The sequence below is a fragment of the Rhinolophus sinicus genome, chromosome 4 (genome assembly GCF_057876585.1).
Source record: "Rhinolophus sinicus isolate RSI-liver-muscle chromosome 4, RSI-T2T, whole genome shotgun sequence".
Taxonomy (NCBI): Eukaryota; Metazoa; Chordata; class Mammalia; order Chiroptera; family Rhinolophidae; genus Rhinolophus; species Rhinolophus sinicus.
Genome location: NC_142504.1, coordinates 61,963,366 through 62,105,741, shown reverse-complemented (window position 1 = coordinate 62,105,741; position 142,376 = coordinate 61,963,366). Strand labels below are relative to the sequence as shown.

The 142,376-nt window shown below is 44.6% G+C and overlaps 2 protein-coding genes across 15 annotated transcripts; one reads left to right on the top strand and one right to left on the bottom strand.

Annotated features, from left to right (window-relative positions):
- Window positions 1-22,601: 22,601 nt before the first annotated feature.
- On the top strand, window positions 22,602-85,565 carry CFAP100 (cilia and flagella associated protein 100). 10 transcript variants are annotated; one of them, XM_088797879.1, is made up of 17 exons: window positions 22,628-23,348; window positions 24,348-24,451; window positions 53,696-53,796; window positions 56,188-56,380; window positions 57,994-58,061; window positions 58,142-58,305; window positions 58,523-58,603; window positions 59,073-59,254; window positions 59,588-59,620; window positions 59,697-59,823; window positions 65,128-65,176; window positions 65,320-65,471; window positions 81,564-81,699; window positions 82,855-83,060; window positions 83,664-83,703; window positions 84,154-84,247; window positions 85,184-85,565. In XM_088797879.1, the coding sequence occupies exons 2-17, from the start codon at window positions 24,418-24,420 to the stop codon at window positions 85,243-85,245; spliced, it is 1,722 nt and encodes a 573-aa protein (XP_088654005.1). In that variant the 5' UTR covers window positions 22,628-23,348; window positions 24,348-24,417; the 3' UTR covers window positions 85,246-85,565. The 10 variants fall into 10 exon arrangements, 9 of the variants coding, with proteins under 9 accessions (XP_088654006.1, XP_088654003.1, XP_088654007.1 ...); XM_019719405.3 differs by lacking the exon at window positions 83,664-83,703 and adding an exon at window positions 47,253-47,327 and having other exon boundaries at window positions 22,630-23,348; XM_088797877.1 differs by lacking the exons at window positions 83,664-83,703; window positions 85,184-85,565 and adding an exon at window positions 34,822-34,959 and having other exon boundaries at window positions 22,605-23,348; window positions 84,154-84,527.
- Window positions 85,566-85,740: 175 nt separating this feature from the next.
- On the bottom strand, window positions 85,741-134,868 carry ZXDC (ZXD family zinc finger C). Of its 5 annotated transcripts, none has more exons than XM_074340454.2 (10): window positions 133,790-134,868; window positions 131,215-131,367; window positions 131,041-131,119; window positions 130,004-130,134; window positions 125,221-125,391; window positions 120,756-121,456; window positions 118,796-118,880; window positions 98,724-98,890; window positions 96,307-96,408; window positions 85,741-87,354 (listed from the first exon to the last, which is right to left on the bottom strand). In XM_074340454.2, exons 1-10 carry the CDS (start codon window positions 134,739-134,741, stop codon window positions 87,268-87,270), a joined length of 2,628 nt encoding a protein of 875 aa, XP_074196555.2. In that variant the 5' UTR covers window positions 134,742-134,868; the 3' UTR covers window positions 85,741-87,267. The 5 variants fall into 5 exon arrangements, 4 of the variants coding, with proteins under 4 accessions (XP_074196555.2, XP_074196557.2, XP_074196558.2 ...); XM_074340455.2 differs by lacking the exon at window positions 85,741-87,354 and adding an exon at window positions 95,716-95,851 and having other exon boundaries at window positions 133,790-134,867; XR_012498825.2 differs by lacking the exon at window positions 98,724-98,890 and having other exon boundaries at window positions 133,790-134,861.
- Between the last annotated feature and the right edge of the window lie 7,508 nt (window positions 134,869-142,376).

Here is a 142,376-nt window from a genome sequence, read left to right as displayed (position 1 = left end):
CTCCTAGCCTCTTTGCCCCCCAGTGCTGGACACACACCCACAGCCCTGCCCCATCACCGCCCTCCCCCACTTTCTTCTTGCAGAGGGTGGGGAGGGGGTTACTGTTTTACCCCTGCAGGCCCCCCTCTCTGCTTGGGGTAACTGGCGGCCTCCCCAGGGGCCAGACTCCCCCCATCCATTCTGTGGGACTGCTCAATTCTGTGAATCTTCCTGCATCTTCTTCTCCAGGTTTCCCCCACTCAGCCTCAGGCCATCCTCCTTCCTCAAGGCCAAGACCTCTTCAATGGCCTGGAAATGTGCCTTTATCTGGTCGGGTCTTAGCTGGGAATTTTTTCCATGCCTCTGGCCACTTCTTGCAAAAGCAAATGTTTCTCATATAGCATTGGGCCTGTTGCCACTTCTGAGAGGTCAGGACAATTCAGGGGCTTAAGCTGCTAGGGCCCCAGGAGTGAGATGCGGTCTGTAGTCTGAGCACTGGGGCATGTAGCAGTCAGCCAGCACAGGGTCTGGGGTGCAGGCCCCCCACTTCCATGCAGTGACTCTCCAATATGTGCCTACATCAGATCCAACCTGGGGGGCAGGGGAGGTGACCAGCACAGTCTAGAACCCCACCTCCAGAGAGGCTGATTTGGAGGCCCAGGAATCTGCATTTTCAGGACGCACCTAGCTGATTATGAAGTCCACAGTCAGTCAACATTATTCAGAGTCACTGCTACATGTTAGATAGCATTTAGGCATGTGGGTCCCCACAGAGAATATACAGGCAAAGATATATGCCCTCAAGGGCTTGTATTCTATCAAGGGAAGATGGAAAACATCAGACAGTAAATGATAGGGAAGGTCAGAAGGGATGTACGCTGTGGAGAAATAGGAAATGGAGCAAGGTGATGGTGCTCAGGAGTGCCAGGCTAGAGACATGGCGCAGGCCTCATCAAGAAGGTGACAGCCTTTCGAAGGTGAAGGGAAGAGGAAAAGGGCAATGCAAGGGTCCTGAGGCAGCTAGCCTGGTGGATTTGAGAAATCAAGGAGGCCAGGGTGGCTGCAGCTGCATAGGGAGAGTCTAAGGACAGGGTTAGGGATGGCTAAGGTAGAAGCCAGGAGACCAGTTGAAAACTGAGAGTAATCTGGGTGAGGGTGGCTGAGGAAGAATAGCAGCTGCCAGGTGAATGCTTCACAGGATCCACAGCACGACCAAGAGCTTATCCCAGGCCAGGCTCTTTTCCAAGTACTTAGCCAGTATTAACTCACTTAATGCTCACTCAGCCCTATAAAGCAGGTACTCTATGGTTCTGTTTTCTAGAGAAGGGTACTGAGGCACAGAGAGGTGAAGGAACTCACTCCAGGCCACACAACTCAAAGGTGACAGAGACCAGATTTGAACCCTGGTCATCTGAAGCCAGAGCCCAAGCTTTTTAAGAGCACACTTTTAGACAGAATAGTCACAACCCCCACCCTGAGGTAAGATGTTTGTAAAGAAAATAGAGTGGTGGGCCAGCAGAGGGGCAAAAGGTCAGGCTCGGGTTTGACCACCAGTCAGTCCCGTCTGCACCTCGTCTGGAGGTAGGAGCTCAGGCAAGCCCCTCAAGCTCCCCAAATCTCCATTTCATGTTGTGGGAAATGGAGGCCGGACAGTAGTTACCCGCCAGGGTGCTACAGGGGTTCAAGCCCTCTAGGCATTAAGAGGCGTTGCACTGACATCCAGAGATGGCAAAGGTTGCCAACCCGAGCAGACAGGTGGGGCTGGAGATGCAACTACACACAAAGGTAGCTTGGGCCACAGGGCCTGAGAGCAGCCTTTGGCAGGCAGGAGCCCAGAGTACTGGTCATGAGGAGGATGCTTGATGAAGGAAGTGGGCCTGCTTTAAGGGTCTCTAAGGGGTATTGACTTTTGGGATGTCAGAGAGATGCAGGGGATAATGCCTAAGACACACAGACCTGGCTCAGAGGCTCACCAGCAGTGTGACCTTGGTATGTTTGACCCCTCTGGGCCTCAGTTTCCTCATCTGAAAAACAGAAGAAAAATGCCAGCTCCACTAGAAACCCTCTTGGCTGGCATGCAGCCAACAGTTACAAATCTGAGCAGTTTGTTCAGCTGGTTGTGAAATCCTTTTGTCTTATTTTTTCCCGACCCCCAAGAGTTTCTGTCACTCTGAGGATATTTATTGAGGATAAATCTGAAGCTCGAGTCTTTGAAAGTAATTTCTGTTTCTGCCAGGAAGCTTTTGGGGGTCGGTGACTTATTTTGAAGTATAGAAAAATGCCCCGGCCGTACATCTGGAGTGTTTCCATGTTCATTGTACTTAAGTCATTGGCGGGTGTATTCTAATCCATGCCAGCTTTTTGGTTCCTAATTTCTTTTCTCCTCTCTGGGACCTTGGCTTGTAAATTGCAACCATTTGTTTTGCCCTGAAGAGGAATCTATGTTAGACATGACTGGATCACCCAGCTTTCACTCTGTGGTCCATTCTCTCCTGTGTTCTGAATGCTTGTCAAGTTCCAATTTCCCACTTTCACAGGTCCCATTATTCTAATATTATGGCTCACCTTTGATCTTCCCTGCCTATGTATAATGGATTTGAGGCCTTCTTTTATCTCATTAGGTAATGAAATCACCCATTTTCAGATATTTACTTCTGTTTCAAGTAGCATATATATTCTGAGGGGAGAATTTATTTTCCTTGCTGCCACTGAATCATTTATTCAGCAAACATTTGTGTTCTGGCACTATGTTATGTCCGGGGACAGGCCTTTTCCAAGTGACTTCATCACTGTTTGTGGCTTTTATTTCATTGTTTTGCCACTGACTTCCAAATTTCTATCTCCTACTGGGACCTGGCCCTGAATCTCAATCTTTTGCATTCAGCCACCTGTCTGCTGTCTCCACATGAGTGCCTCTCAGTCCTCAATTATTGGTCCCCCCCACCCCAGCAGGCTCACCCCTAATACCGTGGAAGCCAGGGTATGTCCTCTCTTCCCACCCTGGCTCCATCTGGAGCTTCAGGACATAGTTCACGAGTGCATGACACCCAGGGCTGGACTGAAACCCAGCTCTGTCCACACCCACACCTGCCCCTGCAAACAGCACTCTTCTTCTCCATGCCTAAGAGGATGCATACCACTGGCACAGGCCCCCTGGACGTGTCAGGCCTGTGGGCAGGCTCCAAGTTGTCTGGGCAGGGAACTCTGAGGTCCAGAAACTTGAGAAGTCACCCCTAATACTCGTTCTTCTTGGCTCTGATGGTGGCATAGCAGCTTGTCACCTAGTCCTGCATACTCTGCCTCTGCCCTTCCCAGTCTCTGGGGCTTGGTCCAAGTCACTGCCCTCTTACCCTAGGACAGAGCAGCTGCTACTCCTACACCAACTACTGTCCGCTGTAGTCAATCCCGGTTTTTGGAAGTTTTTAATTAGATTATATCTTTCCAACTAAGCACTCTTTCCATTGCGCTTGGAACCACATGAAGAGTCCAACCCCTGCGGCCACACCACACCCCTCCTAGCTCTCAGCTCCAGCCCACTGGCCACAGTGGGTGCAGCACATCCATCATCCTCGCAGCTCTTTCTTTCCAGATCTGGAAGTTGGTCCTTCCTCTCTTGAGTCTGGGTCGACCCGTGACTCAACTCGGTCCACAGAAAGTGACAGCAGTGACATTGTGCTGCTGTGAGCTTGGGCTTCACCAGGCCTTGCAGCTTCCTCTCACACCCCTGCTCAGCTACCATGGGACAGGCCTAGGCTAGTCCTGAGGTAGCAGAGACAAGTCCTCTCACCCAAGGCCCCTGGGACCCCCTGGCTCCAGCCCACCTGTCAGTTGACTTCAGACACATGAGTGCACCTGAGACAGCATAGGGACTTGGGCCTCTAGCTGAAGGAATGCCGGATGGCCAGGAGGAACACTGGATAAGCTGACCACAAGAATGCCACCACCCCATCACTCCCTACACAAAAATGCAAAAGCAGCTGATTATTATCTCCCTCCTAATCACTTCCGTACAGATGTGGAAACCACTGTTCTGCATGCGCAAGTGATCAAGGTTTGATGGCTATACAACCTTTCTGGGATGGCGATGAGCAGTCCGCCATCTTGCCCCACACTGCAGGTGGGAACATGGTTACCAGGTGACGTAGCCAGTAAAGGAAGCGCATCTTTTTCAAAAAGCCTGCCTTTTCACACAAGTCTGTTTTGTTCCCAACTTATAAATGCATCCAGACAGAGCCATCCCCCAAGCCAGTTCAGAGGACCTTCCTTTCCTCTGTCCTGTCTCCTTTGTGCTTGAGCATAAGCTTAATAAAATTTGTCTGGAAACTTTTCTGGGATTTCCTCTGAACTTCTATCTTAGGGAACCCAAGAACCCTAACACCAATAACACACCCAGCCAGGCCCAGCCAGAGAACTACTTGGCAGAGCAAAGCCCAAATTGCTGATCCAAAGAATTGGAGCAAAACCAGTGGTCATTGTCTTAAGCATTCTATTTTGGGGTGGTCTACTACAGAGCAAAAGCTGGCTGATACCTTGGTGTAGTTCCTCAAACTAGCTAAGACCTTCCCAATTTCTGAGCTTTCATACAGGCTCTGTTTCACCCTGGTCATGCCAGCCCAGCTCTGTCTGAGCATTTACACTTCCCTTTAAACAACTGTGTAAAAATGCCTCTCTGATCACCCTCTGTGTAAGCTCTCTGTTGTCCCTCTCCTTACCCCTTCAGTTTCTTTGTAGCCCCATCTTCCCTGCCACTGCACACACCTCTACCTTCCTCTTCTCATCCTTGCCCATTTCAGGCCCACACTAGACTTCAGGTAGAGGGACTTCCCACTGGTGTCTTCCATTTCCTCCACAGTCAGGGCAAGGGCAACAGCCCAGGAAGGGCCTCCTGTCCTGTCCTTTTTCACTCACTGTGTCGGATTAACCTCTCTTACCCGTCAGGCTGTAGCTCCATGGGGACAGAGACAATCTCACCCCCAGATTCTACCACATGCTTGGCACATAGTAGGAGTGAAAAAAACACTTGCTGAGTGAATAAATGACTGAACAAATGATCTAAATCTGAGTCCTCAGTGTAGGAATGCATGGACGAGCTGGAGTGCTGCTGAATGGCAAGCAGGACCTGGTGGCCTGGAAACGAGAGTTCTCTCACCATGTGATCTGGTCCATTCTAGGTGCACAGGCCAAAATCATCTCCAAGGCCCTCATTGGCTCCTCTGCCTCATGATCTGCACCAAGCCAAGTCACTCACAATATACGAATATATAAGCCTCGACCACTTTTCACCGTGTAGACTGCTATCTCCCTGCTTCACCATCAGAGTCCTCTTTCTCTTGAACCATTGCTATAGCATCCCGACTGGGTTCCCTCTTCTGTCTTGCCCCTCTGACTCTTCCCAATAGGGCAGCCAACTTTTCATCACCTCAACATCACTGGCCAAACACTCCAAGAGAAGCAAACCTATCACTGTGTTCTCCACCCTTTGGGAGGGCAGTGCACTGCCAAGTCCAAGTGTACTGGTATAACAAGAACAAACGTCAGCGTACTGGAGAACAAACGCACTCTCTTTCTTGTTATTTTTAAATTTATTTAAATTGGATTGAATAGATTATGAACTCCTTAAGTATAGGAAATGGCCTGCTCACTATCATATCCTCAGGGTTCTACTGAGTCAGTAGCTGGCATGAAGAGTGATTCCATGTGCACTGGCTACATATGCCTCCACAACTTAGTGGCTTAAAACAATGATAACCTTTATTTTGCTCATAGATCTTTAATCTGAGTGGAGCTCAAGGATAGTACACTTCTGCTCCACTTGGCATTAGCTGGAGTGATTCTAAGTCTGGGACTTGAAATGACCTGAAAAATTGCTCACATGTCTGGGAATTGATGCTAATTCTCAGCTGCAGCCTTAGCTGATGTTGCCAGCCAGGATACCCCCACATGGCCTCTCCATGTGGCTAAGGCTTCCATGCATTTATGGAGATTGGTTACTAAGACTGAGAGTTCCAACAGTCAGGAAGAAGCCCTGTCATCCTTTATGACCTAGCTTAGAAAATCATGCAACCGCCTTGCTGCCACATTCTGTTCGTCAAAACAGTCACAAAGAGCCGCTGAGGTTCAAGAGGATGAGAAATAGTCTGTGTCCAGATAGAGAAGTTCTGGTAGAGCATGTGGGACTGGACGTATTGCTCTGGTTAGTTTTGGAAAATATTATCTGTCACAAGAGGCTAAAAAGTGCCCTCAACATCCCAGGAAAAAAATCATTCCTACCTAGAATTCTGTATCCAGCCAAACTATCAGCAGTTAGTTGACCATCTTGAAATACAAGTTCTCAAAAGTTTACATCCTGTGACTCTATCTCAGAAAGTCAGTAGAAGAATACTCCACCAAAAGAAGAAAGTGGATCCAGGAAGCAGAAGACAGTTTCTTAGGTGGAAGAAGGAAGGGCAGGGAAGTCCTAACATGACACCAGTACAGGAGCCCAAGAAATCAGTCTCTCAAGATAAGAGCAAAAGAGTGGGCAGTTCTAGGAAGGACAACTGGAAGAACAAATACATTTCCATGGCACTCATGGACTATCCTGTGCCTTTGTCCATTAGGAAATGATATTGAGTGTTTGTAAGAACTAGTGATCATGACATGTGGAATGAAACAGATAAGAGATCAATTGAATAAAATAGGGCCTGGACACAGGCTTATGTAAAGATAGATACTTAATATATGGCTGCAATAGCAGTGTAGATCAGAGGGGCAAGCATAGACTTTTTAATACCATATATGGTACTGTGGCAACTGGTTAGCCAAATGAGGAAAAAGTGAAATTGAACCTCTACCTCACATACTCATATATACCTGACAAAGGATGATTGTTCACAGTACATAACGAACTCCTGCAAATTAATAGGCAAAAGACTCACAACTCCATAGGGAAATGAGCAAAACACTTCAAGATATGCTTCACTCATCCTACAAGGACACGTAAACTAAAACCACAATGAGCTAGGACTCTCCCATCAAACTATCAAAAATTAAAAAGCTTCACAGACATTACCTGGAGTAAGATTTTTACTGATATATCCCCTGGCGCAAGGGAAGTAAGAGAAAAAATAAATATGTGGGATTACATCAAACTAAGAATTTTTTTCACAGCAAAGGAAACCATCAATAAAACAAAAAGGGATCCTACTGAATGGGAAAAGATATTTGCCAATGATATATCGGATAAGGGGTTAATATCACAAAATTATAAAAAACTCACTCAACTCAACTCCAAAAAAAAAACAAAAAAAACAACAACCCAATTAAAAAATGGGCAGAGGACATGAAGAGACATTTTTCTAAAAAGGACATACAGATGGCAAACAGACATATGAAGAAATGCTCAACCTCACTAACCATCAGAGAAATGCAAATAAAAACCACAATGAGATACCACCTCACCCCAGTCAAAATGGCTATCATCAATAAATCAACAAACAACAAGTGCTGGCGCGGATGTAGAGAAAAGGGAACCCTTGGGCACTGTTGGTAGGAATGCAGATTGGTGCAGCCACTATGGAAAACAGTATGGAGGTATCTCAAAAATCTGAAATTGGAACTACCTTATAATCCAGCAATTCCACTCCTAGGTATCTATCCGGAGAAATCCAAAACTCCAATTCAAAAAACTTTATGCACTCCTATGTTTATTGCAGCACAATAGCCAAGACATGGAAACAACCAAAATGCCCATCGGTAGATGACTGGATTAAGAAACTGTGGTACATTTATACAATGGAGTATTATGCAGCCATAAAGAAGAAAGAAATCTTACCATTTGCAACAACATGGATGGACCTAGAGAACATTATGTTAAGTGAAATAAGTCAGACAGAGAAAGACAAATACCATATGATCTCACTTATATGCGGAATCTAAAGAAAAGAGTAAGTGAATGAAACTAATCAGAAACAGTTTTGGAGACATAGAGGAAAAACTGAGGGTTGTTAGATGGGAAGGGGGGTGGGGATAAGGGGGAAGGTGAGGGGTTTAGAAAATAGTCGTAACCACAAGATGGCCACAGGGTTTTGAAAATGAATTCGGGGAACGTAATCAATAACGTAAAGATTTTGTAGGGTATCCGATGGACACGTGTCCCATTTGGGAGACCACCTCAGGGGTGATGTAGATGCCTGATCTCTGCACTGTACACCTGAAGCTGAACAATAATGAATGCCAACTATAATTTTATATATATATGTATGTATATATATATATGTATGTATATGGTTACAGGAAGCGGAGTACAGCATTAGGAATAGAGACAGTGGAAATGTAATGGCTCTGTGCGATGTCAGAGGGATAGTGGATGGGGGGAGGGGGGATCACACAGTGTGCTGAATATAAATGATAAACGTCTAAGTATTGCTTTGTCTTGTGCACCTGAAACTAATAAAATAAAATAAAATAATTAAAAAGCCTGATATACAGAGTGTTGACAAGGCAACTTAGAATCCCTGCTAGGGGAGTGGAAATTTGTACAACCACTTTGAAAAATGGTTTGGTATTACCCAGTAAAACAGCAAATGCATGTCTTCTGACTGAGCAATTCCACTTGCCAATGTGCACCCAAGATAAACTCTCGTGCCTGTGCATCAAGAAACACATACAAAATTGGTTTTAGAAGGATTGTTTGTAAAAGAGGAAAACTGGACACAACCCAAATGTCATCAGCAGTGAAACTGATTAATCAATTTCATGGTATTCATACGATGAAATGGAGCGATGAAAATGTCACAAGCACTTGCACTGATGGGGATGAATCTTCCCAATGCTGAGCAAAATAGCAAGTCCCCAAAGAACGAAAGCAAATGCTTCCATTTGCTTGAAGGTCACCCACTATGTACCAAGCAAGATTATACAAGTTGCTGTCTAAAAATGCATATGTGGTGACAAAACTAAAAAAGCTAATGTGGGTGTGGACAGAGCTTGGACACAGTACAGCCCTGGGTGTCATTCATGTATGAACGACATCCTGAAGCTCTAGATAGAGCCAGGGTGGGGAGAGAGGAGGTACCCTGGCTTCCACAGCATTAGGGGTGAGCCTGCTGGGGGGGGGGGGGCAATAATTGAGGTCTGAGAGGCACTCACAGGCTGGGGTGGTGTTGGGGTTTGAGACAGGATGTATGTATATTCCCCAATTAAGTTTGAAATCAGTCACGTTAGAATGTGACGGTGTTCGCCTTTGGGCAAAGGGACTGCATAGGCTTTGAGACAGCACCATGACCCTCCCCTGCCCCCACCATCTCCCTGCGGCTTTCTGCTGCAATCCAAGGCAGGGGCCTTTGGAGTCGTCCCCAAGGAAGGCGCCTTCGGAGTCCTCAGCCAGGACGCTGTAGACGGGGAAGGGTGGCTGCGTTCCTATCTGTAGCCCTACAAGAGCAGTGAGTCGGACTCCTGAGCCCGCGCTCAGCGCGTCCAACCCCGGACCGGTGAGCTGGGAACAGCTGGACACCCGCTCCAGGTGAATAGGAGCCAAGGTCGTGGCGACGCCTTTTGTGTGGTCTCACTTTGACGTGGGCTCGCTGCGCAGCGTCTTTTCAGCTTGTTTACAAGCCTTCGTCACCGGGGAACCTTTCACCTCTGCCTGGGACAAAAGGTTCCTCTTTTGTAAGTCCCCTTTGGGCAAAAAGGGCATTCAGTGAGGACCAGTACTCAAACTGGTACAGGGCGACATCCTGTGGTGGATTCAGACAGCGCTCACCCACCCATTCATCCATCTATACTCTACCCACACCTACAATCTACCCACCACACATTCATCATCTTTTCATAATATCTGTCCACCCACCATTACACGCCCACACATCCATCCACCACATATAATTCAGCCATACATACAGGCTGTGATAAAAAAATACGGTGAATGTTTAAATTTTTAAAAATTATTACAATAAAAGACACATTGCCATTAATCCCCCTCAAAATACTCCCCTTGGCTTCAAACACACTTATCATATCATTCTTGCCACTTTCTGAAGCAGTCCTGGAAATCCTCTTTCCTGAGTGTCTTTAGTTGCGCTGTCGTGGCTGCTTTGATTCAAAAACGTTTATCTTTCATGGTCATTTTGACTTTGGGAAAAAGCCAGAAGTCCCATGGTGCCAGATCCAGTGAATAAGGAGGACACACCATAATGTTTTTATTTGACAGAAATTGCCATACCAGAAGTGATGTGTGACATGGAGCGTTGTCACCATGGAGGATGAAACCGTTTGCCCATTCCATGTTAATGTGCTGTTCATGATCCATGATTTACAGCACACTTTAAAACACACCTTCTCGCAGCTGTAGCTCACATCTGACTGCACCAAACAAGTTGAAACTTGTCACTCACTGTTACTAAGTTTCGATGTGCTGCTTCCTGTATTGAAGATCCCTGACTTTCCAGTTGCATGGCACTTGGCAGCAATATTTGCTGTATTTTTTTATCACACCCCGTACACTTTCTCTCCACCCACCCACTCATCCCTTCACCGGGATTTTCATCCTTTCATGTGAATATTTATCTTTCCATTCAGTATCCATTCACCATCCACTATCCATTTACCCATTTGACAAAATATCTATGGAACACCTTCTACCGTATTTCCCTAAAAAATAAGACCTAACTGGAAAATAATCCCTAGCATGATTTTTCAGGATGCTCGTAATATAAGCCCTACCCCAAAAATAAGCCCCAGTTAAGATCATCAGCCAGATGGACGCATTTAGTACATCCGTTGTAACACACGACGGATGTATTGAATTATAAAATAATAATATTAATATATAATTAAAATAAGTAAATAATATTATTGACATTAATACTTTAAATGATATTATAAATTATAATTAAGTATTTGTAAATACTCACGCGGGCACCTTCGGACAAGAGATAAACGCCTATGTAAACAGATAAACTCAAGACTTATTGCCAAATGACCAATCAGAGTACAGACACAAGGCACAAATAACGTGAGCACCTGATAACAAACGGACGGGGTTGTGTCTAATATGAATCTTCAAAATTCAATACATCGTGTGTTGTAACGGACGTACTTAATGCATTCGTGTGAAATAAAGAAACGTTTTCTGAATTTTGGTGCCTGCAATTTTTCGTCACTTTTGTGTGGACCATCATTCTTAACTGTCATCATTTTGTTGCCACTCCTGTCTCATAAGTCTTCAATTAACACTTGATTTAATGGTAGACTTAAAGGGAATAATATTTTGACCTCCAGACAAGATGAGTGCAAAAAGGAAGAGCTGTTCCATCGAGCACAAGAAAGGAATCGTGGAGGACTCCCGGGGCAAGAATCTTACGATTTTCTGCAAAGAGAAGAAGCTGGATCTCCAAATGGTCTGAAAATAGCAAGCAGAGTATGATAACCTCAGTCAACAGGTGGACGAGGGAAATGCCCAGAAGCACAAGTGTGGATCAGGTCGGCAACCCTTATTTCCTGAGCTGGAAGAAATCATGGTGAATGGATTGCTGACAGGAGAGCAAAGACTTTGGCTGTGCACAGGGCCGATATCCAAGCATTTGCCCTCGCAATGGCACCACCATTAGAAATATCCCCAGAAAAATTCAAAGCATCACAACACGGGCTGGATGGCTTCCTTCAGCGATATGAACCGTCTCTAAGATCAACAACACTGTTCAAGCTGGAAGATACTGAAGTTATTAAACGTGCACTTGCATTCAAGTCCTTTGTTTATGGCATTGACTTTTCTAAACACCAACTCTCCAACATGATTGCTGTGGCTGAAACTGCAGTGTTTATGAGCCAAGGATCTCAAACAACAGTTGATCAGAGGGGTGCCTTGTCAATCTACATTCCCTCCACTGGTTGCAAAAGTGCACGTGTTACCTGTATTTTGGCAATTCGTCTGGGTGGAAAGAACGCCCCATCTCTAATCATCACTAAGGGCAAGAAAGATAAGGTTGAATGTGTTTCAGGCATTTATGTTCTTGAAACCGAAAAAGCCTGGTGCACATAAGCAGTTATAAGGAAGTGGATCGATTTAATGCTGCCACTTGTTCTGCAAGGTGGCCAAAGAGGTCTGCTAGTCTGAGATTCAGACAGCACTCACCACGCTAAAGACATGAAGAACTTCCTTTCACAGAGAAGAATAGATCAAATAATGATTCCCGCAGGAATGACTGTCTATCTCCAGACTTTTGATATTGCAATAAACAAGCCATTCAAGGACCATTTGCACATGGAAATCAATGACTACATTGAAAATAGAATAGAGAGAAATAAGCGTGGAAATTTTGTGAAGCCCAGCCTGCAAGAGGTTGTGACTTGGGTGAAGAATTCATGGGATAAAATCACTGACATCTGTGTTGCAAATGCACTAGAGCAATTGAGGAACCTCCACACTGCCTTCCATAATGCCTGCACCAGTCTGCATTCCCACCAACAGTGTATGAGGGTTCCTTTTTCTCCACAGCCTCTCCAACACTTGTTACTATTTGTCTTGTTGATGATAGCCATTCTGACTGGGGTGAGGTGACATCTCATTGTGGTTTTTATTTGCATTTCTCTGATGATTAGTGATGTTGAGCATTTTTTCATATGTCCATTGGTCATTTGTATGTCTTCTTTGGAGAAATGTCTCTTCAGGTCCTCTGCCCATTTTTTAATTGGACTGATTTTTTTTGTTGTTGTTGAGTTATATGAGTTCCTTATATATTTTGGACATTAGCCGTTGTTTTCAAAAATCTTCTCCCATTCGGTTAATTGCCTCCTTATTTTGTTCAATGGTTTCTTTTGCTGGGCAGAAGCTTTTTAATTTGATATAGTCCCATTCCTTTATTTTACCTTTTCCTTCCCTTGCCTTTGGGGTCAAATTCATAAAATCCTCTTGAACCCAAGGTCCATAAGTTTAGTACCTATCTTTTCATCTATGCAGTTTATTGTTTCAGGTCTTATGTTTAGGTCTTTGATCCATTCTGAGTTAATTTTGGGACATGGTGACAGATAGCAGTCCAGTTTCATTCTTTTGCACGTGGCTTAGCAATTCTCCCAGCACCATTTATTGAAGAGGCTGTCTTTTCTCCATTGTATGTTTTTTGCTTCTTTGTCAAATATTATCTGTCAATATTTATGTGGGTTTATTTCTGGGTTCTCAATTCTATTCCATTGGTCTGTGTGTCTGTTTTTCTGCCAATACCACGCTGTTTTGATTATTGTAGCCCTGTAGTACAAGCTAAAGTCAGGGAGTGTGATACTTCCAACATTGTTCCTTTTTCTTAGGATTACTTTGGCTATTCGGGGTCTTTTTTGGTTCCAAACAAATCTGATGATTTTTTGTTCTAGTTCTTTAAAAAATGCCATTGGGATTTTGGTGGACACTGCATTAAATCTATATATTGCTTTGGGTAATACAGCCATTTTAATTATGTTGATTCCTTCAATCCATGAGCACGGAATGTCTTTCCATTTCTTTGTGTCTTCTTCAATTTCTTTCAAAAATGTCTTATAGTTTTCAGCATGTAGGTCTTTCACATCCTTGGTTAAGTTTATTCCTAGGTATTTTATTCTTTTGCTGCAATATCAAAAGGAATTATTGGGGGTTATTAAATTTCTTTTTCTGAGATTTCATTGTTAGTATATAGGAATGCAATGGACTTTTGTACGTTGATTTTGTAGCCGGCAACTTTACTGTATTCGTTGATTGTTTCTAATAGCTTTTAGGTGGAGTCTTTAGTGTTTTTTATGTATAGCATCATGTCATCTGCAAAAAGTGACAATTTAACTTCTTCATTCCCAATTTGGAAGGCTTTTATTTCTTTCTCTTGCCTGATTGCTCTGGCAAGGTCTTCCAATACTATGTTGAAAAGCAGAAGTGACAGGGGACAACCCTGTCGTGTTCCTGAACATAGAGCAAAGGGCTCCAGTTTTTCATCATTAATTATGATATTAGCTGAGGGTTTGTCATATATCACCTTTATTATGTCAAGGTACTTTCCTTTTATACCTATTTTATTAAGTGTTTTCATCATAAATGGATGCTGTATCTTGTCAAATGCTTTTTCTGTGTCTATTGATATAATCATAAAATTTTTGTCCTTTATTTTGTTTATGTGCTGTATCACAATGATCGAATTACATATGTTGAACCATCCTTGTGCCCCTGGGATAAACCCCACTAGGTCATGATTAATAATCTTTTCAATGCATTGTTGCATTTGATTTGCTAGAATTTTGTTTAGGATTTTTGCATCTGTATTCATCAGAGATGTAGGTCTGTAGTTTTCTTTTTTTCTGTGTTATCCTTACCAGGTTTTGGTATCAGTGTAATGTTAGCCTCATAAAATGAGTTAGTGACTATTGTCTCTTTTTCAATTTTTTGAAAGAGTTTGAGTAGGACAGGTATTAGATCCTCTTTGAATGTTTGGTAGAATTCACAGGTGAAGCCATCTGGTCCTGGACTTTTGCTTTGGGGAAGGTTTCAGATGGCTGATTCAATTTCTTACTGGTGATCAGTCTACTAAATTTCCAATTCTTCGTGATTCAGTCTAGGAAGTCCATTTGTTTCTAAGAACTTGTCCATTTCTTCTAGGTTATTGAATTTGGTGACATATAGTCCTTCATAGTATTCTTGGATGATCCTTTGTATTTCTGTGGCTTCCGTGATAACTTGCCCTCTTTCATTTCTGATATTGTTTGCTTGTATCTTCTCTCTTTTTATCTTAGTGAGTCTAGCCAAGGGTTTGCCAATTTTATTAATCTTTTCAAAGAACCAGCTCTTTGTTGCATTACTTTTTTCTATTGTCTTTTTGTTCTCTGTTTCATTTAGTTCTGCTTTGATTTTTATTATTTCCTTCCTTCTGCTGACTTTGGGTTTCATTTTTTCTTCTTTTTCTCGTTCTTTAAGGTGTAATGTGATGTTGTTTATCTGGTAACTTTCTTCTTTCTTGAGATAGGCATGTAAAGATACACATTTCCCAATTAAAACTGATTTTGCTGCCTCCCAAAAATTTTGGTAGGATGTATTTTCATTCTCATGTGTTTCTATGTATCTTTTGATCTCTCCTCTTATTTATTCTTTGATCCAGTCATTCTTTAAAAGTATATTGTTTAATCTCCACATATTTATGGTTTTCCTGATTTCTTTTTGCAGTTGATATCCAATTTCAAAGCCTTGTGAATAGATAATATGCTTGGTATGATTTCAATCTTCTTAAATTTGCTAAGGGTAGTTTTATGTCCCAATACATGGTCTATACTTGAGAATGTTCCATGTACACTAGAAAAAAATGTATAGTCTGATGTTCTAGTATGAAGTGCTCTATAAATGTCAATTATGTCCATTTCAGCCCTAACGTGTCATTTAGGGCTGCTATTTCTTTCTTTATTTTCTGTTTGGATGATCTGTCCATAGCTGTCAATGATGTATTTAGGTCCCCTACTGTAATTGTTTTTTGGTCAATTTCTCACTTTCGTTCTGTAGTAGTTACATGGTATATTTTGGTGCTCCCTGATTGCGGGCATAAATATTCATGACTTCTGTGTCTTCTTGTTGTATTGTCCCCTTTATCATTACAAAATGTCCATCTTTGTCTCTTGTTACCTTTTTTTATCCTGAAATCTGTTTCATCTGATATCAGTATGGCTACACCTGATTTTCTCTGGATACCATTTGCTTGGAGCATCAATTTCCACCCTTTCACTTTGAGTCTATATTTGTCCTTATAGCTGAGAAGAGTCTCTTGGAGGCAGCCATGGTTGGGTTTCGTTTTTTGATCCAATCTTCTACTCTGTGCTTTTTTATTGGTGAGTTCAGTCCATCTATATTTAGGGTGACTATTGATATATGAGGATGTCTTATTCTATCTTTGGTTTTCTGGTAGGGTTGTGTCTCCATTGTTTCTTTGCCTTTTTGTTGTTATCTATTATTTCAGTGTGGTGGTATTCTATGAATTTTTCCTCTGTTTCGTCGTTTATTATGTTATATATTTCAGTTCTGGGTGTTGTTTTTTTTTGAGTGATTACCATTAAGTTTATTTAAAGAAAGTTTCATATTTAGAGTACTCCATTTTCTTCAGCATGTTTACTTTCTCCATTCCCATATGCCAGATCAGACTTTACTCTCCCCCCTTTTATGTTTTTGTTGTCACAAACTGTCCCTATTTATGCCAGTTGAATAGCCTCCTTCACTGTTTCTTGTAGTGCAGGTCATGTGTTAGAAAATTCCCTCAGCTTCTGTATGTCTGAAAAGGTCTTTATTCCTCCTTCATATCTGAAGGATGTCTTTACTGGATATATTATTCTTGGCTCATAATTTCTCTCTTTCAATAGTTTGAATATGGCTTATAGAGTTTCTGCTGAAAAATTTGATGATAACTTAATGAGCTTTCCTTTGTAGGTTACCATCTTCTTTTCCCTGGCTGCCTTGAGGATTCTATCTTTATCATTAATTTTTGACAGCTTCAATACAATGTGCCTTGGAGAAGGCCCGTTGGGGTTGAGGTAATTAGGTGTTCTATTTGCTTCTTGGATTCGAGGATCCAGTTCTTTCCACAAGTTTGGGAAGTTTTCATCGACTACTAATAAGAATATACTCTCTGCTCTCTTCTCCCTTTCTTCTCCTTCTGTATGCCCATTATTCCTATATTGCTCTTTCTGATGGAGTCAGAAAGTTCTTGTAGAGTTCTTTCATTTCTTTTAAGTCTCAAGTCTCTTTCTTCTTCCATCTGTGTCATTTCCAGTTTTCTATCTTTGATGTCACTGATATTTTCCTCCATCTGGTCAACTCTACTACCTAGCTGGCTATTTCATTCTTCATTTCTTTTATTGAGTTCTTAATCTCCAGACATTCTATTTGGTTCTTTTTCAAAATTTCAGTCTCTTTGGTAAAACATTCATTTTGTTCTTTGACTGTGTTTCTGAGTTCATTAAACTGCCTTTCTGTGTTTTCTTGCATCTCATAGAGTTTTTTTCAGAACTGCAATCTTGAATTCTCTGTCATTTAAGTCACATATTTCCGGGTCTTTAAGTGCATTTTTGGAGACTTTTCATTTTCTCTCTGAGCTGCCTTGTTACCTTGGTTTTGCATGGCAAATAGTGAATTATTATTTCTCTTCCTAGGCATCCACAGGAGTGGGTTCTGCAACAGGTTGGTAGGAAAATATCTTTCTTTTGCTTTCCAGTAGGTGTTGGTATTATTTTCTCTCCAACTGCAGCCTTTAATTCTCTCGCATGCTGTAGTGTTATAGTTTCTCTGCACTGTTCCAGCATCTCACACAATAGGGGGGATTCCCTGGAAGGTGGGCTTCTCTTCTGTTAGCAGGTTACCTGAGTCTCAGGGCACTGCCTCTGAAGTTCTTCCCACACCAGACTCAGTGCCTGTGTGTTTCAGCAGCTCTGTTTACCCCTGCAGGGATCCACCCCCCTGGGGGGGTGGGGGTGGGAGGGGCTGTGAGAGGTAACTGTGAGCAATGGTGGTGACCGCCAGCACAGCCCATCGTGAACCCAGGGCTCCCTGCCCTTGGACAGAACTAGTTGGGCTGTGAGTCGTGGCTGCTGCAGCAGTCCTCAGAACTGCAAATATTCTGTTCTTTTGATTTGACACTGCTACTGTTCTGCTTCTAGCTCTAGGAGGGTCAGGGTGGGGCAAGCTCCGGCAGGGTGAGGAGGGGGAAGGGTAGGCTCAGTGCCTAAGCCTTACATTCTCTGCTTGGTAGTGAGGCTTAAACTGTCCTTTTCACCGTTCTTCTCTCAGTCTTTGACTGAGATCTCTGCCTTGAGCGTTGGGTTTAGCTGTATTATATACTGATCCCTCAGGCGGAACTGTGGGCCATAAGGGGAGCACTAGCAGTCTGAGTTCTTCCCTTTCCCGCGGCTGTGATAGCTCTGGAATGCAGGGAGCTCGAAACTCTGAGCTCCGGTCTGCATCCTGTGCTGGCAGTGCCCACGTCCCTGCACTTCCCTCTTCCCTCCTCTTCCGCTCGCCCTATTTGCCCACCTTTAGATGATTTCAGTTGCATGTCTCTTAGTCTTGCCTGCCTGCTGCTCAGGGAGTCCTTTGTGGAATTATAGTTGTTCAATCTGTTGCAAATTCCAGGGGAGATTTTAAGAGACTCACCTCACGTGGCCATTTCTATGACATCATCTCCCACCACTGCTTTTGTCACTACACACCCTATGCCCCAACCTCGAGGGTTACTCTCACTTCCTGGACTCAGGTTCACAGTCTTCTGTGCTCCTCCAATTCCCTTACCCATGGTCCTATCTGCCTATTTAAATCCTATGTAGCCATTAACCCAGACAATGCCTCCCCAGCATATCTTCCCTGATGATTCAAGCCAACTGAATCTTACTCTGGGCTCCAAGATCACAACTGGGAGAGAGCTTCTAAAGTAAGCTTGAGTTATGTGGGTCCAGATGTCAGACCACCCAAGACCAAAAGGCACAGATGAGTTTGGGAGGGACACTACCTGCCTGAACAATCGACAGAGTCCATCTCCAGTCCCAGACTTCACAGACCAATAGAGCACTGTCTTTTCCCAGGCTAGTGGGATGGGCAGAGAGTACGTGGGGGAGCAGGAGGGGGTATGGGGTGGTTAACAGTCTGGGCTGGTTAACAGTCTGGGCTGTTGAGTCAGACTGTGTGGATTTGAATCCCAGTTCTGCAGTTTATGGGCTAAGTGGCCTTGGGCAAACGGCTTAAGGTGTCTGACCATCAGCTTCCTCACAGAGATCACTGCAGCTAGTCCAGATGCCCTGTGGGTAGGTCTGCACGACACCAGTCCTGCAGATGGACCTCCTCAGTCAGACACACTCCTCAGACCATAATACAATATTAGCAGACAAGCATTGAAGCCTAACTAGGTGCCAGGCTCTGTGTTAAACACACAACATTCCTCCCAGGTCATTATTAGTATTCCCACTTTATAAATGAGGAAACTGAGACCCAGAGCACTTAAGTAACTTACTCAGAGTCACATAGCCAGTGAGGGACAGAGCCAGGATTTGGACCCAGCCTGGACTAATACCACCACTCGTCCTCTTGGCCACCATCTCTCCTGCTTTTCATATGGGTATCAGTCAGTCTTCAGTTTGAAAAACAGAAGCCCTGGAGGATTTTCAAAGAGACGGAATTTAATACAGAGAATTGGTTACACACTTGATAAAAGTAACTAAATGCTGAAATGAGAATGGTGAGGCCATCAGAAATTAGCATGAGGGCTGCAGGCTGAGGGAGGAGGTGGTGTTTCGGAGCCCAGAAGCCAGGGCTTCTGACTGGGGCTAGAACCACGACAGGCCTACCCATTGCAGCCACAGCCGGAGGAGCCATAGCCAGGGAAGCAGAGGGAGGGCACAGATGCCCTGGCTTGCAGATCTCTCCCACCCTCTAATCTTCCACCCTCTGCACCTGCCCAGGCACCAGAGATAGGGGGCCTGGGAGATTTGGGTGACAGACCTGGAGGAGGTAGGCTGTGACTGCATGGGTGTGTTCCAGGATGCTTCCCAGGGAGGTGACCTTGAACTGAATTTTGAGAAAAAAATTGCTTCAGAATAAAGGACATTTCAAAAATAGATGGGGAGTAAAAACAAAGGCATAGAGTCAGTGCTGCAGGAGCGACCTGACACCTGGTGCCAGTGCCTTGGAGGACAGACACAAGCTGCTTGTCCTGCTGGGTGACCACCTATACCTCTGAACACCTTTCTTGGGTTTAGAGGACTCCTCACCGCCACAGCAGTAGCTCTGTTTCCCACCTCCCTTGCAGCCAGGGTGGAGGCAGGGACTGGTAGACTCCTGCCCAAGACATAAGGTGCAGGGAGGTGACCCAGGTTCTACCAATCAGAATCACACAGCCAGACCTGGAATCACAGCCTCAGTGTCACCACCAGGACCCACGTGCAGCTGACTTTGGGCTCCACTCCTGGCCACACCATCCCCCAGCCTGGCTTCTCATCCCCCTGCAGATTCCAGAAGCCCCCATATCCATTTCTCCTTTACCTGGCTGTAGCTGGTTTTTGTTATCTGTTCCCAGGAACCCTGACTGATGCACTTTCTTCAAAGAGGAAAATACGAAATCATAAATATAAATTTCCTCTTTAAGAAGATCCTAAGCTTTTCCCCAAAACATTTTATTATGAAAATCTTCAAACTTTAAACATACAGAAAGAATTTTTGTACTGAAATATTGAAAGAATTTTGTACTCGTACATCCTCACCACCTGGATTCCACAATTAGCACATCACAAAGCTACTCATCTATCCATGCCTCCATCAAGCCATCTTGTGTTTAAAAGTGAGCTTTTTAATGTGGAAATTGTATTGCTAGTTAGCGTTGTTAGGCTAAGAGATTAAAAGTTCCAAAGCAGGCCACATTTTCTAGATGGTTTTCTTGGTAACTTTCTAAATAACTGAGAGCCAAAACAAAGACATACAATGACCAGAGAACTTGTCTTATTATGAAGTATGCCTTTGGACTTCTTGGGCTTTTTTCAAAGTATATGCATAATTATTCTGGATAATTGCATAAAACTATAGAACAATTCCTATAGTTGTGTCTGGTTAAGAGCAAAGACAAATTCCCTTGCCTGTGAATCCTGTCTCTGGCACCACTGGCTCTGCTGTGCATATTTCTTAACTTCACGGTGACTTCCTCATGCGGTATCTGGCATGTAGAAACACTCTGTATAGGTTCATGGAAAATTCACAATGGTCCATAAACTTCCTGTTGATAACAATGAATTGGAAATACGCTCACGAGTTTTTCTCTCTTTGGGTCACCTCTTTTCTAGATTCCTAAAAGTCTCATTAGAACTCCTGGTGCTTGAGATGAGCCATTTAAAAATTGTTTGTTTTCCTATCTCAGTCACTAGTTAACAGTGTTTGCTGAAACATAACTCCAGTGCACAGCTTTCTGTTTTTCTAGTCTGTGACAGTTAGTAGGGAAGCAAGGCTGAGACAGGCAGGGGCTAAATCACTTAAGACTTTGAATGACAATATAAGGAGCCTCTACCCTGGGGGGTTAGAGGAGCCACTTGTCTGTTCAGGGCATTTAATGCTGGATGACTCCCACACACACGTGCTCACACGCATACAAATCACGTATATGGCTTAATACAATAAAACTTCCTTCCTCCCTGTACAAAGCCTTCTGTGCATATTGCTGGTGGGACTCTGGCCTCCAGTGGTGACTCAGGCTTCCCTGCTCCTTCCACCTTCAGGAGCCTCTCCACACTCCCAACCCTGGCTCTACCAGAGTTCCTGCCTTGGGACTGGTTACCCCACTCATTATACCTGCCTTGGGCATGTCAACGAAAAAACATCCAGCCTAAGAGAAAGCTTATAAGAGTTTATTTGAGCCAAACTAACGACAATTGCCAGGAAGCAAAGTCTCAACGGATTGAGAAAATGGTCCTTTTGCAACTTATTTTATACATTAGAATCAAAGGAGGAAGGTTACATGAAATCCATTGGTTGTAGATTAAGGGGGTGGGAGAAAGCAAAGCAGGGAAATCTCCGGGATTGGATAAAAACCAAACTGGAGAGACACACACTTCTTTTACGTTGGTGGGTACAGGACAGTTCATAGCATTTTACAGCACGTAGTGATGGTATTTGGGGAACAAGATAACAATGAGGGATTTTGTGGTTTCCTGTTCTGGTATAGTAGGTTGTGCCCCCTAGCAGGGGTCCGGAAAAAGGGATTACTCTGACATTCCAAGGGTATGTTATCTTAGATGCAAAGAGACAACAGAGAGGCTCACTTAAGGTAAAGATTGACCTTGATCAAGGGAGCTACAGGCCAAAGATGTGACTTCCCGCCATGGCTCACCTTAGTTAGGAATTTTTATGTATGTGGTTATTTTCAGTCTCCTGAGCTTGTCAGGTTTAACATGTGGCCCCTTTTCTGTCCACAGGCAGAGCTAGGAGTTGCTGGCATTCTCACTGGCACATTATTGGACCGCAGACTGCTCCAGAGACTCCTAAATGTCCTTGAAAAGACAGAGCCCTGACTGTGTCCCCAGCTCCAAACAGCCTTTGTCAGTCTATAGATCTTCTAGATGCATGGGTGTCATGCAGGATCTCTGATCCTGCTCCCACTCTCGGCGGGTGGACACAGAGTATGGTGAGGCCAAAAAGGAACACCAACGGAGCCATGGATAGGGGATTCATACCACTATATTCTCACCTGGAGGTTGGGTTGGAGACACAGGAAGCAGGATTCACATGATCTGCAACCCACCGTCCGCTTCTCTGCCAACCAACCAACTTGCCAATGTAGCCATGGCAATTATATTAGTGGCTAATGGCTAACCGGTTACAGCTGATGGCCATCTAATAACTGAGCTGGCACCTTTCCACCTGAGGCCGAGAGCCTGGAAACTGCTCTCTGGACTCCGCAATGGGAAAATCTGGTGACTATGGTCCCAACTCAGAGAGGTCTCCTGCAGCTTTGTGGGAACATGGACCCTGAGTTTTGAGGAAGAGGGCAGACCGTCGTCCTGTAGCCACAACATCTGGGGAATCCAGGCAATCTAAACTGGAGCCCAACTCTTCAGCCCCCTACCCTCTGTTTATTGATAGAACTTGTCACTGTGTCTTGATTCTTTGTCTCTTGCACACTCTGGAGCAGTGGTTGTCCAAACTTAGCCACCTTGGGAATCACGAAGAGGGCTTGCTTCAAGGCGGATTGCATGCTGGCACCCCCCAGAACTCAGCGGCAGCTCAGCTAAAGGTGCTGTGTTCAATCTTAGTTGCAGGGGGTGATGCCCACCATCCCTTGCGGGAGTCGAGGAGGAGTTGAACCAGCAACCTTGTGGTTGAGAGCCCACTGCCCCATGTGGGAATCGAACCTTCAGCCTTCAGAGTTAGGAGCACGGAGCTCCAACCACCTGAGCCACCGGGCCGACCGAACACTGGTTTTTCTAACGAGTTCCCAGCATTTCTGAAGCTGCAGGTCCCGGGAGTGCACTTTAAGAACCTCCCCTAGAAAAAGTGAAGTCCACTCCTTAGAAAAAAATCACATGCATCTGGAGGAGCACGTTAAATCAGTGAATCAGGGAATGAAAGAAAAAGAGCAGGAGAGCGGAATAATGAAATACTGAGGAAACTCCTGCTCACCAGAGCCCATCCTGGGGCAGGCGCTGTCCTGGCGGCGCCCAGGGAGCTGAAGCAGCTGGAATCTGGGGCTCCCCTCTATCCACCCTGCCGTCTACAGGCCCCACCCCCACGCGGCCCGGCCTCCGCGGCCTTTGTGACGTCAGGGCCCCAGCCTTCAGGAGAATAGTTGCCATGGTGACATAAACGAAGGCCCTAGAGCGTTGAGCCGGGAACCGCCACCCCGAAGCTTCCGAGCGAGCCCGGGAGTGCCCGGCAGGTGGGTGCGCGCGGTGCCCTGGTCTGGGGTACGCGGGGTCGGAATGAGCGCAGGACCAGAAGTAGGCCCCTTGCAAAGCTCCCCGCCCTTCCTTCCTGTCCCTATACTTGCTTTATCACCCACCTAGCCATCCCTCTGTCCCTCCATGCCTTGTGCACCCTTGCTTTATGGCCCGACCACGCATCCCCGCTGGGCTGGGGGTGAGGAGGCCGGTACCTGCTAACCCGTGCCTCCGTGATACTCAGATTCCTGTCCATGCAGAGTGCAGCAAGAATGTGGCTGGAAGAGCTCAAGCTTTGGAGTCAAGGAATCTTAGGCTGAAATCCCAGTTACGGCCCTTCCTGGCTATCTGACTTTGGACACCTCGCTGAATCTACTTTGCTTCCTCTTCTGCAAAATTAAAAATCATTCAATGTTAAGGACTTCTAGGCGCTTTGATGAGTGCATGTTCTGCATATTAGATAAGACCCCTCCCTGTAAGCTCTTAAGGAGCTTACATTCTAAGGGGAAATAGGCCATAAATTCGGTTTTTAAAGCGATAAATCAGATAGTGGGTAATTGCAGAGAAGAAAACAAAGTGAGGTCCTATGGGGTAGGAGGAAAGAACCCCTTGAAATGGGGTGGTGAGGGAAGGCGTCTCTGAAGGGATGTCCTTTGAACTCAGATCTGAAGGGAGAGAACCCTCCCACCCACAGCTGGGTATGGGAGAACTGGTTTTGGCCCAGGAGGCAGCAAATGCAAAGGCCCTGAGGCAGAACATGGCCCTGAGGCCAGTTCTCTCTGTTCAGAACATGGTTGGTGTGTTCTAGCAACTGAAAGATTAGGCAGGGCAGCTAGTACTGTGTCAGGGGGCATGAGAGGATGGGAGGAGGGTGGAGGTGTTACAAGTGTTGGCCACTTGGTGAGCCCTCAGTAAATGCCAGCTATTCTCAGTCACCCAGGTACCTGGGGGCTGTGGGTCTGGAGACCATCTGGCTCAAACACTGTGTCACTCCCCAGGTTGGAACCTCCTTTAGCCGAGGTCAAGTTTTGCAACAAGCCCTTCCTTGTTCTTTGTTCCTCTGCTGGGATGCCTACTGTCTCCAAGGACATGACTTACAACAGTAAGTACCAGGTTGGTGTGGGCTCTCTCAGAGGTTAAAGACAGCCTTGGACGCCTGGGACAGAGATCTAGACTTACTCGAAGGTTCAGGTGATTCTAAATCAGGCAGTGAGGCAGAAATCACAGTTTGCCGTGTTCCCCAGAAACCCAATGTATTTGTGTCCTAGGGCTGCTAGAACAAAGTGCCACCACAGACTGGAGGCTTAAACAATAAAGATTTATTGTCTCACAGTTTGGGGGCTGGAAGTCCAAGGTCAAGGTATTGGGTTCAAGATCAAGGGTTGGTTCCTTCTGAGGGCCGGAAAACAGAATCTGTTCCATGCTTCTCTCCTAGCTTCTGGTGGTTTGTTGGCAATCTTTGGTGTTCCTTGGCTTATAGACTTACCAACTTAGTCTCTGCCTTCATCTTCATATGGTGTTCTGCCTGCATGTGTGTGTGTTCCAAATTTCCCCTTTTTATTACAGACAGGAGTCATGTTGAATTAGGCACCCACACTACTCCAGCATCACTTTATCTTAGTTACAGCTACAATGACCCTATTTCCAAAAAAGGTCACATTCTGAGGTGCTAGGGGTTAAGATTTCAAATATTCAAAAACGTTGATTTTCAGGGACACTATTCACCCTATAACAGGCCTTGAAAAAGGTGCCATAGTGGAGGTGGGCTTCTCTCAGCTTTCCTATAGCCATGGCTACCTGACTGAGACCAGAGGAGGTGCCAGCTGGCCCCAGGCTCTTTTGTGGAACATCCACGTCCCTGCCTCCCCAGAGTCACACACAGACTTCCAGGTACAGACAGGGCAAACAGACCCCAGCCCCAGCCAGAGAGCTGAGGACAGAGGGGTGGATCTGGGCAAAGATTTAGCTGAAATTTGACTCAGAGAAGTAAGCTCTGGGTTTATTCTTTATTCACAAACACTTATTAAGTACCAGGCATATGCGAGCATGCATTCTAGGCACTGGGGATTCAGAGGTGAGTAAAACTGATGGAGTCCCCCCTCATGTGACTTGGATTGCAGTGAGGGAGGCAGGCATTGGAAAACAACCAGTTTATATTTACAACAGCCAAGAAGTGGTAGAAAGTAAAACAACTGGAAGGTTTGAGCAAGTAGCAGAGGAGTAATTTAAATGGGAGAGGTAGTCAGGGAAGGCCTCTTGACGGAAATGACATTTGATATCTGTCACTAATAATCCTAAAGGATGAAAGAGGGAGAAAAGCATCTCTGTTGAGATGATTGGAAGGGTTTGAGCAGGGAGAATGTGCAATTTCTGGTTTTTATGACTTTTATGACTAGGGGTGCTGTTCCCTATGACATGGGCAGAGGGGCTGGTTTGTCTACAGCCCTCAAGGCACCTGGGTAAATCTTGCTCCTGATACAGAGGACAGAGGACACTTGATAGAGACCTTGGCCGGGCAGAAGAGCCAGAGAAAGCCCAGAGTACACCCCAGGCTTCCCAGTCAGGATTGGTGGGGGTGGGGGCTGCAGGACCTCCCCAACTCTGGTGCCCATACTCTCTGCACCCCACACCAATTCAGAGCCAGTTCAGGGATACCTGGCCTAAAGCTGGTCCCTCCATCTCTGGGGCTCCTAACGTCCAGGCCTGAACCCAGCCTGAGCCTCATGGGGGTGGGGTATGTTCAATGAGTGGCTGAATATATTTCCCACAAGGCCAGACTATGGGTACAGGGCTGGGGTTGGGAGGAGTCTGTTCTGTGCTGAAAAACTTCACTCACCAGGTGCAAATAAATGCCGAGCAAGCATGTGTGCTTAAAAAAAGGGTACGGGATCCTGAGAGACTTCTTAGCCATACAGATGGCCAGACCTTTACTCTGTGTGACTCTGGGGATGAAGGAGGGCTGGATGAAGTTGAATTTGGTGACTTTAAGAATTATGGTTTTAGGTGACCCAAACTTCATCTGGGGAGCTGCAAAATTGGGCCATCCAAAGCCCACCCTGCTGACCACATGGACTACGTGTCAGGCACTGTGCTGTCATTGTTACTCAGTCATTTGATTGATGTTTATTGAGTGCCTACTATGTGTCAGGCACTCTTACACTGGGCATGCAGAGGTCAATCAGACAGAGGCAGTGCCTGCTCTCACAGAGTCTGCAGAGATGAGGAATAAACAGCTCTCCCATCTGTGCTTGCTCCGCCTCTGCCAGTCTGGCTACTTGTGTTCCTTGGACAGGCCAAGCACATTCCCCTTGGCATCTTGGCACTGCTGTCCCCTCTGCCAGGAATGCTCTCCCCTTAGATTTCCCTGTGGTTGCCTCCCTCCTTCACTTCCTTCAGTTTATTCAAACGTCACCTTCTCAGCGAGGTCTCCCCTGAACATCCAATTTAAAATCTGGAGTACCCCCCACCCTTTCTGTACTTCCCTCATTGCTCTCCCTGCTTTATTTTTCTGGTTAGCACTTTCCACTGTCCACCTACCTCACCTTTCCTTACTTATCTTGTTTCTCTCTCAACCTGGTAGAATGTAAGCTCCCTGTGGCAGGGGTATTTGTCTGTCTTATGTGCAGCTGTCTCCCCAGAGTTTGGCACATAATGAGCCTTAATAGAATTCTGTTTGCCTGAAAGCCTTCCTCCAAGATCAGGAATAAGAGACAGATGTCTGCTTTTGCCATTGCTATTCAACACTGTGTTAGGAGTTGTAGCCAGAGAATTTAGATGAGGAAAAGAAATAAAAGGTATCCAAATTGAAACTGAAGAAGTGAAACTATCTCTATTCACAGATGACATGATCCTATATATAGATAATCCCAAAGAATCCACAAGAAAGCTACTAGTGCTAATAAATGAATTCAGCAAAATTGCAAAGTACAAGATCAACACACAAAGATTAGTTGTCTTTGTGTACGCCAGCAATGAACAGTCCAAAATGGAAATTAACAAAGCAATTCCATTTACAATGGCATCTAAAAGAATACAATATGGAGGACTGGGGTGACATCATGGGAGATGGCGAAGTAGGAAGATTCAGGACTCAGTCTTTCTACCAAAACAACTATTGAGCTGACAGGAACTGTCAGAATCCAAAATAGGAACTCTGGAGTCTAATTGAACATGCAGTTTTCAGAGAAGAACTGATGGAGAGACTGGGAAATTTTGATATTTTGTGAGAGGCTACCAGCCTCCATCCAGTCTGGCCAGTAGGGAGAGCAGCCATGTTCCTGGCATGGCTTACTGGTGCCAGGATGGACAATAAGGACCGTGTTCTCCCCAAATTGGGTCTGTGTGTTTTGATTGCTGAGGGACTGCACCAAGGCTCGTCATTATTTCAACTCCCACAAGCTGGAGTGACTTCCAGCCTGTCTGTCAACGGGGATTTAAAGAGATAGGACCTTCCCTTCCTGCCCTTTTGGGAGCCAGACATTTAAGGACATCTTTGACAAGACACTAATATCCAGAATATATAGAGAACTCCTAAAACTCAACAACAACAACCAAAATCAAACAACTCAATTCAAAAATGACCAAAGGATTTAAATAGACATTTTTTCCAAAAACAAGATATACAAACAGCCAATAAGAACAAATCATTACAGATATGTAAATCAAAACCATAATGAAATATCACTTCATACCTACTAGAGTGGCTATAATAAAAAAGAAAAAAGAGAGAAACAAGTATTAGTGAGGATGTAGAGAAATTGGAACTCTGCTGTTTTGCTGGTGAGATTTAAATCGGTACAGCTGCTATGGAAAACCAGTATGGCAGTTTTTCAAAAATTATACATAGACTTACCATCTGATCCAGCAATTCCACCTCTGTACTAAAAGCAGAAACTCAAACAGATATTTGCACATCCATGCTTACAATAGCATTATATCACAATGGACGAAAGGTGGAAACAACTTAGATGTCCATTGACAGATGAACAGATAGACAAATGTGGCATATACATACAATGGAATATTATTCAGCCTTTAAAATAGAAGGAAATTCTGACACATGCTACAACATGGATGGACCTTAAGGACATGAAGAGTGAAATGAGCTAGTCACAAAAGGACAAATACTGTATGGTTCCACTTCTATGAGATACCTAAGGTAGTCAGATTCATAGACAGAAAGTAGAGACCTAGGGCTAGGATGAGGGGAATGGGAGTTAGTGTTTAATGGGCACAGAGTTCAGTTAGGGAAGATGTAAAATTTTAGAAATAGATATTGATGTTGGTTACGCAGCATTGTGAATGTAATTAATGCCACTGAGTTATACACGTAAAAAATGGTTAAAGCAGCAAATTTTATGCTATATACATATATATTACCACAATATGTATATTTTACCACAATAAAAAATTTTAAGTTAAAATGGCCAATTTCATGTTACACATGTTACCACAATCAAAAAATGTTTTAACAATGTATTGAATAGTGAAGTAAACACCTAAATAGACAGGATGGTGTTCAGTAATGCTGAGGACACATAGAAAATGAAGTAGAAAGCCGACACAAATTTTGGGGGATTGGAGCACATTTAAAAAGGGGCATAGCCAGGAAGCTTTCCTGGAGGAGGGGAAATTTGAGCCGAGATGAAGGAATGATGGGGATGAGGCTATCTGAAGACAGCATATCCCAGGGAGAGAGAGTAACAAGGAGCTGCTTGGCAAGATTGAAGAGTGGAAAGGGGGTAGTGAGGGGAGAAGAAGGGAGGTATAGGTAGAGCAAATCTGCAGTGAAGGCCATTGGCATGTGAGTGGGGACATACTGTGTTTCCCCGAAAATAAAACATAGCCAGACCATCAGCTCTAATGCGTCTTTTGGAGCAAAAATTAGTATAAGACCCGGTCTTATTTTACTATAAGACCGGGTCTTGGATGAGATGAGATGAGATGAGATGAGATGAGATGAGATATATAATAATACCAGGTCTTATATTAATTTTTGCCCCAAACGATGCATTAGAATTGATGGTCCAGCTAGGTCTTATTTTTGGGGAAACACGGTAACATAACAGATTTCATTCAGAATGTTCTAGATGATGGGAGGAGAGTAGCCTGCAGTGACAGGACAGCCTATATGTATCCAGAGGAGCAAATGGAATGGGGGAGGTGGGCCCTGATTTCAGTCTGCAGCTCTCAGCAGGACTGTCCAGGAGAGGGCCAGGTGAGTCTTGCATATAGATGAGACAGAGCTGTCCATGGGGCAGTGGGCCACCAAAAAAGCTGAAGGGAGTGGGCAGCAGGGGCCACCAAGGACATATAGATGCTGGTACAAGGTAGGGATAGGCACCCGCTGAGCTCCAGGTCCTGCTGCTTTACAAAGCAGTTTGTTGATTTTATCCACATATATATAAGATGTGCCCTTAGTTTTATTTTTTTATTTAGAAGAGTTAAAAACTGAAAAATGCAAGGACTTCCCCATTTCCTTCAGGCCCCACTCCCACCTCTAGCCCTATTAGGACGCCCCTCCTCAGTTCGCACCCATGTTTATGCAGGGTCGGTACAAACATCGCTGCACAGACCTGGATTGGAAGCCAGGCTCTGTGGGCCGTCCCCCTGCACAGGGCTCTGAGAGGTGTGGGGTGGGTGCCCTCGTCCATCACAAGCTACAGAGTATCTGGCAGGCAGGTAAGCTTATGTAACCAGCGGTGTTTAGCTGAGGTCACACAAACACAAGAAGGTGTGGGTGGGGTGGGTGGGGGAACCCATGTGTTTATACAAAGGTCTGACAATTAAGTTTGTGAACTTGTTGCAACAATGTTGCTAACCTTCTTTTTTTATATCAGAGGGATTATTCATTATGAATTTGTACCAACTGGACAAACAGTTAACCAAGTTTACTACTTGGAAGTGCTGAAAATGGCTGCGTGAAAAAGTTAGATGACCTGAACTTTTCGCTAACGATTCATGGCTCTTGCATCACGACAATGCACCAGCTCACACAGCACTGTCTGTGAGGGAGTTTTTAGCCAGTAAACAAATAACTGTATTGGAACACCCTCTCTACTCACTTGATTTGGCCCCCAATGACTTCTTTATTTACTGAAGATAAAGGAAATATTGAAAGAAAGACATTTGGATGACATTCAGGACATCAAGGTAATACGACGACAGTTCTGATGGCCATTCCAGAAAAAGAGTTCCAAAATTGCTTTGAAGGGTGGACTAGGCTCTGACGTTGGTGCATAGCTTCCCAAGGGGAGTACTTCAAGATGACCGTAGTGATGATATTCAGCAATGAGGTATGTAGCACTTTTTCTAGGATAAGTTCGCGAACTTAATTGCCTTACCTTCATATGTATGTATACAGATGTCTGTGTGATGTGTACAAGGTAGGAGAGGGTGTTCCAATGCGGTTATTAGTTTACTGGCTAAAAACTCCCTCACAGACAGTGCTGTGTGAGCTGGTGCATTGTTGTGATGCAAGAGCCATGAATTGTTGGTGAAAAGTTCAGGTCATCTAACTTTTTCACGCAGCCTTTTCAGCACTTCCAAGTAGTAAATTTGGTTAATTGTTTGTCCGGTTGGTACAAATTCATAATGGATAATCCCTCTGATAGCAAAAAAGGGTTAGCCACATTGTTGCAACAAGTTCACGAACTTAATTGTCAGACCTTAGTATGTTATGGTATGGCTTATGGTATGTGTGGGGTGGTATCTCCTCTCCCCATACTTATTCAAGAAAGAAGATAGCATTGTGCTTCTGAAGGTCTGAGGGGGATTCACAGAGGGGCTCAGAATAGGGGGAGAGAGGTCAGTGCTTGGCATTGAGGAGACCAGGTTCCCTGAGCAGGAGGGGGAGACAGCAGGGGATATCCAGCCCTGCTTCCTTCCACTTGTGCAAGTTAGCATTGCCGTAAATCCGGGGACAAACAGCATGATTCAGAGCCCACTCTTGCCCTCCTGCTACACTCCAGGATGGTGGGGGATGAGAGGGCTAAGTGACTGGGGTTGAGTTGCCTGCACGTATAAGATAGGCATCCAAGCAAAGAAGTAAAGGCTTGTGACCTTTCCTGCACCCGAGGGCTGTGAAGGAACGTTCATACCCCTCTATGTACATTTTTGTTTACACCAATTAATCAAGTATTTCGACTGTGTACCAGTCACAGAAAATGAGCAATGCTCAAATGAAACATGTCTTTAGATAGGGAGATGTGAGCTGAGAAAGAAGTAAATTCAAGTGGTGTTGCACTGATGGAGAGGTGTCTTTGATTGGGGAGTCAGGGAAGACCCTTCTGTGTGGACAGCAGTATAGAGAGACAGAGCTCTCTGTGCAAAGGGCCAAAGAAGGCACATTCCAGGCAAAGGAGCAGGCAGTGCAAAGGTCCTATGGCAGGAACTGTAGGGCCTGTTTGAGGAACCCAAGGAGGATGAGTGGCTGGAGCAGAGGGAGGCATAGGGAGAGGGTAGGGGAGGAGAGCAGAGAGGCCTCAGCGAGCACCTCTTGCTGGGCTCCAGGCCCCAGTGAGAAGTGGGGCTTAATCTGTAAGATCGCCCTCACGTGCTGCAGTGCCAAGTTTCTTCATTTAACGCTAGGTGTTGGAGATCTTTCACTGTCTGTACACATCAATGCTCTGTACTTTCTAATGATTGCAGAGATGTCCATTGTGTGACATACCGGCTTTCACTGTATCTCTCTCTACTACGCGCTAATTCTGGTTCCAGTGTTTGTTTTCCCGACAGCGCTGCAGCAGACACCCTCTACAAGTATACCCACACACTCCACATCTTTGGGATAAAATACAAGAGGGATCGCTGGATCAAAAAACCTAGAACTCTTTTCTTTGTACAGCTACCATCTAGTGAGACTGTGCATGATGACCAAGGCCGGCTGCTCGGAACAGCGCCCAGAGCTTTGCACAGAGCTGGCCTCTCTCATCTTGCTGCGCTGCTGACCTCATGGTGCTCTCCTTAACAGCCTCTGCCTAGGTCCCCAGACTTAGTCACATGGCCAACCTGAGTGGGAGGACACCAGGAATGCAGTCTTTATGCTCTTGATATGAGAGTGGAGAGAATGGAGATGGCTCTCGGGAACCACACTCTGGTGTCTGCTCCCTGTAGAGCCCCATCCTGAGGACAGGGAGGGCTAAACCCAAACCTTTCTCTTCTGAGACCTGGACCACCTGGTTTCCAGAAGGTAGCACTGTGCAGCGATTAGGGCCAGGCAGGGTGCTGGATCCCAACTCCACTTACGTGAAGCTGAACCCCTCATTTTTCTCTGTTCCTGAGAAAGAAAGGTGAGGCACCATGTACAGAGCTCAGCCCAGGGCCAGGCACATGCTGTCCTGAGCTCCTGTGGTCCTGCAGGAGGGTCACCTTGGGGAGCTGGCGTATGTGCAGAGCCAGGCAGGCCATTGGACTTGGGCAGGTAGAGAGGGAAACGGACACTTTGAGAAGAAATACAGGCAATGAATGGGACAAAGTGGGAATGGATAGGCATGTGGGGGAGAGTCACACTGTAAACTAGGAAGGTAAGTTGAGGGCAATCACTGAGGCCCCATATAGCTGGGCCTTGGTGGACGGTGGGCAGTCACTGAATGCTTGTGAGCGAGGAATTGCCCTGATCAGTGAGAGGAGGGCAAGCAGATGAGGACCTGAGCCAGGCAGCAGCTGCAAGGGAGGGTGGGTGAGGGACTGAAAGTGGGGGACAGGAGGGAGTTCCCCAGGGGATAGTGGAGCAAGACTGGGGGGAGCTTGCAGCACCATTATGCAAAGCTTCAGGTGCCTGCGGGACCTCTAGGGAAATACCTGGTTGGACTGTTGGAGTTTCAGGGGAATTCTGCAATACCAATTTGGGAGTCATCTAAATATAGACCAAAAGGACAAGCCAGTGACGCTATGCCTCCTCCACCTATTCAAGGTGCTGCTTCCCCTTGGCTTGCAAGTTGTTGAACTTCCTGCCTGCCTCTGCTCTCTGCCCCTTCTCAGCCTCCCCTGGAGGTTCCTGCTCAGCTAAATGACCCTAACCCACAAATTCCCTGGTGCTGGGTCTTCAGACTCTAAGTGACCTCATGCAGTCCCACAGCTTCAACACTGCACTTCATTGAATGTAAGACCAGCATTATTTTATACATCACTAGGAAAGAAAAATATAGCCAAACAATGACTCAGTACTGCCTTAGAATTTTAGACTTATTTAGACATGGGTCTTTAGCATGTATCACATGTGTGCATATATTTTTTAAAATGTGAAATCAATTGGTTAAAATATTCTTGAAGCCTCTTTGCCTGCTTAATTCAAACCCTCGGGAGTTACCTGTGACCCCAGGTGTGAGGTTTCACGTCTACGTGCCCTCTGGGCCATGGAGTATTGTCAAGGGTCGTTGGGTGGAGGGGTTTAAGCGCTGACACCTGCTGTGCACATTTGATGCACGTGCACAGCGGAGCCGAGCACATACCAGCTTCACCTGACCCACTGTGAGTTTAGGACACTTTCCAATCTCAGTGATGTGAAAAATGTCCACATCCCAGTTCCGATCTCCAGCCTGAACCCTCCCTTGAACGCCACACTTGCACTTGGCTGCCTGCTGTGCAACCCTTTCAGTGTCCAGTGGCAGTGCAAATTTAACACGGACTTCAACCCCTCCCTGCCCCTTACCAGACATCCCATCACAAGTTTTCATCCAGGTGCCCAAGCCAATCACCTAGAAGTCACCCTACCTCCTCTCTGTCGCCACTGACATCCAACGCCCAGCACATTCACCACCCCACCAGCTTCCACCAGCCTAATCCAGTTATGACAGACTCCCCTGAAATCACACTTGAATCATGTCATTCCCCTGCTTAAACCTTTTATGTGGCTTCCCATTGCTGTTTCGATGAAATCCAAGGTCCTTCCATGCCTCACGGGGCCCCAGCCACCTCTCCAGCCTCATCCCCCCACACACCACTCCCATGCTCTTTCTTGCCTCAGTGACCCCCATGCCAACTTCCCCCAGGTCTCTGCTCAAATGCCCACCTCACTGAGGTGCCCCAGACTGCCTATTTACTGGAACATCTCTCACTTGCCTTTCACTCTGCTTTATTTTTCTGTTTCACACAAATCGCTACCCAACACTATCTTATCCTTGTTCATTATCTGTCTAGAATGTCGACTCTCAGAAGGCATCCCAGCACCTGCAGCAGCATGGACACTGAGAAAGTAACAATAAACGTTGACCAGGTGGAGCTGAGCAGTCTATCATCACACCTGTCCCCTCGATCAGAGACAGCCAGGGTCCTCGATACTACCACCCCCACACCCCGGGCAGGTACACAGGGGCCTGGCTGCCCTCTTGGTGTCATCACCGGTCAGGTGCTGGGAGATGGTAATAGACAAGATGGATGTGCTTTCTGTTGTTTTAACATGTAGATTTCATTATTATTTTGGTGTGGGGAGGCCAACTGATCAGGAGATGACTGCTGTTGTTTTACCCACAGACCACTAGAAACAGTGTGGGGCACACCGCACTGGGCCACGCCAGGAAGCACCAGCACACTCAGGTGGCAGAGGGAACAGGGGACCTCATGACAGGAGGCTTAATTGTGTTTCTCTTGGCAAGGAGTGAATGAAGCAGGGTGAGTAGGCTTAAGGTTGGCTGGTTTTAATTTTGGGGTTCTGGGGCATAGGACTGCTTAGTAGGGGGCCATTTTAGCTGTTGGCTACCACAACAAATGTAAACACATGATCAGTTTTGTGAATTGTATTTTAAAATGATCTGCCAAGCCTCCTGGGGTTGTGGAATGGTCAAGATGTGATGTGGGATTGGCCTATGGAAAGGAAATAACAGAAGGCAGACAGTGGCTTAGATGAGGGAGGGATAGGTGAGATAGGAGGGAGGTGGATGGATTGCGTGCTTTTCAGGAAAGAGTCCTGGAACTCTGTGCCTGATTGGACATGGGCATGAGAGAGAAGGGAGTATCAAGGTGATTCTGTCTCTTAGGTAATAACACCTGTGCATCATGTGCTGTATGCTCAGGTGGCAGACAGCGGTGGAGGAGTGGGTCTGTGGATAGCTCAAGTAGATATGCTCAATTCAGGTGCCTGTGGGAACCACCAAGAGAAGACTCGGGAGAGGCCAGTGTTGATGGAGGTTAGGAGACTAGATGGGAGTGTCAGTGTTGTTCAGAAAATAGATGGAAACTGAAGCTGTGGGAGAGAGAGAAAGAGAGAGAGAGAGAATGCCGGGCATGTGGAGGCGCTTGGAAAGGAGATGGAGGGAGCAGCTGGACAGGCCAGAGGGAAGCCAGAGCCCAGGGGAGGAGAAGAAACATGTCTGAGGGACAAGTGCCCTTTGGCAACTCCTCAGTAACCTCCACCAAAGTGAGTGCGAGCAGCTGAATGGAGTGACAGACTGGGCAGAAGCCAGAATGGTGTCTGTCATAACTGGATTAGGGAGGAAGGGAGGCAAGTGGAGATGGTGTTCAACCCATTCTCAGGAGGTGGCTGTGAATAAGAGGGAAGGACACAGTGGTCAGAAAGGGCCCTTGTAGCTGGGGAAGGTTCATCACCAGAATCCCAGCAGGACACAGGAGGTCCACAAAAGTGGAGTAATTTGAGGAAGTGTTGTGTGTGGGACTTGTCTATTGAAAATGTTAACCTGATAGTAAAAGAGCCTTTCAAAGCACTTATTGAGATCAGTAGGAATAGCTATTCCGGTGGCACTGATTCAGGCAGATGCCAGGGTTCTGATTAGGAGACAAAGGCAATGGGTATTTATGAGAAAGGGAAGGGGAACAATTACCGTGTTTCCCCGAAAATAAGACCGGGTCTTCTATTAAATTTTGCTCCAAAAGACACATTAGGGCTTATGTTCAGGGGACGTCATCCTGAAAAATCATGCTAGGGCTTATTTTCCGGTTAGGTCTTATTTTCAGGGAAACACAGTACACCAATAGAAGGAAGACATTTCTATTGGCACAGATAATATAACATTGTAATGTGAATTCTAAATAATGTTTTTAATTTTCAGTAGTCATCAGTCTGATAGTCATAATATCTGCTTTCTTGTTATCTTTGCAAACAGTTTTTAGGGCACAGTGTTGCTCAGGCCCAGTCCAAATGTTATTTTGCCCGTTTTTAACATTCCAAAGATCTGAGGTATGAGAGACCTGCAAGGCAGTTCGTCTGGCCTGGCAGCTCCAACTCCATTTTAAAGTGGCTCTGTTTATTTGTTTGTTTGTTTATTTTGACACTAACCAATGTTGTGACTGGATCAGCCCTTGGATTCTTCTGATTGCAAGACGCCCTTCAACAATAACCATTAGGAAACTTTGGGGGGGAAAAAGGTTTATTATAGGACCTGGAAATTACGCAGTACACCTGGGGCCACACAGTGAGGTCACAGAGAAAGAAAGCACATGCATAGTAGGGCCTGGGGTTCTACTTTTATTGGGGTCAAGGGTGGGGGCCTAGGGTTTGAGGGCTTACTCTTAAGAGGGAATTTAAAGCAAAGAAAGAGAAAACAAGTAGCCCAAGTGGTCAGTTATTAAATCAACCAAGACCTCTAAAACAGAGCTTCAGTGGGGGAAGTGGCCTGGCTCTTTATCTAGTAATGTGGCTGGCAATGTGTTTATTCAAGATATAGTCATCTTTGAAGGGGACACCTCTTTGAAATGGATGCCTCTGCAATCAAATCTTAAGTCAGTCACTTGCATTACAAGAAAGAAAAAAACTGTCAGGGTAAGAAAGGGGCTATTTAGGGCTTCCGAAGCACTGAGGAGCCAATCGATGCTGGTCACTGATGCTGGTAACTGCAGGAGCCTTGCCCACCCCTGCTCTGAACAGGCAAAAGCAAGACCTTTTCCTGAACCCAAAAGGCAAGGCTGAATGAAGATGACTCTGCAGGGGAGGGACGCAGCCACCACAGCACCTGACAGAAGGGAACTGGGCTCAAATACCCTGACCCATTTCTCCTTTGCACTCATCTCCCTCCCGCTGCTGCCTGGCAGAGAGAGAGGAAGGGCCCCAGCAGCCCACTGCCTACAGTGAGCCCAGGGCAGGGCAGGGCAGGGGGGCTGGGTTACATGACAATTACAATGAGCAAACATCTATGGAAAGAGATCGCAGAATTTCATGTTAGGGATGAGAGTCAGTAACCAAAATTAGGACTTTGACTCAAATGCAAATTTAAATGAAAGTCTCCAAAAAACATTAGATTCGCGTTCTCGTTCTCTCTCTCTCTCTCTCTCTCTCTCTCTCTCTCTCTCTCTCTCTCTCTCTCTCTCTCTCTCTCCAGTTACAACTACTTAGAGTCCGCTGAACAAAGTTAAATCCCAGTAAATTAATATTGTTTCTGTGTACTCTAGCACCAGGCTTAGGATGGGGCACATAACTAGTTCTCAAACTTCACTGTGCATTCAAATTGCCTGAGAAGCTGGTGGGAATGCAGACTTGACTCAGTAGGTCTGGAGTGGCCTGGATCTCTGCATTTCTAACCAATTCTTGGAGATGCTGCTGCTGCATGAAGAGCCTTTTTGGATCTGGAGGCCCTACCTGGGCACATTTCTAGCTTGGAGAGAAAGACAGAGCAGCTCTGAAGAGCTTGAGGGCCCAGAGGAGAAAGATTATGAAGTACTCTGGTGCAAAGGTTGAAACCCACATTCTCTGCTGAGATAGTGACAGGGAGTCCAGGAGACCAGATGGAGGATAATGCCCAGAGCTGAGGAGAGGACAGGTGGGCTGGAGAAGTGGGAGACAGGAGGGCACTGGCAATGGGGAGGCATTAAATCCCAGAATGAAAGAGAAGGATAGCTGAGAATGGGGTCCCACTGCAGTGGCCTGCCCCTCTTGCAGCGGGATGCTGCAGCCCCAGGAGGGCAGAGAAGGTGCCTCTGGGGAGTAGAGAGGGGAGAGATGGCTTGATGGAGGGAGGAGCAGGTCAGCAGGAGGCCTGAAGGCTGCTTGCTCAGAGAGCTAGCAGCTCTTCTCCAAGCAGCAGAACCCATGCTGTGCTGTACTGTTGATTCCAGAGTTGCGAGGACATTCTAATGCCTGGAACTCACACCAGATGTCCCATTGCCTAGGGTTTGTGTGTATTTTATCACTTTTTATGAGAATGTTTTGCACCCAGCTCACTTTTCCCTGTTTCTCCTGGAGAATTATTCCAAAAGTAGGCTTACGTTTTTAAAACATTTTAATTACAAGCATTTAACTTGGTTAAGGTACTAGAAGAAAACACAGGAATTTTAAAAATTTATTTAACCTTCAGATTTGGAATTCCTTTCTAAACAAGACACAAAACCCCAAAGCATTTCACTAAGCAAACATTAAAATGTCCTGTAACAAAAGATACAATACACTCTCTGAAGGTAATTGACTAATCATCTGAAGGAAGAACATTTTCAGCCACTCTGATAATGAGCCAGTGTCCTTTAATAGATAAAGGTTCTCAAGAATCACTTAAAAACTACAACATCCCAACAGAAAAAAGGGCAAAGGATACTAATAGAGAGCAGCAAATGGATAATTAACATCTGAAAAAATAACACAATCTCATTCATAATTGAGAAATGCAAATTAAAACGGAGATGCCATTTATCAGATTGACAAAGTTCTAGGTGTGTGGGAAACAGTCCAGATCAGTTTGGTGGTGGACAAAAAGCATTGCAGGAGTTTGGAAGTACCCTCAGGGTCCACCAGGAGTCCTGGCAAAGTAACGATGAGACTTGTGCGTGAGCAGACGTATTTTTTTAAACTTTTTAAAAATTGTGGTAAAATATACATAATAAAATTTTTGCATTTTTATCTTTAAGCATTTTTTTTGTTTTTGTTTTTTACTCTTTAGTGGATTTAGTTATAAATAGGTTTGATGGTTTTTTTAAAATTAAAGTTTGTTGGGGTGACAATTGTTAGTAAAGTTACATAGATTTCAGGTGTACAATTCTGTATTATATCGTCTATAAATCCCACTGTATGTTCACCACCCAGAGTTAGTTCTTCTTCCATCACCATATATTTGATCCCCTTTACCCTCATCTACCACCCCCTCCCCCTTACCCTCTGGTAACCACTAAACTATTGTCTGTGTCTATGATTTTTTGTTTCTCATTTATTTGTCTTGTTCTTTTGTTGTTTTTGGCTTATATACCACATGTCAGTGAAATCATATGGTTCTCTGCTTTTTCTGTCTGACTTATTTCGCTTAGCATTATAATCTCAAGATCAATCCATGTTGTCACAACTGGTCCTATATCATCTTTTCTTACCGCCGAATACTATTCCATTGTGCATATATACCACAACTTCTTTATCCATTCATCAATCGAAGGGTATTTTGGTCATTTCCATGTTTTGGCCACCGTAAATAAAGCTGCAATGAACATTGGAGCACACGTGTCTTTCTGTATAACTGTTTTCAGATTTTTTGGGTAGATACCCAAGAGTGGGATTGCTGGGTCATATAGTAATTCTATTCATAATTTTTTGAGGAACCTCCACACTGCCTTCCATAGCAGCTGCACCAGTCTGCATTCCCACCAACAGTGTATGAGGGTTCCTTTTTCTCCACAGCCTCTCCAACATTTGTTACTATTTGTCTTGTTGATGATAGCCATTCTAACTGGGGTGAGGTGATACCTCATTGTGGGTTTTATTTGCGTTTTTCTGGTGATTAGTGATGTTGAGCATTTTTTCATATGTCTATTTGCCATTTGTATGTCCTCTTTGGAGGAATATCTCTTTAGGTCCTCTGTCCATTTTTCAATTGGGTTGTTTGTTTTTTTGTCGTTGAGTTTCATACGTTCCTTGTATATTTTGGATATTAGCCCCTTATCGGAGGCACTGTTTGCAAAAATCTTCTCCCATTCAGTTGGTTGTCTCTTTATTTTGTCGGTGGTTTCTTTTGCTGTGCAGAAGCTTTTAAGTTTCATATAGTCCCATTCGTTTATTTTAGCTTTTACTTCCATTGCCTTTGGAGTCAAATTCATAAAATGCTCTTTGAACCCAAGGTCCATAAGTTTAGTACCTATGTTTTCCTCTGTGAAGTTTATTGTTTCAGGTCTTATGCTCAAGTCTTTGATTCATTTTGAATTAACTTTGGTACATGGTGACAGATAGCAGTCCAGTTTCATTCTTTTGCACGTGGCTTTCCAATTCTCTCAGCACCATTTATTGAAGAGGCTGTCTTTTCTCCCTTGTATGTTTTTTGCTTCTTTGTCAAAAATTATCTGTCCATATTTATGTGGTTTTATTTCTGGGTTCTCAATTCTATTCCACTGGTCTGTGTGTCTGTTTTTCTGCCAATACTATGCTGTTTTGATTATTGTTGCCCTGTAGTACAAGCTAAAGTCAGGAAGTGTGATACCTCCATTATTGTTCTTTTTTCTTAAGATTGCTTTGGCTATTTGGGGTCTTTTGTGGTTCCAAACAAATCTGATGATTTTTTGTTCTATTTCTTTAAAAAATGCCATTGGGATTTTGATGGGGATTGTATTAAAACTGTATATTGCTTTGGGTAATATGGCCATTTTAACTATGTTGATTCTTCCAATCCATGAGCATGGAATGTCTTTCCATTTCTTTGTGTCTTCAATTTCTTTCAAAACTGTCTTATAGTTTTCAGCATGTAGGTCTTTCACATCCTTGGTTAAGTTTATTCCTAGGTATTTTACTCCTTTTGCTGCAATTGCAAAAGCAATTGTTTTTTGTATTTCTTTTTCTGAGATTTCATTGTTAGTATATAGGAATGCAATAGACTTTTGTACATTGATTTTGTAGCCGGCAACTTTACTGTATTCGTTGATTGTTTCTAATAGCTTTTTAGTAGAATCTTTAGGGTTTTCTCTATATAGCATCATGTCATCTGCAAAGAGTGACAATTTAACTTCTTCATTCCCAATTTGGATGCCTTTTATTTCTTTCTCTTGCCTGATTGCTCTGGCGAGGACTTCCAACACTATGTTGAAAAGCAGAGGTGATAGGGGACATCCCTGTCGTGTTCCTGAACGTAAAACAAAGGGCTTCAGTTTTTCTCCATTAATTATGAGATTAGCAGAGGGTTTGTCATATATGGCCTTTATTATGTTAAGGTATTTTCCTTCTATACCTATTTTATTAAGTGTTTTAATCATAAATGGATGTTGTATCTTGTCAAATGCTTTTTCTGTATCAATTGATATAATCATATGATTTTTGTCCTTTATTTGGTTTATGTGATGTATCACATTGATGGATTTGCGTATGTTGAACCATCCTTGTGCCCCGGGGATGAACCCCACTTGGTCGTGATGAATAATCTTTTTAATGCATTGTTGCATTCGATTTGCTAGAATTTTGTTTAGGATTTTTGCATCTGTATTCATCAGACATGTTGGTCTGTAGTTTTCTTTTTTTGTGTTGTCTTTACCAGGTTTTGGTATCAGGGTAATGTTGGCCTAATAAAATGAGTTAGGGAGTACTGTCTCTTCTTCAATTTTTTGGAAGAGTTTGAGCAGGATTAGTATTAGATCCTCCTGTAAGGCTTGGTAGAATTCACTAGTGAAGCTATCTGCTCCCGGACTTCTGCTTTAGGGAAGGTTTTGAATGACTGATTCAATTTTGTTACTGGTGATCAGTCTGTTTAGATTTTTCAATTCTTCATGGTTCAGAATAGCGAGGCTCTATGTTTCTACGACCTTTTCTATTTCTTCTAGGTTATTGAATTTGGTGGCATATAGTCCTTCATAGTATTCTTGGATGATTGTTTGTATTTCTGTGGTATCCTTTATAAGTTCGCCTTTTTCATTTCTGATTTTATTAGTGTCTTCTCTCTTTATTTTAGTGAGTGTAGCCAAGGGTTTGTCAATTTTGTTAATCTTTTCAAAGAACCACCTCTTTGTCACATTAATTTTTTCTATTGTCGTTTTGTTCTGTATTTCATTTAGTTCTGCTCTGATTTTTATTATTTCCTTTCTTTTGCTGACCTTGGGTTTCATTTGTTCTTCTTTGTCTAGTTCTTTAAGGAGTAACATGAGGTTATTTATGCGGGATTTTCTTGTTTCTTGAGATAGGCCTGTAATGATATAAATTTCCCTCTTAAAACTGCTTTCACTGCATCCCCAAAATTTTGGTAGGATGTATTTTCATTCTCATTTGTTTCTATGTATCTTTTGGTCTCTCCTGTAATTTCTTCTTTGACCCGGTCGTTGTTTAAAAGTATGTTGTTTAATCTCCATGTATTTGTGGTTTTTCCTGCTTTCTTTTTGCAGTTAATATCCAATTTCAAAGCCTTGTGATCAGAGAATATGCTTGGTATGATTTCAATCTTCTTAAATTTGCTGGGCTAGTTGTATGTACCAATATATGGTTTATCTTTGAGAATGTTCTTTGTACACTAGAAAAAAATGTATAGTCTGATGTTTTAGGATGAAGTGCTCTATAAATGTTAATTATGTCCATTTGGATGATCTATCCATAGTTGTCAATGATGTGTTTAAGTCCCCTAGCATAATTGTGTGTGGGTCAATTTCGCCCTTTAGTTCTGTTAGTAGTTGCTTAGTATATTTTGGTGGTCGTTGATGGGGTCATAAATATTCATGACCGTTATGGTTTCTTGTTGTGTAGTCCCCTTTACCATTATGAAATGTCCGTCTTTGTCTCTTGTTACATTTTTTATCCTGAAATCTGTTTCATCTGATATCAGTATGCTACACCTGATTTTCTCTGGATACCACTTGCTTGGAGTGTCAATTTCCACCCTTTCACTTTGAGTCTATGCTTGTCCTTGTAGCTGAGATGTGTTTCTTGGAGGCAGCATATGGTTGGGTTTAGTTTTTTGATCCAATCTGCTACTCTGTGCCTTTTTATTGGTAAGTTCAGTCCATTAACATTTAGGGTGATTGTTGATACATGAGGATTTCCTATCATTCTGTCTTTAGTTTTCTGGTAAGACTGTGTCTCCATGGTTTCTTTGCCTTTTCGTTGTTGTCTATTATTTCTGTGTAGTAGTATTCTATGATTTTTCCCTCTGTTTCTTCTTTTATTACAGTATATATTTCAGTTCTGGGTTTTTTTGTTTTGTTTTGTTTTGTTTTTTTGAGTGGTTACCATCAAGTTTATGTAAAAGAAAGTTTGATATTTAGAATATTCCATTTTCTTCAGCACGCGTCCTTTCTCTATTCCCATAGTCCAGTTCAGGCCTTTACTCTCCCGCCTTTTATGTTTTGGTTGCCACAAATTGTCCCTGTTGATGGTGGTCGAATAGCCTCCTTTAGTATTTCTTGTAGTGCAGGTAGTGTATTAGAAAATTCCCTCAGCTTCTGTATGTCTGGAAAGGTCTTTATTCTTCCTTCATATCTAAAGAATATCTTTGCTGGGTATATTATTCTTGGCTCATAATTTCTCTCTTTCAATGGTTTAAATGTTTGGTTCCACTCCCTCCTGGCTTGTAGAGTTTCTGCTGAAAAATCTGATGATAATCAAATGGGCTTTCCTTTATAGATTACCGTCTTCTTTTCCCTGGCTGCCTTGAGGATTCTTTCTCTATCCTTGATTTTTGACAGCTTCAATACAATTATCTTGGAAAAGGCCTGTTGGGGTTGAAGTAATTAGGTGTTCTATTTGTTTCTTGGATTTGAGGATCCAGTTCTTTCCACAAGTTTTGGAAGTTCTCATTGACTATTTGTTTGAATGTACTCTCTGTTCCCTTTAGTCTTTGTTCTCCTTCTGGTATGCCCATTATTATTGTATTGCGCTTTGTGATGGAGTCTGAAAGTTCTTGTAGAGTTCTTTCATTTCTTTTAAGTTTCAAGTCTCTTTCTTCTTCCATCTGTGTAATTTCCACGTTTCTATCTTCGATGTCACTGATTCTTTCCTCCATCTGGTCAACTCTACTACCTAAGCTGGTTATTTCATTCTTAATTTCTTCTATTGAGTTCTTAATCTCCAGAAATTCTATTTGGTTCTTTTTTTAAAATTTCAATCTCTTACGTAAAATGCTCATGCTGTTCTTTGATTGTGTTTCTGAGTTCATTAAACTGCCCTTCTATGTTTTCTTGCATCTCGTTGAGTTTTTTCAGAACTACAATCTTGAATTCTCTGTCATTTTAGCCATATATTTCCATATCTTTAAGTTCCTTTTCTGGAGACTTTTCACTTTCTTTCTGAGCTGTCTTGTTTCCTTGGTTATTCATGGCAATTAATGATTTATATTTCTCTTTCTTGACATCTACAGGAGTGGGTTCTGCAATTGGTTCATAGGAAGAGGTCTTTCTTTTGTTTTCCAGTATGTGTTGGTAGAATGTTTTATTTTATCTCCAGCTGCAGCCTTTTTTTCTGTCTCACACTGTAGTGTTATGTTTTCTCTGCACTATTCCTGCTTCTCATACAATGGGGCGATTCCCTGGAAGGCTGGCTTCTCCTCTGTTAACATTTCGACTGTGTCATAGGATGCTGCATCCGTGTGGGGATGCGGAGAGCTTTTGAAGTTCCAAAGCTCTTCCTGCACCAGATTCAGTGCCCTGTGTTTCAGCAGTTCTGTTTACTCCTGTAGGGAATCTGCCTAGATAGGTGGGGAAAGGGACGGGTGGGTTGTGAGAGGTGGCCCAGAGCAATGCCAGCGACCACCACCACAGCCCGTCCTGCTTCCCTAGATCCCTCTTTTTTGCCAGAACTAGTTGTGCTGTTAATCTGTGTCTGCGGTCCACAGTTCTCAGAATTGCAAATATTATTTTGATCTGACAGTGCTACTCTTCTGCTTCTAGCACTGGGCAGGTGGGGGCGGGGTGAGCTCTAGGAGGGTAGGGAGGGGGCATTTTCTGCGACAGTGAGGGCTTAAACCACCATTTTCAGCCTCTTCCCTCAGTCTTTGCTCCAAGGTCTCTGCTGTGAGCGTTGGGTTCAGCCGTGTTATATGCTGTCCCCTCAGCCCTGTGGGCCATAAACAAAGCCCTAGCAGTCCGAGTTCTTCCCTCTCCTGCAGCTGCGGTAGTTCCAAGATGCAGCAAGGTTGAAGCACTGAGCTAGGTCTGCGTCCTGCGCCCACAGGACCCCATCTCCTCATTTCTCCCTTCCCTCCTCCCCTGCTCACAAAATTTGCCCACCTTTAGGTGAATTTAATAGTGAGCCTCTTCGTCTTGCCTGTCTGCTGTGCAGGGAGTCATTTGTGGCGTTATAGTTGTTCAGTTTGTTCTAAATTCCAGGGGAGCTTTCCAGAGGTTCACCTCACGCCACTATTTTGATGTCGTCTTTATCTTTAAGCATATAAAGCATTTTCATGTGTCCAGTTCAATGTCTTTAAGTACACTCACATTGTTGTGTAACCATCACCACCATCCATCTCCAGAACTATCTTCACCTTGCAAAACTCAAACCCTGTACTCATTAAACACTAACTCCTCATTCTTCCCTACCAGTACCCGACAACCACCATCCTGCTTTCTGTCTGTATGAATTTGATTACTTCATATAAGTGAATTAGGGACCTCATATAAGTGGAATAATACAGTATTTGCCTTTTGTGGCTGACTTTTTTCACTTAGTATGATGCCCTCAAGGTTTATTTATGTTTTAGCATGTAAGCAGATGCATTTTTAGTGAAAAAGAAAGGGGCATCTAAATGTGTGTATGCATAAAGTACCTCTGAGTAGATACACAAAATTCTGTCTGGTAATGACGGCTTTGGGTAAGGATTTATCACTCCTAGCTCCAGAGACCTCTATCCTGTCCCAGTCTCACAGAGACACCCGTCTACCCTACTCAAACCTTTCGCTGCCCTGACAGCAGCAGTACTAGTTAGGAGCTGTATCCATGTCAATATTCAACATATCAACACATCAAACCTGCATTGTTAGAAAAATTTGCTATGTATGTGCATTGCTTTTTCAATTAAGAAAAAATTTAAATTTCATTAGGTTTTTATTCATTTGTTTTTCGTTTTGGTCTGTTTAAATCACAGTGGTATCTTCTCATTTTTGTGATATGGTTAATTAAAATTTACTACCTGGAAATTTAACTATATAGTCACTAAGGAAGATAGTGAGAAAATAATAAAGATTCAGCAACCTGCGTCCAGGCCTCACCACCCCCTACTTCCTTTCCCTTTACCATTATATATGCTGCTTGGTCCTGAAGGCATTTGAGTTTTCAGCCCCAAGCCCTGACCTTCCTGCCAGTCCCACAGGACTCCTGTTTTCTTCAGTCTTCTCACACCCCATCACCCATCTACTCAGGGCCTGGCCCTTGGTATACCCCCGACCTCCCAGACCCTCCTTTGTCCTTCATCACCCCAGGTCACTCTCCCTCATGGACCAGCTCTCTGAGCTGCCCACCAAAACATCCCTCCATACTCTACTGCAACCCCCACCCCATCTGCCCTCTGGGCTGGCTGCTCTCCCAGGCTGGCATAGACTGAAATCTCCAAGCTACAAAAGATTCCTGAGTTGGGATGGAAGGAAGTATGGGGTCAAATGCTTACTTCCTTGAGGGTATCAGTTGAAGAGAGAACAACAAGGAAATGTGAGTCTCTGTGTCTTCCGGTCTAACCCTGAGGGAGGCCCTGGGCAGCTCAAGCCAAACGGCTGGCAGGGCAGGAGGCAGAGGCCCATGACCTCCCTGTATAATGGTGCTACACTACTCTTCAGGAACAAATTGAAGAGTGTGAAAGGGGAGACATAAACCTTATGTGTGCCAGGCACATGTGCTAGGAGCTCTTGTGACCATTTTCTTGAACAGTTCACACAATTTCCCAGTAACGTCAGCATGATCATCTCAGATGTGGAATCTGAGGCTCAGAGAAGCTGAGCAACTTTCCAAGCTGGCTCACCAAGCCTGCTCAGCAGGCAGGTGAGGGTGTGGGAGCCCTAGTGTGTCTGAGTCTCTCTCCAACCTCACACTGTATTCACAGTTATCACAAAATAAGTTATTTGCTGTGGCCCTCACTTTTATGTCTTCCCAGAGAACAGCCAGGAATTCACATACAACATTTCTTCTATCACTGAAGAAAAAAAGAAACATGGAAAAAAAGGCAAAGGTACCTCTGGAGCCGGAAGCTGAAATCCTAGATGGTGGGAGGCTCACTCTCTCCTTTAGGCCCAGATGCCTTCACCAGTGTGAAGGGCAGAAAGAAATGCTTCTGTTTCCATTAGAAAATAGGTTACTGAGACCTGAAATAACAGGAACATAAACAAAGTGTGATTTTTTTTTCTTATAGTAATGGTAAATGTGGGAGGCAGTCCAGGGTTCCATGAGGCTCCACCAATAGCAGTTCTACAAACAAAATCATCCAGGTGACTAGATCCCAAGTCTTTCTCCTCCACCATCTTTATCCGTAGGTCTTTCAACTGCAAAGTTGTCACATGGTCACAAAATGGCCGCTGCAGCTCCAGCCATCATATCTCATTCCAGACAGGGAGAAGGACCAAAGAAAATAAGGGCAAAACTGCCCACCTGCCAACTCAGCCCTCCCTGGGGAAAGATTCTTCCCAGAAGCCCCACCCAACAATATCTGACTGCATTCTATTTGTCATGGAGCCATCAGCATCTGCAAGGGAGTCTGAGAAAGGTAGCTTTTCAGCTAGACACATGGCTGCCACCTGTCAGGAGGAGGAAGAGTAGGCAACTAGCTGTGTGTGCCTCAACTTCCGAGTCCCCACTCTATGGCTCCCAGACTCCCTCCTAGTTCCTGCACTGCCCCACCCCCACCCCTGGGATTCCTGTGCTTACAGGCAAGTCTGACCCTTCTGCACAGGAGTGCAGATGTGAGCGTGTTCCCTGAGCCTGTCCTTCACAGTTTAAGCTCCCACCCCTCAGCCCACCCCACCTTGTTTCCTCTTTCTTTTAATTATAAAAATCCAAACCTGCCCAGAAGAAGAGACTAAAGTCCAGTGAACTCACATGAACTCACATGCCTATCACCATATTGGATAGTGAACAAGATTTTGCCACATTTGTTTCATCTATTCTTTTCTCTTTTTCTTTTTGGTCTTTGCCAAAATACTTTAAAGTAAAATCCAAACATGTCATTTCATCTTGATATTCTTCAATGTGTGTTTTTTTCAAAAAATAGGACATTTTTCTTACAAGCCCACAATGAAGTTAAGCAGACCATCGTTTACCCAATTATCTCAGAAATGTCTTCCTATAGAAGATTCGTTCTCACTGAAATTCAGACGAGATCTGAACATTTTCAGTCTCTTTTAATCAAGCACAACCACTCCCCCATGTCCTTTCATTTTCTGTGCCTTGAGTTGAGAAATGGTGTTAATTATCCTGTTCAATATCCTCTGTGATGTATCTGCTTCCTGATGCTGTCATGGAAACTGTTTCTCTCTCCCCCATATTTCCTTTAATTGGACACTAGATGCTTGATAGGATCTGTGTTCCACTTTGTCCACAGACTCCTTCCTAGGTGGGCTGTGTGCTTTCTACCATCTTTCCTAAGAAGCCTGCACATCTAGCTGCCTCGCTGTTGGCCATGCTACGATCCATAGGTTCAGATGGTGGCCACCTGACCCCCAGTCACAGATCCCCATCAGCCATTCACCTAATAATTTCTTCTACAGGTGGGGGCTTGTGCTGAACTTATTCTTACACTAAGGGTGAGGGTTCTGGGCTTTGGATTTGTTTTGTTTCTTCACTGAGACATAATTCATACACAGCAAAATGCAGAAATCTCAAGTATACAGTTTGATAAATTTTGACAAATGTATACAACTTCATATCTTCCACCGATTCACCATCTAGAACATTTTCATCTGCCCAGAAATTCTCTTTCTTTCAAAGATAGCCGGTGTTCTGCTATCACAGAATCATTTTATCTGTTCTCAAACCTCACTTAAATGGAATCACTCTGTGCTCTTTTGGTTCTTTCTGGCTTCCTTCATTCAGCATCACCTCTGTGAGATGCAAGTAGCAGGAGTTCCTTCTTTACTATTGCTCTGTGCGTTCCACTGTGCACATATGCCAACAATGTATTATTCTTTCTAGAGTTGATGAACATTTGGGTTGTTACTGGTTTTTAGTCATTACAAATAATACTGCTATGAATATTCTTGCATATGCTATTTTGGGAACATAAGCAACCATTTCTCCTGTGTGTCTACAAGGAGTGGAATTGCTGGCCTTATGTTTAATTTTAGTAGATACAACAGGACAGTTTTCCAGGGCAATTGTTCCAATTCACAGTCCCACAAGCAGATGTGAGTTTCAGTTGCTCCACATCCTCTCCAACACATGGCACATTGTCGATCTTTTTAATATTACCTGGAAATGTGGATATGTATCTCATGTTCACTGGTGACTAACTAGGGTGACTACCTGTTTATGGGCCATTGATGATTCTGTGTTATGAAGTGCCTGTTCCTGTCTATTGCCCACTTTTCTTAGGGCGGTGTCTGTCTTCTTATTTTAATGATTTCTAGGAGCTCATTACATATTTTGGATATAAGTCATTCACTAGTTCTAAGTATTGCAAACAGCTTCCCCTACTCTGGACTGCCTTCTCACTGTCTTGGTGGCCTTTTAATAAACAAGAGTTCCTAATTTTAATGTAGTTCAATTTAACAGTCATTTCCTTCTGGTTAGTACTTTTCATGTCCTGTTTTAAAATTCTTTACTGGTCCCCAAGGTCATAAAGATCTCTGTTTAGTGTATGTTCTATAAGTTTTATTTTAATTTCACAGTAAGATCTATAAACCATTCTAATTGATCTAATTGTAACCATTTTGTTTGTAGATTATTTGGATTTTCTGCTGTGCAATCATGTCACCTTGACTGCCATTATTTGCCCTTCCTTTCCAATCCTATACCTTCTGTTTATTTTACTAACCTTGCTACAACATTGAATTGAAGTGCAAAGATAGACATCCATGTCTTATTCCTTATCTTGGTGGGGGGGACATTCAATATTTCACCTAAAGCTTTCTTGTACATATCTGTATTCATTTCCTATTGCTGCTGTAACAAATTACCACAAACTCTGTGGCTTAAAACAATACAATATATTATCTTACAGCTTTGGAAGTCAGAAGTCTGAAATGAATTTTACAGGACAAGCGTCAAGGTATCCCAGGGCTGAGTTCCTTCTGGAGGCTCTGAGGGAGAATCCTTTTCTTGCCTTTTCCAACTTCTAGAGGCCACCTACATTCCTTGGCTTGTAGCCCCTTCCATCTCCAAACCTAGCAGCATAAGTAGCATCTTCCAATCTCCATGACATCACTCCAACCTCTGTTTCTGCTGTCACACCTCCTCTCCTTGCTTCTGAACCTCCTACCTCCCTCTTATAAGCACGCTTGTGATTATATGGAGCACCCCATCTGGATAACCCTGGATCATCTCCCCATCTCCAGGTCCTTACCTTAGTAACATCTGCAAAGTCCCTTTACCATATAAAGGAACATAGTCACAGTTTTGGAGATTATGGCACAGCCATCTCTGCAGGCCATTCCCTTTATCAGACTGGGGAAGTCCCCTCTATTCCCAGGTTGCTAAAACTTTTGTTCAAAATAAGTTTTGAGTTTTATCAAATACTTTTGCTGCATCTATTGAAATGATCATATAATTTTTTTCTCTCTCATTCTGTTATGGGTATATTACATTAATTGGTTTATAAATGTTAAACTAACTGCATTTCTGGGATGTTTGCTTCAAATGATTGCCATTCTTGGTTGTGGGCTCATCTTCACATTAACACACTGGTTATCTTCACATTAACACCAAATATCCCCTAGTCATTTGACTGCAAATGCAAATTGTGTTCAGAGTCAGTCTCCACACAGCCACGTATAGCTACATAGCCTTGGGTGAGTTTCTTACCTCTCTGTGCCTGTTTCCTCATACGAATAACAATAATTCCCACCTCATAGGTTTTAATGAAAGTTAAGTAATGTAAGTTCCTCATTCTGGTCCAGGGTAATGCTCAGTGCTTGCTAACTATCATAATTAATCTCTCTGATGGAGACTAGGACATGAGGCCCATGTGTGCTACCAAGCAGTTTGGGGACATAAAGGTTCCTACTTGCCCTCCATTCTGACTCAAGCTCAGTCTTCACTATTCTGAATTTAGGGCAAATTTCTCTGCCTGGGTTACTGGCTAGGAACAGGCAGCAAGAGAGTGTGGCAAGGACTGAGGAGGGGACTGGCTGTGGCAACTCTGTCCAGGGCACCCCTGCCCCTTCCTGCCACCCAGAGCTGTCCCCACTCCCAGGCCCTCCTTCTGGAGCTGTGTCAGACTATACTTCCCCACTTAACCCCACCTTGTCTGCCTTCCCACCCCATGAGCTCCCTATCAGCTTCTGTTCCCCGCTTATTATTGTCCAGAGCTGTCCACCATTTCTAAATTTGTTATGTCATTTCTGGGAATTGAGGGGGCCCTTGATGGGGTGCAAAAGCCATGTGCCTAGTTCACCATCTCCATCTACCTCTCTGGCCTCCTAAGGCTCACAGGCCCTTTGGCAGTCTCTCCTGGAGTCTGTCAGAATTAGTCAGTGTATAAAAAAAGAACACAAACAAACAAACAAAAAACAAACGTGATTAGGCATGGGACAAGAGCCCACTCTCAAATCCAAACCTGCACAAGCCCCAGTAACCGTCTTCTGTCCCTCATAGTGCAGGAGCCTCTGTCCCATCTCTGTCCCTCCTGTCCAGACGTCCCTGATGGACCTGGGGCCAGTACCACCCATGGGTCGTCTCCTCTCTCAGCACAGGCTCTGCGCCCTCAAAAGCCAGGCTAAGAATTGACTGGAGGCCCCTCTGACTTCTTCCTGTCAGCTGAGCCAAGGAACAGATAACCTTTATTCTTCTCATTCTGAACATAACTCAAGTTATTAAGCTCTCTATTTTGACAAGATTTAATTCTTACAGAAAAGTTAAAAGAATAGTACAAAGATGTTATAGAATGCCCATGACTTTGGGCTTTTCCGACCCCTCCTCAGGACAGAATACAGATGAAGTGTCCTAGGCAGGAATGTCTGAGTGATATGCTGGGGTCCCATTGGAGAGAGTGCAAACTCCTCTCTCTCTCTTGCCAGTGTTTACTTTGATCTCTTGAGTGAGGTGGAGTCTGCCAGGCTTGTCCACAGTAAAGCTCCTTTTCTCTTGGTAATTAATAAGTGTCTTGTTCAGAAGTATTTTGAGACTCTCACAACTTTGAATTCCTTTAACAGCCCTCTTTCTTTTAATGAGGGTGTAAAATGAGACAGAGCTCCAGGAAGGCAGGTGAGCATAAGTCTCTGAAGCCGGGAAACTGCTCACAGCCCCTGGTCTGTAGTCTCCCTTCGGAAAATCAGTTCCTAAGAACCAGTCAGTGGTGGTCGATGATATCCTCAGCATGTCCAGGGCAGCACTTATGGTTGCTACGCACATCATGGCAATTGCACCCTGATGACACGGTGTGTCACTGCAGCCCTTAATGTTTGCTTACAAGGTCCACAAAGAATTGGTAATTTCACAGGGAGCTGTTGATGGTAAAGTAGTTTTAATTTTTTTTTAAAAGAAAATGGAAGATACGAAATTATTAAAAATGTGTATTGAAAAGTGCTAGAAGAAAATACCCCCCAAAATGTTATCAGCAGCTCATTCAAAGTAGAGGAGTTGTTTATTTATTTGTTTTTACCATATTCTCTTTCAAGAATTTTTTGTTTTGTTTTGTTTTCCAATGAGCCCTGTTTCTTTTCAATCAAAGGTAGTAGAAGAAAGCAACCATATTTTTAAGTCCTTAGTTTGGTCCCCTCTGGCTTCTGTCCTCCCTGACAGCCTCTGAATTGAGCTGTGGGAACCTCTCCCTAATCTCTGGGGGAGGGGGCATCAGAATTGGGGTCCTTGGTGGCAACCACTTTTCAAACTCTTGCTCTGCTTCCCCAGGCCTCAGGTGCATTGCCCTCACCCACCCCCAAGCCCAGCCTTGCCCTGGGAAGATCGTGGAGATTCCTGCAGAGACAAAGCATGTTCACCCTGAGTGCCTTCTCCCCAGTGCGCACTGCAGGCAGCGGCCTCAGCTCTGGAGTCAACAGACCCCAGTAGTTGGCACCATCACTTACAAGTGCAGGCTCTCGCTTCCCTCCTCTATGGAGTGGGGGTTCCTGAGACTTCAAATGAGAGAGGACATAGGGCCAGGGACACAACAGATGACTCAGACACTGGAAGAGCTATTCACGAGGTCTCTTTCAGATGCCAGGGACAGAAGCCCAACTACAACTAGGTTAAACCAGACAGGTGAGTATGGAGCTGGAAGATCCAGAGGTGGATTTCAGGCACAGCTGGATATAAGAGAACATTTGCCACTCACCCATGCTTTCACAGAAGCTCCCTGCGCTGGCCTGGGAGGGCTTTGGGACCCCAGAGGCACAGGCCACAGCTTGGAATAGCTGGCTCATCTCTCCAATGAGATATCTCCTTCCCCAGTGTCTCTGATTGTTCCTGACCGTTCAGCTAATCCTTTCCACATGTCTGGGGATATGGATTTCTTCTTGCTCAGAGATCAGGAACGGAATAAGTCTCGCTCAGTAAGTATCAGGACCAAGGCCTGCCCCCAGCTCTTTCCTCCCTCACACAAGCAGCAGCCAGATTTCTGAAGAGCACTTTCCTCAGGTCGCTCTCTCATTCTAGAATAATAAATGGCTCACCATTTCCTATGAAACCAACCTGAAGCTCTGCCTGGCTCTCAGGTCCCTGACCTGTCCCCTGTCTTACCCAGTTTTATTGCCACTGTGCCTCGGCCTTTGTCAGGGTAGGCTCCTTGGAGCTGTGTGGCCACAGCCTCAGCCACCACACCTTCATTTTTGCTGTCCCTTGCATGAGATGCCATCCCCTCCTGGGGGTCTCACTGTCCCTCAAGGCAGACCTCAGGGACCCTCACTTCCCCCAGGAATCCCCCTTCCCATGACTGCTCCAGCCTTGCACTGTCCTCTCATTGGAATTCTTAGAGGTCAGATACAAACACAGACATGCTCACATGTGCGCATATGCATATACATGCCCGTCAGCAGTGCCTGGGAGTCTCGGGGCCATCCCTGTCCTCCAGCCTGTCCTTCGTGTGCACCCCAGCATAGTCTCTCTTGCTTCCCCATCCCAAGAGCCCATGTGCCCAGACAGCCTACTCCCCCACACCACAGCACAGCTGGAGCAAGCAAGTCTCACTGCAGCCAGGCTTGGGGAGGGCTCACCGGCTGAGCATCTTTCCTGGGAAATGGCCAGCACCATGTTTCTGGTCATACTCTCATGGCCAGTGTCCCAGACTCCCTGCTAGGCTGACTGTCCACCCCAACTCAGGGCTCAGCATCTAAGATTCCTTAGGCAGCAACTCCCACTGCAACCCCAACCAGTGACCAGTGACACTTATGGAAATGCACATGCTCCAGCCCTACCCTGGACCTCCCACCTAGTAACTCTGGGCCACCATCCAACAGTATTTCCTCCAATCCTGCCATGCTGTGCACCCACTTCTGCCCTGGAAGGAGGCACTCAAAAAAGCCACACTAAACAGCTGACACTTTCCTGTGGTCTCCAGAATGGGAAGACACTGCAAACACACAGACTTTCTCTGACCTTGACTTAGAGACCTTTCTCTTACTTCACCAGTGCAGGATTGGATTTTCTTCTCCAACCCTGTCCCTGCTTCAGGGCTATCTCTGCCTTCCTGAAAAAGCCCCTACAACCTCACACTCCTCCCCCCACTCCAGCAGAGACCCCAACCTCACACTGACCCCAAGTACCTGCCCAATGTCTTTTAAATGCAAACCTTCTGCCACTGGGATTCTACAGGGTGACATTTTCTGGACTGTTTTATACAGGAATCTGCAAACTAGTAGCCTCACGCTGGATCCTGCCACAGCTAGGTTTTTCCTAAGCAGCACTCTTTAGAGATTGAATTGGTTGTTGTATCTGACAGGCCCAGCAGGAAATAGAACTAACGCAGGAAATGCCAAATGAAGAGCCCACCTGATGGCCTGTCTGATCAGGTGGGCTGAGCTGCCCTGCTGGTGAAGGATGTGGAGACTCCCAGGGCCTGAACAGCAGGAGGGGCTGGGCATCCCCACAGCCAGAGCCTGCACTAGGCCTCTGGGAAGAAGAGGCCCCAACCTTCACTCATCCTGGGATCTTCTCAAGTGAAGGGCTGGGGCCAGCTGCCAGGGCAGAGCAGAAAATAGGTGGGGAGGTACAGACTCTAAATGACAGCACAGCCCCCAACACTAAGGAGGTTGCAGATCAAATTCGGGTTTTCAAGATTCTTTAGGAAACTCAGAAGGTCTAGTTTCCCTGAACCTTGAGGTGTCAGATTTAGCAAATCACAATACAGGACACTCAGTGGATTTAAGTGTGGATTTCAAATAAACAAGGAATCATCTTTTAATATGTCCCTGCACTACTGATCTGGAATGCATATCTGACAGGGGGTAGGCAGCCTGTACTTAATCTGGCGGCCCACCTGCATCCCCACTGTCCAGAGGCCTGTCCTGCCCACTTCCTCTCAACCCATGGCAGTCGTGTGCAGGAACCCAGGAGGCCCCCAAACGCACACCGCTCCACAGCCTTCCCGGCGCGCAGCTCCACAGCCTTCCCCGCGCGCAGCTCCACAGCCTTCCCCGCGCGCAGCTCCACAGCCTTCCCCGCGCGCAACTCCACAGCCTTCCCCGCGCGCAGCTCCACAGCCTTCCCCGCGCGCAGCTCCACAGCCTTCCCCGCGCGCAGCATGTGCGCACCCCCCATCCTGCCCCGTTCGCATCCCGCATCCTGACCAAGCCAAGTACCCACCACCTTAAGCCCACGTAAACCTGAAGTGGGAAAACGTAGAGGGGAGGAGACCCGGCCCAGAGGGGTGGAAGAGGGGTGCTGGGTGGGTGATGGGGGTAGGGTGAAGGCTGGTGCCGCCAAATCCCCCCTGCCCCACCCCCCAGGAGCGGGAGCAGAAGAAGACACTGCGGGTGCACGAGAAGATGACCTACTCGTCCAAAGTGTCCGCCAAGCACACCAGCCTGCGGCGAGAGCTGCAGCTGGAGGACGAGATGGAGGACCAGGAGGCACGCGCAGAGGCTGAGCAGCTTCAGGCCTTCCAGGACAACACTGCCTGGAAGCTCTCCATGACCAAAGGTGCATTCCTCCCTCCCCCACATTGGGTCTGCGCAGCAAAGAGCAGTACTTTAAAAGTACTTGGAGAGGAAGGGATATGGCGCAGTGGGGAAAGGGGGGGTCTTCTCTGCCTAACTCCTGCCTCCACCATCACAATGATCAATTCCAGATGGAGAGCAAGTCTAAAAGTCTCTGAATCCCAGTATTGCAAGCATTCTGAATGTTGACCAGTGAATGCAGGCTGTATAAAATAGGCATTTAACTTGGAAGTGAAAAGCATCAATGTGGAACTAGATTTCCTGGGTTCAGATCTCAGCTTCAGGATTTAATGGCTGCACCACCCTGGGCAAGTTAGCTAACTCCTTTGCACCATAGTTCCCTCTCCTCACTGATGACAGTACCAACCTCATGGTTGTGAGATTCAACATCTTTTAGACACTGCACGTAGTGAGAAAGAACTATGTGTGTGAGAGCTGTTATTTTCTGACCCAGTAGGAAATCTTAAATATTGAGAACACACTAATAATCTATCAACACAGATGATAAAGTATAACATCACTAAGCTAGAAAGAAACAGTTGAGATCAGAGAGTCCTGGAACCCAGTGCAACTACAAGTGTACTGGATGTGACTATAGCCCTGACACACATGGCTTGTTTTGGGGGATAGAAAGCCCTGAGCTTGCTGTGACGATTGTTTGCAAACTCTGCATGGAGGTGCACAGAGCACGTGTTTCCTTTCTGCCTCCACGTTCCATTCCTAAGACCTAGCAGAGGCAGGTGGCACCTGAATAGGGAAGCCTGGACCGGGCAGGTTTAAGCACAAGACTCGTCACTTTCCCAGCTTTGGCTTCCAGTGAGGAGATGGGCCTTCCCCAAGGTAGAGCAGAGAGGCAAGGGTCTAGTGGGCTCGTTGCCAGGCATCTAGACTTAAAACAGGACTCCTGCACCATAACATGTGCATCTGGAAAGAAGAGGATATGAGAGACAAGAGATTCTAGCCACATGGTTCTACAGTCCTTTCCACAGTCCCTGGGCTCTCCAAAATTGAGACATGTCTAGAGTTTCCTCTCCAGAAAGACCAAGGAAAGAGGCCCCCACGGCCCTTGGCCCCACTGCGCTGCCTCTCTGCTTGCACTCTGAGAGGTTGTCCAGATGTCCACCATAATTTCTTCCTGCGGTGTAGACTTACCTGCTGCTCAAATTGAGCCCTGGGGACTTAGGGTACCCCAAGTAGAGATCATGCTGCCCCACTTTTCTCTCACCACCCTCATTCAGGTCCTGGCCAATAGGCCTTTTGTTATTAAGTTCAGCTTGGTGAAATTTTCAGGGCAAGGGTGTCCAGAGTCTCATTCCAGGTGAGAAGAGTGCTACAGCAAGAGAGAGTCTTCCCACCGGGACCAGTCTCCAGGCATGGAGATGTAATATATCAGCAAAGCCTTCTCTCCTTTTGCTGTAGACAGGGCCCACTCTCCCATGGTCTCTGTAATAACCTGGGCCTTGCAGCAGAGCACTGCATGGGGAGCAATTGACTGGCTCCCCACTAACTGGCTGTGTCCCCATCCTCTGCCATGGGCCTGGGTCTCTCTCCCACTGCCCGCCCCATGCCCTGGATGCCTCCTTCCTCTCATTGCAGAAAAGAAAGGGGAATCTGATAACATAAACAAGTACATCAACCAGAAGCGGCAAATGTTCCTCATCCAGGTAGGCCTTGCTGCTCCCATGTCGGGGACCTGGGTGGGCTGTCCCAGTGAGGAGTGTGACTCTTGCTCTGGTGGCCCCAGTATGCCCTGGGTATGAAGCGAAGCGAGATCCAGCGGCTGGAGATGCTGGTGACTAAGGAGGAGGCGGAGCTGGAGCGAGCTGAGAGGTCCCTGGAAAAGGACTCGGCCCTGTTCGATAAGTTCCTCAGGGAGAATGACCGCAGCTCTGTGCAGGCCCTGAGAGCGTAAGCCTGTGGCACCAGGGACTGGCTGGCCATGTGCCACCCCCATTGTCCACTGGGCCAGTGCACACCCACCCAACCCAGCCTGGACCTGGTCCTTGACCCTAACCTCTGACCCCACCTTTACCTTGACCCCAACCCAGGTCCCTGGCCTGAGGGCAGTGTGGACACTTTTCTTTAACAATCTGAATTTGGCTCTCTGCCCCCACCTACTCTCCAGGGCGGAGAAGGAGACCAAAGCAAAGGTGGCAAAGATCACTGAGATTCGTGATCTGACCATCCAGATCAGGAACATAAAAAGGTGAGGTCAGAGGCAAGCTGGGCCTGGGCTGGCCTGACCACATTTTCCTCTTCCACTCTCCCCTAGCCAAAGGGAGCCCCACACAATGCAAACCTTATCACTTTACCACTGAACCCTAAGTATCTCAGGGCTTCGAAGCACTGTAGTCTGCTGCCCATCTTACAGATGAAGTGACTGAGGCCAGAAGGCCAGAGATTCAGTGACTTTTCCAAGGCCACATCACCAGGAGACAGGGCTCACATGGCTCTGGGGCCCCTGGGCTCCACCCTGGGAGAGGGCAGACAGAGTCCCTGAGAGCTGTAACTCTGGGAGGTCTAACCCACATTGGTCCCTGCAGGGTGGGCATTCTTTCCTTGACATGGCAGTGTTCCTGTGTCTGTCCTGTTTGGCCAGGGTGTAAAAGGGGTCCCTCTGGAGGGGCCTCTCAGTGGGCAGAGCCTGACTTCACCTGTCCCCTACCCGGTTCTAGTGAAATCTCCAAATTTGAAGACATACTGCAGCATTATAAAGTCTACAAGAATTTCCTGTATAAGTTGTCACCCAAGGAGTGGTTGGAAGAACAAGAGAAGAAACACTTGGCTCTCAAAAAGGCCAAGGAAGTCACCGAAGCCCCCAAAGAGAATACTTTGTTCTCCACAAAAGGGGACAAAGGTAGCAGAAAAGAGAAGACAGGTCCCCAGGCCCCCCCAGGCCCTGTGCCCAGCTTGCAGGGTCCTTGGAGGCGTCCAGGCCGTGGGCTTGGTCCCTGTCAAACCCTGCAGAGCCCCAGACAGGCAGCAGCCACCGCTTAGCTAATCGTGGCTCAGCCCAAGCACCCACTTAAGGAAGAGGGGCTGGTTCTCAACTGAAACCCAAGGGGCTTTCCACCTATGCATGTCCCTCCTGCCACTGAGGGGTCCTGGGAAGCCCTGTGCCCCTAAGCAGTGTCGCTGCAGGCCTGGTTCTAGCTGAGACCATCTGGGACCCCTCCCTTGCTTCTTGTAGGGCCAGGGATCAAAGGCAAGAAAGTCTCCAGAGGTACGTGGCTGCCCCGGGCCGGAGGGGCACTGCTCCAGGCTGAGCCACATGGAAACCACTCCTCTGCTTTCCCCAGAGGGTCAGAGCCCAAGGAAGTCCTGGAAAGTGCTAAAGGTGATACAGGCGGGGCAGATCCTATCTAGCGCCATCAGCCTCCAGCAGGGCAGCCAGCCCAGAGTGAGTGGTGGGCTGGACCCCAAAGGGTGAGTCGGCTTGAGGGGAGCTGTGGAAGTGGGTGGGGCCTGGTGGGGAGTGCTTCTCAGTGGCTCCAGTCCAGGGGTTCCAGGATGGGTCCAGACTCCCCGAGGGGGAGAGTGTGCAGAGGGCTGTTCCCAACCAGGAGGGTGTATAGTCTGAATTAAGCTGGAAAATCAAAAGGCTTCCACAACAAAGGTTTATTTCTTCCTGATTCAGTAAACTTAAGCCTAGGGTGGTCCATTTGGGTGCTAATGGACTAGTCAAATGTGCAGAGATGAGGGCAGCCAGGTGGGCACACGGACAGGATGGCACATACCCTCTACTAGCCTTCTGTGGCCAGAGAACCCCGGCCCAGGGGCCAGAGCTCCAGAACCATTCAAGAAAAGCCAGAAATATAGACTTCTTCAGGAAATTACCCAGATTTAAGTGTGATGCTTACTTTCAAACCTAAAAAACACGAGGAGAGACAGAAACCCCAAACAGATCCAGGGGCCAGTGCAAACCTGTCCTTCCATGGAGGGCTGCAAGGCCAGAACTGTCCCCATCCCACCCACCCCACCCACCCTACCTGGTTCATAGGGTATGTTTAGCTGCAGTTACTTTTCCTCCTTCACTGAAGCAGTCACAAAAATCACAACTATGTAGAAGGTGTAAACTGAGAAATCTTAAGCCCTAGTCCTCACGCACCTCCTTCCAGGCTGTGGGCCCAGGAAGCCTTGGGCAGCGCTGCAATGAGTTTTATTACTTCCTGCGTGTCCTTCCAGCAATTTTTATGCAAATAGGATGTTGAACCCTATTAAATTGTTGCGTTTCTCTGTCAAAAAAGTACTGGCATGTGCTTATGATTCGACCCGAATACAAGCAAAGGTGGTTTTCTTATGCTGATCCTTCCTTTCATGGGGGAACTGACACCGCACATCTCACTGTTTTGCCATTATATTTATAATGTTCCACATTATAGTGGGTCATCTGCATTACTCAGGCTACTGAGTAATTATTAATCTCATCTAAAAAACACTTTTATAGGAACATCTAGAATAATGTTTGACCTAGCCAAGTTGACACATTAAAATCACTGTCACAGAGGGGCTCAGAGATGGGTCTGCCAGCTGTGCAGAATTGTTCCAGTGTCTGACAGCTCCATCAATTATCCAGGAGGCTCCAGCTGAAGGGCAGGCCTCCTTCTGGGGGCAAGTTCCAGCTCCAGTGACTCTTGCCCCATAGCTCCTCCAGTTCCTACCTCTGGGACCACCGAGCACTTCTTGGACACCTCCTGGATTTCTTCCTGCAATTCCCCTGACACTCCACACACAGCCCCTGTGTTCTGCAGCAGTGACCAATGACCACAGGACAGCTCCTCCCGCCCCACCTCCACTGCCTCCCTCCCCAGCCAGCCCCAATCCATCCTCAGTCTGCCCCATCCTCTCACTGCCTCACCCCAGATGATCCTGTTCCCTTAGTCCTACAGCTCAGCCATCCCAAACCTTAGCACCTCATGGAGGGACAGGTGAAGAAACTAAGGCACAGAGCAGCCAGGTAGAGTTGGAACCCTGGCCTCTGGCTCCATAATCCACCCTCAGATCCAGGGCCTGCAGAGGCCAGGAAGTTCCTGCAAAGCAGTGACATGATCAGATGTAGGTCTTTTCCTTTTTTCCCTCTTATGTTGAGGTGTTATTGATATGTCACAAACCAAACAAATCTTTTTTTTTATTTTATTAAATTTATTGGGGTGACAATTGTTACTAAAATTACATAGATTTCAGGTGTACAATTCTGTATTACATCATCTATAAATCCCATTGTGTGTTCACCACCCAGAGTCAGTTCTCCTTCCATCACCATATATTTGATCCCCCTTACCTTCATCTCCCACCCCCCACCCCCCATCCCCCTTACCCTCTGGTAACCACTAAACTATTAGTGAACACTTGACTTTTTACACACATGTATACCAATGAGATCACACCCAGATCCAGATAGAAAACATTCCCAGTGCCCAGAACTCCCTTGTGCCCTCTCCCAGTCAGACCTCACACCAGAAAGTGACTGCTGTTTTGATCTTGATCACCCTGGAACACTTTTCCTGTTCTTGAATTTGATGCACTTAGAACAACACTGCTGCTCTATGGGTGTAGATCTTTTCATTCCGCACCCAGCTGGCTTTGTGCAGCCACAGGCTGTTCTTTGCTTCTGTTTTGTGTCTCACTGTGGGAATAAGCCCCATTGTCTTGGTCCACTCTCCTACTGGTGATCATTTGGGTTATTTCCAATTCTTGTCTATTTCGATTAAAGCTGCTGCATACATTCTTGTACTTTTCTATCTGAGCACTATTTCATGCATGAGCATTATTTCTGTTAAAAATAGGAGTGGAAGTATTCGTTCATAGGGTGGGCATATGTTTAGCTTTAGTAGCTTCTACCACACAGCCCTCCACAGCGGCTGCCCTGTTATACTCCCGCTAGCACGCGTGACAGTTCCAGCTGCCCTACTACTACCTCACCAAATCATGGTATTGTCAGTACCTTCCAGTCTAGCTATTGTGGTAGGGTTGTTTTAAAATAGAGTGTATTGATAGGAAATTTGAGGTTCAGTAAAGTCAGTAGATCAGGAGATGACTGCCATTGAAAAGATGGTTAGCTACTCAAAGTTCCCAGAGGAGGAGGCATGCCACACCCTGGGGGGCCACCTGGGGAAGCAGCAGGGTAGTCAGGAAGCAGAGGGAATAGGGGAACTTTGGACAGGAGACTATATTGTGATTTCTGCAAAAAAGAACAGATGAGGCAAGGTAAACAGGCTTAGGATTAGCTTGTTTTAATAATTTCAGGGATCTGTGGCTGCCCCAAGACGTCTGGGACCTGACCCTGGGAGATTAGGCAGAGAGACAGTGCCTCCAGTGTGAGAGCTTGTGATGTGGGTTCTGGATTAGTTGTTCTGCATATGAAAAGCACATTCAAGTGTGTTGGTCCATCTAGGGTCAGCAGAGCCCCAGATGTCAAAGCATCAGAATACAGAAAATCAAAGGTAGGATTAATACAGGGATGGAGTGGTGTTTCATTATGATTTTAATGACATTTTCATGATGAAAAATGTGACCATTCAGCTATCTTCCTTTGTGAAAAGTGTCTCTTCAATTTTTGTACATTTTTATTGGATTGTTGGCCTTTTTCTTCTTGTTTTCTATTAGTACTGCCCAGTCTCTCTTGCCTTATTACTCTCTCTCTTTTTTTTTTTTTATGAATATCGATAACAGGAATTTTTTTCTAACGTTTTATTTATTTTAAGTGTGTTTTTCCAGGACCCATCAGCTCCAAGTCAAGTAGTTGTTTCAATCTCGTTGTGGAGGGCACAGCTCACAGTGGCCCATGTGGGGATCGAACCGGCAACATTGTTGTTAAGAGCACCGTGCTCTAACCAACTGAGCTAACTGGTGCTCCCAGGAATTTCTTTTCTTTTGTTAAAGTTTATTGGGGAGACAATTGTTAGCAAAGTTGCATAGATTTCAGGTGTACAATTCTGTAATATATCATCTATACATCACATTGTATGTTCACCACCCAGAGTCAGTTCTCTTTCCATCACCATATATTTGATCCCTTTTGTCCTCATCTACCACCCCCTGCCCCCGTACCCTCTGCTTATTACTCTCTTAATGTTATTTTTTGAGTCCAATTTACCAATCTTTGCTTTTATGGTTGATGCCTTTTGTGTCCTACTTAAGAAATTTTTGCCAACCCCAAAGGCACTAAAATAGTCTCTTATGCTTCCTTCTGGAACCTTCATGGTTTATCAGCTTGGATGAGGGTGGTGGTAGTGGGGATAGGGACAATGGGTGGCCTGGGAGCTCAGAAGCCTCCTTCTCACTGTCCTTCATGGGGTCTGTATCTTCTGCTCATCCCCTTACATGCTCTGTCCTGTCCTTCCTTCTCTACAACAGGCTGGTCACTTCTCCCATGGTTCTGTCTCCCATTGTTTCCTGAGCTCTAGGCTCATATGGACATCCTCTCCCTCCTTAGATGTTCTCCACACTCAACCTCCCATGTCCCAAACTGATGCTTCTTAGGCTGGAAGAACAGCCTAAAGACTGAGGACTATCAGTTTGCAAGGTCACATTCATCTTTATGAATTATGGTCATGCCTTGTGGAGAGCAGCCACCATTGGTGGGCCAGGCACATGCCATGGGTTAACTCTGATCTCTGCAATGCCCAGCCGATAGGGGATATTTCCAGTTCAGTGTTGAATGGAGGCTCCAAGAGGTTAGATACTCATGCTTCCTCTGCCTAGGACGCCCATCAGCCCTGGAGCTCCCACTATAAGGCCCCATGTTGGGACAGTCCCTGAGAATAGAGGTCTGGGAGCACACTGGTCTGGATTTGCATCTGGACCCCTCCACCTATTAGCCAGGTGACCAGAGCCTCTGAGTACAGTTGTGGCTTCTCCCATAGGGCCCTGCACTTATCACCTTTCCACTGTAGGTAGATAAGGACCTGGAGTCTCTCCGACCTCAACCCAGTTTCCTCTGCTTGTGAGCCTGCCCTGACTGCTTTTTGGCAAGCAGAACCTGCACATTCAGGATGGGGGCCCAGGCTGAGGCAGGCGAGAAGGGTGATGAGAGCAGGTCTGGATGTCAGGCAGAATTGGTTCCGCATCTGTGGGGCCTTCCAGAGCCCTGTGCTGAGTGCTCCAAGCCCACACCACCTTTCCCACACCCCGGGGACTGGCTCAGAATGGTCCCTGCCCCTGTGGGGTGCTCAGGGTCAGTCAAAAGTGGCTGTTAGTGTCACAGGATAGCAATGCAGGCCATCAATGACAAGAGCCCGGGCAAAATCTAGATAGGGGAGATGGGCATAAAAGGCCCTGAAAGTGGCTTTTAGAAAAAGGATGGTAAATGGAGAGGGTCAACCCTAGCAGTGGGAGCCAAGGCCCTGAGGAGGGTCAGCATATAGAGAGACAGGAAGGGAGCTTGCAGGGCAGGAGCAGAGTAACCTTGGGTGGTGGGGAGCCGAGGGCTGGGAAGGTGGCAGGGCCCCCACAGCTCCTGGGAGGAGGCCAAGTTTTATTATAGCTAGAGTGAGATGAGTTAATTGAATTTTGAAACTCCCCCTGGCTGTGTAACAGCTGGGGGTCCAAGAGGAAGCTGGTGCCACCACCAAAGCAACTTGTGTGATGGATGAGGAGGACGAGGGGTGTAAGGGTGGAGAGATGCTGTGGAAACGCCAGGCATCTACACCACTGGGATGGGGCACAACAGCCATCGGACTTCCGTGCACAGGTTAGGCCCTGGTGCTTTGACCCCACATCTCTCCACAGGTCGAGTTCTGCCCTCCCTGTGCAGGAGGACTCAGACAGTGATGGGGAGGTCAGTGGCCCTACTCTGGGCGGGGCTTGTGGGAACCAGAATCCCCCCTACCCCCCTCTACACACACATATACACACACACACACACACACACACACACACCCATGCACTGCTGGTGCCTCGCACACATGGCTCTTTTTGCAGGAGCTGGAGCTATATTTCACGGAGCCCCAGCAGCTCCTGGACGTCTTCACAGAGCTGGAGGAGCAGAACCTCTCACTGATCCAGAACACGCAGGAGATCGAGGAGACTTTGGAGGAGCTGAGCTTCACCCTGAAAAATACCCAGCTCATCATGTAGGTCTCACGTGGGGCTGCCCAGGCCAGTGGGGGTGGGCTTTGTCACTGGCTGTCATCCTAGGACCCACACAGCCACTGGGACCTGGGCTGTGTGGCCTCCCACCCTCCCTGTCCATGGCCCTAGCCCTTACCTGGCTTCAGTTTTCTGGAAAGCTCCATTTGAAGTCTTATAGGTCTGGCTCAGATGAGAGGGTGTGTCCTATTGGACTGAGGAGCTGAGAGTCATGGGAACCCAGGAGCAGCCTGGGAGTAGGTCATGTGGGTGGAGGCACACCAGACAGGTCCATCCCCACCCTGAAGCATTCTGTAGCCAGAAAGGACATCTCCAAGGACCACCTGGGTGTGTTCTTCTGCTGATATCAGGCCCAGGAGAGCTGGGCTAGGTAGGGTCAGGCTGGAGCACTACATGAGGCCTGTTGGGAACAAGGAATTTACTCCCAAACACAGATTGAGCACCTATTCTGGGTCAGGCCTAGGTCTAGGCCCTCCAAGGATAAAGCAAGGCCCTGTCTCATGGAGCTAACATTTCGTATGGGCAGACAGACAGGTAGGCTCTCAGATCTGACTTGTAGATATTGACACATTCTAGGAGGAAAATAAAGAGAATGCTATGAGAAGGAAACTGAAGTGGAGAGTGGTAGCATATGGGTGGGGCAGAGGAGGCTTCCAGGAGAAGATGTCCTTTGAGCCAGGCACTTCCTGAGTGATGGGAAGCCACAGGGTGATATGGGAAAAAAAGGTGACAGGCAGAGGAAAAGCAAGTGCAAAGGCCCTGAGGTGGAAGCCAGCCCAGTGATTTAATAAACTATGGGAAAACTATGTTCCTGAGTACCCGTGTCTTGCTGGTCCATGTCTTGCCATGGAGAGTCTCCTGCTGGGAGTCTCCAGAGTGATGTGAAATCACCAGCTCTCAGGCAAGATTGTATTTCCTAGAAAGCTGAAAGGTAGCAGAGACACACAGAGAGATGAGCTGGGGAGAGGCAGGCAGCTTCCCAGATTCCTGGCACCTGTTGAGAGGACACATGCATGTACATGTAAACCTCACAGAATCCTGGAGGAGCTGTCCAATAGCTGGTCTTCAGGCCACTGAGTCACTTCATCAGCTGAGCCAACCTGAGAGCACTAACACTTTATTTCCAGGGGATTCATATCCCATATGCATTTAACTTCCATGAACTGAACCACCCTTTCTCAGGGGGAAAAAAAAAAAAAACTGTAAAAAACAACAAATAAACAATCTGAATAGGCCTATATATTTAGGAAATTGAATCAATAATTAATAACCTTCCAAAAGTGCTTCAGACCCAGATGGGTTCACAGGTGAATTCTACCAAATATTTAAGGAAGAAATTATACCAGTTCTGTGTAACCTCTTCTAGATAATAGATACTTCCTAACTCAGTTTATGTGACCATTATTACCCTAACACCAAAACCAGACAAAAGCATCACAAGGAAACTATAGACCAGTATCGCTCATGACCATAGATGTAAAAATCCTCAACAAAATATTAGCAAATTGTATTCAACAATATATAAAAAGAATTATGTATTATGACCAAGTGAGATTTTTCCCCAGGTATGCAAGGCTGGTTCCATTTGAAAATCAATCAACAAGCTAAAGAAGAAAAAGCACATGAGCATGTCAATAGATGCAGAAAAAGCATTCGATAAAATCAAACAACGATTCATAATAAAAACTCTCAATAAATTAGGAATAGAGGGGAACTTCCTGAACTTGATAAAGCATATCTATAAAAACCCTACAGTTAACATCATACTTAAAGCTTTCCTGCTAAGATCAGGAACGAGGCAAACCTGTCCTCTCTCTCTATTCCTTATCAACATCATACCTGAAGCCCTACCTAATGCAGTAAGACAAGAAAATGAAATAAAAGTTATATAGATTAGGAAGGAAGAAATAAAGCTGTCGTTGTTTGTAGATGACATGACTGTCTATGTAGAAAATCTGAAAAAATCAACCAAAAAACCTCCTGTAACGAATAAGCCACTGTAGCAAGTTCATAGGATATGAAGTTAATATACAAAAGTCAATCACTTTCCTATATACCAGCAATGAACAAGTGGAAATTGAAAACAAAATACCATTTACATTAGCACCCCAGAAAATGAAATGCTTAGGTATAAATCTAACAAAACATGTACAAGATCCCCTGTTTCTCCAAAAATAAGACCTAGCTGGACAATCAGCTTTAATGCATCTTTTGGAGCAAAAATTAATATAAGACCTGGCATTATTATATTATATTATATTATATTATATTATATTATATTATATTATATTATATTATATTATATTATATGACCTGGTCTTATATTATAATAAAATAAGACTGGGTCTTATATTAATTTTTGCTCAAAAACGCATTAGAGCTTATTGTCCAGCTAGATCTTATTTGTGGGGAAACACGGTCTATATGAGGAAAATTACCAGATTCTAATGAATGAAATCAAAGAACTAAATAAAGAGATATTTCATGTTCATGGATAGGAAGACTCAATATTGTCAAGATATCAGTTCTTCCTAAATTGATCTATAGATTCAATGTAATCCCAATCAAAATCCCAGCAAGTTATTTTGTACATATCAACGAACTGATTTTAAAGTTTATATGAAGAGATAAGAGACCCAGAATAGCCAACACAATATTGAAGGAGAACAGAGTTGGAAGACTTCCACTACCTGACTTTTATTATTAAGCTACAGTAATGAAGACATGTGGTATTAGTCAAAGAATACACAAATAGATCAATGGAACAGAACAGAGAGCCCAGAAATAGACCCACACAAATATAGTCAACTGATCTTTGACAAAGGAGCAAAAACAATACAGGTATCCCCGACTCTCCAAAAGTTCTCGTTACACCACTTTGCTTTTATGAAAGACCTACATTATTACCGGTTTTCTCTAACTGAGAGAAATCCAAAGAGGATTTTCTCTTTTACAAAAAGAGCTGTTACAATACTAATGTAGGTCTTTTGTAAAAGTGAAGTAGCATAATGCGAACTTTCAGAAAGCAGGGGATACTTTTTGCTGCATACTATTTCAACTTATGGAAGGCTTCAGAGGAACGCTCCACTTTCAGATAGCGAGGGAAAACCTATATAATGGAAACCTTTTCAACAAATGGTACTGGAACAACTAGACATACACATGCAAAAAAAAGAAATCTAGACACAGACCATAAATCCTTCACAAAAACTAACTTAAAATGGATCATAGACCTAAATGTAAAATGCAAAACTGTAAAACTCCTAAAAGGTAACATAGGAGAAAATCTGGATGGTCATGGGTATGCTGATGACTTTTTAGATACAACACCAAAGCAATAATTTTCATTAAAAAAAGAATTGATAAGCAGACTTCACTAAAATTAAAACTTCGGCTCTATGTAAAGCAATGTGAAGAGATTGAGAAGACAAGCCACTAGCTGGGAAAAAATATTTGCAAAATACATATCTGATAAAGGACTGTTATCCAAAATATACAAAGAATGCTTAAAATTCAACAACAAGAAAAGGAACATCACAATTTTAAAATGGGCCACAGACCTGAACAGACACCTCATCAAAGAAGATATACAGATGGCAAATAAGCATGTTCAACATCAGGTGTCATCAGGGAATTGCATCTTAAAACAAAAATGAGGCAGATACTACTACACACCTATTACAATGGCCAACGTCCAAAACTGACATGAGCAAATGCTGGCAAGTATGTGGAGCAACAGAGATTCTCATTCATTGCTGGTGGGAATGCAAACTAGTACAGCCACTTTGGAAGACAGTTTGGTGGTTTCTTACAAAATTAAACATACTTTTACCATATGATCCAGCAATCATGTTCCTTAGTATTTACCCAAAGGAATAGAAAACTTATGTCCACTCAAAAACCTGTACATAGATGTTTATGGCAGCTTTATTTGTACTTGCCAAAATTTGGAGGCAACCAAGATGTCCTTCTACTTATAGATGACTGGATAGACTGTGGTACATCCAGACGATGGAATATTATTCAGCACTGAAAAGAAATGAGCTATCAAGCCATGAAAAGACATAGAGGGGGCAGGGGGACAGGGGGCACCTTAAATGCACGTTACTAAGTTACAATCTGAAAAGTTACATACTGTGTGATTCCAACTATTGGACATCCTGGAAAAGGCAAAACTATGGAGACAGTAAAAAGATCAGTGGTTGCCAAGGGTTAGGGGGAAGGAAGGGTGAATAGGTGGAAGATAGGATTTTTAGGGCAGTGAAACTATTTTGTATGATACTGTAATTGTGGGTACGTGTTACACATTTTTCAAAAGCCACAGAATGTACAACATGAAGAGTGAACCTCATGTAAATTATGGACTTTGGGGGATAACGATGTCAGTGTAGGTTCATCGACTGTAAAAAAAACACCACTCTAGTGCAGGATGTTGATAGTGGGAGACATGGTGGGGTGCAGAGGATATTTGGGAAATCTCTGTACTTTCTGCTCAATTTTGCTCTGAACTAAAAACTGCTTTAAAACGTAAAGTCTCTATTTAAATAATATATACAGCAGTAAATGATCAGCCTGTTCCAACAATGGAAGAAAGAGTGTCTGTGTCAGAGACAGTGTACCCAAAAAATCCCAGGAATGTTCACAACAAAATTGTTCATACTAATAGCCAAGACCTGGAAACAACCCACATGTCCATCAGTAGGTGAGTGGATAAACAAAATGTGGTATATCCATACTATGTGCATTAGATTTCTATTGCTGCTGTAACAAATTATCACAAACCAAGTGGCTCAAAAGAACACACATTTATTCTTCTATAGTTCTGGAGGCCATAACTCTGAAATGGGTCTCAATAAACTAAAATCAAGGTGTTGGCAGGGCTGCATTCCTTTCTAGAGGTTGTAAAAGAGAAGTTTTTTCTTGTCTGTCCCAGCTTCTAGATGCCACCCACATTCCTTTGCTCCCTTCCGTTTTCAAACCAGTAATGCCAGTTGGGTCTTTCTCACATAGCATCACTTGACTCTCTTTCCTGCTTCCCTCTTCCATTTATAAGGACCCTTGTGATTACATTGGGCACAACTGGATAATCCAGGATAATCTCCCCATCTCAAAGTCAGCTGGCTAGCAACCTTAATTCCACCTTTAACCTCGGTTCCCCCTTGCCAAATAACATAATATATTCATAGGTTCTGGGATTAGGACATGGACATGAGGGGGCAATTACACACCATGGAAATCTACTTATCAATAAAAAGGAACAAATTGTTAACACAGGCAACAACATGGATGGACCTAACAAGCATTATGCTGAGGGTAACAAGCCAGACACCCAAAGAATACTGACTACATTAATTCAAGTGCTAGAACCAGCTGTATTAGTTATCTATTGCTGTGTAACAAATTACCCAAAAACTTGGTGACTTAATATAACACACATGTATTATCTCCTGCTTTCTGTGGATCAGGAATCTGGGTACAGCTAGGCTATGTCTTCTATTGTGGGCATCTCATAAATTGCCATCCAGGTGGTGGCTAGCCTCCAGTTATCCCAAGACTGCACATGGGAAAGGAGCCACTTCCCAGCTCATTCATGTGGCTGTTGGTAGGATTTTAATCCTTATTGCCCATTGGCTAGAGGCCACCCTTGCCATGTGGGCTCTCTGATATGGCAGCTTGCTTCTTCAAAGTGTGCAAGACAAAAAGGTAGCAGAGAGAGTCTGCTAGCAAGATGGAAGTTGATCTTTTGTAACCTAATCACTTAAATGACATCCCATCCCATATTCCATTGGTTAGAAGCAAGTTGTGGGGTTCAGCACACGTTCAAGGGTGTGCATACCTTTGAGGAGGCCAGTGTCACTGGGGGGCCTTCTGAAAGGTCCATGCACCACATGGGCAAAAGGAATCTAGAGTGAGAGATATTGGCCCATAGTGCCTGCAGCTGGGGAAGGGAGAGGATCAATATGAAGGGGCATGAAGAATCTTGAAGGGTGATGAAAAGGTTCTGCATCTTGATATGTGTATCCTGACACAGGTGTATAAATTTGTCAAACTTCATTAAACAGTACACATAAAATGTGTACATTTTATGATATGTAAATTAAACCTTGATAAAACATTATTTGGTGAATTTAGGACTTTTCAGGTTTGACTTTGTCACTAGCCTCTGTATATTGACTGGGCACATAAGGGTTATAAGGCAAGCCATCTCCTGCCAAAACAAGGCCAACTACAACTGAGGTGCCACATTCTATGGCAAGTACTTTCCAGGGCCAACCTGTGGCTGAGGCAAGAACTTGTGTAGGCAGTCTTAGCAGCCACACTAGGCACCTGCAACCCATGGCTGCCACTCAGACATGGAAATTAGACCCCATCCCTCAGGGGAAAACCAGTCTGCACATCTGCCAGCAGCCCAAGCTCCATCTTGACACTCAATTAAAATGACACAACTCATCTTAAGTCTGCAGTGCTGGACTCGCACTGACTTCCAGCTTTAAGGAAAATCAAACAGAAAAATGTCACCAGAAACATGAGAAAGTACATTCATTAAGGGGATATGTTTGAGCAATCCAAGTAAATGTAGATACTGCAAGAATTAGAAGAAACATCTTAATTTCTGTCTCAAGAGGCTGCTCCCCTGCCACCAGAGACCCATCCGTGCACAGGAAAGCCCACGTGGGTTAAGATTACAATGGGGACTGGACACAACCAGCAATCAGGTCAGCAAAGGTGAAAACGATAACTGGGACAGCTCCCAGAACTCTGAGAAGAACAAGATGAAACAACAGGAGAAAAGTCAGGACTCCAGAGAGAATACATGTAGGTGACGTGTGCAAGGAATTCCAGGAGATGAGGACAGACAAAAGGAAGAAGAGAAAGCCAATACAATGGCAAATGAAAACTAGCCTGGACTGAAACAAAGGCCAGGCAAAAGTACAGGGAGAGGGGCTCACACTTAACTCCTCCTATGGGGTTAGAGAGCAAGAAGAAAATACTACGATGCCAAAGCAGACAAGGGAAACCAACAAAAGACAGGTACTTATAAAGGAACCAGAACTAAGTGTGCATCACTCGTTTTCTCTAGAATCTTAAATGCCAGGATTTAGTGGAGTATCACTGTCAAGTTTGTCGGGGTGAGAAGGGTCTCTATTTCATTTTTTCTTTTTCTTTTATTGTGATAAAATCCACATTACATGAAATTTACCATCTTAAGCATTTCTAAGTGAGCAATTCAGTGGTATTCAGTAATTCACATTGTTATGCAGCCATTACCACCATCCGTAATGCAAAACTGAAGCTCTATACCAGCTGTATTAGTATTAAACAATAATCCATTCTCCCACCCCTCAGCCCCTGATAACCACCATTCTACTTTGTTTTTATGCTTCTGACTATTACAATTACCTTATATAAGTGGAATAATACAGTATTTGTCTTATTGTGACTGACTTATTTCACTTAGCATTATGTCCTCAAGGTTCATCCATGCTGTAGCATATTGCAGAATTGCCTTACTTTTTAAGGCTTAATCATATTCCATTGTAAGTATAGACCACATTTTGGTTACCCAATCATCCTACAATGGACATCTGGGTTGCTTCCACATTTTAGCTATTGTAAATAATGCTGCTATGAACATGTATACAAATACTTCTTCAAGACCTACTTTCAATTATTTTGGGTATATATACCCAGAAGTGGAATTGCTGAATCATATGATAATTTTATTTTTAACTTTTAAAGGGACTGCCATACTGTTTTTCCACAACAGCTGTACCACCTCCAGGGCACAAGGGTTCCAATTTCTCCACATCCTTGCCAACATTTACTGCTTTCTATTGTTTTTTATAGTAGCCATCCTAATGGGTATGAGGTGGTATCTCATTATAGTTTTGATTTGCATTTGATTTACATTTCCTTCATTTTCAAGTGCTTATTGGTCATTCACATACAAGGTGTGATTAAACAATATGGTGAATGTTTAAACAATTTATTACAGTGAAAGACCATTAATACCCCTCAAAATATTACCCCTTGTTTTGCACACTTATCCCATTGTTCTTGCCACTTTCTGAAGCAGTCCTGGAAGTCCTCTTTCGTGAGTGTCTTTAGTTGCGCTCTCATGGCTGCCTTGATTCAAAAACGTTTACCTTTCATGGTCATTGTGACTTTGGGGAAGAGCCAGAAGTCCCATGGTGCCAGATCCAGTGAATAAGGAGGACACACCGTAATGTTTTTATTTGACAGAAATTGCCATATACCAGAAGTGATGTGTGGCACAGAGTGTTGTCATGATGGAGGATGATTTACGGCACACTTTAAAACACACCTTCTCTCAAATGAGTGCACTGAACAAGTTGAGACTAAGGTTTGACATGCCACTTCCTGTATTGAAGATCCCCGCCTTTCCGTTGGATGGCACTCGACAGCATTCACCATATTTTGTGACCACACGTGTGTCACAGATCGCTTCTGGAATTTCTGTCAAATAAAAACATTACAGTGTATCCTCATCCACCTTATTCACTGGATCTGGCATCATGTGACTTCTGGCTCTTCCCCAAAGTCAAAATGACCATGAAATGTAAACATTTTGAATCGTTTCAGGACATCGAGGCAGCCATGACAGTGCAACTGGAGATACTCATGAAAGAGGACTTCCAGAAAAGCTTCAGAAAGTGGCAAGAATGATGGGATAAATGTGTTTGAAGTGAGGGGGAGTGTTTTGGGGGGATTAATGGCAATGTGTCTTTTACTGTAGTAATTTTTTTTTTAATTTAAACATTTGCCATATTGTTTGATCACACCTTGTATCTTCTCTTCAGAAATGTCTATTCAAGTTCTTTTCCTATTTTGAATCAGGGTTTTGTGTGTTGTTGTTTTTTTGTAGTTATTGAGTTTTAATAGTTCTCTATATATTCTGGATTATAATACCTTAACAAATACATTATTTACAAATATTTGCTCCTATTCTGTGGGCTTTTACACCTGTGAATAGTGTCTTTTTATGCAAATTTTAAAATTTTTTCATGAAGTCAAATTTGTCTATTTTTGTTGTTGTTGCTGCCTATGCCTTTGGTGTCATAGCCAAGAAATCATTGCCCAAATCAATGCCATGAGGGTTTTGCACTATGTTGTCTTCTAATAGTTTTATTGTTTCAGATCTTAAATTTAGGTCCTTGATCCATTTTTAGTCAATTTTTGTATACAAGTTTCGGTAAGGGTCTAACTTTATTCTTTTGCATGTGAATATCCAGTTTCCCCAGCACCATTTATTGAAAAGACTATCTTTCCCCCATTGAATGGTTTTGGCACCCTTGACAAAATTATTTGACCATATATGTGAGGGCTTATTTCTGGATTCTCTATTCCATTGGTCTACTTGTTTATGCTAATACCACACTTCTTTGATTAGAGTAGCTTTGTGTTAAGCTTTGAAATCATCAGGAAGTGTGAGTCCTTCAGTTTTGTTCTTTTTCAGGATTGTTTTTGGCTGCTTGGGGTCACTTGAGTTTGAATTTTAGGATGGGTTTTTCTTTTTCTGGCAAAAAAAAAAAAAAGGAATTGATAGGGGTTGCATTGAATCTGTAGATCACTTTGGGTAGTATTCGCAGTTTAAGAATATTGTCTTCTAATCCATAAACATGGGCTGTATTTCCATTTATTTATGTCTTTCTTTCAACAGTGTTTTGTAGTTTTCATTGTATAAGTCACCTTCTTGACTAAGTTTATTCCTAAGTATTTTCTTCTTTTTAATGTTATTGTAAAGGAATGTTTTTTTGTTTTCCTTTTCAGATTGTTTATGATTTTTTTTCAATACAACTGATTTTGTTGACCCTGTTGAGTTCATTTATTAATTCTAACAGCTTTGTTGTGGAATCTTTGGGGGTTTCTACATATAAGATCATATCATCTGCAAACAGATAATTTTACTTCTTCCTTTCCAATTTCAATGCCTTTTATTTATTTTTCTTACCTAATTGCTCTGGTTAGAAGTTCCAGTACTATGTTGAATAGCAGTGGTGAAAGTGGGCATCTTTACTATGTTCCTGATCTTATAGGAAAGACTTTCAGTCTTTCACCATTGAGTATGATGTTTGCTATGGGTTTCTTATATATGGCTTACATTTTGTGAAGGTAGTTTCCTTTTATTCCTATTTTGTTGAGTGTTTTATCATGAAAGGCTGTTGGATTTCGTTAGTTCCTATTTCTGCATCAATTGAGATGTTTTTGTGATGTTTTTCCTTCATCTGTTCATGTCGTATATTACCTTGATTGTTGTACTTTAGAACCATCCTTGCATTCCAGGAATAAGTCCCACTTGGTCATGTTGTATAACCCTCTTAATATGCTGCTAAATTCTGTTTGCTAATATTTTGCTGAAGTTTTTGCATGAGTGTTCATAAGGGATATTAGTCTGTACTTTCTTTTCTCGTGGTGTCTTTGACCGGCTTTGGCATCATGGTTATTCTGGTCTCATAGAATGAGTTAGGAAGTGTAGTTCCCTTCTCTTCAACTTTTGAAAATCTTTAAGGATTGGTATTAGATTTTTTCGTTACTGATTCAATCTCCTTAGTGGTTGTAGGTCTATTCATATTTTCTACATGATTTAGTCTTGGTAAATTTTGGGTTTTCAGGAATTTTTAATTTCATCTAAGTTGTCCAATTTGGGTGGGGTACAATTGTTCATAGTACCTTTATAATCCTTTTTATTTCTGTAGAATCAGTAGTAATGCCCCCAATTTCATTTATGATTTTAGTATTTTGGTGTTTTCCTCAGTCCATCTAAGCTAAAGATTTGTCAATTTTGTGGATCTTATCAAAGAACCAACTGTTTTTCTATTCTCTATTTTGTTTTTCTCTTCTAATATTTATTATTTCATTTCTTCTTTTAGCTTTAGGTTTAATTTGTTCTTTTTCTAGAAGTTGTTTATGTTGTCAAGTTAGGTTGTTGATTTTTCAGAACTTTCCTTCTTTTTTAAAGGTAAGTGTTTATAGCGATAAATTTCTCTCTAAGCACCACTTCTGCATTGTCCCATAAACTTTGGTATGTTGCACTTTAGGTTTCTTTCATCTCTGATTTTCATCAGCTTTTGTTTATCTGGGAATGTCTTAACTTCTTCCTCATTTTTAAAGCACAGTTTTACCAGACATAGGATTCTTGGTTGACAGTGGTTTTTTTGTTTTTGTTTTTGTTTTTTTGGTTTGAGGTGTTGATTTTTGTTTGTTTTTTGTTTTTGTACTTTGAACATTATCAACCTGCTGTCTTCTGGCCACCAAAGTTTCTAATGAGAGATCTGTTGATAACCTATTTAAGATCATTTGTATGTAATGATCTTCTCTCTTGCTGCTTTCAAGATTCTTTGGCTTTGGCTTTTGATTTTTCTGTGATAGTTGATTATAATGCATTTCAGTGTGCGTGTCTGATATCCTCTTGAGTTCCTTGTGTGTTTTGTGTGTGTGTGTGTTTGTTTTTGGTGTTTTTTTGTTGTTTTTTTTTGTTTTTGGATGTTTACAATCATGTCTTTCATCCTACTTGGGAAGTTTTCAGCCATTATTTCTTCAAATATTTTCTCTGCATCTTTCTTTCTCTTCTTCTTCTGGAACACCCAAGATGCATATATTGGTCCTCTTGATGATGTTCCATAGATTCTTTAGGCTCTATCTGCTTTTCTTAAGTCTTTTTCCTTTCTGTTCCTCAGCCTTGATAGTTTCCATTGTCATGTTTTCAATATCACTTATTCTTTCTTCTCCCTGCTCAAATCTGCCTTTGAATCCCTCCAGTGAATTTTTCATTTCAGTTATTGTACTTTCAGCTCCAGAATTTAGTGTATCTCACACCAGGTTTTCTTAGGGACAGTTTCTGTTGATTTCTTTCCCTCTGAGCAGGCCATACGTTCTTGTGTTTGTGTGTGCCTTGTGATTTTGTTGTTGTTATTGTTGTTAAACATCGAACACTCAAATCTAATAATGTGATAACTCTAGAAATCAGATTCTCTCCCTACGCCAGGGTTTTTTTTTTATTGTTTTTATTTGAAAGTTCTCTGTGCTAAGCCTGAGGTATAAACTTAAGGTCCTTTTAGTTTTTTTCTGAAACTTTCCCTGGGCATGCACAGTCATTTTCTATTTTCCCCCATATATACTGTTGTTTTTTAATGTCCTTGGTCTTTAGTACCTGGTTCTCAAAAGGGGAAAAAGAAAAAACACAAATGAAGGGGATGGGAAGAACACCAGCCCTTAAGTTCCTCGGAAGTCACTGCAGCCAAGGAGGAGGAGGTTGCAACAGTGGGGCACGGGTGCAACAATGGCTACCTGTTTTTCTGCACCTCTGTAATCAGAAGCACCAAACTGTTATCAGAGCACAGATTCCCAGTATTTGAAATACAGGGTCCTTTTTGCCCACCCTAACTCCCACAGGCTGTGCAAGCAGCTCCAGGAAGTTTGCACAGGGGCCTGTTATATGGCTGCCAGTGTTAGCTGGGTAGCTGCTACTATGCTCAGAGCTGAAATTGACTGAAATTAACTGCAATTACTGTCCAAGGCTTCCCCTGGAAGTTGCAAGTGTTCAATAGACTCCAGCATTCCAAAATGGTTTTATCAGATTCTGCCAGTGTGATTGCTGTCTAGATTGGGGAGACAGATTCCTGCTGCTTCCTACTCTGCTATCTTCCTGTATTAAAAATATTTTGTTTTTGTTCTTTTTGCTGCTATTCCTGTAAGAAACTCTATTTTGTTTGGTCTTCTGAATGACTGTTACTCACATTTCATGTTGGTTGTTTTCTTTAATACCACTCCAGTAAACTTTCTGGTTATATGTTTCTAGCTATTTATGAAGGAATCTTCTTTCTTGTTACTTTTTCAAAAACTTCTTATAACTTCTCCAATTCATCCCAATAGCTTTAAGAAAATTTCAAACATATAAACATACAAAAATAGAGAGAATAGTATAATGAGTCCTCAGTCCCATCACCAGCTTCAGCAGTGTTCAACTCATAGCCAATCTCCTTTCACCTGGACCCTACTCACTTCCCCATCTCCCTTTATTATTTTGAAGCAAATTCCAGGCACTGTATCATTTCATCTGTAAATATTTCAGTAGATATCTCTAAAGATAGGGCTCTTTAACATAATCTCAATACTATCATCATATCTAAAAAAAACCACAGTAATCTTTAATATTTAATATCCATAATCCATAAGTGATGGTGTTTTTAAGAAGTTTGAATTAGAATCCAAACAAGATAACACTCTGCATTTGGTTGTGTCTTTAAATCTCTTTTGATCTATAGGGTCCCTCTCCATTTTGTTGTCCCCCTGCAGTCCACTTGGAAAAACCCTGTCATTTTTCTGGCAGGAAAGTGCTCCTCAGACTCTGTGTGCTGGACTTCCCCAGGGATCTTGTAAAATAAAGTCTCTGATGGGGCAGGTCCCGGGCAAGGCCTGGACTCTGCATTTCTGACAAACATGCCAGTGATATGCACGCCAGTCTGGGGATCAATACTGAGCAGCTTGTTCCAAGTGCCTCGCCTCTGCACTTCCTGTAAATTGCAGGTGGGATCTAGTTGAGGAGAAAAGATTGTGACCCAATAATTTTACACTTAAAGAGAACTAGTAGGGGGAAATTATCCCAATCACCTGGAAAAGAAATAGAAAAACAAAAAAACACCACACCATGTCCATATAACAAAGAAGGGTAGAAGTGAAGCAGCACAGTGCCAGCTGTAGCATAGCACACTGACCAGTTAAGCCATTGAAAGCTAAGGATTAAAAATTTGGTTAAAGCCAAATGCAAGCATGTATCCTTTATGAAATGTACCACTGACTCCGGATGCATGTCCCTGCAGTGGGCACTCAGCGTTGGAGGGAAGTTGGGCCTGACACCAGGTGGTGCTCTCTGTGGTCACCCTAGGAGACCTGCTTGTGCCCTACCAGTGCCCAGGCAGGTGGGGTGTGTGTGTGAGTTGCATGTGGCTCTCTGGCTACCCCCTCTGAGCCTCGGCCTAGAAGAACTAGCCAGACCAGCTCAGTACCCCTCACACACACAGGCTTCTGGTTTGTCCTTGGCCCCATAGCAGGAGTGCAGCCTAAGGGGTTGCTGTGTGGCTGTGGCCTGCATGTCTGTGGCAGTGCATGTGACAGACCATGGGACCCCCAGTGGGCAAAACACCAGCAGCCCATGACACTTTGCTTAAGGTTGAGAAAATGTCAGTAGGTTCTATCAACAAAAGGATAGCCACAAAATCATTGTGAGGGTAGGGGGACACCTATGGGCCTACCAGGCACGGCTGGCGAAGTGGCCAGAAGTCCATGTGGTCACTATGACGAGGACTTGCATGCAGCTGCCTGCACTGGATGAACCCATGCTTGAGCCAGGACTGCAGCTTGGGGAACTCCAATATAAAATTTATTATACCATTTAAAAATTGATTGTTGCAATTCGATTCCTAAATACAAAGGGTGCCAGAAAAAGTACACACATTTTAAGAAAAGAAAAAACTGTATTACAATTGCAATACTCAATATATACCAATAACAAAAGAAAACAGTCGGTAACCACAAGATGGCCACAGGGTTTTGAAAATTAATTTGGGGAACGTAATCAATAATGTTGTAAAGATTTTGTAGGGTATCCGATGGACACGTGTCACATTTGGGAGACCACCTCAGGGATGATGTAGATGCCTGATCAGTGCACTGTACACCTGAAGCTGAACAATAATGAATGCCAACTATAATTTTATACATACATATATATGTATATGTATGTATGTATGTATATACTTACAAGAAGTGGAGTACAGCATTAGGAATAGAGACAGTGGAAATGTAATGGCTCTGTGCGATGTCAGAGGGATAGTGGATGGGGGAGGGAGGTTCACACAGTGTGAGGGATATAAATGATAAACGTCTAAGTATTACTTTGTCTTGTGCACCTGAAACTAATAAAATAAAAAAAAGTGGGGAAAAAAAGATGAATACAAGTCACATTTGACTTCTGCAATTACAAGAGGTGCTCAAAATGGTTACCATCAGTGTCCACACACTTCTGATTACGGCGAACTACTGCTTGAGCAACGTTGACCCAAGTGTCCACTTGTATGCTGCGCATACCATTTCAATTTCTTCCCAAAGAACTGCCAGTGTAGCCAGTTTTCTACAGTACACCACATCCTTTAGGTCCCTCATAGATAGAAGTCAAGGAGTGTTAAGTCAGGAGAACGTTTTAAAATTTCAAATACTTCAAAATGGTCTTGTGCTTCTCAAACAACCGTGCTTCCACCATTTTCTTTGACGGTCCTGTCTGTTGCATGGTGACGCTAGCATTCATTTGATTTAATGCCATCTTTTGAGCAAATGTCATACTATCTATTGCTACTGTAATTCAACTTCGAAAAGTAATACATAGATAACATTGCTTAAAATGTGTATACATTGTTTTGGCACCCCCAGTATATACCTAAGAGAACTGAAAACATGTCTTCACAAAAACCTGTCTGTGAACGTTCATAGCAATATTATTCCCAAGAGCCAAAATGCAGAAACCACCATGTCCTTCTATGGATGAGTGGGTCAGCAGTGTGGTCTGTCCACACAATGGACTACTATGTGGTCATAAGGAATTAAGTTCTGATATGTGACTTAGATGTACCTTAAAAAATTGCGTTGAATCATAGTCAGACACAAAAGGCATGTGTATAGCTCCATGTTTATAAAATGCCCAGGAAAGAGACAAAGTAAGAGGAGAGGCAAAAATGGGGAATGACTGCTAATGGATACTGTGTTTCTCTCTGGGTGATAAAAATGTTCTAAAATTAAGTTATGGTGATGATGTACAACTTTGTGCATATACTAAAAACTTTTTTTTTTTTTTTTAGTGTCAATTGTTAAAGATCATAAATTTAACCGCTGCATCTCACAGCACCTTTGACCCCTGGACATGCACTTTGCAGTCATGGTCCTTTAGCCCTCAGGACAGCGGCCGCAGGGGTGTGTGTGTGGGGGGCCGGGTGTCAGGTTCAGAGTGGTGAAGTGCCCAGGGCCGTGCTGAGTGAGCAGGGCCCTACTGGTCCCCCATCCAGGGACAGGGAGGTCAACCAGCTGAAGCAGTGGATCACCACACTGATGATGTCCATCACCAAGGAGGAGGAGACTGCCGCTGAGCTGGAGCTCAAAGCCCGAGTCTTCCATTTCGGCAAGTACAAGGGTGCTCAGGAGGTAAGCCCCCCAGATCGCAGCTAGCGGGCCGTGGGAGTGGAAAGAGTGCAGGTGCCACATACTGGTGGCAGGCGGAGGGGTGGGGAAGTGCTATCCATTCCAGGCACCTTCTGGGATGTGACCCAGTGCATGGAGCTCTGATAGCAGGGAAGCAAAACCCCAGGCTTGGCTGTGCTCTGGGGCTGCTGTGGCCCCTTGCCACCTTCCAGGCTCTGTGGACCTGACCTAAGGGCACTGGCTGGAGAAGGCGTTTGGTCCCCAAACCCAAGCCACTTTGTATTTCTGCCCCATGGCTGTTCACCTGCCCAACGCCCCTCCTCCATTCCTTCAACAAATATGTCTGCTTCTTAAACATATACAATGTACCCAGAAGGTGACCTTGCTGGGAGGAAGACAGGCACATCCCCAGGTCAGGCTGGGTGGGTTAGAGAATTCTGAGGACACAGAAGGCCGGGGAAGTTCCAGGCAGTGGGACCAGGATTTGGCACACACCCTTCCTAACAGCATGCAAAGGGCCATGTGGATCCAGCTTCCTTATTCATTCAAATTCCTGTTGAGTGTGCCAGGTACTAGGTCAGGTACAAGGGATGCCACAATGAGCAGGCCAGTGCATCCAGCCTGCTGCCAGACAACACAGGGCACGCCTCGCCTAAGTCTTTTTGCCTGCTGTCCCTCATTTAAGCCTCAGGCCTACTCTGTGCGGCAGGGGTCATTAACTGCTTTCTCAGTGTCAGAACAGGCTGAGAGGGGAGTTCATCTGCCCAGGGCCACACAGAAAGTTGGTCACACGATATGGTCCTGTGGGGAAATGAGGTCAGTGCAGGGGCAGAACAGGAGGGCTCCCTGGAGGAGGGAACTGGGAGTCAGTGGGCACACTGAGGTAGCTGGGGAAGGGGCCGAGGCACAGGCCTGAGCCTGTAGGGCTGGAACCCAGGACTTGGCTGACCACAGGAGGGCGAGGGGGTCACACCTCTCGCCAAGGAGAGTCCAGGTGTCCAGGTTCTGTTTTCCCCATGCTTCCTGAGTGCCCACCTGTGCCGGGCTGGGCCCCAGCGAGGTCCACCATACCTCACCTAGGGCAAGAGGCCTGGTAGACCATGGAGTGTGAGCGGGCACAGGCCCGCAAAATCCCGATGGAGGCCTGCCATCTCGCAGGACAAGGTGCTGGAGAGTCTGAACCACAAGGTGCTGGATGTGTACCGGAACTGTGTCGGCACCCAGCAGGAGTCCAACCTGGGCACTGTGCAGATGCTGACCATCATTGAGCAACAGCTGGATGAGCTGCTTGAGAACCTGGAGCGTGTGCCCCAGGTCAAAATTGAGCAGGCCGAGAAGGCCAAGGAGAAGGAGCGGCGCCAGAGGTGAGGGCCCAGACTCCGCCCAGCAGCCTCACACAGAGAGGGCCCTGAGGCCGAGGCCACCCTCCACAGCCCTTCTTCCACTCCAGGCTGGCCCAGGTGCCTTGCCCTCCAAGAGCTCCTGAACCAAGAGACAGGACCCTCATGCCCCATGCTGGGAGAGCCAGAAGCCAGGGGTCTGGGGGAATCTGGAGGGAACACCCAACTCAACCCCAGTGACAGAAGCCCCTCTTGTGGAGAGAGGGATGTTGGGGAGTCAGGGAACCCAGGAGCCAAAGGGAGGTGTGCCCAGCACAGCCTCACCCCCAAGGACAAGGGACAGCAATGGCCATTTTCCTGGCTGGATTGGAGGGAGAGAGGCTGGCACTGCCAGAGCCCAGGGTAGGGAAAGTGCGGAGACTTGGGAAGCAGCTGGGGGCCCAGGGTTCAGTGGCAGGGGCATAAAGGCAAAGCTGGCAGTGTCAGAGCACTGCACACGGGTGGTGTGGGCCCGTCCTCCAAGAGGAGGCCCGGGAACTCCCCACAGGCCCAGCGGGGTGCAGGTGACTTCCAGGGGCTGTGATTCCTCTGGCCTGTGGACTGCCTCATTCATTTACTTCTGTGCAGAGCCCTGAGACACAGCCATCTGCAGTCATGTGTCTCTACCGTAAGTACAGGGGTTCTTCCTGTGTCGCTGGTACTCAGAGCAGACACTGGGCAAAGGTTCGAGGACCAGAAATACAGACAGGAAGGAAACAAGACTACTAACCTTGCTGGGGCTAGGCCTTCAAGGGTGACAATGGGAAAGCCATGGGCACGTGGATCAGTGACCAGGGATGGGGTTCCAGGAACCTGGACCTCCTGAGTGTATGAGATGATGACCCTTAAATGATCTCCCAGAGGAGCCCAGAACTGGGACACCCCCCCACTTCCAAGGAGCAGGAGCAGAACCAAGGCCCTGCCCTAGCAGGGAAGGGTGGAGAGGAGAGGGGAGTTTTCTCATTAGAGGGTAGGCCATGGCCTGAGGACTGTGCAGGAAAGAGCTGGGAAGAGGAGCTGGCAGCGTCCCCTGGCCCCTCCAGTCCTTAATCCATCTTTTGCTGCCACTGCCACCCAGAATCCGGGAAGAGAAGGCCAAGATGCAGAAGCAGCTGCAGGAGGAGCGTCTGCAACGGGCCCAAGCCCGGGCCCAGGCAGAGATCAAAAAGAAGGTGGGTAGGGTGGCCCTGGGGAGTCACTGCCTGGGAAGGGACCCACGACCAAGCACTGCGGGGCTTCCAGCCAAGCCTGGCTGCCTTTGCAAATGCTATTACAAGGGTTCTAGGGCCATGAGAGCAAGACCAGTGTGGAGCAGGGTCTCCTGTGCCTGGGTCCACTGCCCCTGCTGCCCAAGGGCTGCCATCCCCATCCTCCAGAAGCCCTTCTATACACACTCCTAGTCAGTGACTGGCCTGGCCATGCCTTCCCAGCCCTCCCAGGTATAGGCCCTCAGCTCAGAGAGCTGGCACGAACAGCTCAGTATCCCCAGGGTCCCACCACACAACCTATACCCCAGGCCAAGTTCATTTCGTCACTAGGTGTCCCCCCTGACTGCTGTGTCCCAAGACTTCTACCCCACAGCAAACGGGCAGGAGCAGCCACTTGCCTTCTGGCCCTGGCAACAGGCGGTGTGATCTCTAAAGCAGGACCGTGCCTGAACATGGCCCCCAACAAACGAAGCTGATTGCCATGACCCCCAGGAACAGACCAGCACTTTCCACTGTCCTGTGGGGAATGACAGACACTGAAGGGTCCCCCAAGAACTCCCACAGCAAGAAATAGGTTCCCTCTGTTTAGCCCAGTATTTCCCATCTGTGTTTCCAGGTGTTCCCCCTGCCACTGACCCTCACACATGTAGGAGCTGGCACCCCAGGGCACAGGCTTTAGTGCTGGACAGACTCATATCCTCAGTCAGCTCAGCAACTCCAGCCCTCAGCCTGTGGCTGACCAGGAGTGACCAGAGGCTGAGACAGTCCACAGGGCCCCACAGCCCCAGCTCCACAGCCTCCTAGCATGCTGGAGGCAGAGGCGTAACCTCGGCATCTAGGTGGCACCTTTGGTGCACTGAGGCCACAGGCAGAGGCTCAGAGAGTCCGCTTCCTTTGCAGAGAGGCAGAAGGCTGGTATGCCGCTCCCAGCCCCCGGCCCTGAAAACCTCGGAGGAGCCTGAGCACAAGTCCCTAGACAAAGACAAGCAGGAACAGCTGTTCTTCTTCACCTAACTGCAGCCGCTGGTCTGGCTGACGGCACGGGACAGAGGGCAGCAGGACGCATGCAAGGCTGCGTCAGGGCTGTATCCCTGTGCCCCTCATGGTCTCATGCTGTACATTTCCTTACTCATGTGAAATAAACCCCATGACTCTTTGGTGTCTAAGGCCTGTTTAAGGAGGCAGACCCTGTTACCAAATGCTAGCACCCGTCCTGAATCATTTAACTATACGCAAATTCTTGAGGGGAGGAGCCCATCTTGGCTCCCATCTAAATGACTGCTTGGAGCGACAAAAGCCAATTCCACTGTGGGGTGTGGGGTGGGGCTTAGCCCCAATGAAAAGACAAAAGTAAGCAGCAAGCTGAGCATATAGAATGGTTAATACTACTAACTGAAGGAAAAAATGACTTCAACACTACTCACAGTTCCTTAAATTAAGCCAAGCAAAATCTTCAGTGCGTGACTATACAAAAACTTTTATTTGCACTAGGAGTTGGAGCCATTGCCAGCAAGGAACCTCAGTGCCCAGAAAACTAACAGCTAGTACCAATCACTCGGTGGTGGACATTCACTGGGGGACATGCGGGAGAAAGGTCCAGTGACACGTCCTCATTCAGAAGCCAGTGCAGTGTGGCTACCAGGCCACCCAGCTTCCAAGGTCACACTGGCAGACTGGCCTGGCTCCTTGTGGAAGGAGGGGGCTTCTGGAGGACCTGGAAGATGAGGTGCCAGGTAGGCCCAGAACTGTAGTCTGTGACGCAGCACAGAGTTCTGTAAGAACACTTATAAATGGGGCCTGAATTCCTTTGGGTAGAGAAGCACTCTGAAGTAGATGGCACCTTTAAACAGGACAGAGAGAGGAGTCACAATGCAATGCTGGGGTCACTCCCAAAAGCCCAAGTCCAAAAATTCAAGAAACAAAGAAACAGACAGGCAGAATTTAGATGATTCCAAGTCTAAGAACCAAAATAGCATCTGAATAAACACACACTTCAAAAGGCACAAGGAAAACACAGCATTTCTGAGTGACCATGTCCAGTCCGTTAACTAACAAATAAATAGTGCAAGGTTATCAACTCGTCTCCTTTTGCAAGACAGACATTACTCTATAAAAATACACAGTAATATGATATGCACATCTTCAACCTCCACAAAGACATAGACATGCCATCATTGTAATCCTGCGCATAATTTAGTTTCAGAATGTTACTTTATAAATCACTGTCAAATTACTATTAAATGTAACACCCAAATACAGAAATTAGAAAAATTATTCTGAAAGTTTTAAATCAACCATCCCCAAACTATATGGTTGAAATTTCGTCTACACGGAGGGCTTGCTAACAGGGCCCCGATATGCCCACTTCACCCCCAGTATTTTCCTCTCACAGCAGTTACCCGCCTGGTCTGCCAGAACATGGATTAGAATTTGGCTTTCTGTGACAACAGGCCCACTTCTGCTTCACAATGTGACAAAATCAACCCCACCATGACCACCACCCAAGGGTTTGGAAATGACCTGTTACACAGCTCTCAAAAAAGGAAAATAGGATTTCTAGATCTCTCTCAGGGCAAATGCTGAAAACACCAAAGCTGGTTACTACAGATAAAGTTGTATTTCACTAGGGAACCTGTACTCTATTTCCTGCCCAAGTCTGTCTTTTAAATGCAACAAGTGCTTCATGGCTTAGATCTAATAGGACAAAGGATATATGGACATAGGCAATTACAGAAGAGGTGTGTGCTTTGCTTGGAAGGCATTCCCTGCCTCACCGAAGCACTTACTTGGACAAGGCAGTTTCAAATAATACAGCCCCAAACTGGTTCCTGATAGAATGTAAGAAAAACATTGTCAATAAATGTACCCAAAAGTCTCTGAAGAACGAGGCTGGCCTTCTGAGCAGAAACCAAGTGGTTTGTAAGATCACGTAACAGAATCTTGTGGGGACACAGACTAGAAGCATCGCCCTCAGAGGCCTGCTTTCACTGCAGGTTCCGCAGGTTGATAGTGCTGCCTGTGCAGTGCATGTCCTCAGGCCCAGCAGCCCCTTCAGCTGCAGGAAGAACCTCCTGCAAAACAAAGCAGAGTAGTGAGGGGGGCAGAGAGAAGTGCTGAGGCAGTGCAGGACCACTTCATAGAAGGTAGCCTTGCAGCCACTCACCAACTGAAGGGCCAGCCAGTAGGGTGCTTCTGAACTTTCTCAATTAAAAAGAACTTGTTTCCCCCCATTATTTTAAACATATGTGTCTTGAAAAATGAAGTTTAAATATAAACAAAAATAAGGAAAAATAAACTCAATACTGTGTTGTACGTTTTCTCAAAAATGAGACTGTCCTTGTTTAACTTGTAACCCTTTTTCCCCCTACTTTTTTATGTGGGAAGCCCCTTTCCCAGTTACTAGGTGTCTATCTGCATCACCAGTGGATGACCAGGCTTCTGGCCACACGGCTGCACCATCACCCATCTATTCCATCTCCTCCTACTAGAGAAACATTCCTACATCATTAGATTCAGGGCCACGACGACCAGCATTGGGCTATTTATATCCTACCTGATTTCTTTAGGAGTGATCTCCTGAGTGGAATGCCAGATAGAATGCAGTAGACACTGATGAGACTTTCTGGATATGTGGTACCAAACCACCTTCCAATTTACCCCCATCTCAGCAGTCTGGGAGCCCTGACCCCCCCCACCCCCTCATCACACCAGCACGTCATTCAATATTTATTTTTGACATTAAGGAAAATGTGTAACGGCCAAACTTGAATACAAGAAAACTAAAATTACTATTTGTATGGATTTTTTAAAACATACATTTAAGGCAGGGGATCCCAGGAGGGAACAGAGAACACAAAAGCCAGGAGGTGGGCTCTTTCCCTGCGTCCCACAGCTGATCTCTCCCACCAAGGAGGCAGCATATCCAGCATTTGAGGCAATAACCTCAGCTGAGACCTCCAGCTGGGCCCTAGGTCAGACAAAGGACACAAACTCCATTCCTGGGCCCCGCCCCCCACTCTCCCAGTCCTATCCCCGCCCTTCCAGAGACTTAAACTGGCCCCTGAACTGAAGAGCAGTGTCAAATTACAGAGGAGCCTTAGTGCTCAGGCTCTGGGAAGACCAGCATGCAGCTCTGACCCAGGGAAGAGGCTGGGGAGAGTGTGATTTTTCCTGGGCTGGGAGACAAAAGACTCCTCCACCCCCAGCCACCACCTTTTCTGGCCTGCCTAGGGCAGGGCAATTACAAATGCAGAGACACTCCCAGGGATCAGCAGTAAGCAGCAGCCTCAGCTCTGGGCTTTCAGCAGCTCAGAAATCTGCCATAAACACATACACACACACACACACAGAGAAGTGCCCTAAGACTCAGGAGACCTGGGCAAAGGGCTGGTGGTGCTACTCTCAGTGTGCACATGTGCAGCCAAGAGCAGAAACTGCACTGACTTTGTAGAAACTACCATTCAGACCCCTCAGCCCCACTCATCTAAATCTGCAGTCCCAACGTCACTCTGGGCACCAGGTGACCAACTCTGCCTGCACAATACACAGAGGACTCTTTGGTATAGCAGAGGACAACCTGGAGATTACTTGGTGGGCTTAAGGCAAGACTGGCGCTGCTTTTTTTTTGTTTTGCTTTGTCTTTATATCTTTGATATCTTTGCCTGTGTTGAGTGTGGGTTGTCGGTTGTTTTTACATGTGAATGTATTTATTTTTTCTTTGTTGTTGTTGTGCTTGGTAATTTGCTTTGTTCTGAAATTGCCCTACCAGGGCCCAGCTTAAGAGGCGCAAGGTTCAACACACCCAGAAGCCAACTCCAGATCAAACCAGAGTACTACCCGGTTTGACCTACAAGTGACACACCCAGAGGGAATTCTCTACAGGCAAAAGAGGCCATAGGGGCCAAGCCTCATTTCAGCAGTCAACCCTCTAGCAGCAGAACACCCATCGGTGGGCAGAGCCAGTCTTACAACTAGTCAGCCTAGGAGTTAACCCCACCTACTCATAAGCGAAAAGCAATTAAAGATCTTCTTTAACAGGACAATAAACACAACACAAGAGTGACCTTTGGAGCACACGCAGAGGAGAAGAATGAAGTAGTGCAAGTCAAATATAAAGGACACATACTACATAAGATAACCCAGCAAGAACTAAGAACTCTAGGGGATCTACCTAATACATCGAAGCCAACACAGAGAGTCAGCCAGAATGGGAAACAAAGAAACATGTCCCAAATAAAAGAACAGAAGAAACCTCCAGAAATGGAATCAAATGAAACAGAGGTAACCAACCTATCAGAGACAGAGCTCAGAACACTGATGGTAAGAAAGTTTAAGGAGCTTAGAGATGACATAAAGGATACAGAAATCATAATGAACAACCAGTTAGAACTAAAGAACACAATTACCGAAATAAAGAACTCACTTGAAGGAATTAACAGCAGGTTAGATGAAGCAGAGGATCGAATTAGTGACTTAGAAGACAAGTTAGCAGAGATCACCCAAACAGAACAACAGAAAGAAAAAAGAATAAAAAACAATGAAGATGGTTTAAGAGACCTGTGGGATAACATCAAGCACAACAACATGTGCATCATAGGAATACCAGAAGGTGAAGAGAAGAAGCAAGGGATTGAGAGCATATTTGAAGTAATAATGTCCGAAAACTTCCCTAACCTCATGAAGGAAACCAACATACAAGCCCAGGAAGTGCAGAGAGTTCCAACCAGGATAAACCCAAACAGGTCCACACCAAGACATTTAACATTACAGTTAAAATGGCAAAGGTTAAAAACAAAGAGAGAATCCTAAAAGCAGCAAGAGAAAGACAGAGGGTTACATATAAGGGAACTCCCATAAGACTATCAAATGACTTTTCTGCAGAAACATTGAAGGCCAGGAGGGAGTGGCAGGAGGTACTCAAAGTGATGAAAAACAAAGGCCTACAACCTAGATTGCTTTATCCAGCAAGGCTATCATTTAAAGTTGATGGAGAGATAAAGAGCTTCCCAGAAAAGAATAAGCTAAAGGAATTTATTACCACCAAGCCAGCATTGCAAGAAATACTAAAAGGACTTCTGTAAATAGAAGAAAGATGAAAACAATCGAACTACAAATTTAAACATGGCAATAACTATGTACCAATCAATAATCATTTAAAATGTAAACGGATTAAATGCTCCAATCAAGAGACATAGGGTGGCTGAGTGGATAAGAAAGCAAGACCCTTGTATATGCTGTATACAAGAGACTCACCTCAGATCAAAAGACACACACAGGTTGAAAGTGAAGGGTTGGAGTAAGATATTTCATGCAAATGGAAATGAGAAAAAAGCTGGAGTTGCAATACTTACTTCTGACAAAATAGACTTTAAAATGAAGAACATATTAAAAGACAAAGATGGGCACTATATAATAAAAAAGGGATCAATCTGACGAGAGGACATAACCCTAGTAAACATGTATGCACCCAACATAGGAGCACCTAAATATATAAAACAGATATTGACTGACATAAAGACAGAGATTAACAGTAACACTATCATAGTAGGGGACTTCAACACACCTCTGACAACAAGGGACAGGTCTTCCAGACAAAAAATCAATATGGAAACAACGGCCTTAAATGACACATTGGACCACTTGGATTTCAGAGCATTTCACCCCAAAGCTGCAGAATACAGGTTCTTCTCAAGCACACATGGAACATTTTCCAAGATAGACCATATGTTAGGCCACAAAACAAGTCTTGATAAATTTAAGAAAACTGAAATCATACCAATTGTCTTCTCTGACCACAGTGCTATGAAATTAGAAATGAACTACAGGAAAAAACCTGGAACACACACCAATTCATGGAGGCTGAATAACATGTTACTAAATAATGAATGGGTCAACCAGGAGATCAAGGAAGAAATCAAAAGATATCTCGAGACAAGTGAAAATGAAAACACGACAACACAAACTCTATGGGATGCCGTGAAAGCAGTCCTATGAGGGAAATTCATAGCATTGCAGGCCTACCTAAAGAAACAAGAAACATCACTAATCAACAATTTATCTTCACACTTAACGGATCTGGAAAAAGAATGGCAAAATAAGCCCAAAGGGAGTACAAGGAAGTAGATAATAAAGATCAGAGTGGAAATAAATGAAATAGAAACCAGAAAAACCATACAAAAGATCAATGAATCCAAGAGTTGGTTCTTAGAGAAGATAAACAAAATTGACAAACCTTTAGCCAGACTCATTAAAAAAAAGAGAGGATCCAAATTAATAAAATCAGAAATGAAAGAGGAGAAGTGACAACAGACACTGCAGAAATACAAAAAATTTTAAGAAATCACTATGAGCAACTATATGCCAACAAATTTGACAATCTGGAAGAAATGAACAATTTTCTAGAGGCATACAACCTTCCAAGGCTAACTCAAGAAGAAACAGAAAACCTGAATAGACTGATTACCACCAGGGAAATTGAATCAGTAATCAACAAGCTCTCAACAAACAAAAGCCCTGGACCAGATGGCTTTACAGGTGAATTTTACAAAACATTCAAAAAAGAATTATCACCTATTCTCCTCAAACTGTTCCAAAAAATCCAGAAGGAGGGAAGGCTCCCAAACACTTTTTATGAAGCCACTATCACTCTGATCCCCAAATCAAAGACACCACAAAAAAAGAAAATACAGGCCGATATCTCTAATGAACATAGATGCAAAAATCCTCAACAAAATATTAGCGAAAGGAATTCAGCAATACATTAAAAAGATCATACACCATGATTAAGTGGGATTCATCCCTGGTATGCAAGGGTGGTTCAACATCCGCAAATCAATTAATGTGATACACCACATTAACAAAATGAAAAACAAAAATCACATGATAATATCAATAGATGCAGAAAAAGCATTTGATAAAATTCAGCAGCCATTTATCATAAAAACCCTTAAGAAAGTGGGAATAGAGGGATCATATCTGAACATAATCAAGGCCATATATGATAAACCCACAGCCAATATCATACTCAGTGGGGAAAAGCTAAAACCATTCCCCTTAACATCAGGAACAAGGCAAGGTTGCCCACTTTCTCCACTTCTATTCAACATAGTGCTGGAAGTTCTAGCCACAGCAATCAAACAAGAAAAAGAAATAAAAGGCACCCAAATTAGTAAGGAGGAAGTAAAATTGTCATTATATGCAAATGACATGATACTATATAGAGAGAACCCTAAAGACTCCACCAAGAAACTATTAGGGCTGATAGATGAATTTAGTAAAGTAGCAGGATACAAAATTAATATTCAGAAATCAGTTGCATTTGTATATACCAATAATGAAACATCAGAAGGAGAAATTAAAAAAACAATCCCATTTACAATTGCTCCAAAGACTATAAAATACCTGGGCATAAATTTAACCAAAGAAGTAAAAGATCTGTACTGAGAAAATTATAAGACACTGAAGAAAGAAATGAAAGATACAAATAGATGGAAACACATACCATGTTCATGGATAGGAAGAATTAATCTAGTTAAAATGTCCATACTGCCTAAGGCAATATACATATTCAAGGCAATCCCTATCAAACTACCAACAACATTTTTCACAGAAATAGAACATACAATCCTAAAATTTGTATGGGACCATAAAAGACCCCGGATAGCCTCAACAACCTTGAGAAATAAGAACAAAGTGGGACGTACAATGATACCTGACATCAAATTATACTACAAGGCTACAGTAATCAAAACAGCATGGTACTGGCATCAAAACAGACACATAGATCAATGGAACACAATAGAGTCCAGAAATAAATCCATGCCTATATGGCCATTTAATCTACGACAATGGAAGCAAGAATGTACAGTGGGGTAAAGACAGTCTATTCAATAAATGGTGCTGGGAAACCTGGACAGACACATGCAAAAAAAATGAAGCTGGACCACCTCCTTACACCATATACAAAAAAGGGGGATAGGGGGTAGGAGATGAGGGTAAGGGGGATCAAATATAAGGTGATGGAAGGAGAACTGACTCTGGGTGGTGAATACACAATGGGATTTATAGATGATGTAATACAGAATTGTACACCTGAAATCTATGTAATTCCACTAACAATTGTCACCCCAATAAATTAAAAAAATAAATAAATAAATAAAAATAAATAAAATAAAATAAAATAAATAAATAAATAAATTCAAGGGGCTGGCCCAGTGGCTTTGGGGGTTAGAGCTCCATGCTCCTAACTCCGAAGGCTGCCAGTTCGATTTCCACATGGACCAGTGGGCTCTCAACCACAAGGTTGCGGGTTCAACTCCTCAAGTCCCGCAAGGGATGGTGGGCAGCGCCCCCTGCAACTAAGATTGAACACAGCACCTGAGCTGAACTGCCACTGAGCTCCCAGATGAGTCAGTTGGTTGGAGCGCGGGCTCTCAACCACAAGGTTGCCAATTAGACTCCCGCAAGGGATGGTGGGCAGCGCCCCCTGCAACTAGCAACGGCAACTGGACCTGGAGCTGAGCGGCACCCTGCACAACTAAGACTGAAAATACAACAACTTGACTTGGGAAAAAGAAAAGTGCTAGAAGTACAGGCTGTTCCCCAATAAAGTCCTGTTCCCCTTCCCCAATTAAAAAAAAAAGAATAAATCACTAAATTTAAAGAAAAAAATAAATTCAAAATGGCTTAAAGACTTAAATGTAAGATCTGAAACCATAAAATTCCTAGAAGAAAATATAGGAAGAAATTTCACAGACATTACTCGGAGTAAGATTTTTACTGATATATCCCCTGGAGCAAGGGAAGAGAAAAAACAAACATGTGGGATTACATCAAACTAAAAAGTTTTTTCACAGCAAAGGAAACCATCAATAAAACAAAAAGGGATCCTACTGAATGGGAAAAGATATTTGCCAATGATATATCTAATAAGGGATTAATATCACAAATTTATAAAAAAACTCACTCAACTCAACTCCAAAAAAACAAACAACCCAATTGAAAAACGGGCAGAGGACATGGAGACATTTTTCTAAAAAGGACATACAGATGGCAAACAGACATATGAAAAAATGCTCAACCTCACTAACCATCAGAGAAATGCAAATAAAAACCACAATGAGATACCACCTCACCCCAGTCAAAATGGCTATCATCAATAAATCAACAAACAACAAGTGCTGGCGCGGATGTGGAGAAAAGGGAACCCTTGTGGACTGTTGGTGGGATTGCAGATTGGTGCAGCCACTATGGAAAACAGTATGGAGGTATCTCAAAAATCTGAAAATGGAACTACCTTATGATCCAGCAATTCCACTCCTCGGTATCTATCCAGAGAAATCCAAAACTCTAATTCAAAAAACTTTATGCACTCCTATGTTTATTGCAGCACTATACACAATAGCTAAGACATGGAAACAACTAAAATGCCCATCGGTAGATGACTGGATTAAGAAACTGTGGTACATTTATACAATGGAGTATTATGCAGCCATAAAGAAGAAAGAAATCTTACCATTTGCAACAACATGGATGGACCTAGAGAACATTATGTTAAGTGAAATAAGTCAGACAGAGAGAGACAAATACCATATGATCTCACTTATATGCGGAATCTAAAGTAAAGAGTAAGTGAATGAAACTAATCAGAAACAGTTTTGGAGACATAGAGGAAAACTGAGGGTTGTTAGATGGGAGGGGGGGTGGGGATAAGGGGGAAGGTGAGGGGATTAGAAAACAGTCAGTAACCACAAGATGGCCACGGGGTTTTGAAAATTAGTTTTGGAAATGTAATCAATAATGTTGTAAAGATTTTGTAGGGTATCCGACGGACACTTGTCTCATTAGGGAGACCACATGTGGGGACAGAGCCCCAGAGAGCAGTTTCCAGGCTCTCGGCCTCCTGTGGAAAGGTGCTGGCTCAGGTAGTAGATGGCCATCAGCTGTGGCTAGTTGGCCGTCAGCTGTAACCCTTGAGCCACTGGCCACTAATATAACTGCCGCAGCTGCGCTGGGGATTGGAGTTGAGGAGAGTCGTCGGTCAGTTGGCAGAAAAGCGGACAGCAGGTCGCACATCGTGTGAATCCAGCCTCCAGTGAGACTATAGTAGTATGACTCCCCTACCTATGGCTCCGTGGGTGTTTCTTTTTGGCCTCACCATATCCTGCGGTCTTATGTGGGGAGCGGGACCAGACACCCTGAATGACACCACCTCAGGGATGATGTAGATGCCTGATCACTGCACTGTACACCTGAAGCTGAAGCTGAACAATAATGAATATCAACTACAAGTTTATGTATATATATACACATATATATATATATATATATACATATATATGTGTGTAAATATATATATATATACACACATATGTGTGTGTGTGTGTATATATATATATATATATATATATGTACAAGAAGCCGAGTACAGCATTACAAATAGATTCAGAGGAAATGTAATAGCTCTGTGCAATGTCACATGGATAGTGGATGGGAGGAGGGGGGATTCACACAGTCTGAGGGATATAAATGATAAATGTCTAAGTATTACTTTGTCTTGTGCACCTGAAACTAAAAAAAAAAAAAAAGATTAAAAAAAAAATATATATATATTTAAGCCTAATCGTTAGAAATTTGATAAGCTACTTTCATTATTTTATATCCAAATCTGAATTATCCACAGCCACCTATACTCATAAGCAAACTAATCTGTCTGAGTCTATTTTCTCACACGTTGAAACTGGCCAGCTTATTCCCCATAGGAGAAAGTGACTAGAATTTCTATATATAAAATATTTTGAGAGTATATTTCACCTTATTTACAAGTAGGAGGAACAATGATGAGCAAATCTAAGCTTTATTCTTAGACTTCTATTTCTTGGCCATTTACCCACCTTTCCTAGAAAACAGCAAACATCCTGGCCCAATGAGTCTCCAGCTGAGGCCCACTTTAGTGACCAGCCTCAGAAGCTAGAAGCTTCATGACAGTCTTACTAACAAACCCAAAGAGTTGTAAAGCATCAGACCTGGAGTACATAGACGGGCAAACCGATGGCGAACAGGGGGTGGGAGGTGGAAGGCTGTGGGCTGAGCACCAACGGCAAGACTCCTTCACCTGAAGGGTCGTCCTGGGGAGGCAACAGCACATGTTTTATTAACCGGGCATGGCAGCATTCTTTACCTCAGCCTGAGGAGTCCTGTCATCATGATACACAGTAAAACCAGTCCCACCCACTGTATTCCAGGTATCCTTACCTGGAACCAGTTGAGGCCTGAGGACTCAGAACTAATTGGCATCAGGGGCTTCTTTGCCCCTCCTCCTGGTCCTCATTCTCTCCCCTTGATCTCAGTCCAAGGCCCATTGGGCTAAGCTAGGCCTGAACCACCTGCCATCTGGCTGCTCCTCACTCGTAGGCCCACCTTCTGGAACTCTCGGGCATTCTCCCACACTCATATACCTCCCCTCAGTCCAAGTGCCAATTTCTCTCCCATGGATTATTTCTGAACTCGGGTCGAGCCTTCCAGTGTCCCTCCCTGCATGGCCTCACTGCTCTCCAGCGGCCTTCTCAGACCACACAAGTACACTCACCTCTGCCCTGGCCCCAGCCCTCAGTCAAGCTGGAAGGGACCAGAGAGATCACAAGTCTTAGCAAGAGCGGGAGGCTACCAGGCCCCTAATGGTCCAATTCGGAAAAGGTACAATGCTTAACACTTCACCATCTTCTATCTGCACATCCAGCCATGGCCGCCTACAGCCCCCACCACTCAACTCCTGGTGCCATTGCCACCATTACCATCTCTCGTTCCTTCCAGTCTCAAGAACATTGTGTATCAAGCACTGAGCACTATCCTTCCCATTTTATATACAATAAAACAGGGGTCCAGAGTGCTTAAGTTACTTCCCCAAGACTATACTAGTTAGTAAGGGAAAGATAAGGGATTAAACCCAGGTTTCTCTGCCTCAAAGCTGACATCTTTAACTGCATGTCTCTTAGAAAAAAGCCACTACTCCTTTTTCAAGTAGTTCCTATTCTGCCAGTGGTACCAGCTTCCCCACAGTTTCCATTTCAAAACCTCCAATCCTGCCTTCTCCACTTCTGACCAGCCAGCCTTAACCATGTTCAGAAGCTTAGGCCAGGTCTCCCCTACCTCCACTGCCTCTGTCTTGGGAGAGTCTTTCATCTCTTTCCTGCTCCAAACCCGACCCCAAACCTGGAAGGAAGGGACATGTTTTCCTGCTTATCTCTGCAGACACGTCCCGCCCCCACGAAACCCTGACATCAGCTTCTCTGGTTTGCTACTAACAGCTTCACTAGACCCATCTTTCAGGACCTCCCCAAGCTCCACCCAGTCCATTCCCACCTCTTTCACCCATCAGAATCCTACATACTCTTCACAGCCAGCATGGTCCTATCTCCTTCAGGAGCCTCTCCCAGTACTACAGACCCCACGGACGGGACTCCCCTCCTCCCCAATCAGAACAGCTCAGGACTCGAATGTCCTCTGATGTCTTTAACTGGACCTCCACAGCCACATGGTGCTCTCTGGCCCCAGAGTGCCGAGGACATAGACGATGCTCAGTGAAGAGGTGGTACACAATTGGGCAAGGTCAGAGGGACATATCCTCAGCTTTCAAATCTCTTCACTCCTAAAACCCAAATTACCTTACTTCCCTATTCTGGCTCCTCAAAAATGAGACTGGAAATAAAGCGATACACAAGAACTATGGAGGTGAATGTGTCCAACAAGCGTTCGTAGAGTGGCTGCAGACACCTGCTGGGTCCTGGGCACAGTCTAAAACGTGGCTGGCCCTGCCATTGAGGGGCTCAGTTTGATAGAGAAGGAAAAAAAAAAGCTAGCACATTTAACATATAAAGGGTATGTCGTCTGGTGTGCCACAAGCAGTCCCGAGATGGGAGTGACCAATGCTGCCTGACAAAGCCCCCTGACTCCTGCTGTGGAAAAAAAAAGTCTGGGAAGGGGCAAGCAGCGTTAAGAGCCAAGCACCACAAGGAGTCCACATGGCCAGAAGCAGGAGCGCAGTGCCTGTCGGTGGTGATCCTCGGGCAGCCCAACAGGACAACTATAAGGAGGCCGTAGGCAGGGGTGAACCTGTGTCTATACCTCAGCAAGGTACGGAAGACAGACCATATGGGGGATATCAGACACAGAAAGTTCTGACACTGATGTGTCAATCCTAATGAAGATAAAAGCTTGGAGCTTGGACAAATGTAGTGCAACACGTGGAAAGAAAGGAGAAACTGGAGTTATGGAGAGATCATTAAGGATACAAAACAGGACTTGGGATGACTTAGAAGGAGGGTGGGGGAAAGGACGTTCATGAAAGGAAGGAACACTAGAAGACAGAAGGACTGAGGCCTTGCCCACAGCTCTCACCCAGCCACCCCTATGGCCTGTCTCCTCCCAGCTCAATGGCTGTTACCTTCAGTAACTGGACCTGAACACACTGCAACCAGGCTGCTGAAGCTGGTCCTGGCAGACCTCCGCTGAGCACAAGATTCCCACACAACCAACCACTCTGGCTCGCGTGCAAGTGAATAGGACTGACTTTGTTGTCTTTCATTTTCCTCTGAATTGACCCCAAGGCTCCTAAAATGAAACAAACCAACAATGCAATATACAGTGTACTGCTCAGGCCCTGCCTTCACAAAGGCCACACTCTGGGAGAGACAGCCTTCCCATTACATGTCACTCTGCACAGCCCTGCAGAATTAAAATTACTGAATGGGAAGAGTCATGACGTAAGAGGTGAAAAAAACAGGAGAAAGTTTAGCAAACTTATCATACGTGACTTTTGGACAGAGGAATCAGACCCCAGTTGCCCGTTTCTTGAGTATAGAGACTCTTTCTTACCCTCCAACTCCAACAGCTCCAGGCACTCAGGAGATCTGAGACCACTGAGCACAACCAACCACTTGGAGCAGCATAATCACAGAAACGGAACGAAGAATGAAAGCAGGGCATCAAATCCTACCCTTGGGCACCTCGGCACATGGTAAATGGCTGCAAACTGCTTCAGACTGTTTCTGTCCAGCTTCCTTTCCAAAAATCATTTCTTTGGTTTCATAAAAATAGGCTTTTTAAAAAAATTAAGTACAAAGAAGAAAATAACAATCCTGACATCCAGAAAAGGTTTTTCTGACACTCACATGGTTTGTGAATAGTAGGAAACCCCGGAAACCAGTGGCTGAGGTTCAAATCCTGGCTGGCTCCACCACTGACTCTGCTACCTGACCTTAGACAAGTAACATAATCTTTAGCCTCAGTGTTCTCTACCTATAAAATGGGAACGAACAGTCCCTACCTCAAAGTTTTGTGAGTACTAAATAAATAAATATGTGACCAGAGTTTAGAACAGTGCTTTTTTCACAGTAAGCGCCACAGAATTTTAGCTGGTTATTGCTATGTCCAGACATCTCTGGATACATTTACACGAATGGCTTCATAAAGATAATTTTATAATGAATATCATTCAAGTTACTCTGAAAGTATTCAAGTTTGAACTGAATGAAAAGAAACCAATGAAATTGAAGGACTTGCTAAATTTCTAGAAAATATTTCTTCATGAAAATTTCTAACTGATCTAAAGATTTGAAGAAAAAAAATTAAAAAAAAAGAGCAGCTAGATTCTTTGCTTAAGTTTTTTACACTCTAGTTTCTGTTTTAAACAGGAACGTTCATTCTACTACACAGGGCAAGTTGTCTTTTGTTACAGCAGGTTTTACTTTAAGGTTTCAAAGCCACCTGAGACCAAAAGTTCCAGCTCCAGAGGTGCACCACCTGCCTCTAGAAGCATCATGTCTGCTGCTTCCTGACCCCGCTCATCTCATTGGTGGTTGGATCTCACTCCCACATCACTCACAAAAAGACCAGGTCTTATATTAATTTTTGTTCCAAAAGACGCATTAGAGCTTTTGGTCCAGCTAGGTCTTATTTCCGGGGATACACAGTAATTGCTCTATTGGCTTTCAGACAACAAAGCATGGAGGGAACTAGGGTGAGGAAGCAGGGTGAGGTGCTAGGGCGTGATTTTCACTCTTTCTTCTGTAACAGAAATTCTAGTCACTTCCTATTCTTCTGGAATGTGTATGCTATTCCACTCACCTCTAGAATTTTACCTGAATGTGCTGTTATGCTTTGAAGTCTTTTATCACCCTAGCACATTTCCCTGTAATGAAAATACGTACTTAAATTGAAATTTTATTTAAAAAATTTATTTAAATATACTTTCTAGGAATTAAAATTCATCTTAAAAATTGAGTTACCATTGCAATTATTAGTAATGTAAACCCAATCCAAATAACAAAACACATTAAAACTTTGATAGATAATCATGAAGTAGTAAAAGCAAAATTGTACTGAAGATCAAGAACAGTACTTGATGTACTGTTGCATCAAGAAGAGTACAACTGGCTGCTTGTTTTCCAGGCAGCTGATATGTCTGTGTGTATTACTTACTGCTAGAGTCAGACATGGTGAGCATATATTTTTGTCAATTAAAAAAATATTTTTTTAAATAAAATGCTCATGTGCTTTAAATATAATTTCATTACAACTTTGCAGCTGCAGATTCATCTCATTCAGTTTAGGGTGTGCCACGAAGCCCAAGCAGCTTGGTCAGTCTTCACCATCAGGATGGTTGGCCACCATATGCTTATTTCTGATAAAAGGTCCGACTTCATTTTTTAATTCAAATAAACATATTGAAACATGTTTCAAGGAACATTATAAAAACCATTATGGAATGAATTAAAAGAAGACATCAAATAATGTATTTTTTTAAGTTACTTTTAAAAGTAGGCAAGATTTAAATGACGCATATCTAATATTTATTACCTAGTTTTATAACATAAAAATAAGAGAAATGGCTTACTTCTAAATATTTTTAAAATTAAATAATGAGAAGTGGCTCAGATTTCTCTTATTTTTATGTTATAAAACTAGGTAATAATTATTAGATATGCGTCATTTAAATCTTGCCTACTTTTAAAAGTAACTTAAAAAATACATTATTTTATGTCTTCTTTTAATGACTCAATGCCAACTGTGTGGGTCATAGTCTGAGAGATGTGATCAAAGCCTTGTATTCCTTCACTAAATGTGTGCTAGCATGTATGCTCTTTAACTATGAGGAAATTAAGTTAAAATCATGTGTACACAATCACAAATAAATTCCACTAATTTTGCTATGACATCATGATTGTTTCCTTTATACTTAACGAAAGAGCAAACACTGCTAAAAAAAACTAGTCAGTAACTAGAATATGACTGTTTTTGTTAAGAGGATGTAAAAGCATTAATTTTATAACAGGAAATAAGACTGACTATAACTAGAATATTTTATGACATATCATAAACTAAACTGTTTTAACTACTATATTAGCACACACTTAACCTGAAAGAAATCATGGAAATTCTCTTTTCAGTCTGTATCTTTAACCTAGTATCTGAAAATCTCGTAATCCTGCAGACACCATAATTACATTGAAAAGAATCACTACCACTGACTTGAAATGCTCTACCACCAGGTTATTTTTATTTACGGTTACTAACTCACCCTAGGGATGAAATGAGAATAACTGAATTCAGTTCTTCTGCTCATGCTTATATATATGAATGCTATTGCTTTCATGGGACTCTCCTTAAAAAGCAGTTCATTCCATGACAACAGCAGAAGAGGGTTGGGAACAATGAAAACTGGTCCACGCCCCCCCACCCCCCCAACCCCAGTGACTGACCCCTCGTATACAATATATTTCAGTTCAGAACATGTCAGCATTCACCTCTAAAAAAAAATCTCTGCATGAGAAAGGGCAAGCTGGCAACAGGGCTTCATGGCAGTTTTGATGCCTGTATTAATCTATACAAGACACCTGCTTCCCTAAAACCAGCATTCTGAAGTGTCCTGGGTTTGGTGCTCTGGAAAATTATTGTTTATTATTATACACACCCTATGTTGTGAAAGGAAAGGTGGACAGGAGAACCTGCAGAACTCCTTGGCTCAAATGTACTTTCCCAGGCAATTCACTTTTAGCTATGATTACATATGGAAGACGACAATCTGAAAGTTGATTCCTTTAAAACTATCCATGCCTGCTTCCCCCTTGAAAGTCTTCTGATACATCCAAGGTCCTGGAACCCAGGGTGAACACTGCCCGTCAGCACCTGTGAGAGGCTCCCAGGGAATAAAGCAGGGCCATGAGAGGGGGAACCTGACCCCCACGGGGTGCCAAGTGTCCACCTGCCCCACAGGCAGCCTCTAGTCTCCCTGCTCAAGAAATGAAAACACATTTACCTATTGGAGTCATTGGGGCAGGGTATTATTACATGATCCCAAATGATATACCTTGTTATCTGGTAATGTGTCATCAACATTTAAGATGGCTAAAAATTAATTATACACTCAATGAGTTAGTTAAGCAAGCCCATCTATCTAAGGATGCTTGAAGGCATGTTAAGCAAACGCAGGGTTTCTACATGGAACTCCACGATGACACTACAGATGAGTTCTCACTAGTAGAAGATGTCATGGCACTAAATGCAACATGACCCAGGTAATAAGCCAATCACAAGAAAAGTCAAAAATTCCTTTCTCACGGTGGGAAATCCCCAAACTCCTGAAGAGCAAGGTAATTGTCATACTGAACTGAATTTTGCTTTAACATTCTTAACATCTACCCACAACGCTGATTTGTGCGAGGTAACTTTAAAGAGTGGGGAGAGAAGTGTAAATCCCACCACTGAGGAAGTTTCTGGTAAGTAGACCTATAAAGATAATCCTATGGGCATTAAATATCAAAGTGACCTGGACTATGCAGCCACATGACCTTGAGCTCCCAGACTCATCAACAGGACATTACCTCATAGAACCACTATGAGAACTGAGGCCAGCGGCACAGAGCCTGGCTCAGATGAAGTGCTGCAGACACCGCCTCTACCACTGTGAAGACCACCTGAAGATGCCCCTATGCTGACAGTAAGAATTCAGTGCCAACTCAAGTACTCATCACCCGCAGGGAGAGATGTGCTCTGAAGATGGTTCAGGCCTCAAGAGTACTCGGTAAGCCCTCCATCCTCCACACCACTGGCTCAAATGCCTCCCTTTCCCACATCTTGTATATAGGGGGGCGTCCTGATAACTTTGGGGTTATGCAGGCTTTCCTACTGGGGTTCCTCATTGAACCACAGAACACAGCAGACTACCTGCTTAGTATTCAAGGGACACTAGTCTCGTTAGGGAGACCACTTCATGGGCAGTGTAGATGCCTGACCACTGCACTGTACACCTGAAGCTGAAGCTGAATAATAATGTCAACTATAATTTAATATACATAGTCATAGAATGTGGAGTACAGCATACGGAATAGTCAGTGGAATTGTAACAGTTATATACGATGTCAAGAGGGTAGTAGATTGGGGGAGGAGGGTAATCACTTTGTGAGGGGTATAAATGTCTATTACCTTGTTTTGTATACCTGTAATAAAAAATAAAAAAACTCAAAAACAAAACAAATCTGAGTAACTATTTCCCCAATTCTCCTGAGGATGGGAGATTTGACTCATTACGTATTATGGATGGTGGAAGGCACTAGGGGTTACTTCTCTCAATTCCTAATGTGTTTAGTCCTACACAGCTACTGAACAGATGTACTATACAAATATATTTATTCACAATGAAAAATATTCATGTTAATAGCAAAAAGCAGATAAAAACTTGTGTATCATTTCTTCAAAATTAAGTAACAGGTGTAGTTTATACACATAGGAAAATGTTTAACATTAAAACATTGGAAGTGGTTTTCTCTGGGTGGTGGAGCTGCAGGGGAAAGTGCACAAAAAAATCCACCTTTATTTTTTCCAAAGAGTAAACTGTTATCAGGACCATTTACAGAACACTGGTCCTTTGCTTAACGACTTGCGTGCCACAATCCAGCTATCCCCATTTGTCCTGCTGACCCGCCCTTCTGCAGGACACTGGCCAGGCTTTCATCACCAACACTCCTCATTGCTCCTAGTCATAGCACGGCGGTCTCCCCCACACTGTTTCTTTTTCAAAGCCTGCATGGAGATTCTCACCACTAAGTTTTTCTTCAAGATGAACTTAAAACTGACAGGTGTTTTGCAGGGATTTTAAAAGAACTGAACAAAAACGTAAATTAACAAGAACTGAGTGTTTCCATCCAAAGTACACGGTAGGCTTTAAGCAGGACCTCATCCAGGCCCAGTATACAGAGGGTGCCAAAAAAATGTATACACATTTTAAGAAAGGAAAACTGTATTAAAATTGTAATACTCAATATATACAGATAACAAAAGATGAATACAAGTCACATTTGACTTCTGCAATTACAAGAGGTGCTCAAAGTGGTTACCATGAGCATCCAGACACTTCTGATTACATCAAACTACTGCTTGAACAACGTTGACCAGTGTCCATTTGTATACATTTTTTTTTTTTTTCAGCACCTCCGGTATTTGCCACTGGTGACCCCAGAATGCTTTATTACTTTGTCATTATGAGACCTATTTTTCATTATTGTTTTAATAGAAAAGCTACTAATGTGATACATGCAAATATTCATTATACAATTAGCTACCTATGCATCCTTATTTCTAATTATTTGAGTTGATTCCCTTGGGTTTTCTAAGCCTGATCATTGTCACTGATAATCACTTCTTCCTTTGTATTTGATTACCTATTTTTCTCTAAACTTTCTATAAAAGTGTCCAATATTATTGCATTGTTGCTTTGGTTGCCTCTTCTTCTGACTATAATGGGAACTTATCTCCCCACTGAAAACGAGGCTGTTAGTCTAACTTGCTCTCCATTATAGGGAAATATTTTGGTTCCTAGCTGATTAAAGTTTGTAATTTTTAAAAATCAGCAGTGATTTGAGACTTATTGGCTGCTTTTTTTGGCATTGGGGAAGAGAATGTGGTTCTCCTCTGATCGTCTGATGTGGCAGATCATGTTGACAGCTGCCTAACCCCACCTACCCAAAACCCTGGAAAAGCCCTGATCACCTGAATCCAAGTGCCAGTATTTTTACTTAGTTCAACGTCCACTTCACTTGTTAAAGGTGAGTTTCCTTGTGTGTTGTGTAGCTGACAGGCTCAGTGAGGACTCTGGAGCCTGTCTGCCTGGGGTTCGACTCCTGTTCCGGTCAGCCACTAGCTATGTGTCCCCATCAAGTTAATTTCTGTGCCTCAGGTTCCTCATCCAGAAAATGGGGTACTGGTACCTACATCTCATAGGGTTGCTGTGAGGACTATAGGCACTAACAGATAGGAGCTCAGAACAATGCTGGATACAATGAGCTTTAATTAGTGGTCAGGTTTAGCACTGGGGTGTGCTAACTGAATAGCTTTTATTTGAATGTGTCCCGTGATCAACAATCTAGAAACGCTTCATAGTTCTTTCCACAAATACTAACCGCAAGTTCACTGCATTGGGTACCGTGCTAATGGTGAGCCTTACCATGGAGCTTATGATGGCTAGTGTTTTTTAAGTGCAAATATGTATGGTTTTTTTTTCAGGGACATACAGACAAACCTATAATCAAAATGCAATGACGAAGGAGTACAGGGTATACTGGGAACCGTGAGGGGGCCACTGCCAAGAGGCCTGAGCACGGGTTGGGGATACTGTAGCACCATAACAGTCACTGCCCTTGACAAAATGTCAGGGTCCCATCGGGACCTCAGGAACACTCTAAGTACTGCACCCAGAGGGACATCGTGCAGACAACAGGATACACCAGTGATGGTGCACTAAGGAGCAAATAGCCGGGTGGGAATAGCAGGAAGGTGCCATGACCTCTGAGTCCAGAAAAAGGGACAGCACCCAGCAATGACAACTACTTCGGTGGCTACCCAGCAAGAACTTGGACCACAGGAGAGATGACCATGGTCGTAAAACTCCTACCAAAGCAGAGCGCAAACAAAGGCCTGGTTTCCCCTCCTCGTCTCTCTGCCTAATCTCCTGCCAATGCTCCCACTAGCCATTGGCTGGGAGCCTGGGAAGGTGCCTCCAAAGACAGGAAAGTCAAATGGCACAGCCGGGAAGGGCAAATCTAACGATCTACTCAGAAAGGCTAAACGGGAGCTCCAAGAGTGACAGAGACAGTGGGGCAGGCTGCAGGACAGAGTGCGTCCCCGGGCACCCTCTGCAGCTCAGGACCACCACAGCACACGTCTGGCAGGGGACAGCAGGACAGGCTCCAAGGCACAGTGAGGACAGGCCTACACAGAGTGGGCCTAATTTTGCGAGCTGAGCTCCCAGGGCTGGGGACCTAAAACCACATACACACAAAGCCCTGCCACTGTCTTCCTTGTTTTGCTCTAACAAAAACGTTAAATGTATAGAAAAACAGGTGATAAGCAAAACATATATTTAATTAAACCTATCATTGGGATTTTCATCAGCCCTGGGCTGAGTGTTTCACAAGAATCCCTGCATGTGACTCTCACAACCACCTAGAAGGACAGGTCCCCATACTGTCCCTCTTTCAGAGAAGTATGCTGCAGCCAGAAGCTGGATACTTGCCCCCTTAAGGCCACTGCAACCAGAGAAGCAGACCTCAGCCTCCATTCCTGACTCCAGAACTGGTGCTCTGAATCCCCAGACACTGCCACCTGACACTGTCACGAGTCATCTCATTAGACCAGCATGAACAGCATAGCTCTCTTTCATGTGGCAAAGCCAAACATACTTTTTGTTAAACAGAGGCCCCCTCCTCACAAGGGTTAGAAACCTGCCATAGAGGGTTTTCATCTGGGCTGCCAGGTTCAGACTTCCATGCTGTCACTTCACAGCAAGGTAGGAGAACCAGAAGGGAATACAGGTGTCTACCAAGGAGACAGAAAGGGAGCCTGGACGTGCACTCAAGCAGAAAATAGCATAAGAAACCACAAGAAAGGCATAAAGTTAACAGAAACAAAAATTAAGTGACAGTTTACAGCACAGGACAGGCCTGTCTGACCAGGACCAAGAGAATCCTTGTCACCTGCTCACAGTCCAGATAAAGGACACTTCAACACACAGCCCATTCACAGAGTAAGGGTCACAATTCTTCCTAACAGGAGGAAAGAACGTCGCTGCCACCAAACCCTGCTTCAGATCTCCAGCTATGCTAGCCCTCAAAACCACAGCTTGAGTCCAGGGATAGAAACAAACCTTGGGCCTGAGGCCAGAGAAGAAGATGGTCTTGCCCATGAGTGTACCATGGTAGACACTGTGCTTAACCTAACCCGAAGGCCTCTAACCCTGGGCAGGTGAAGGTCAGCAGAGAACTAGCACGGACAGCTAGAGCAAACTCATCCCTCATCTAAAGCAAAGACCGGACAAGAGGTCCCTTACGTCAGACAGTCTGCAGTCCACCTTCCTTCCCCATCACTGGCCACATCTGCACCGCCCCCTGACACACACACTGCCCTGGTACAGTATGGGGCCCACACGGTGCAAAAAGTTCCCTGAGTGATTACAACACATTTTCCTCCACACCACCAAGGCAGTGTTTCTCCAGCTGCAGTCAAGACTCCCCATCTACACCCACCTGGGGGCTTCATGATACTCAAGTTCACGAACTACCACTTTCACGTCTAATGTCTGTATGAAGGTTACTAGAATTCCCTTCCAGGAAAAAAGTAAACAGCCACTTGTTGTAACTACCTAGTTAACTGACAGCCACACCTGGGCATTCCTACTGAATGCGGCCCTTCTGCTCTCATCATGGCAGCAATGGGAAGAAATAGGATCAACCTTGTGAGTTAGATGCCCAAAGATTTTTGTTTTAATGTGAATACACACACAGACACACACACACACACACACACACACACACACACACACACACGCGCACGTGCGTGTAATAAAAACTAGATCGCTAACTTAATTTCAGGGCTCAATTCAATCCAATTATTCATTCCAACATTCCAGCTGTGTGGAATGACCAATGGCACAAACCACAGCAGTCTCACTTCACCCTCTGCTTGCATGCCCTCCAGTGTTGGACAAGCTGGCTGTGCTAAAGTCAAGGAGCTACAGAAGGGCCCCTGCCCCATGCTGCCAGGCCCTTGCCTGTCCCTACTACTCTCATCCCCCTCACCCCTGCCCCCTTCTGGGAAGGGAAACTGATTTCTAGGCCCAGTTTATAGGCACAACATCTGGGAAGCCCTCCTAAGTGCACCGAGTACAACCCAAGAAACCTCCACTGGTGTGCTCCATCCAGGAGGTACAGCTACTCTAGTTCTATTTAAATGAGGGGACTAATATTCATTTTAAAATTACATAACTACTGTATTTTCAAGTGCAAAAAAATGATGAAAATGATTTAAAAATCCATGAACTTAACAGTCAGAAAAAAAAACCACTACCCATGCATCAGTATGTTCTACAATTTGTTTCTATACGCATACACAAATGTGTCTATAAACACACCCAGCTTTTCTTACATAGACTCAGTAAAAAATACACGAAGTGTGCAGCTTTATTGGTGGACATTTGAACTGTATTTACTGTTTCCCTGAAAAGAAGACCTAGCCGGACCATCAACTCTAATGTGTCTTTTGGATAAAAATTAATATAAGACCGGGTCTCATATTAATTTAAACACGGTAATAATGCACAATCCTGCACAGAGCAGCAGCTGGTGCATGTATGGTACCTTTACTTGGATATTTCCTTGAGGTAAATTCCAAAAATGTTATTCCAACAATATGCATATTTTTTGGTTCTTGAAACATTATCAAGTGACCCTCCAGAAATGTCACTGCATTCCCAGTGAGGCAGTCACCAACAAAGAGAATGCTCTACCTGCACACCTGTGTGGGCTCTGAGTTTCCTCATCTGTGAGGGTCAAGAGCACTCTGACCATAAAGGAGACACTTCGTTTGTCAGCCCCGTTGCACAGCGCTGGCTTATATCCTGTATCTGTTTTCCAACAGGAGTGACCATCTTTCTTATTATTGCTGTTTCTGCTCATTTAGAAACCTTTCCATGTTAAGTGATCTTCAGGCCCATACTTCTGCTTCCCTATGGACATTCATACCCTCCAAGCAGTGAGCAAGCTGGGGAGAGTGACCTTGGTGCAATACCATGGCTCCGTTGCAGAAGGGCCCAAGAATAAGTCTCACCTTAGAAGATTATTGTGAAGATTCAATATGAGCTAACATATATAAAACAGACAAGAGAACAAAGTGTTGGCTATTACACCTCTCCATGCTTTAAAGAAACCTAAACCTCTCATCTTCATTCTTTATCCTGTAAGGAACTTTCGGATTTTTATCTCCCAAAGGCCATCACTCATTTCACACCTTTATACACACAGAGGGGTGTGGTCTTAGGTCTGTGTCTTAGTGTGCATCACTGGTGTCTGGGCCTGCCTCTCAACCACGGTTCGACTCCTGCAAGGGATGGGGGGCTGTGCCCCCCGCAACTAACAACACCAACTGGACCTGGAGCTGAACTGCGCCCTCCACAACTACGATTGAAAGGACAACTTGACTTGGAAAAAATCCTGGAAGTACACACTGTTCCCCAATAAAGTCCTGTTCCCCTTCCCCAATAAAATCTTTAAAAAGTATATATATATATCATGACTTTCTTCTCTCATACCCCCACAGCTGTCAGCAAATCTTGTTGGCTCAACCTTGAAGACAGGCCCAGAATTTACCTCTCCACACTGCTCAGCCACCAGTCTGACCTCAGCTACTCTCATTCTTGCTGGAGGGCCACAAGAAACCCGTCCTTTGCCCCCCCCTTTTTTTCACAATGATCCCTTTAAAAATATGTCACTTTTCTAGTTATGCCTCTAACGTTTTCTGATCTGACTCTGAGTGAAAGCCAGTTGTGACAATGACCTTGAGGATATAAACAGCCTGGCGTCCCACCAGCTCTGTTTCCCAAAAACTCTCCCCTGGGCTGTGACTCTGGCAACAAAGACCTTTCCACTGACAGCACCCTCCAACTTCAGGTGCTCACCAGGAGTCCTCTGCCCAGATCTGTCCTTGTAGCTCCCTTCCTCACCTCCTCTATGTGTTATGTTCTCCATGAGGCCTCGGTGTACCTTTTTAGAAATGGAAAAAATCACAGACCCCTTTCCTTGTTTTGTTCACATTTACCATTTGATTTGCTGTTTTTCTTCATCAAATGTTCCAACCCCACCCCCCAGTCAGAAAGCAAGCAGTGGTGCCTATATTGTTTCCAGCATACAGCAGGGATGTGTTATCAGAAGGAACGAGATGCTCTGTCTTCTCTCAGTCAAGTTCTGTGTCTCCTCCATTCTGGTCCTGATCACTTGTGAAATTTCCTCCTGGATATTTTGTAATTTTTGTTGCTATTGTGAATGAGGTATTTTCTCCATTGTATTTCCTAAGTAGCTACTGCTACCACACAGAACACTTCTGATGGTTATACATTTATTTTGTAAGTGGCCACTTAAATATCTTTTTTAAGTTCTAACCATTTTTTAGTTGATTTTTTTGGGTTTTCCAACAATCAAATTATATCTAAGTATTGTTGGTCTCCTCCCTATAATTCTATCTTATGTCTCTTTCTTGCTTTATTTCAATGGCAAAAACCTCCAGAACAATGTTAAAGGGTAATAATGGTAACAAAAGGAATTCTTGCGTGCATGAAGAATACCCTTGATAACTCACCATTAAGTATGATGTTGGCTCTTGGTTTAGGTTACAGAATCTTTATTACATTCTTATATCCATCAGTAATAAATATAAATTTTTTAAATAAATACAGAATCTGTTGGGAAAATAACAAAAGTTCTTAACCAACCTATTGTGATAAACCAAGTAACAGACTGCCAAACATTAAATCATCCTCAAGCTACGGGACTAAAGCACATTTGGTCAGATTATTACTCGTAGATTAAATTTATTGCCAGATCCTATATGTGTTTTGACAACATTTCCATCAGTTTTCATAATTGTCAATCTGCAGATCTCCTTTTTGGGGGTATCCCTATCAGGCTTTGGTATCCAGATAATGGGAGTTTCTTATTTTCCACAAAAGCTCTAGAACAGCGGCTTACTACACATGTTGCATGGACAAGTAGAATCTGTATAATCAACGGGCAAGCATGAGACTGAAATACTAACTTCATCCAGAGCTGCTGATCAGTTTTTAATGATTTATTTTCCTGGAAAATTGTGCATTTTGTTGTTTGCAAGCACTCCAATTTATTAACATATAGTTTACATGATATTTATTTATTTTTCCATTGAATCTGTGAAATTCACTTATGTTTTCTCTTTTTTCTTGGTAAAATTGCTTAGATAGAGGTAGAAAAGGACAGGCTAGGGGCTAAATCCACTTAAGGATGTTTTGTTTGGCCCACAGAGAATGTTATTTTTAAATCTGCATAGGTTTGTCATATTTAAGCATTCAAAATCCAGATTTCTGAGTCTTCTTAGGTTTGTTCTTTTTCCATCTTGAAATAATAGCTTATTCCACTTAGCTTCCTTTGTCTGATTTAATAGGAAGGTATGCACAGTATAAACACATCTGGCTTCAGCCACATCCCCTACCTTTCATCCATAAAAGTAGCTTAGATTCAGAGTGCTTGTAAGCACTTTACCTGTATTATTTCACTGTACCCAAGAATCCGATGTAGGTGCTTTTATTACCATTTTCACAAGGAGAAAACGTAAGCACAGAGAAGGTGCTTGCTCAAGAGTTCAAATTTATAACCACATGACTATTCATTTTTTCTGTATTTGTCATTCGCTTTTATTTCTTCTTTTACCCAAGAGTTTGGCAGGTTTTCTTTTGTTTTCCAAGTAATTTTTACTTTCTATCTTACATTATGGTCAAAAACATATACCGTCAGGCTGGGTTTTTTTGCCTAACGACTTTGTAATGCTTTTCCTGATGGCCTTATTTGTTCAATTTAATTTCTATAAATATGCCATGGTCATAGAGTACGATCTATTGAAACAACTTTATTTAATCCCACTGTAAACATCGTTCACATCTTGTTCTGCTCAATCTACAAATACTGAGTTAAATTAACCACTTTCAATATTGCTAGGTTTTTTATCTACTTCTAGATTTCCATCAGTTTTTACTTTCTATTGTTTGCTTTGTGACTCTTCATATAAATATTCATATAAACGGTCACAAGTTTTATAGTTCTTCTGTTGGGAATATGCAAACAGCAACCAAAAACAGGGAAAAATCTTCTCTGCCCCAACTGTTCTTTAAATTACATGTGCCTTGGGGCTCAGTTGGTTAGAGCGTGAGCTCTGGGCAACACGGTTGCCAGTTCGATTCCCACATGGGCCAGCGGGCTGTGCCCTCCACAACTAGAATGAAGACAACGAGCTGCCACTGAGCTCCTGGGCGGCCAGATGGCTCAGTTGGTTGGAGTGCGTGCTCTCAACCACAAGGTTGTTGGTTCGACTCCCACAAGGGATGGTGGGCTGCGCCCCCTGAAACTAAGATTGAACAACGGCAACTGGACTTGGAGCTGAGCAATGCCCTCCTCAACTAAGACTGAAAGGACAACAACTTGACTTGGAGCTGATGGGTCTTGGGAAAAACACACTTCCCCAATAAAGTCCTGTTCCCCTTCCCCAATAAAATCTTAAAAAAAAAAAAAAAAAAAAATTACATGCATCTAATACTAGTAGTAGTAATCCCTGCTTTGTGACTTTTCCTTGTTTTACTTTTTTTTTAATCTTAATTTTAACCTTCCTAAATACTTAGTTCAAGCATGTGCCTCTTCTAGACAACACGTACTTGAAATTTCACTCTTGAACTCAAAAAAAGAAAAAGTCAGGGAATCACATTCATTTACACTTTTACTGTCATGCAGACATGTATGTTCTGCTGTTTACTGTCTCTTCTAGTAAGGACTATTATTTTCTGTCCTTTCCCTGCCCTCAGAGATCAGAAAAATACACATCCATTTACAGTTCTGAAATTGGTTATAATACATACATATTTTTAAAGCTTATTTTGCTACGGCTTCAAGAATAAGTTTCTCTTTACTTTTTACATTGGGAAAATATTACTGGTTTATTGGGGTGGGGGGCACAATTTTACTTTCTATATTCAACAGGTAACTCAATGGGAAGGTTCTTGGATTTTAGAACCCCATATCATATTTTTCAACTCATTCAGATTGTACATTTTCTAAGAATTGGCAAGTGCACTTTGCATTTAACATGTTTCGTACGGCGGGGTTTAAATCCCTCATGAAGATTCTCGTGATCCGTACGCAACGTGTTAACTACACTGACAATATGAAGTCCAGACTATGTTTAAATTATTTAATTTCACTAACAGTCCTGTTACCCTGCAATGTCACTGTTCTTGGACTTATTATACCATAATCCCTTAATCACAATCCCTAAACCCAGAAAGCTCCATTACCCACATTTTCTCCAAATTTGGTGCCAAAAATAATTTTAGTAGTAACACCTGACCTGGACTCATATGAAGCTATTTATAGTTTCAGTTGATCCCATTTAAGTGAATATATTTCACTGAAGTGCCAATGCAGTAACTAGTAACTAGGCATGTTAAGAAATATAGAACATATGTACCTTATTACCATTCTAAAATGTGAAATATGCTGAATTCAAAACACAGCTGGCAGGGGTTAATATATCTATTGATATACAATGTAATAAAACATAAATACATATCCTAGCATCGTCTGCCAAGAGAGCCTGGACACAATGGGTAGCAGTGACCAACAAGCACGCGCAGCACTCAGACCTCAGTTTCTTCAACAACAGGAACACGGCTTCCTGGAGAAGTGTCAGGTTCCAGAACTAAGCCAGGGATAATACAAGAGCTTGTTGGTGCCCCAACAGTAAGTAAGTAAATAAGGAGGTGTCCCCCAAAAACACGAGGACGGGGGCATGACGAAAGGGCACAAGAATCCAACCCAACAGCTCTCAGTGGTCAAAGATGGAACAATTTGACCAGCAAAATAAATACTGATTAATACTGATTATAATATGGAGTATAATAACCTGAAGTATAAAATAAGTATCTTTGTGTCCATACTGATATAACTGAAGGAATAAATAATTCGGAGAAAGGACAGCTCTTCCTCACAGAAGAATTCTAATCAATAAATGTAAAAGAAATGAGAGAAACAGAAAATCACCTTTAAAACACCACAGTAATAATACCACAGGCAAATTCACCCTTGAGTGCTGAATTAGTGAGAGGTTGAAGGAAAAACAAGGTATCTGCAGTGTGTACCATATTTTCCCAAAAATGAGACCTAGCCGGACAATAAGCTCTAATGCGTCTTTTGGAGCAAAAATTAATATAAACCGGGTCTTACATTATAGTAAAATAAGACCGGGGAAACACTGTAGGAATGGATTAACCTTGCCCAAGGTGAGGTCTGGCCTTTACCCCAGGCTCCTAGGAAAGAATCTTAAGGTCCTTGGAATGTCCTGCCTGATAGGTGTATTTCTGTTTACCTGGGGGCCCTGGGCCACTCCAAATAACAATGTGACTTATGGCGGAGGCTTATGGCCCTGACAGCTGGACAGCAAGACTTGGGTGAACTCCTGTGTCTGCCAATACACTGTGTGTTGTCACACAGTGGGAGAAGTTAGCACCGTCTCAACTCCAGGGAGAGGCCAACTGGAAGCTTCACACTAGGAACTCTCCTGAACCCTGCCGTATGCCTCTATTCCCTTGGCTGACTTTATTCTGTATCCTTTCACTGCAATAAACCATAACCATGAGTTCTGAGTCCTTCTAGAAAATTATTAAACTTAAGACTGGTCTTGGAGAACCTCGAACTTGCAGCTTGGTATCAAAAGTGAGGGTGATCTCACAGACCCCTGAGATTTGCACACTATCTCAAAGTACCTATCTCAAAATAAATATTAATTACAAAGGGAAAAATAGTAACTTCACAATGGAGAAACCTGGCAGACAATACCTTAACCCAGTGATCAAGGTTAGCATCACCAGTAGTATGTTCACTGTATGTGCCTCAATACAATACAACAAGTAGGGTACCTCACTCTGGCTCCAAAAGATCCATAACCTCAGTATAATCAAGAAAAAGTATCAGAGACACCCAAACAGTAACATTCCAGACTATGGGACCTACACTCTTCAAAAGCATCTCGAAAGGCAAGGAAGGGTTGAGAAACAGACAGACTAGAGGAAGCGAAGGAGTTGCAACAATCAAATGTAACATGGGATCCCAGATGGGACACTGAAACAGAAAAGACACCAGTGGGAAACTGGTCAAATCTAAATAAAGCTTGCAGTCCACGTAATAGGATGGTGGCCATGATCATTGAGTTAACTTCGGTAAATGTGCCATAATTGGGGGAAAATAAGATGAAGGGAGGCTGGGTGAAGGGTACCACAACAGAGGACACAAATAGGCGACAATACGTATGGAATCCTGCCAACAAGGGAAGCATTCTTCTGCAACTCTAAAATTCTAGCAAAATAAAATGTCAGGGGGTGGGAAGGAGGAACACTGTTAGCCCCAAAGATTTTAGAAAAGGTATTGTGGGCCTTTATTTATATTCCTCTATCTCTCTGCTGGTTACATTACTTCAAGAAGGCTTTTCAAGGATGTTACAAGTGGCAAAATGTGACCCTTCGCACTTACACGAAAATTCTTCTACTGCCTTCATATATGAAGGCTAAATACTTGGCAGGTTCCAGATTTCCATTTCCCACAAGTCTACAGAATGTTTAAATCAACACGTGTGTAAAAACATTTTGACCACTATTGGAAGATATTAAGAAACCAGCTCATTATTTTGAAGAGTGATAAACAGAAAGATTTGGACATTTATCCTGACTTTCCTATATGAACTGTACTTCAGGGTAAAGGATTGATGAGAAATTGCTCTTTATAGAAGTATTCTAGCTAGTAATGAGAAAGAAATGACAGAATATCCTTTCTGCAACCCCTAAGGAAGTAATAGATCCAGTCACTGGTCATCGATGGCTGCTAACAACACAGGACAGACCACCAGACATCAGGGCCCTCTAGAAGAGCCTCCCACCTCCTGCAAAGGAGTTTTGCTAACCCCACACCCCCAAGAATCAAACTTCAAGTAGGTCAAGCCTATAGATGTATGAAGTGTGATCAAACAATACAGTGAATATTTAAATTTTAAAAATTTATTAAAGCAAGACACATTGCCATTAATCCCCTTCAAAATACACTCCCCCTTACTTCGAACACACTTATCCCATCGTTCTTGCCACTTGCTGAAGCAGTTGAAAGTCCTCTTTCGTGAGTGTCTTTAGTTGCGATGTCACGGCTGCCTGGATGTCCTAAATCATTTTGACTTTGGGGAAGAGCCATAAGTCAGAGTGCCAGATCCAATGAATAAGGTGGATGAGGACACAAAGTAATGTTTTTATTTGACAGAAATTGCTGTATACCAGAAGCGATGTGTGACACAGAGTGTTGTCATGATGGAAGATTTACGGCACACTTTAAAACATACCTTCTCTCAACTGTAGCTCACACCTGACTGACTGCACTGAACAAGTTGAAACTTGTCACACACTAAAGTTCAATGCGCCGCTTCCCATACTGAAGATCCCTGCCTTTCCGCTGAATGGCACTCAGCAGCAGCATTCACCATATTTTGTGATCACATGTGGTACATGTCACTGCTGTGTGGTAATTTCTGTCAAATAAAAAAAATTGTGTCCTCATCCACCTTACTCACCAGATCTGGCACCGTGCGACTTCTGGCTCTTCTCCAAAGTCAAAATGACCATGAAAGGTAAACATTTTGAATCATTTCAGGACATCAAGGCAGCCATGACAGCGCAACTAAAGACACTCACGAAAGAGGACTTCCAGAACTACTTCAGAAAGTGGCAAGAATGATGGGATAAGTGTGTTTGAAGCAAGGGGGAGTATTCTGAGGGGGATTTATGGCAATGTGTCTTCTATTGTAATAAATTTTTTTTATTTAAACATTCACCATAGTTTTGATCATACCTCATAATTACTAACTTATAGGAAACACAAAAAACAAAGGGACCTGTTAAACTACACCACAGTGATGCAATCAGCAAAATCCACCCTGGCCAGAATATTCAACAAATATATGGGAGACAGATGGAAGGAGAAACCTGTAGATGTAAAATAGACTTATCATGTCAACCAATAGTAATATATGAGCCTTATTTGGATTGATTCAGTTATAAAAAATATTTATGGGATTTGAGACAACTAAAATTTAAACACTTGCTAGATATTGATAAAGGAAATACTGATAAATTTTTAATGAACCAATAATAGTATGATTAGTATGTGACTGTTTTTTTAGTGTCCTCATTTTTTTTAAAGATAATGCTGAAATATTTACAAAAACTATAAAAATAATGTAAAACCACCTCTACAGATGTTACTCTAAAGCAATGCAATGAGTATAACGTATTATACACTTGAATGTCCGTAGTATTTTTTTTTCCTTCAAGTTGAGATTACCTATCCAGTTTAATAAAGGCATTTGGCTCCCTAATTAACTTTGCCTAATACGCTTATGTGCTAAATTCTATCATTCTTTCCACACTATTATCACCACCACCACACTTTCTTTTATTGTCTCTGCAAGTCCTATTTGGGCACTTTGTGAACCGTGGAGGTAACACTTCCTCAGTAACAATGAACACTGACATGTACGACGACATTCCTTATAGGGCAATACTTGCTTTAATATCAACAGAAAATAGGGGGTTATTATTATTTTAAAGAAAAATCCATATTATTAAGAAGAGAAAGATATAAAATTATATTGCTAATCGTACATATCCCGTGATATTTTGAAAATAAATGTTAGATAAATGAAAACGTAATTGAAATATACAAAACAGCATTAAAGAATTCGCTGTTACCTTTACAAAAAAATTTACAGTAGTTTCCTTTAAGCACTGTGGCCCCACTATTCCATTTTTAGGATGGACAGACGTATAGACGCATGTGGCCACAAACTAGCAGGACCTGTTGGGTCCACTTAGTGTTTTTTAAAAATTCAAAAAAGTTGCTGACATTTTAAAGTTAGAAGATTTCAACACAATTCTGAACTGGGCATTTGTAAGGCAACATGCCATCCAGGGGCTGGCTCTGGGGAAAGCAGCAGCCCCATCCCCAGAGTTCCCAATGCCAAGGTCAAGGACCAGTGGCCATTTAGCATCAGGTTTCCATAGCTACTTTTCTGACACATTCTGTTTTGCTCTTTACCTTGTAACAGGCACTGGAGTTTGCAACCACTAATTTTGACACTGATTTTTTAGGTAAATAAAACATCCATACTGACACTGGGGATTTTGCTAGTAACTTTTTTTTTCTTAAATTCAGATAACACTAAGGAGTTGATGAAAGGGCATTCTGAACATAAAAGTAACACAAAGAACATAGAAACACCTATGTGTTTCTTCTGTCATTAATTACGTCCAGGGTGACTCTCAGAAACCTTACTCCCCCAGCACTGCAGAACACACAGCCTCACCTGCGTTGCTCCCAGTTCCTTTCTGCTTTTTTTTCTTGGCTAGTTGAATGGCTCGGGAATCAGTTCTTGCTGAGCCCCCACTTTCCTGAGATCAAAGAAAAGTGTGTCAGTCACTTGACCCAAACAGCAAAGGTAGAGTAGCAAGGGAACTACTGAAATGTAGTAAGTCTGCTTCCTGAAAAGAGTGGAGTCCAATACTCTTTGAGAATCTCCAGCAAAGGCTCACAGAGAATCAAATGCTACATCGAATTATAGTGATAGCTAAAAGAAATCAGAATTGGAAGAGTATACATAATTTTATTATCCAGAGAAGCAAAGTTTATTCCTCCAAAGTCTAAAACATTAAAATATTTTATACAGAAACTGTTATAAAAAAAATTACATACTTCTCTGCTGTCTGAAACAAATAACCAGTCTTCCCTCAGTGATTCATGATTAATTTACTGCAGCACTTCCCAACACTGTGCAGACTATACCACATAATGCTTGTATGGCAGACCTGGGGATGTTCTATTCCATATACATACCCACTGCAGAGCCACTCTGGCAGTAAGTGCTCGTTTCCAAGTCTTACAAACCAAACAATAATTGTGTTACTGAATCCAGGAAGTTTACTGAGAGAGCCAAACAATAGTTAAACAAGACATGAACCATTGCAAATTTGTGTTTTACATGAAAAATAGTTTAATACTTATCACTACAAGAAGAAAAAAAAACAACCCTCAACAGCTCATGGCATACCTGTAACCCATTCACCACACACCATCTATGCTCAGAGAATCGAGGCAGCCCAACGTCACACAGCTAGCGAGACAATGAACAAGGGGTCAAGATCAAGGTCATGGCGGCTCCTCCTGCCTTCACCCAATTAGGCCTCTGACAATGCAGTGGTACCAAACAACTATTGTTTCCCAAGGCACCAAGGCCCTGCACTCAGGCACTGCTTCCCCACTAATCTCTGAGCCTCAGCCATCTCCCCTCGTGGCCCAAGCACCTGCATACCTGGCAACCGTTGCGGCCGCCCAAGCAGAATAAGGTTAGCACATGTAGCTATGACCCCTCAACAAACGAGACACCAGAAGAGGCTCGACAAGAGACTGAGCTTCTCTCAGACTGAAAGACATAAAAGCTGGCTCTATGGTAGATGGGTTACCATGTCCATCACAATTGATCCTAATTCAAAGGATTGAACTTTAAAAAAAAAATTGTGGTAAAATAAGATTTAGCATTTTGAATAATACCACCATCAAACTTGACCTGTGCCACAATGCAAAAAACCTATTTGATTATTCCCATCTGAGCCTGAGGAAAAAGTCAGACTCTCTCCCAACAATCTTTAAATTATTTTTAAATTAAATTATATTAAATGTATACCTGACATAAATATAATTAAAGTATATTAACTGTCAATCCTCAAAACTAGAGTGCTCATAACCCTCCAGAAATAAAGGTTCACAAACCATTTCCTTTTTCTCTTAATCTTAATTTTTTAAAAAAATTGTTTTGCTTGGTTTTCAAGTGTCCGTTAAATCATTAAAGACAGCTGATGACGCAATTCCTCTTCCTCTGGTTATCAGTAATTCTATTATGACGTGAAAAGCACAAAAGCAGAACATCTCAACATTATGAAATACTCTCAATTTTCTTCAAGAAGACACATTATCATGCAATCACAGAACTCAAAAGGACCTTAGAAATCATCTAGCCAAACCCCCTCATTTTAGAAATAAATGAGAATTTAAGGCTCAGACAGGTTAAGTGATTTGCTCAAGGTTGTAAAAACTAGTCAGTTCCAGACTCAATGATCAGAATTCAGATTTCCAGACTTGTAGTCCAGGGCTCCATTCTTTCACAAACCAGTAAGAAATGTCTGCACATAAATGATTAATCCAGAACATCCTCAAAATTGAGTATAAGAGAGGTGAGCTATCTGGTGATGACTGAATATAGCACTTCATACCAAATAGAAGTTGCCGGTCCCTGCACTGAGCCCTGTGTCTTTCTGAGGATTGTGCTTTTCTGGAGGGCTGGAGAACACAGGTCTGGGCACCCCTCTGCTTCGTTCTTGCTGCCTGATGGCGTCAGGTCCAGATGAGTCTGGTTCCACTTTGATTGGAGCAGGCAGTTCTAACAGTTCTGGGATACAGGTGTTTCCCTGGGGGGTGCTTGAAGAGGTCAGTGTGGTGGTGGTGGTGTTCACTGCTAACTTGCTGCTGGAGGTCAAATCATGTGGGTCCTGACTCAAGTTCTTCACAGGCAGAGCCACGAGACAGCCTAATGCTCCTGCACTTACAGTCTGCACATCATCCATACTGAAGTTGCTTTGCTGAAGAACTGTGGCTGCTGTCCCGAGAACAACAGGGCTGTCCAAACTTGGAGGAATGTCACTGTGGGCCACCAAGACCAGTGGGTCCACTGGCCCTAAGGAACTATTATTAGCAGGGAGGTTCCCTCCAAGAGAGGAGCTTACAGAAGTCACATCAATAGTCAGGATTCCAGAAGTCAGCGCGTCATCCGAGGCCCCCGCCACACCACTACCATCGGCAGGTGCGTCAGAGAAGAGCGCCGCCAGGTCTATGTTGTTGAGCTCGCTTTGTCCTGGGCTGCCAAGTTCACTGCTGAGTGGAAGAGAACTTGGAGCTCCTAGCTGAGGGAAGATATCTGAAAAAGAAAGGAACATTCCAGTTATTTTATGCCTTTAGAAGACAAAGAAGTTTTGTGTTCCAGATGTTAGCAAGTGACCCATTAAGGCAACTTCAACTAACTTCTTTCTGCTCCTGCTGCCTTGCACACTAAAGGTAGCCACATACTGAACGAAGGCAGGGTGATGACATCAGGCATTTTACATATGTTGTCTCAAATCCTCGAGCTGTCAGGAATTTCTCCAGACAGGGGAAAATGACTCGAGAGTCTAAATAACATTATTTCCAACGTCATATTAATTGGTAATAGGCCTTGAATCCATGTGATTCTGGATACAAACACTATACTCTTTCTGCTATGTAATAGCTACGCCTGAGAAGACGGTAAAATTTTCCATACAACGTAAATCTTCAGAAGTCTGACACAAGCTAAATTTTGGTTCTAGGATATTTTTGGAATCAGCTCATGTCAACTCACGTCTCATCAAACTCTATGTCCCACTGCACAACAAGCTGCCACTCTGAAACAGATTTGAGTCATCTGGGGGTGATCAGTGAGAAAAAACTGGCCCGTGGACCCAGCTCTAGGGAGCTGCAGAGAACTCAAGAGGCAAGGTCCCCCCAGGTGCTCTAGACATGGGCCTCCCTCCACCAACGACCACTGTATTCCCAACCTCTAATACTTCCCCCTCTCCCCAGACTGATCATCTTGAGGGTGCAGAGTTTGTTGGATCATCTTTGCCCCTCAGCACAAGGCACAGTGCCCGGCTCTTGCGCAGGATTTAATGATTATATAGAAACGATTTTAGTAGATTCCTCTTCATTCAGTTTATTTTTTTAAACATCCTTTTTTTTTTTTTTTTTTCAATTGGGGAATATTGGGGAAGAGTGTGTTTCTCCATGACCCATCAGATCCACATCGTTGTGCAGTCGCCGTTTTCAATCTTTAGTTGGGGGGGGGGGGGGGGGGGCCGCAGCCCACCATCCCATGTGGGAATTGAACCAGCAACCTTGTTGTTGAGAGCTTGCGCTCTAATCAACTGAGCCATCCAGATGCCCCTCCAGAAGCTCAGCAGCAGCTTGTTGTCTTCAATCTAGCTGTGGAGGGTGCAGCTCACTGGCCCACGTGGGAATTGAACTGGTAACCCTGTTGTTCAGAGCTTGTGCTCTAATCAAATAAGCCATCCCGCCGCCCCCTCTTCATTCAGTTTTAATTATTGGTCCTAATACTCTTCAAGCATTTGATTATTTATTATCCAATTATGTAACTTAAAATCAGAACATCCTGAAGAGAATGAACATTAACATAATTTTTTAAAATTTCAATGAATATTCAAGTTAGGGTTATACCCAAGTGCACCCAATCATCCCAAATCTGAGGACTCTTCAAGCACCAAGCAAACAGGACAACAGTAGCATAATGGATTTGGGCAAAGGAGCCAAACAAGGACCTGATGTTATTCTTTCTCAAGAAATTCTTACCTGCAGCTTCTAGAATGTGCTAGTCCCCAGACAGAGGGAAAGGCTCTTAGTTGCCTGGCTCTATTCCTCCCACACCAACTGTTAGCTAATCTCAAACTCATACTTTCTAGTTGTGGACACCAGGTCAGAGTGCCTATATTTCTCATGCAAAAAATGAAACTCTTTAGACCACCACCCCAAGAAAAATAAATGAAAAAATAACCAAATTCAGAATATATCTTCTTTAGTTGTCATATTACTTTGAAGTTTAAATATAGGATCCACATATTATGGCTTCTTCATTAAGTATTTCTTAGTACTAATAAAACATTTTGAAAGAAAATGGCAGTGATTCTTTGGAATAATTAAAAATGAAAAACTGCCTCTTTTTTAAAACTTTCTAAAAATTCCCTTGACAATCTTGAGGACTCAGCTCCCTATACAAATAAATAATAATTATCTCAGTGCAAACAGAAACCAATTTGATCACAAATTTCCTATTTAGCACTTTATTAATTCCACAGATATTTACTGGAGACGGGCTAAATGCAAAGAGCAGGTATTCAAAAATCATTAAATAAACATTAATAATAGAGCATCTAACATAAAGTTATAGTCAGGACCTTGCTCCAGCCTTCCTTCCCTATGTGATCTCAGGCAAATCCTTCTCCTTTCCACCTCAGTTCTTTGTCTGTGACAAAGTGGTGAGGACCTCCCCCACACCCCCAGTCCAGGACCACTATGAGGGGAAACTCAAACAGCCAATCCAAGGCCTGGCATAGCCCCTGGCAAAGTTGGTCCACAATAAATGACGTTCCCAAGTACCTATTTCTCAAGAGGTGAGCACAGGGTCAACCTGGTCATCTACACCTAACATACGGCATGGAAGAATGACACAGAAGTCAATGTCACATCATAAATGCAGAGCCTGGGAAACACGGGCACTATAGGAGCACCTGAGAGGCTCTCACATCCAGAGAATAAATGGTGCTGTTGTTGACTTCTGAATGAGCCAGGCGAGGCAAGGGGAAGGAGCAGAGAGGCCAGGCGCATGGTATCACAGAGCAGCAGCTCAGAGCTGGGCAGGAGCAGGTTAATTTTAGAGATAGAGGCAGGCACCCAAACGATCACTGAGAGCCTCTCAACACCAGCGTAAGGTGCTTCACTGGCCTCTGTGAGCCAAGGTAACAGCCTCTCATGAGTCCTCAAGACACATAGTGCTTGGAAGGGCAGCTTCTTTAAATACAAAGCTGGATGGCAATCACTGTTAGAGCCAAAGGAGGGAAGAAGTGACCACACTAAACAGGATCAGAAGAAGCCAAAGGAAGGACATAAATATTCATTGAACTTATCAAGCTCTGCTGCAGGCATTTTAACAATACATTTCATTCGAGAACCACTTAAATTATCTTCCACGTTTAAAAAATGGGGAAACCGAGGCTAGCAGACCAGTACCCAGCCCAGGATCACACAGCTGGAAAGTGGCTGAGCCCCAAGGCTGGTGCTGCCTGTCACACAGGTGGCAATGAGCAGGGCCTGGTTAGCAACACACTCAGGTAACTCGACAGCTAACTAGGGTTTCACTGCCCGGGACCTGCCAGGGAAATTCTTCTGCCAGGTGCAGCAACCCCATCACGCCCCAAAGAGCAGGGTGGTGTGAGTACTCTAGGGGACAGGCAGCCATATGCCTTCTCAGAGCCCTCAACATCCTTCCTGTAGGACTATGCATGTGGCCTCGAGAGGCAGGCTTCTAAGTCCCATGCCACCATGTGGCCAGATGAGCAGACCCTCATGTGCCCAGACTCCCCCTCTGGACGACTGTCGTGGTTCCCTCTCTGCCCTCACGCCCCACTCCCATCCAGGTCCTGAAACACAACTCTGTTCTTGTCTTCAAGGACTTTCCTTAGCAGCAGGGTGGAGAAGAGGAAACAGGAGGGAATGTTCAGAAAGAAGCACGGGACTTAGAAAGAAAAGCTGAAGAAGATGGAAATGGTGGAGGGGCAGGCTCAGAACTTCGGACAAAGGTCACAGGGGGATACAGATTTAGGAGACACATGCTAGGAAAAGCCAACAAAGTAGAAGACTGAATGTTCTTCAAGGGAAGCACTTCAGACAAGGAAGGATCAGTGAGGCAGAGGCACGAAGTGGTAGAAGAGTCCAAAAGAGGCCATCAGGCTTGGCAGTCATGGTCCAAGACCTCACTGCACTAGATTAACTTAACCTAGGACTCAGCCAACTTCTGAAACACACTTTTGCTTCTGTGACACATGTTGAGCTTACACATCGTTACAGAGCCCTAAGAGGCACGTGAATCAAGCAGACCTGGGTGCCGGCTGTGCTGCCTGACCACATGCGCCTTCATGCTGTGCTTGGAGGTGAAGAGTCTGTTACAGCTGGAGACTGGGCAACGGCTTTTTGGAGCAGCCACATCCTGCAGGTGTTTCTTGGAGTGAATATAGAGACTGCTACGAGCAGAGAATCTAGCACAGCACCCTGGAACCAAAAGAATGAAGAGTGTTAAACCTGCAGATTACCAACGAACCAGTGTTGACATTTCCTCCTCACATCAGAATCAAGAGATAATGCATGTCCATGCTTTGGTCACTGGCAAGGGACATACACCTAATATCCCTTGGAGCAGCATCACAAGAAATTAAATTTGAAAGCAAACTTTTAAAAAGGAGACTTGGAGTCCCACACCAGTTGTGTATAAGACGTGTAACCTTGGACAAGTTAACTCTAAGCCTGTTTCTTCACCCATTACACAGGGTTGCTGGATAGATTACGTTAAATTGTTAAACAATGCCTTAAACATTCAATTGCCAAAAATTTATACAAATCATCTCTATTAAGTTACTACTATAAAAACGATCATAATCCTAGGACATGTAGTTAGAAGCCATCTCAATAAATCACCAAGGCCAATTCTTTTCATTTTACCAATGAAAAACTGATGCCCAGAGGGACCAAGCAAATGGCCCTAAGTCAGGGACACGAGCAGAGCCTGGAGTTGGCACTGTTTTGCTGACTACTCAACTGCTTAGCCCGTCAGTAAGACCACAGACCTGCACATGGGTCAGAGGGTACACAAGACAGATTCAAAAATACAGCCACCTTCATCCATGCCCCGATTTGCCATTGTTGGAGCTCTGCACCATGGGAACAGAAGGGGAAGTGGGGTTCTTGGCAGCTATAAGCTTGTGACCTGGTAGGGACATGTGAACAACCAAGTGTCATTACAAAGGGCAGAATAAAACCAGCTATGGTGCTGTGAAGTGTGATGGAAGCAGAAGAAATAGTACATCTCCTGAGAGGATAGAGAAAAGGTCTCCAGAGGCGGGTAGCATGTGAGGTGACTGGGCCTCCATAAGTGGGAGGCGCCAGCTGCAGGAGACCAAGCCAAGGTGTGGAGCCATGAAGATAGCAGGGCCAAGTGGACAGAGCCTGCTCTGGAGCTCAGCATGACTGGATCCCAACTTCAGCTCAGTCCCGCTAGTGTGTGGCCTTATTTATCCTTTCAGGTGTCCTTTTTCTTTTCTGTAAAGTAGGGATGTCACAGAGGTTATGAAGACTACATAAACCATTATCATCCTACAGAGTACTCACGCAGTACCTAACAAAGTGGCAAAGAGCATCGTTACACTATGGTACCTCTTGGGGTGGCAAGGTGGAGTTGCTGGAGTCCAGGGCCTAGAGGAGAGCTATTTTAGGAAAAGAGGCTATAAAGGTAGGATAATTCCAGATAAGTAAAGGCTTTGGCTGCCTCTAAGAGTAGTTTTGAACTTACTTCATTTTCAAATAAAGCTTCAAACTTGTTTCCTGGTCAGGCTCATGAAAGAACATTTGGAAAACACAACAGAACAGATACTGTAGGTCTCACCCCCAAGTGCACTGTCTACGATGCCTGCTTCTCTCCATGCAGTGAATGGCAGTACCTCTATCTGCCATATCCCTAACCCTCCTTTGCAGCTGGGAGTCATCAGCACAGACTTCTAGAGGGAGCGCACAGAGCAGAGGCGCTGAATACACTTTTCAACCAAACTGCTTTCCCAAGGGCCGGGGCCACCCACAACGGGAATACCCGCTACACTCTCGCCAGCAGTTGAGTTTCCATTTTTTTAAAATATTTGCTAATTCAACAGGGAACAAAATATATTTCATTTTAATTGTATTTCCTTTGATGACCAGGAGTGTGACCATTTTCTCATGTGTTAACAGCTTTTTCTAACTTTAACATTATCTAGTGAGATTTGTGCCAGTTCTTTACAAATCAAAGATATTAATAAACAGCAACCCACCTTTATACCAAGTCAATCGACCCTGGAGAGGGGTGAAGCAGCCCATCAAGGACAACCTTCTTTCCAAACCCCCAACTCCACAGGCACCTGCTCAGCTCACATCATCATTTACATGGTGACCACACAAACATATACCAACCTCCACTCCATGTGAGACACTCTGCGACATACCAGAGACACCATCACACGTGCCCTGGAGGAGCTCCCATCTCGAATACGCTGTCCTCAGTCCTCCACCTGCCCTCCCTCATACATGCTGGCTGCCAATGGTCCTATCCTCTCCTCCTCCTCCTCCTCCTGTTACCATGGAAAAGGAGGGAGGTGGTTGTTTTTAACTTTTTCTTATGGAACATTTCAAACATCTACTAAAGCAGAGAAAATGGTATAATCACCTGAACTCAAGAATTATCAACTCTCGCCCTGTCCGAAAGAGGGCTCTGAGAACCCTCCATCAAGCTCCTGCCTTCACTGCCACTCCCCAAGAAAAGAGTTCTCAACCAACCACTGCCCCATCACCCCTCTCTCTCATTATCTGCATCTCTCTCTACCGGTGCCTCAACACTCAACTTACTCAAAGTTCTCAAGGATATAGTTACCAAAAGAAAAACAAAACACCCCTCCTACGTTTTCCTTGAAACACCTCTAGAAGGCGGATGGCACAAGCATCTTCAGCCTCACCTTAGCCCACCCCTCAGGTACCAGAGCAGAGCTCTCCCCCAGCTACTCCACGGAACCTTGAACCTTGCTTTATAAGCAGAAAGACCAGATGACCCTGTCTGCCAGAGGAGCCCCACACATTCACCATTCTGTCGAGCCTCAGCACTCGTTTCCCAAACCTCTTCTCTTGGCCTCAGTGCCACCAACGTTACCATTCTCCCTGTTCCTTCTTAAGCCCCTCCCAGGGTCCCTTTCTACTTTTTTACCTGAGTTTGTGGGTTTTGTCCTAGGCCTTCTTTTGCTATTTAATAGCGATCATAATAATAGCAGTAGGTGACATTTTCTGATGGTTTCTATATCCCTTAATTAAACAACTTATTGAACCCTCACAACAACCCTATGAGAATTTATTACCACTTTGCAGATGAGGAAAAGAGGCACAGAGAGCTTAATCTGCTTGTCCGAGTTCACAGAGCTACTAAAGTGGCAGGTCTGGGATTTGAATCCAGGCAGTCTGACTCCAGCATTCACACTCTTAATCGTGATACTGCCTCTCTTCGATATATAGTTGATCCCTGCACAATGCAGGGGTTAAGTACACTGACTTAACGTTGAAAATCCACATCTATGACTATAGTCATCCCTCTGACTACGCAGATTCCCAACCACGGAGTTGACCCTTGAACAACATGGATTTGAATTGCATGGGTCAATTGAGCTGCGGTCAACTGAAAAAAGTCTGCATGTAAGTGAACCCGCACAGTTCAAACCCATATTGTTTAAGGGTCAACTGTACACTATTCCTTGAGAACTGCATCCATTTCCATGGCTTACATGATTACTGGTGTGCTGCCTGCCTCACTCCAGCCCACCTACTCACCAAGCCCCAGCAGCATAGCCCCTCTGAGTATCTGAACTAGGAAAGCCCATGGTACCTAATATAGTATGTCCAAACCCAACTCCTCTGCCTCCCACTACCTGCCCTGTGGCCCCCTCTAAACTGAGATACTGATCCCAACGATTGCCTCTCCCACAAGCCCCACCTTCCAAAACCCTCACCAAGCACTGTTAATTCTAACTCCTATCTCTTCCGTCTATGCCTTCTCTCCCTTCCACTGCCAAACCCCAGTCCAGACACCAGACCATTTCCCCAGGAAACCAGCATGAGCCTAAACAAAAATATGATCCCAAACATATTTTTGAGCCTAAATAAAAATATGCCCCAAACATCAAAAGGCTGCTGCTCTTTCAGCTCTGGGAGACTTCCCCACACTGATCTTTCTGCCACCTCCACCCCTGACTAGCTATCCCTCACTCTTCAGCTGACTGGGAGGCCATTCCCACGACCCATGCCCTAGGAAAAGTTCAGGTGACCTCTTTTGGGCCGCCACAGCACCCTGAATGTTAGCTGTCAACCTGCCATACCCCAACTGAGTGTTGATGAGAGCACTGTGTCTTGGTTATACCATCTGTGTTACATTCATTACCTTCTAGGAACTGATCTCAGCTTTATTAACCTCTTTTCCAGATAAGAAAACTGAGGCCCAGAGAAGCTTGCCTGAGGTCACCAAGTTAGGGAGAGGTAGAGCCAGGATTTGAATTCATATCTGTAGCCTGACCTGCCTCCGCCAACCTCCAGTGCCTCTGCAGCACTAGCATAGGGCCAGCACAGCCAAGCCACACAGCAGACTTTTGATGAATGAACTACGCATTTGGTGTTTTAAAGACAAAATTTCCTTAATACCCCTTTTAGAAAGCTAGCCCAGCTTTGCTGCTGTCCAATCGCAGCACACATAGCATCCATTTAGTTCGTCTATGGTATGTGCCAGATGCCAAAACCAGCATTTTTCACATGCTATTTCATCTAATCCTCACAACCACCAAATTAAACAGGTAACTAACTAGAGCCATAGATCTAGTGAGTGCATTGCAGGGCCAAGAGTCAAACCCAGGCTGATATTGAAATCTTTTCCTTCCAATACACAGTTCCCGACAGAGCAATTAACACAAGCCAGCCAAGTAAATGTAACGCTACAACTTACGCTCACCTTGTCTTTAAGCAACTAAAACTTACCTTTAAACAACTAAAAATTACAACATCAATGTGGACGTGGTGCTAGTTTACAGCTCAAAGCAATGTTAAAATCTACCTTCCACGGGACATTCGAATGGCTTTGTGCCAAGGTGGGTGATGCTGTGGCCTTTCAGATGCTCTGCTCTTGTGAATGACTTCCCACAGCCTTCAACAGGGCAGGTAAATCTCCGGTCATCATCGTGTTTCCTGCCAGAACAGAAAAACAGGGCACTGTGATTACTCACACAACCCGTTGTTCAAAATTCTGCAATATATACTACAAACTCTTTGCATTTAAAAAAAATGATCTGCACATTTCAGAAAATCTTAATTGTGTCTCTAGCTGATATGAGCAGATTTGCAGTTTAGCCACCCTGTTAATTAGGAATTCTACTTTAATGACCTAGCTGAGCCCACAGTCAGACACAGAATGATCACTGCTGCTTCAATCTAGCAACAGTCCCAATGTATGAGCCCAATGTATTAACAAAGCTACATCCACTGTATAGGAAGCCCGATAATAAACAAGCTTTCCAACCCACAGAGGGCAATGAGAGTATGCACAGAAAATCCACTGCAATGCTAAAAGGACCTTCTCAAGCCCACTTACAAACACTGTCTTTTCCTGAGTAACATTTTTATATTAAATACCTCAAACCCCAGCTGTGCAAGCATGGACAAACCACTCAACCTCAAGTCCCAATGCAACACAGAGAGAATAAAAATACCAGAGTCAGAGCTGTCATGAAGATTAAACGAGATATACACGCAAAGTGCTGAATATCAACTGCATGCACGCTGAACGCTCCAAGGTTGTCATTATCACCATGGAAAGTCTGTATCGACATGAGGAAAGCTTATTCCACATATTAATTTTCTAAAAATATCGAATTGTATATAAAGGGTGCCAATTAAGCTTAAAAACAAGTATACACAGAAAAAAACTGACTTTAGGGAATCAGATTCTCAGCGGTTTTCTTACAGCTTTCTGAATTTTCCAAATTATCTACACTAGGCTTTTCCTTTAAAAATCTACAGATATTTCATCCATAGGCTTCTGCTGCTAACAAACCATTTTCAAAAGTGATAATTCAACCAAAATGTAAAGATTACCTTTTGTGCCTCAGGAGTTTAGACATGCTGGTAAAGGTCCAGCCACAACTGTCAGAGTCACAAATAAAAGGTCTTTCACCTTAGAAAAGAAAGTTATACCATATAATTACAAATGCAAGCTAATACAAAGAAAAATCTTGGGACCAAATGACATTGCGTTCTCTAGCTCGTTACCTGTATGACTTCTCAGGTGAATTTTCAGGCGACAGGCTTTGTCATATTGTTTGCTGCAGCCAGGAAAGGAGCAGGAAAAGAGTTCCTGTTCCCTGAAGTGGGCACGGTTATGGGAAAACAGAGCACTCACCGTGATAAAGGTCTTCTCGCAGCCTGAACAAAGAAAATACAAACCTGCTCACTAGTGTGGCAAAAATCACAGAACACAGCTACACAAGTCACCACCCAGGACACTGTTCACACTGAAGCAAACAAGGAAGAAAATGATTCAGAAGTACCTCTGGAAAGTTACGACCACTGACATCCGGTTTTATAATACCTAAAGTAGGAGTAGCTAAGGGCAGCCAACAGGCACAGAAGGGCCACCTGTTTTGATGTGACTTAGAGATGAAGGATCTGATCAAAGGAAAAGTCCTCCAGTCACAGCCATCTGCTCCCAGCTCTGCAGCACAGATCTTGCACACATTTGAACTCAATGTCAATGCTGCCCATGTGAGACCCAAGAAAACACAATGAAAGAAATTATATGCCAAGGAACAAGACTTTTGTTAGAGTTGAGCTTGAAAGGGCCACATGGTGATATTTGAGACTTTTTCACCACCTCTATACTTATAAATGTCCTCCCTGACATCCTCTGCAACTGGCAGCCCCCATCTCTGTCATCTGGCTTCTCTTTTTCCTTTTGCCCATTACCTCAGGGTTCCCTGCTCTGTCAAAGGAAGTTACCAGGGTCATCTTCACTCATATCACCAACATCTTCAGCACCCAGTTGAGCCACCAGCCGAAGGAGCCTACCTGAGCAATTCCTGTACTTTCCACACCAGTAGGTTCTCCTTCGGCAAAAACATTCAGTGTTCAAATAAGGTGGAAAATATCAAGCTGCAAGATGCTTATCAGGTGTCTTTGTTGCAGCTCTTCTCATGAGCATTTAACATGCTACCATAGTGACTGTAAACCACCCAGCAGATAGATACACACTGCACAGCACCACATAAAAGTACTGACTGGCCCAAGGAACCCTGTTCTTCCCAGCAACACTGAACTGGGAAATGCTAATCTCCCTAAATGCCCTAAAATTATCCTCTTTGCCATAAATCTGCCCCCCCCCCCCCCCCCCCCCCGTTTCCCCGTTTTAGGCTTTGGTGTAGTTAGGTAAATCTGAGCATACTGGAAAACTACCCTCCCCACATCTACAATCCAGCCCTTTGATTCTGTCTCTGCATCTTTGCTACATGGAGCCACCTTACCATTCCCACTGCTACTGCCTAGATCAGTCCTCAGGAAACTCTTATCTGGAACATTTCATGGGGCTTCACTGATCCCTCTCCTGCTTCTATCCATCTTGAACACTGATCACCCTACTCAAAATCCTCAGGAAGACTTCATGCCCTAAAGTAGGCTGGATTCCTGATCTTCTCAGAATCATCCTCTCTATGCATTTTACTAGGGAAGTTTTTAAGCCACTGTCAGATCCCCAGAGTACATGACTGAAAAAGGTTTCCAATTAGTGGCGTAAAGCTATGTTCCCCACAAAGAAGGATGCACAAGACAATTCACAGCACATGGGAAGAAAATACTGGAACCTGTTAGTATTTTTCATTTCACTCTTTCAAACTCCCTATACTAGAGTATATTTTATAACGTATACATTAGGAGAGCCCTCATTGCATATAGCATGTCAATACACACAGGAGCTCATGCTAAGCGCACGCTTGCCTTTTTGTTTTCATGAAGAGGCCATGGAAGGTCCTTCATCTTCTGCTTGGCCCTCCCCCACCCTTACCACAACCCACATTCCCTGCCTCAGCTCTGCAGTTTCACCCACCTGCACTGCCTCCTACCCTATTCCCCCCAAGCCATCTTCCCATGTAGAAATCTTCTCTTCCTCCCTAGAGACATTGTCTTTCTTAGGTCACCTAAACCTGCCCATTCTGGTGAAGAGTTCAGTGTTGAAGCCTTATCTCCCCACCATGGAAGGGAATCACTGGAGAAAGAGCCACCACTGGATTTTTTTCCACATTGCTCGGCCTCAGACACTTCATCTGTAAAATGAGGATGCTTTCTAGAACTTCAGGAAACTGTGAAGTCCAAAGGAAAGCATAATGGGCACAAAAACTGTACTACACCATTTTAAGGTCTTGCACCTGGCTATTCATGTTTTCCTCTAGCACCGAGTGTGTGCCCTGTAAATATCTGATGAGTATTTTTAAGTGATGAGACGGAGGAAAATGAAAACCTGATAACAAATCTCTGGGAAGGTGCAGTTATTTCTTTCGTTAACCGGAAGCACCTTCAGACACATCTGTTGCCTCCACCATGGGGAAGTACGTCTGATTATTTGTGCTACCTCACTGTCGAAATCCCCGCAGCAATGCAGGGTTCAGATGCTCTGGGAAGAACTACAACACAAACACCGGGGCGCTTCCGCTCCCGCCCCTCATACTTGGCCCACTGCGTTTAAATCTGCCCAACCTAACAGCCGGAGGCAGGGCGCCGCCGCACCCACTCTGAGCGACTGAATTTGGACCTGGGGTCTCGGGAGCCCCCCGCAGCCCGCCCGCAGGCCCGCGGTTACCGGGAAAGTCACACTTGTAGGGCCGCTCGGGCTCGAAGTGGCTGCGCTGGTGGGAGCTGAGCTTGGCATGCGTGGGGAAGCGCTCGGCGCACACCTCACACTTGAACAAGTTCTCCTGCTCGTGTCCCTTCATGTGCGCCTTGAGGTTGTACACGGTGGTGAACTTCTTGCCGCAGCCGCCCACCGGGCAGTCGAAAGGCCGCAGCTTGTCGTGTGACTGCAGGTGCCGCTTAAGCTTGTAGGAGGTGGTGAAGGCCCAGCCGCAGCCGTCCAGGGGACATTTGAAGGGCCGCCGGCCCTGGCTGCTGCCATGCGTCAGCAGGTGCACTTTGAGCTGGTGCTTCTTGGCGAAGGAGAGCGCACACTGCGGTTCGGGACAGCGGTAGCCGGGTGCGCTGGGGCCGGGGGCCGGGGGCCCGCGGCGGCCCTCGGCCGGGCTGGCGGCCTCCTCGCCCGGCGGCGCGGGTGGGCCAGGCGGCGGCGGCGCGGCGGCCAGCGTGAAGACGCCGTGGTCGAAACGAACCAGCAAGTCTTGACTGCTGATGGTGACTGTGCCCGCGAGGGCCGCGCTGGGTCCCGGGGCTGCGGCCGAGCCGCTGGGGCCCTGTTGCGGGCGACCGGCGGGGCTCGCGCCGGTGCCAGACTCCGCTTCCCGCCGCTCGGGGGCCTCGACAGCGGCGCTGCGCGGTACTTCCAGCAGAACCACGAAGGAGTCACCGCCGTCCTCGAGGGGCGGTGGGCTCGGCCCGGGGCCCGCCGCCGCCGCCCGGGCCTCCCCTCGTCGCAACCCCGACCCGCCATCTTCGGGACCCCGCAGCAGCAGCAGGCGGCGGCGCGCGGGACTCGGATTCGGCGGCGGCCCCGGGCCTCGGCAGAGTCCGCCGGGGCCGCCGCCGCCGCCATGTTGGGCTCCGCGCGGGGTCCGAGCTGCGAGCAGCGCGGGCAGGTCCATCTTGGGCCCAGCTGGGGCGTCGCAGCCGCCGCTCGGAAGAAGCGCGCTGTGCCCCGCCCAGGCGTGCGCGACGCCGTGCGGCCGCCCCGACGGATCGACGCCAAAGCTCGGCGCGGTGCGCGACCCGGAGCGGCGCGTGCGCGTGATCCGCGGGGCGGGGCGCGAGGGCAACTGGGCCGCGTGACGTCAGGGCCGCTCCGTGAGGCCGGGGAATGTGGGCCAATCCCAGTCCTGGAGAGCTGAGGTCTGATTCCCTACCAGGGTACGAGACTAGCCTGACTTAGAACAATCGTGTTACGTCTGGTTTAATGATTGCAGTTGGCACCGTTCACACAAGTGTGAGGAAACTGAGGCACAGAGAGCTCGAGTCCCTTGCCCTAGATCGTACAGCCAGGAACTGGGAGAGCCAGGGTTGGAACATTTAGCTCATGACAACCGGGCTGGACTACTTCCTTAGAGAGCTGACTAAACTGCGAACCATCCCACTGCTGACCTCTGGCCACCGACCCCTCCTGCAGTGTCCCCACATCCTTTTCTGGCACGCAGGGCCTCCTTGACTGGACTTCTGCGTACACTTCCAACTGCACTTCCCGGTAAACTTCACACAATCTCACACCATAGCCCTGTTACTCATTGTTGACTCAATTCAGCCATTGCCCTGCCTCCCTCCCCTAACCCCATTCCTCCAGATTCAATCTGGAGTCCCTCCACTTTTCATATCACAGTCACCCAGATCCAAACCCCTATTTCACTCATAATTCTTAAGAAAATGTCTCCATAGGCTGGTCCTCAGCCTCCATCCACCACTGCCTCCACCCAATCTACAGGGCAGTCTCTCATAGTCTTCCAAAAATGCAAATCTAATTATGCTCCTCTACTCTGTGCTCCCCATTTCTCACCTGATCTTCCCTTCCCTTCCCTCTTTGCCCTCATTTCTCACCACTTTAGCCCTCACTCTACAATCTCACTGCCCCCATCTTTTTCCCAGTTTTTCCAAAAGGTGAAACTATTTACAGCTTCAGAATCTTTGCACGGCTGGTCTCTAATTCCTCTGGGAAGACTTAGTTGGCCTTCAGATCCAAAGTACACCCTTATTCTCCACCTCCCCCTTTTGTTTCCTCTTATAACTCTCACTTGCAATTGTTTTTATTTGTCCCTTTCTCTGTTAATCCATTGTCTGTGCCCTTCTCTAGAATGTAGACTCCGTGAGGACAGGCACTGTGTCAGTACCACCCACATCTGTATGCCCAGAGGCTAGCAGCAAAGACTCTCAGTAAATATTTATTGAATAGATGAATGTTTTATTATGAAACAAACTTTAAAAATAAGGTACATCAATAATATTGAAAAGAATAGAAAATACCTGTATATGTATGTATTTATGCCAAAAATATATTGTTTTAAAGACCATTCAACGGAGGAAAGAATAATCTTTTCAACAGATGGTACTGGGACAACTGTATATCCACATATTAAAAATTTACACCCCCCACCTCAAACCATATACAAAAAGTAATTAAAATAGATCAGAGATGTAAATGTAAAAGCTAAAATTCTAAAACTATTAAAAGAGAACATAAGTGTAAATCTGTGTGATTTTGGATTAGGGAATGGTTTCTTAAATATGAAACCAAAGATACAAGCAATGAAAGAAACAAATTGGGCTTCATAAAAATTAAAAACTCTTGGGTCAAAGAACACCAACAAGAAAGTGAAAAGACAATCCACAGAATGGGAGAGAAATTTGCAAATCATATATCCGCTAAGAATCTACTACCCAGAATATGTTTTAAAAATCATAGGATCTATCCTACAATTCTACAACAAAAAATTTAAAATAGATAAAGAATTTAAATAGACATTTCTCCAAATAAAAAAATACAAATGATCAAGAAGCTCATGAAAAGATCCTCAACATCATTAACAATCAGGGAAACGCAAATCAAAACAACAAGGAGATTCCACTTCACACCCACTAAGATACCTATAATTATTTTATTTTTTTAAAGATTTTGTATTAAAAAATATAGCTAACATACAACATTATGTCTGTTTCAGGTTACACGATAATTATTCAACATCTAGATACCTAAAGAAGTGATCACCATAATAAGTCCAGAAACCATCTGACTGTACCACACTATCACAATATTATTGACTATATTTCCCATGCTGTACATTACATCCCTATGACTCACTTGTTTTATATGTGGAAATTTGAACCTTTTATTCCCCTTCACCATTTCCCCAGCTTTTTAAATTTTTCAATTACAGTTAACGTTCAATATTATTTTATATTAATTTCAGGTGTACAGCATAGTGGTTAGACATTTGTATAATTTAAGAAGTGATCCCCTAACTAGTACTCATCTGGCACTATACATAGCTATTATCATGTTATTGACTAGATTGCATATGCTTTACATCTCCATGACTTTTGTAACTACCAATTCGTATCTAATCCCTTCACCTTTTCACCCTGCCCCCAAACCCCCTACTATCTATCACCTATATATATATTTTTTAAAAGAACAAGTGTTGGTGAGGATGTGGGTAAATTGGAACCCTCATACATTTCTGGTGGGAAAGCAAAATGGTGATGCCACTGTGGGAAAAAGCTTGGCAGTTCCTAAAAACGTTAAGTATAGAATTTCCATATGACCCAGTTTCCAGAGAGCAGTTTCCAGAGAGCAGTTTCCAGGCTCTCGGCCTCACGTGGAAAGGTGCTGGCTCAGGTAGTAGATGGCCGTCAGCTGTGGCTAGTTGGCCATCAGCTGTAACCAGTTAGTCAATTAGTCACTGATATAACTACCATGGCTGCGTTGGTTGGAAGAGTTGGTTGGATGGCAGACAGAGAAGTGGACAGCAGGTTGTAGGTCGTGTGGATCCAGCCTCCAGTGAGACTATAGTGCTGCCAGTGAGACTATAGTGGTATGACTCCCCTACCTATGGCTCCGTGGGTGTTCCTTTTTGGCCTCACCATATCCTGCATTCTTATGTGGGGAGTGGGACTAGAGGCCCCGCAGGCCGCCTCGCACGACAAATGGCCTAGCGAGCAGGGTGTGGTGCCAGCCAAAACTTACTGAAGGATGGTGAAGAAGTTTGTGCGTGTGAAAACTCAGTCTTGGGAGGCCCGTGAGGAGCGACACCGGGAACGGGAGGCACGGTCTGCCTGGGAGACTCAAACCTCGGGATGGCATGCCGCTCTGTTGGCCAGAGCAAGTGTCATCTTCCTTTTAGTAGTCTGCTGCTGCCCTGGACTCCTAGAGTTGTGGACATCTTACACAGAGGCCTCCACCCACTCAGACACCTGGCACAGCGAGCAGGATTCTGACCAGGTAGGAATGGAGTCTGACTGGGCAGGAGGACGTGTGGTCCCCACACAGTGTGTGGTGTCCGGTGGCCACTGTTCTCAGGAGTTGGACCCCCAAGGAGGGGTGGGAGGATGTGGATGGCTCTTCAGCCAGCATGGAGAGGGCCCTGCAGGTTTTAGCTGAGCAGTTGCCGGAGGAGGAGAAGGCTACAGCAGGCCGCGTGGGCAGGATGTTCCTCATGGCCTTGAGTCTCAACACAGAAAATGCGCCTACTGAAAGAGCCCCGGTGCCAGACCATGTGTCCTGGTTGGAGGCACTGGAAGCTAGGGTCCGCCTGTTAGAAGAAGGGCCCCACAGTGGAGATTCTGAGGCAGAGGCGGAGGAAGTGAGTGGAGACAATGTAGCTCCCAACCCCCAAGCCCAGCCAATCTTGAAGCAAAAGGTAAAACGTGAGCAACCTTTGGGCCCCGGGGGCGTTGCTTCAGGCAACCCAGCTGTGACTGAGTTCACAACCTACACCCCTTGCACTCCCACTGAGTTGCAGGAGATGGGGAGGCAGTACCGACAGCACCCTGGAGAGCCAGTCTCGGCTTGGCTACTACGTTTATGGGATGAAGTAGCAGATAATATTCACTGCTCCCCAGGAGAGATGGAAAAGCTAGCCTTCGTGACAGTGCATCCATCCCTGTGACAAAGGTTACAGAACTGCCATAGGTTGGCCCAAGACCAGGGCAACCACTCTCTAATGGAATGGCTCACTGCTGCAGTACACACAGTATGGGGACATGTTGGCGAGCTGCCAGACACTGTGAGAAAATGGCAGTCATATACAGAACTTACTCAAATCATCTGAGAAATGGGTATGAGACATGCTGTTTTCAACCCTAATATGCGGGGGCCGGATGACGAGCTTTTTTACAGCCAGCGTGAGAGATCTGGTTTTGGATACTGCACCTGCGAGTGCTTTTCGATCCTTGGTTGCCATTCTTACGCCCTATGTGGGGCGGCGGATTCATGAAGTTACAATTGCCATGGCCACCCTAGGGGATGTTGAAAGCCAGAGCAAAGGAAATTAAGACAGGAGGTCCGAGCAGTCGAGACCTGGAACCCCAAATCAAAAGTAAAGGGGCGAGGTTGCGGGCCTCAGAGAGTAACACGTGCACAGATGTGGCGTGATCTCATGGCAGCAGGGGTCCATCGGGAAAAAATAGACTGACAACCCAATGCACTCTTGTTGGAACTTTGGACACAGTTGCATCCGGAACAGCAATTCCGGAGAAGCCTAAAGGAGAAATCTGGGAAAGCGCGACCCATGTCCCTCCAGGACTTCATGCAGCCACCTGAGGCCAACTGCTTTCAGCTTGATTAGGGGTGGGGCCAAAGTACCCGATCAGAGGGGACTAGTGGGGACCGGAGGCCCCATGTGAAACTGTCCATAGATTGGTCCCCTTCTAATGTGCAGAGGGTTGTGGCCCTAGTTGACACTGGCGCAGACTGCAGTCTTCTTTATGGGAACCCAGAACTGTTCCCCGGACCAGCAATCTGCATTGATGGCTACGGGGGAAAGACTGTGACTGTAAACGCTGTTTCCTTACCACATGGTATAGGAAGGCTTCCCCCTAGTACCTACAAGGTTTATGTCTCCCCTGTTCTGGAGTATATTCTAGGGGTGAACGTGCTACATGGCCTCAGCTTACAGACGTCGGTAGGAGAGTTCCGTCTCCGGATCCAGGTGGTAAAAGCGGTGACACGCGGGCATGCTCGCCACCCTCCTCAAGTGTTGCCACAGCCCTGGCACGTGGTTACAGTGCGACAGTACCACCTGCCAGGAGGGCAGGAGGAGATTGGTCGTACAATATTGGAATTGGAGAAGGCACATATTGTGAGGCCAACGCACAGTCCCTTTAACTCCCCAGTATGGCCTGTCAAGAAGCCAGATGGGACCTGGCGAATGACTGTGGACTACAGGGAGTTAAATAAGGTGACGCCCCCCTTGCACGCTGCAGTGCCTTCAATTCACAATTTAATGGATCGTCTGACTGTCCGCCTGGGAACCTATCACTATGTAGTGGACTTGGCCAATGCTTTTTTCTCCATTGACATTGCACCCGAGTGTCAAGAGCAGTTTGCTTTTATTTGGGACGGGCAGCAGTGGACTTTTCAAGTCCTTCCGCAAGGATACTTGCACAGCCCCACTATCTGCCACAGGCTCGTAGCCCAGGATTTGGGTACAGTGGGATCACCCATCCTCTGTGGCCTTGTTTCATTCTGTTGATGATATTTTATTAACATCTGATTCTCTTTCAGATTTAGAGCAAGCAGCTCCCTCTCTTCTCCGCCACCTGAAGTCACGTGACTGGGTGGTGAATGAGGAAAAGGTCCAAGGCCCTGGCTTATCCGTCAAGTTTTTGGGTGTTGTGTGGTCGGGTAAGACAAAGGTTACACCTGAGGTGATTATTGACAAAATACAAGCCTTTCCCCAGCCGACTAAGGTCTCCCAATTGCAGATGTGTTTGGGTCTGCTAGGATATTGGCAGGTATTTCTACCCCATTTAGCACAAATGTCAAGGCCCTTGTATAACATGATAAAAAAAGGGGGCCTCATGGGATTGGACAGAGGTAGAGAGCGAGTCTTTGTTGCCACAAAACGGGCAGTGCAGCAGGCACAGGCTCTGCAAGTAGTGGACCCCGGCCGCCCATTTGAACTTGATGTTCACGTAACCCAAGAGGGGTATGGTTGGGGCCTCTGGCAATGGCAGGAGCGTCTCCGGTTGCCAGTGGGATTTTGGTCCCAACTGTGGAAAGGAGTGGAAGTCCGCTACTCTCTAATAGAGAAACAGCTGGCTGCTGTGTATGCAGCCCTAGTGGCCACAGAAGCCATCACAGGAACGGCACAGGTGTTGGTTCAAACAAACTATCCCATCCAGGGGTGGGTCCGTACGTGGACCCAGGGACCCAAAACGGGGGGTGGGGGGGGAGCACAGACCACCACCCTCGCCAAGTGGGGTGTCTACTTGGAGCAACATAGCACCCTTAGTTCAAGCCCTTTGAGCACAGAACTACAACAAGTCCTGGGCCTGTGGAGCTTGTAGCCCAGGCTGAGCCAAGCGCTCTGCTTAGGGGGGAGGACTTGGAGCCCTCGCCCTACAGAGAAGGACAGCCCCAGTACCTGAGGATGCCTGGTTTACTGATGGTTCTAGCCGAGGAGCTGCAGCTGTTTGGACGGCTATTGGTGTGCAGCCCAAAACAGACACCATTTGGTTTGATACTGGGACAGGCCAGAGTAGCCAGTGGGCTGAGCTACAGGCTGTGTGGATGACAATCAGCCATGAGCCCGGGCCCTTGGTTATTTGTGCTGACAGCGGGGCCTGACATTGTGGCTCCCTATGTGGAAACACCAAAACTGGTTGGTAGGACACCATCCACTGTGGGGTCAAGCCATGTGGCAGGACCTCTGGGACCTAGGGCAGAGAAAGGAGGTGACCCTAATGCATGTCACAGGTCACTCCCCCTTAGTGTCCCCAGGTAACGATGAAGCAGATGCCCTTGCATGGGTCTGATGGTTAGAAGGGGCTCCTGCCACTGATGTGGCCCATTAGCTGCATAGGAAACTGCAGCATGCTGGAAGCCAAACCATGTGGCAGGTGAGCAGATGCTGGGGTCTGCCTTTGAAATGGCAGGAGATAGAAGATGCCTGCTATGATTGTCCATCTGTGCCCAGGACAGCCCCCAAAGGCGGAGGCTCACCTGGGAGACACAGCAGATTATGCGAGGGAGGGTGCCCCTCACTCGCTGGCAAGTGGATTACATTGGACCCCTGCCTAAGGCCCGCAATGCTATGTATGCGTTCACAGCAGTGGACAGTCCTACGGGGTTGATGTTTGCTTGGCCATGCCGGCTGCAGATCAGCGGCATACAGTGGTCGCTCTTACACGGCTGTGCGCCCTCTATGGGCATCCCCAAGTCTTTGAAAGTGACAGGGGTACCCATTTTACGGGGCAAGAAGTGCAGCGCTGGGCTGCCAGGATGGACATACAATGATTGTTTCATACCCTGTATAACCCGCAAGCAGCTGGCATGATTGAACGCTACAACGGCCTTTTGAAGCAAGGCCTCCGGGTGTCAAACCACCCTCCCACAGTGCATGACTGGGCCTCGCATCTATGGGACGCCTTGAGAATCCTGAATGAGAGACCACAGAAGGGAGGGCCCGCACCTGTAGAAGCTCTGCTACATTGAATGGCCGCTCCCATTCAGTTACAGTTTACCACCAGTGAGACTCTGTTAAAGCCAGGCTACGTCAGAAATGGAAACATTTTGC

Excerpts from the sequence above, each read along its gene's own strand:
- CFAP100 (XM_088797876.1), top strand. The coding sequence starts at position 24,418 with ATGCCTACTGTCTCCAAGGACATGACTTACAACA. Across the intron at positions 59,255-59,587 it reads CTCCACAAAAGGGGACAAAG|GGCCAGGGATCAAAGGCAAG; the intron begins GTAGCAGAAAAG and ends TGCTTCTTGTAG. Across the intron at positions 59,824-65,127 it reads GGTGGGCTGGACCCCAAAGG|GTCGAGTTCTGCCCTCCCTG; the intron begins GTGAGTCGGCTT and ends ATCTCTCCACAG.
- ZXDC (XM_074340454.2), bottom strand. The coding sequence starts at position 134,741 with ATGGACCTGCCCGCGCTGCTCGCAGCTCGGACCCCGCGCGGAGCCCAA. Across the intron at positions 131,368-133,789 it reads CTACAAGTGTGACTTTCCCG|GCTGCGAGAAGACCTTTATC; the intron begins GTAACCGCGGGC and ends TTCTTTGTTCAG. Across the intron at positions 96,409-98,723 it reads TTCAGGTCCAGTTACTGAAG|GACGACCCTTCAGGTGAAGG; the intron begins GTAACAGCCATT and ends TTGCCTCCCCAG.